Here is a 139,496-nt window from a genome sequence, read left to right as displayed (position 1 = left end):
CTTGGGTCTATCAGGGCAGCACAAGTTTGAGGTGGGGACAACTTCGGTGTGGGGTCCATCCTTCAATATAAGGATTCTTTGCAGTGAGGTCCCTGCCCAGGGCCAGGGGCCCCTGGGCACATCCTTTTTCCTTTTTCCCTGGGAAAGAAAACTCAGCAGTCCAGGTTCCTGATTTCAGTTTGTAGGGCTCCCTTGGGTCTATCAGGGCAGCACAAGTTTGAGGTGGGGACAACTTCGGTGTGGGGTCCATCCTTCGATATAAGGATTCTTTTCAGTGAGGTCCCTGCCCAGGGCCAGGGGCCGCTGGGCACATCCTTTAGCCATTTTCCCTGGGAAAGAAAACTCAGCAGTCCAGCTTCCTGATGTCAGTTTGTAGGGCTCCCTTGGGTCTATCAGGGCAGCACAAGTTTGAGGTGGGCACAACTTTCGTGTGGGCTCCATCCTTCGATATATTGATTTTTTGCAGTCTGGACCAGGGGCCCCTGGGCACATCCTTTTTCCATTTTACCTGGGAAAGAAAACTCAGCAGTCCAGGTTCCTGATGTCAGTTTGTAGGGCTCCCTTGGGTCTATCAGGGCAGCACAAGTTTGAGGTGGGGACAACATCGGTGTGGGGTCCATCCTTCGATATAAGGATTTTTTGCAGTCAGGACCAGGGGCCCCCGGGCACATCCTTTGGCCATTTTCCCTGGGAAAGAAAACTCAGCAGTCCAGGTTCCTGATGTCAGTTTGTAGGGCTCCCTTGGGTCTATCAGGGCAGCACAAGTTTGAGGTGGGGACAACTTCGGTGTGGGGTCCATCCTTCGATATAAGGATTTTTTGCAGTCCAGGACAGGGGCCCCTGGGCACATCCTTTTTCCATTTTCCCTGGGAAAGAAAGCTCAGCAGTCCAGGTTCCTGATGTCAGTTTGTAGGGCTCCCTTGGGTCTATCAGGGCAGCACAAGTTTGAGGTGGGGACAACTTCGGTGTGGGGTCCATCCTTCGATATAAGGATTCTTTGCAGTGAGGGCCCTGCCCAGGGCCAGGGGCCCCTGGGCACATCCTTTTTCCATTTTCCCTGGGAAAGAAAACTCAGCAGTCCAGGTTCCTGATGTCAGTTTGTAGGGCTCCCTTGGGTCTATCAGGGCAGCACAAGTTTGAGGTGGGGACAACTTCGGTGTGGGGTCCATCCTTCAATATATGGATTCTTTGCAGTCAGGGCCAGGGGCCCCTGGGCACATCCTTTGGCCATTTTCCCTGGGAAAGAAAACTCAGCAGTCCAGGTTCCTGATGTCAGTTTGTAGGGCTCCCTTGGGTCTATCAGGACAGCACACGTTTGAGGTGGGAACAACTTCGGTGTGGAGTGCATCATTCGATATAAAGATTTTTTGCAGTCAGGGCCAGGGGCCCCTGGGCACATCCTTTTTCCATTTTCCCTGGGAAAGAAAACTCAGCAGTCCAGGTTCCTGATGTCAGTTTGTAGGGCTCCCTTGGGTCTATCAGGGCAGCACAAGTTTGAGGTGGGGACAACTTCGGTGTGGGGTCCATCCTTCGATATAAGGATTCTTTGCAGTCTGGGCCAGGGGCCCCTGGGCACATCCTTTTTCCATTTTCCCTGGGAAAGAAAACTCAGCAGTCCAGGTTCCTGATGTCAGTTTGTAGGGCTCCCTTGGGTCTATCAGGACAGCACAAGTTTGAGGTGGGGACAACTTCGGTGTGGGCTCCATCCTTCGATATAAGGATTTTTTGCAGTCAGGGCCAGGGGCCCCTGGGCACATCCTTTTTCCATTTTCCCTGGGAAAGAAAACTCAGCAGTCCAGGTTCCTGATGTCAGTTTGTAGGGTTCCCTTGGGTCTATCAGGGCAGCACAAGTTTGAGGTGGGGACAACTTCGGTGTGGGGTCCATCGTTCGATATAAGGATTCTTTGCAGTGAGGCCCCTCCCCAGACCCAGGGGCCCCTGGGCACATCCTTTGGCCATTTTCCCTGGGAAAGAAAACTCAGCAGTCCAGGTTCCTGATGTCAGTTTGTAGGGCTCCCTTGGGTCTATCAGGGCAGCACAAGTTTGAGGTGGGTACAACTTCGGTGTGGGGTGCATCCTTCGATATAAGGATTTTTGCAGTCAAGGCCAGGGGCCCCTGGGCCCATCCTTTTTCCATTTTACCTGGGAAAGAAAACTCAGCAGTCCAGGTTCCTGATGTCAGTTTGTAGGGCTCCCTTGGGTCTATCAGGGCAGCACAAGTTTGAGGTGGGGACAACTTTGGTGTGGGGTCCATCCTTCGATATAAGGATTTTTTGCAGTCAGGGCCAGGGGCCCCCGGGCACAACCTTTTTCCATTTTCCCTGGGAAAGAAAACTCAGCAGTCCAGGTTCCTGATGTCAGTTTGTAGGGCTCCCTTGGGTCTATCAGGGCAGCAGAAGTTTGAGGTGGGGACAATTTCGGTGTGGGGTCCATCCTTCGATATAAGGATTTTTTGCAGTCAGGGCCAGGGGCCCCTGGGCACATCCTTTTTCCATTTTCCCTGGGAAAGAAAACTCAGCAGTCCAGCTTCCTGATGTCAGTTTGTAGGGCTCCCTTGGGTCTATCAGGGCAGCACAAGTTTGAGGTGGGGACATCTTCGGTGTGGGGTCCATCCTTCGATATAAGGATTCTTTTCAGTGAGGTCCCTGCCCAGGGCCAGGGGCCCCTGGGCACATCCTTTGGCCATTTTCCCTGGGAAAGAAAACTCAGCAGTCCAGGTTCCTGATGTCAGTTTGTACGGCTCCCTTGGGTCTATCAGGGCAGCACAAGTTTGAGGTGGGGACAACTTCGGTGTGGGGTCCATCCTTCGATATAAGGATTTTTTGCAGTGAGGTCCCTGCCAAGTGCCAGGGACCCCTGGGCACATCCTTTTTCCATTTTCCCTGGGAAACAAAACTCAGCAGTCCAGGTTCCTGATGTCAGTTTGTAGGGCTCCCTTGGGTCTATCAGGGCAGCACAAGTTTGAGGTGGGCACAACTTTCGTGTGGGGTCCATCCTTCGATATAAGGATTTTTTGCAGTCCAGGACAGGGGCCCCTGGGCCCATCCTTTTTCCATTTTCCCTGGGAAAGAAAACTCAGCAGTCCAGGTTCCTGATGTCAGTTTGTAGGGCTCCCTTGGGTCTATCAGGGCAGCACAAGTTTGAGGTGGGGACATCTTCGGTGTGGGGTCCATCCTTCGATATAAGGATTTTTTGCAGTCAGGACCAGGGGACCCATGTGCACATCCTTTTTCCATTTTCCTTGGGAAAGAAAACTCAGCAGTCCAGGTTCCTGATGTCAGTTTGTAGGGCTCCCTTGGGTCTATCAGGGCAGCACACGTTTGAGGTGGGGACAACTTCGGTGTGGGGTCCATCCTTCGATATAAGGATTTTTTGCAGTCAGGGCCAGGGGCCCCTGGGCACATCCTTTTTCCATTTTCCCTGGGAAAGAAAACTCAGCAGTCCAGGTTCCTGATGTCAGTTTGTAGGGCTCCCTTGGGTCTATCAGGGCAGCACAAGTTTGAGGTGGGGACAACTTCGGTGTGGGGTCCATCCTTCGATATAAGGATTCTTTGCAGTGAGGTCCCTGCCCAGGGCCAGGGGCCCCTGGGCAAATCCTTTTTCCATTTTCCCTGGGAAAGAAAACTCAGCAGTCCAGGTTCCTGATGTCAGTTTGTAGGGCTCCCTTGGGTCTATCAGGGCAGCACAAGTTTGAGGTGGGGACAACTTCGGTGTGGGGTCCATCCTTCGATATAAGGATTCTTTTCAGTGAGGTCCCTGCCCAGGGCCAGGGGCCCCTGGGCACATCCTTTAGCCATTTTCCCTGGGAAAGAAAACTCAGCAGTCCAGCTTCCTGATGTCAGTTTGTAGGGCTCCCTTGGGTCTATCAGGGCAGCACAAGTTTGAGGTGGGCACAACTTTCGTGTGGGCTCCATCCTTCGATATATTGATTTTTTGCAGTCTGGACCAGGGGCCCCTGGGCACATCTTTTTCCATTTTACCTGGGAAAGAAAACTCAGCAGTCCAGGTTCCTGATGTCAGTTTGTAGGGCTCCCTTGGGTCTATCAGGGCAGCACACGTTTGAGGTGGGGACAACTTCGGTGTGGGGTCCATCGTTCGATATAAGGATTCTTTGCAGTCTGGACCAGGGGCCCCCGGGCACATCCTTTGGCCATTTTCCCTGGGAAAGAAAACTCAGCAGTCCAGGTTCCTGATGTCAGTTTGTAGGGCTCCCTTGGGTCTATCAGGGCAGCACAAGTTTGAGGTGGGGACAACTTCGGTGTGGGGTCCATCCTTCGATATAAGGATTCTTTGCAGTCTGGGCCAGGGGCCCCTGGGCACATCCTTTTTCCATTTTCCCTGGGAAAGAAAACTCAGCAGTCCAGGTTCCTGATGTCAGTTTGTAGGGCTCCCTTGGGTCTATCAGGGCAGCACAAGTTTGAGGTGGGGACAACTTCGGTGTGGGGTCCATCCTTCGATATAAGGATTTTTTGCAGTCAGGGCCAGGGGCCCCTGGGCACATCCTTTTTCCATTTTCCCTGGGAAAGAAAACTCAGCAGTCCAGGTTCCTGATGTCAGTTTGTAGGGTTCCATTGGGTCTATCAGGGCAGCACAAGTTTGAGGTGGGGACAACTTCGGTGTGGGGTCCATCCTTCGATATAAGGATTCTTTGCAGTGAGGCCCCTCCCCAGACCCAGGGGCCCCTGGGCACATCCTTTGGCCATTTTCCCTGGGAAAGAAAACTCAGCAGTCCAGGTTCCTGATGTCAGTTTGTAGGGCTCCCTTGGGTCTATCAGGACAGCACAAGTTTGAGGTGGGTACAACTTCGGTGTGGGGTGCATCCTTCGATATAAGGATTTTTGCAGTCAGGGCCAGGGGCCCCTGGGCACATCCTTTTTACATTTTACCTGGGAAAGAAAACTCAGCAGTCCAGGTTCCTGATGTCAGTTTGTAGGGCTCCCTTGGGTCTATCAGGGCAGCACAAGTTTGAGGTGGGGACAACTTCGGTGTGGGGTCCATCCTTCGATATAAGGATTCTTTGCAGTGAGGTCCCTGCCCAGGGCCAGGGGCCCCTGGGCACATCCTTAGGCCATTTTCCCTGGGAAAGAAAAGTCAGCAGTCCAGGTTCCTGATGTCAGTTTGTAGGGCTCCCTTGGGTCTATCAGGGCAGCACAAGTTTGAGGTGGGGACATCTTCGGTGTGGGGTGCATCCTTCAATATAAGGATTTTTTGCAGTCAGGGCCAGGGGCCCCTGGGCACATCCTTTTTCCATTTTCCCTGGGAAAGAAAACTCAGCAGTCCAGGTTCCTGATGTCAGTTTGTAGGGCTCCCTTGGGTCTATCAGGGCAGCACAAGTTTGAGGTGGGGACAACTTCGGTGTGGGGTCCATCCTTCGATATAAGGATTTTTTGCAGTCCAGGACAGGGGCCCCTGGGCCCATCCTTTTTCCATTTTCCCTGGGAAAGAAAACTCAGCAGTCCAGGTTCCTGATGTCAGTTTGTAGGGCTCCCTTGGGTCTATCAGGGCAGCACAAGTTTGAGGTGGGGACATCTTCGGTGTGGGGTCCATCCTTCGATATAAGGAGTTTTTGCAGTCAGGGCCAGGGGCCCCTGTGCACATCCTTTTTCCATTTTCCTTGGGAAAGAAAACTCAGCAGTCCAGGTTCCTGATGTCAGTTTGTAGGGCTCCCTTGGGTCTATCAGGGCAGCACACGTTTGAGGTGGGGACAACTTCGGTGTGGGGTGCATCCTTCGATATAAGGATTTTTTGCAGTCAGGGCCAGGGGCCCCTGGGCACATCCTTTTTCCATTTTCCCTGGGAAAGAAAACTCAGCAGTCCAGGTTCCTGATGTCAGTTTGTAGGGCTCCCTTGGGTCTATCAGGGCAGCACAAGTTTGAGGTGGGGACATCTTCGGTGTGGGGTCCATCCTTCGATATAAGGATTTTTTGCAGTCAGGGCCAGGGGCCCCTGGGCACATCCTTTTTCCATTTTCCCTGGGAAAGAAAGCTCAGCAGTCCAGGTTCCTGATGTCCGTTTGTAGGGCTCCCTTGGGTCTATCAGGGCAGCACAAGTTTGAGGTGGGGACAACTTCGGTGTGGGGTCCATCCTTCGATATAAGGATTTTTTGCAGTGAGGTCCCTGCCCAGGGCCAGGGGCCTCTTGGCACATCCTTTTTCCATTTTCCCTGGGAAAGAAAACTCAGCAGTCCAGGTTCCTGATGTCAGTTTGTAGGGCTCCCTTGGGTCTATCAGGGCAGCACAAGTTTGAGGTGGGGACAACTTCGGTCTCGGGTCCATCCTTCGATATAAGGATTTTTTGCAGTCAGGGCCAGGGGCCCCTGGGCACATCCTTTTTCCATTTTCCCTGGGAAAGAAAACTCAGCAGTCCAGGTTCCTGATGTCAGTTTGTAGGGCTCCCTTGGGTCTATCAGGGCAGCACAAGTTTGAGGTGGGGACAACTTCGGTGTGGGGTCCATCCTTCAATATATGGATTCTTTGCAGTCAGGGCCAGGGGCCCCTGGGCACATCCTTTGGCCATTTTCCCTGGGAAAGAAAACTCAGCAGTCCAGGTTCCTGATGTCAGTTTGTAGGGCTCCCTTGGGTCGATCAGGACAGCACACGTTTGAGGTGGGGACAACTTCGGTGTGGAGTGCATCATTCGATATAAAGATTTTTTGCAGTCAGGGCCAGGGGCCCCTGGGCACATCCTTTTTCCATTTTCCCTGGGAAAGAAAACTCAGCAGTCCAGGTTCCTGATGTCAGTTTGTAGGGCTCCCTTGGGTCTATCAGGGCAGCACAAGTTTGAGGTGGGGACAACTTCGGTGTGGGGTCCATCCTTCGATATAAGGATTCTTTGCAGTCTGGGCCAGGGGCCCCTGGGCACATCCTTTTTCCATTTTCCCTGGGAAAGAAAACTCAGCAGTCCAGGTTCCTGATGTCAGTTTGTAGGGCTCCCTTGGGTCTATCAGGGCAGCACAAGTTTGAGGTGGGGACAACTTCGGTGTGGGGTCCATCCTTCGATATAAGGATTTTTTGCAGTCAGGGCCAGGGGCCCCTGGGCACATCCTTTTTCCATTTTCCCTGGGAAAGAAAACTCAGCAGTCCAGGTTCCTGATGTCAGTTTGTAGGGTTCCCTTGGGTCTATCAGGGCAGCACAAGTTTGAGGTGGGGACAACTTCGGTGTGGGGTCCATCCTTCGATATAAGGATTCTTTGCAGTGAGGCCCCTCCCCAGACCCAGGGGCCCCTGGGCACATCCTTTGGCCATTTTCCCTGGGAAAGAAAACTCAGCAGTCCAGGTTCCTGATGTCAGTTTGTAGGGCTCCCTTGGGTCTATCAGGACAGCACAAGTTTGAGGTGGGTACAACTTCGGTGTGGGGTGCATCCTTCGATATAAGGATTTTTGCAGTCAAGGCCAGGGGCCCCTGGGCACATCCTTTTTCCATTTTCCCTGGGAAAGAAAACTCAGCAGTCCAGGTTCCTGATGTCAGTTTGTAGGGCTCCCTTGGGTCTATCAGGGCAGCACAAGTTTGAGGTGGGGACAACTTCGGTGTGGGGTCCATCCTTCGATATAAGGATTTTTTGCAGTCAGGGCCAGGGGCCCCCGGGCACAACCTTTTTCCATTTTCCCTGGGAAAGAAAACTCAGCAGTCCAGGTTCCTGATGTCAGTTTGTAGGGCTCCCTTGGGTCTATCAGGGCAGCAGAAGTTTGAGGTGGGGACAATTTCGGTGTGGGGTCCATCCTTCGATATAAGGATTTTTTGCAGTCAGGGCCAGGGGCCCCTGGGCACATCCTTTTTCCATTTTCCCTGGGAAAGAAAACTCAGCAGTCCAGGTTCCTGATGTCAGTTTGTAGGGCTCCCTTGGGTCTATCAGGGCAGCACAAGTTTGAGGTGGGGACAACTTCGGTGTGGGGTCCATCCTTCGATATAAGGATTCTTTGTAGTGATGGCCCTGCCCAGGGCCAGGGGCCCCTGGGCACATCCTTTGGCCATTTTCCCTGGGAAAGAAAACTCAGCAGTCCAGGTTCCTGATGTCAGTTTGTAGGGCTCCCTTGGGTCTATCAGGGCAGCACAAGTTTGAGGTGGGGACAACTTCGGTGTGGGGTCCATCCTTCGATATAAGGATTTTTTGCAGTGAGGTCCCTGCCAAGTGCCAGGGACCCCTGGGCACATCCTTTTTCCATTTTCCCTGGGAAAGAAAACTCAGCAGTCCAGGTTCCTGATGTCAGTTTGTAGGGCTCCCTTGGGTCTATCAGGGCAGCACAAGTTTGAGGTGGGCACAACTTTCGTGTGGGGTCCATCCTTCGATATAAGGATTTTTTGCAGTCCAGGACAGGGGCCCCTGGGCCCAACCTTTTTCCATTTTCCCTGGGAAAGAAAACTCAGCAGTCCAGGTTCCTGATGTCAGTTTGTAGGGCTCCCTTGGGTCTATCAGGGCAGGACAAGTTTGAGGTGGGGACATCTTCGGTGTGGGGTCCATCCTTCGATATAAGGATTTTTTGCAGTCAGGGCCAGGGGACCCATGTGCACATCCTTTTTCCATTTTCCTTGGGAAAGAAAACTCAGCAGTCCAGGTTCCTGATGTCAGTTTGTAGGGCTCCCTTGGGTCTATCAGGGCAGCACAAGTTTGAGGTGGGGACAACTTCGGTGTGGGGTCCATCCTTCGATATAAGGATTTTTTGCAGTCAGGGCCAGGGGCCCCTGGGCACATCCTTTTTCCATTTTCCCTGGGAAAGAAAACTCAGCAGTCCAGGTTCCTGATGTCAGTTTGTAGGGCTCCCTTGGGTCTATCAGGGCAGCACAAGTTTGAGGTGGGGACAACTTCGGTGTGGGGTCCATCCTTCGATATAAGGATTCTTTGCAGTGAGGTCCCTGCCCAGGGCCAGGGGCCCCTGGGCACATCCTTTTTCCATTTTCCCTGGGAAAGAAAACTCAGCAGTCCAGGTTCCTGATGTCAGTTTGTAGGGCTCCCTTGGGTCTATCAGGGCAGCACAAGTTTGAGGTGGGGACAACTTCGGTGTGGGGTCCATCCTTCGATATAAGGATTCTTTTCAGTGAGGTCCCTGCCCAGGGCCAGGGGCCCCTGGGCACATCCTTTAGCCATTTTCCCTGGGAAAGAAAACTCAGCAGTCCAGCTTCCTGATGTCAGTTTGTAGGGCTCCCTTGGGTCTATCAGGGCAGCACAAGTTTGAGGTGGGCACAACTTCGGTGTGGGGTCCATCCTTCGATATAAGGATTCTTTGCAGTCAGGGCCAGGGTCCCAGGGCCAGGGGCCCCTGGGCACATCCTTTTTCCATTTTCCCTGGGAAAGAAAACTCAGCAGTCCAGGTTCCTGATGTCAGTTTGTAGGGCTCCCTTGGGTCTATCAGGGCAGCACAAGTTTGAGGTGGGGACAACTTCGGTGTGGGGTCCATCCTTCGATATAAGGATTCTTTGCAGTCAGGGCCAGGGGCCCCTGGGCACAACCTTTGGCCATTTTCCCTGGGAAAGAAAACTCAGCAGTCCAGGTTCCTGATGTCAGTTTGTAGGGCTCCCTTGGGTCTATCAGGGCAGCACAAGTTTGAGGTGGGGACAACTTCGGTGTGGGGTCCATCCTTCCATATAAGGATTCTTTGCAGTCAGGGCCAAGGGCCCTTGGGCACATCCTTTTTCCATTTTCCCTGGGAAAGAAAACTCAGCAGTCCAGGTTCCTGATGTCAGTTTGTAGGGCTCCCTTGGGTCTATCAGGGCAGCACAAGTTTGAGGTGGGGACAACTTCGGTGTGGGGTCCATCCTTCGATATAAGGATTCTTTGCAGTGAGGTCCCTGCCCAGGGCCAGGGGCCCCTGGGCACATCCTTTTTCCATTTTCCCTGGGAAAGAAAACTCAGCAGTCCAGGTTCCTGATGTCAGTTTGTAGGGCTCCCTTGGGTCTATCAGGGCAGCACAAGTTTGAGGTGGGGACAACTTCGGTGTGGGGTCCATCCTTCGATATAAGGATTTTTTGCAGTCAGGGCCAGGGGCCCCCGGGCACATCCTTTGGCCATTTTCCCTGGGAAAGAAAACTCAGCAGTCCAGGTTCCTGATGTCAGTTTGTAGGGCTCCCTTGGGTCTATCAGGGCAGCACAATTTGAGGTGGGGACAACTTCGGTGTGGGGTCCATCCTTCGATATAAGGATTATTTGCAGTCTGGACCAGGGGCCCCCGGGCACATCCTTTGGCCATTTTCCCTGGGAAAGAAAACTCAGCAGTCCAGGTTGCTGATGTCAGTTTGTAGGGCTCCCTTAGGTCTATCAGGGCAGCACAAGTTTGATGTGGGGACAACTTCGGTGTGGGGTGCATCCTTCGATATAATGATTTTTTGCTGTCAGGGCCAGGGGCCCCCGGGCACATCCTTTTTCCATTTTCCCTGGGAAAGAAAACTCAGCAGTCCAGGTTCCTGATGTCAGTTTCTAGGGCTCCCTTGGGTCTATCAGGGCAGCACAAGTTTGAGGTGGGGACAACTTCGGTGTGGGGTCCATCCTTCGATATAAGGATTCTTTGCAGTGAGGGCCCTGCCCAGGGTCAGGGGCCCCTGGGCACATCCTTTGGCCATTTTCCCTGGGAAAGAAAACTCAGCAGTCCAGGTTCCTGATGTCAGTTTGTAGGGCTCCCTTGGGTCTATCAGGACAGCACAAGTTTGAGGTGGGTACAACTTCGGTGTGGGGTGCATCCTTCGATATAAGGATTTTTTGCAGTCAGGGCCAGGGGCCCCTGGGCACATCCTTTTTCCATTTTCCCTGGGAAAGAAAACTCAGCAGTCCAGTGTTCCTGATGTCAGTTTGTAGGGCTCCCTTGGGTCTATCAGGGCAGCACAAGTTTGAGGTGGGGACAACTTCGGTGTGGGTTCCATCCTTCGATATAAGGATTTTTTTGCAGTGAGGCCCCTTCCCAGGGCCAGGGGCCCCTGGGCACATCCTTTTTCCATTTTCCCTTGGAAAGAAAACTCAGCAGTCAAGGTTCCGTATGTCAGTTTGTAGGGCTCCCTTGGGTCTATCAGGGCAGCACAAGTTTGAGGTGGGGACAACTTCGGTGTGGGGTCCATCCTTCGATATAAGGATTCTTTGCAGTCAGGGCCAAGGGCCCTTGGGCACATCCTTTTTCCATTTTCCCTGGGAAAGAAAACTCAGCAGTCCAGGTTCCTGATGTCAGTTTGTAGGGCTCCCTTGGGTCTATCAAGGCAGCACACGTTTGAGGTGGGGACAACTTCGGTGTGGGGTCCATCCTTCGATATAAGGATTTTTTGCAGTGAGGTCCCTGCCAAGTGCCAGGGGCCCCTGGGCACATCCTTTAGCCATTTTCCCTGGGAAAGAAAACTCAGCAGTCCAGGTTCCTGATGTCAGTTTGTAGGGCTCCCTTGGGTCTATCAGGGCAGCACAAGTTTGAGGTGGGCACAACTTTCGTGTGGGCTCCATCCTTCGATATAATGATTTTTTGCAGTCCAGGCCAGGGGCCCCTGGGCCCATCCTTTTTCCATTTTCCCTGGGAAAGAAAACTCAGCAGTCCAGGTTCCTGATGTCAGTTTGTAGGGCTCCCTTGGGTCTATCAGGGCAGCACAAGTTTGAGGTGGGGACAACTTCGGTGTGGGGTCCATCCTTCGATATAAGGATTTTTTGCAGTCAGGACCAGGGGCCCCCGGGCACATCCTTTGGCCATTTTCCCTGGGAAAGAAAACTCAGCAGTCCAGGTTCCTGATGTCAGTTTGTAGGGCTCCCTTGGGTCTATCAGGGCAGCACAAGTTTGAGGTGGGGACAACTTCGGTGTGGGGTCCATCCTTCGATATAAGGATTTTTTGCAGTCAGGGCCAGGGGCCCCTGGGCACATCCTTTTTCCATTTTCCCTGGGAAAGAAAACTCAGCAGTCCAGGTTCCTGATGTCAGTTTGTAGGGCTCCCTTGGGTCTATCAGGGCAGCACAAGTTTGAGGTGGGGACATCTTCGGTGTGGGGTGCATCCTTCGATATAAGGATTTTTTGCAGTCAGGGCCAGGGGCCCCTGGGCACATCCTTTTTCCATTTTCCCTGGGAAAGAAAACTCAGCAGTCCAGGTTCCTGATGTCAGTTTGTAGGGCTCCCTTGGGTCTATCAGGGCAGCACAAGTTTGAGGTGGGGACAACTTCGGTGTGGGGTCCATCCTTCGATATAAGGATTCTTTGCAGTGAGGTCCCTGCCCAGGGCCAGGGGCCCCTGTGCACATCCTTTTTCCATTTTCCCTGGGAAAGAAAACTCAGCAGTCCAGGTTCCTGATGTCAGTTTGTAGGGCTCCCTTGGGTGTATCAGGGCAGCACAAGTTTGAGGTGGGGAGAACTTCGGTGTGGGGTCCATCCTTCGATATAAGGATTCTTTGCAGTCAGGGCCAACTGGCCTTGGACACGTCCTTTGGCCATTTTCCCTGGGAAAGAAAACTCAGCAGTCCAGGTTCCTGATGTCAGTTTGTAGGGCTCCCTTGGGTCTATCAGGGCAGCACAAGTTTGAGGTGGGGACAACTTCGGTGTGGGGTCCATCCTTCGATATAAGGATTCTTTGCAGTGAGGTCCCTGCCCAGGGCCAGGGGCCCCTGGGCACATCCTTTGGCCATTTTCCCTGGGAAAGAAAACTCAGCAGTCCAGGTTCCTGATGTCAGTTTGTAGGGCTCCCTTGGGTCTATCAGGGCAGCACAAGTTTGAGGTCGGGACAACTTCGGTGTGGGGTCCATCCTTCGATATAAGGATTTTTTGCAGTCAGGGCCAGGGGCCCCCGGGCACATCCTTTTTCCATTTTCCCTGGGAAAGAAAACTCAGCAGTCCAGGTTCCTGATGTCAGTTTGTAGGGCTCCCTTGGGTCTATCAGGGCAGCACAAGTTTGAGGTGGGGACATCTTTGGTGTGGGGTCCATCCTTCGATATAAGGATTTTTTGCAGTCAGGGCCAGGGGCCCCTGGGCACATCCTTTTTCCATTTTCCCTGGGAAAGAAAACTCAGCAGTCCAGGTTCCTGATGTCAGTTTGTAGGGCTCCCTTGGGTCTATCAGGGCAGCACAAGTTTGAGGTGGGGACAACTTCGGTGTGGGGTCCATCCTTCGATATAAGGATTTTTTGCAGTGAGGTCCCTGCCAAGTGCCAGGGGCCCCTGGGCACATCCTTTAGCCATTTTCCCTGGGAAAGAAAACTCAGCAGTCCAGGTTCCTGATGTCAGTTTGTAGGGCTCCCTTGGGTCTATCAGGGCAGCACAGGTTTGAGGTGGGCACAACTTTCGTGTGGGCTCCATCCTTCGATATAATGATTTTTTGCAGTCCAGGCCAGGGGCCCCTGGGCCCATCCTTTTTCCATTTTCCCTGGGAAAGAAAACTCAGCAGTCCAGGTTCCTGATGTCAGTTTGTAGGGCTCCCTTGGGTCTATCAGGGCAGCACAAGTTTGAGGTGGGGACAACTTCGGTGTGGGGTCCATCCTTCGATATAAGGATTTTTTGCAGTCAGGACCACGGGCCCCCGGGCACATCCTTTGGCCATTTTCCCTGGGAAAGAAAACTCAGCAGTCCAGGTTCCTGATGTCAGTTTGTAGGGCTCCCTTGGGTCTATCAGGGCAGCACAAGTTTGAGGTGGGGACAACTTCGGTGTGGGGTCCATCCTTCGATATAAGGATTCTTTGCAGTGAGGTCCCTGCCCAGGGCCAGGGGCCCCTGGGCACATCCTTTGGCCATTTTCCCTGGGAAAGAAAACTCAGCAGTCCAGGTTCCTGATGTCAGTTTGTAGGGCTCCCTTGGGTCTATCAGGGCAGCACAAGTTTGAGGTGGGGACAACTTCGGTGTGGGGTCCATCCTTCGATATAAGGATTTTTTGCAGTCAGGGCCAGGGGCCCCCGGGCACATCCTTTTTCCATTTTCCCTGGGAAAGAAAACTCAGCAGTCCAGGTTCCTGATGTCAGTTTGTAGGGCTCCCTTGGGTCTATCAGGGCAGCACAAGTTTGAGGTGGGGACATCTTCGGTGTGGGGTCCATCCTTCGATATAAGGATTTTTTGCAGTCAGGGCCAGGGGCCCCTGGGCACATCCTTTTTCCATTTTCCCTGGGAAAGAAAACTCAGCAGTCCAGGTTCCTGATGTCAGTTTGTAGGGCTCCCTTGGGTCTATCAGGGCAGCACAAGTTTGAGGTGGGGACAACTTCGGTGTGGGGTCCATCCTTCGATATAAGGATTTTTTGCAGTGAGGTCCCTGCCCAGTGCCAGGGGCCCCTGGGCACATCCTTTGGCCATTTTCCCTGGGAAAGAAAACTCAGCAATCCAGGTTCCTGATGTCAATTTGTAGGGCTCCCTTGGGTCTATCAGGGCAGCACAAGTTTGAGGTGGGCACAACTTTCGTGTGGGCTCCATCCTTCGATATAATGATTTTTTGCTGTCCAGGCCAGGGGCCCCTGGGCACATCCTTTTTCCATTTTCCCTGGGAAAGAAAACTCAGCAGTCCAGGTTCCTGATGTCAGTTTGTAGGGCTCCCTTGGGTCTATCAGTGCAGCACAAGTTTGAGGTGGGGACAACTTCGGTGTGGGGTCCATCCTTCGATATAAGGATTCTTTGCAGTCAGGGCCAGGGGCCCCTGGGCACATCCTTTTTCCATTTTCCCTGGGAAAGAAAACTCAGCAGTCCAGGTTCCTGATGTCAGTTTGTAGGGCTCCCTTGGGTCTATCAGGGCAGCACAAGTTTGAGGTGGGGACAACTTCGGTGTGGGGTCCATCCTTCGATATAAGGATTCTTTGCAGTGAGGCCCCTGCCCAGAGCCAGGGGCCCCTGGGCACAACCTTTGGCCATTTTACCTGGGAAAGAAAACTCAGCAGTCCAGGTTCCTGATGTCAGTTTGTAGGGCTCCCTTGGGTCTATCAGGGCAGCACAAGTTTGAGGTGGGGACAACTTCGGTGTGGGGTCCATCCTTCGATATAAGGATTTTTTGCAGTCAGGGCCAGGGGCCCCCGGGCACATCCTTTTTCCATTTTCCCTGGGAAAGAAAACTCAGCAGTCCAGGTTCCTGATGTCAGTTTGTAGGGCTCCCTTGGGTCTATCAGGGCAGCACAAGTTTGAGGTGGGGACAACTTCGGTGTGGGGTCCATCCTTCGATATAAGGATTTTTTGCAGTCAGGGCCAGGGGCCCCCGGGCACATCCTTTTTCCATTTTCCCTGGGAAAGAAAACTCAGCAGTCCAGGTTCCTGATGTCAGTTTGTAGGGCTCCCTTGGGTCTTTCAGGGCAGCACAAGTTTGAGGTGGGGACAACTTCGGTGTGGGGTCCATCCTTCGATATAAGGATTTTTTGCAGTCAGGGCCAGGGGCCCCTGGGCACATCCTTTTTCCATTTTCCCTGGGAAAGAAAACTCAGCAGTCCAGGTTCCTGATGTCAGTTTGTAGGGCTCCCTTGGGTCTATCAGGGCAGCACAAGTTTGAGGTGGGGACAACTTCGGTGTGGGGTCCATCCTTCGATATAAGGATTTTTTGCAGTCAGGGCCAGGGGCCCCCGGGCACATCCTTTGGCCATTTTCCCTGGGAAAGAAAACTCAGCAGTCCAGGTTCCTGATGTCAGTTTGTAGGGCTCCCTTGGGTCTATAAGGGCAGCACAAGTTTGAGGTGGGGACAACTTCGGTGTGGGGTCCATCCTTCGATATAAGGATTTTTTGCAGTGAGGTCCCTGCCCAGTGCCAGGGGCCCCCGGGCACATCCTTTTTCCATTTTCCCTGGGAAAGAAAACTCAGCAGTCCAGGTTCCTGATGTCAGTTTGTAGGGCTCCCTTGGGTCTATCAGGGCAGCACAAGTTTGAGGTGGGGACATCTTTGGTGTGGGGTCCATCCTTCGATATAAGGATTTTTTGCAGTCAGGGCCAGGGGCCCCTGGGCACATCCTTTTTCCATTTTCCCTGGGAAAGAAAACTCAGCAGTCCAGGTTCCTGATGTCAGTTTGTAGGGCTCCCTTGGGTCTATCAGGGCAGCACAAGTTTGAGGTGGGGACAACTTCGGTGTGGGGTCCATCCTTCGATATAAGGATTTTTTGCAGTGAGGTCCCTGCCAAGTGCCAGGGGCCCCTGGGCACATCCTTTAGCCATTTTCCCTGGGAAAGAAAACTCAGCAGTCCAGGTTCCTGATGTCAGTTTGTAGGGCTCCCTTGGGTCTATCAGGGCAGCACAGGTTTGAGGTGGGCACAACTTTCGTGTGGGCTCCATCCTTCGATATAATGATTTTTTGCAGTCCAGGCCAGGGGCCCCTGGGCCCATCCTTTTTCCATTTTCCCTGGGAAAGAAAACTCAGCAGTCCAGGTTCCTGATGTCAGTTTGTAGGGCTCCCTTGGGTCTATCAGGGCAGCACAAGTTTGAGGTGGGGACAACTTCGGTGTGGGGTCCATCCTTCGATATAAGGATTTTTTGCAGTCAGGACCACGGGCCCCCGGGCACATCCTTTGGCCATTTTCCCTGGGAAAGAAAACTCAGCAGTCCAGGTTCCTGATGTCAGTTTGTAGGGCTCCCTTGGGTCTATCAGGGCAGCACAAGTTTGAGGTGGGGACAACTTCGGTGTGGGGTCCATCCTTCGATATAAGGATTTTTTGCAGTCAGGGCCAGGGGCCCCTGGGCACATCCTTTAGCCATTTTCCCTGGGAAAGAAAACTCAGCAGTCCAGGTTCCTGATGTCAGTTTGTAGGGCTCCCTTGGGTCTATCAGGGCAGCACAAGTTTGAGGTGGGGACATCTTCGGTGTGGGGTGCATCCTTCGATATAAGGATTTTTTGCAGTCAGGGCCAGGGGCCACTGGGCACATCCTTTTTCCATTTTCCCTGGGAAAGAAAACTCAGCAGTCCAGGTTCCTGATGTCAGTTTGTAGGGCTCCCTTGGGTCTATCAGGGCAGCACAAGTTTGAGGTGGGGACAACTTCGGTGTGGGGTCCATCCTTCGATATAAGGATTCTTTGCAGTGAGGTCCCTGCCCAGGGCCAGGGGCCCCTGGGCACATCCTTTGGCCATTTTCCCTGGGAAAGAAAACTCAGCAGTCCAGGTTCCTGATGTCAGTTTGTAGGGCTCCCTTGGGTCTATCAGGGCAGCACAAGTTTGAGGTGGGGACAACTTCGGTGTGGGGTCCATCCTTCGATATAAGGATTTTTTGCAGTCAGGGCCAGGGGCCCCCGGGCACATCCTTTTTCCATTTTCCCTGGGAAAGAAAACTCAGCAGTCCAGGTTCCTGATGTCAGTTTGTAGGGCTCCCTTGGGTCTATCAGGGCAGCACAAGTTTGAGGTGGGGACATCTTCGGTGTGGGGTCCATCCTTCGATATAAGGATTTTTTGCAGTCAGGGCCAGGGGCCCCTGGGCACATCCTTTTTCCATTTTCCCTGGGAAAGAAAACTCAGCAGTCCAGGTTCCTGATGTCAGTTTGTAGGGCTCCCTTGGGTCTATCAGGGCAGCACAAGTTTGAGGTGGGGACAACTTCGGTGTGGGGTCCATCCTTCGATATAAGGATTTTTTGCAGTGAGGTCCCTGCCCAGTGCCAGGGGCCCCTGGGCACATCCTTTGGCCATTTTCCCTGGGAAAGAAAACTCAGCAATCCAGGTTCCTGATGTCAATTTGTAGGGCTCCCTTGGGTCTATCAGGGCAGCACAAGTTTGAGGTGGGCACAACTTTCGTGTGGGCTCCATCCTTCGATATAATGATTTTTTGCTGTCCAGGCCAGGGGCCCCTGGGCACATCCTTTTTCCATTTTCCCTGGGAAAGAAAACTCAGCAGTCCAGGTTCCTGATGTCAGTTTGTAGGGCTCCCTTGGGTCTATCAGTGCAGCACAAGTTTGAGGTGGGGACAACTTCGGTGTGGGGTCCATCCTTCGATATAAGGATTCTTTGCAGTCAGGGCCAGGGGCCCCTGGGCACATCCTTTTTCCATTTTCCCTGGGAAAGAAAACTCAGCAGTCCAGGTTCCTGATGTCAGTTTGTAGGGCTCCCTTGGGTCTATCAGGGCAGCACAAGTTTGAGGTGGGGACAACTTCGGTGTGGGGTCCATCCTTCGATATAAGGATTCTTTGCAGTGAGGCCCCTGCCCAGAGCCAGGGGCCCCTGGGCACAACCTTTGGCCATTTTACCTGGGAAAGAAAACTCAGCAGTCCAGGTTCCTGATGTCAGTTTGTAGGGCTCCCTTGGGTCTATCAGGGCAGCACAAGTTTGAGGTGGGGACAACTTCGGTGTGGGGTCTATCCTTCGATATAAGGATTTTTTGCAGTCAGGGCCAGGGGCCCCCGGGCACATCCTTTTTCCATTTTCCCTGGGAAAGAAAACTCAGCAGTCCAGGTTCCTGATGTCAGTTTGTAGGGCTCCCTTGGGTCTATCAGGGCAGCACAAGTTTGAGGTGGGGACAACTTCGGTGTGGGGTCCATCCTTCGATATAAGGATTTTTTGCAGTCAGGGCCAGGGGCCCCCGGGCACATCCTTTTTCCATTTTCCCTGGGAAAGAAAACTCAGCAGTCCAGGTTCCTGATGTCAGTTTGTAGGGCTCCCTTGGGTCTTTCAGGGCAGCACAAGTTTGAGGTGGGGACAACTTCGGTGTGGGGTCCATCCTTCGATATAAGGATTTTTTGCAGTCAGGGCCAGGGGCCCCTGGGCACATCCTTTTTCCATTTTCCCTGGGAAAGAAAACTCAGCAGTCCAGGTTCCTGATGTCAGTTTGTAGGGCTCCCTTGGGTCTATCAGGGCAGCACAAGTTTGAGGTGGGGACAACTTCGGTGTGGGGTCCATCCTTCGATATAAGGATTTTTTGCAGTCAGGGCCAGGGGCCCCCGGGCACATCCTTTGGCCATTTTCCCTGGGAAAGAAAACTCAGCAGTCCAGGTTCCTGATGTCAGTTTGTAGGGCTCCCTTGGGTCTATAAGGGCAGCACAAGTTTGAGGTGGGGACAACTTCGGTGTGGGGTCCATCCTTCGATATAAGGATTTTTTGCAGTGAGGTCCCTGCCCAGTGCCAGGGGCCCCTGGGCACATCCTTTTTCCATTTTCCCTGGGAAAGAAAACTCAGCAGTCCAGGTTCCTGATGTCAGTTTGTAGGGCTCCCTTGGGTCTATCAGGGCAGCACAAGTTTGAGGTGGGGACAACTTCGGTGTGGGCTCCATCCTTCGATATAATGATTTTTTGCAGTCCAGGCCAGGGGCCCCTGGGCACATCCTTTTTCCATTTTCCCTGGGAAAGAAAACTCAGCAGTCCAGGTTCCTGATGTCAGTTTGTAGGGCTCCCTTGGGTCTATCAGGGCAGCACAAGCTTGAGGTGGGGACAACTTCGGTGTGGGGTCCATCCTTCGATATAAGGATTTTTTGCAGTCAGGGCCAGGGGCCCCCGGGCACATCCTTTTTCCATTTTCCCTGGGAAAGAAAACTCGGCAGTCCAGGTTCCTGATGTCAGTTTGTAGGGCTCCCTTGGGTCTATCAGGGCAGCACAAGTTTGAGGTGGGGACAACTTCGGTGTGGGGTCCATCCTTCGATATAATGATTTTTTGCAGTCAGGGCCAGGGGCCCCTGGGCACATCCTTTTTCCATTTTCCCTGGGAAAGAAAACTCAGCAGTCCAGGTTCCTGATGTCAGTTTGTAGGGCTCCCTTGGGTCTATCAGGGCAGCACAAGTTTGAGGTGGGGACAACTTCGGTGTGGGGTCCATCCTTCGATATAAGGAGTTTTTGCAGTCAGGGCCAGGGGCCCCCGGGCACATCCTTTTTCCATTTTCCCTGGGAAAGAAAACTCAGCAGTCCAGGTTCCTGATGTCAGTTTGTAGGGCTCCCTTGGGTCTATCAGAGCAGCACAAGTTTGAGGTGGGGACAACTTCAGTGTGGGGTCCATCCTTCGATATAAGGATTCTTTGCAGTCAGGGCCAAGGGCCCTTGGGCACATCCTTTGGCCATTTTCCCTGGGAAAGAAAACTCAGCAGTCCAGGTTCCTGATGTCAGTTTGTAGGGCTCCCTTGGGTCTATCAGGGCAGCACAAGTTTGAGGTGGGGACAACTTCGGTGTGGGGTCCATCCTTCGATATAAGGATTCTTTGCAGTGAGGGCCAGGGGCCTCCGGGCACATCCTTTGGCCATTTTCCCTGGGAAAGAAAACTCAGCAGTCCAGGTTCCTGATGTCAGTTTGTAGGGCTCCCTTGGGTCTATCAGGGCAGCACAAGTTTGAGGTGGGGACATCTTCGGTGTGGGGTGCATCCTTCGATATAAGGATTTTTTGCAGTCAGGGCCAGGGGCCCCTGAGCACATCCTTTTTCCATTTTCCCTGGGAAAGAAAACTCAGCAGTCCAGGTTCCTGATGTCAGTTTGTAGGGCTCCCTTGGGTCTATCAGGGCAGCACAAGTTTGAGGTGGGGACAACTTCGGTGTGGGGTCCATCCTTCGATATAAGGATTCTTTGCAGTGAGGTCCCTGCCCAGGGCCAGGGGCCCCTGTGCACACCCTTTTTCCATTTTCCCTGGGAAAGAAAACTCAGCAGTCCAGGTTCCTGATGTCAGTTTGTAGGGCTCCCTTGGGTGTATCAGGGCAGCACAAGTTTGAGGTGGGGAGAACTTCGGTGTGGGGTCCATCCTTCGATATAAGGATTCTTTGCAGTCAGGGCCAACGGCCCTTGGACACGTCCTTTGGCCATTTTCCCTGGGAAAGAAAACTCAGCAGTCCAGGTTCCTGATGTCAGTTTGTAGGGCTCCCTTGGGTCTATCAGGGCAGCACAAGTTTGAGGTGGGGACAATTTCGGTGTGGGGTCCATCCTTCGATATAAGGATTCTTTGCAGTGAGGTCCCTGCCCAGGGCCAGGGGCCCCTGGGCACATCCTTTGGCCATTTTCCCTGGGAAAGAAAACTCAGCAGTCCAGGTTCCTGATGTCAGTTTGTAGGGCTCCCTTGGGTCTATCAGGGCAGCACAAGTTTGAGGTGGGGACAACTTCGGTGTGGGGTCCATCCTTCGATATAAGGATTCTTTGCAGTCAGGGCCAGGGGCCCCTGGGCACATCCTTTTTCCATTTTCCCTGGGAAAGAAAACTCAGCAATCCAGGTTCCTGATGTCAATTTGTAGGGCTCCCTTGGGTCTATCAGGGCAGCACAAGTTTGAGGTGGGCACAACTTTCGTGTGGGCTCCATCCTTCGATATAATGATTTTTTGCTGTCCAGGCCAGGGGCCCCTGGGCACATCCTTTTTCCATTTTCCCTGGGAAAGAAAACTCAGCAGTCCAGGTTCCTGATGTCAGTTTGTAGGGCTCCCTTGGGTCTATCAGGGCAGCACAAGTTTGAGGTGGGGACAACTTCGGTGTGGGGTCCATCCTTCGATATAAGGATTCTTTGCAGTCAGGGGCAAGGGCCCTTGGGCACATCCTTTGGCCATTTTCCCTGGGAAAGAAAACTCAGCAGTCCAGGTTCCTGATGTCAGTTTGTAGGGCTCCCTTGGGTCTATCAGGGCAGCACAAGTTTGAGGTGGGGACAACTTCGGTGTGGGGTCCATCCTTCGATATAAGGATTCTTTGCAGTGAGGCCCCTGCCCAGAGCCAGGGGCCCCTGGGCACAACCTTTGGCCATTTTACCTGGGAAAGAAAACTCAGCAGTCCAGGTTCCTGATGTCAGTTTGTAGGGCTCCCTTGGGTCTATCAGGGCAGCACAAGTTTGAGGTGGGGACAACTTCGGTGTGGGGTCCATCCTTCGATATAAGGATTTTTTGCAGTCAGGGCCAGGGGCCCCCGGGCACATCCTTTTTCCATTTTCCCTGGGAAAGAAAACTCAGCAGTCCAGGTTCCTGATGTCAGTTTGTAGGGCTCCCTTGGGTCTATCAGGGCAGCACAAGTTTGAGGTGGGGACAACTTCGGTGTGGGGTCCATCCTTCGATATAAGGATTTTTTGCAGTCAGGGCCAGGGGCCCCTGGGCACATCCTTTTTCCATTTTCCCTGGGAAAGAAAACTCAGCAGTCCAGGTTCCTGATGTCAGTTTGTAGGGCTCCCTTGGGTCTTTCAGGGCAGCACAAGTTTGAGGTGGGGACAACTTCGGTGTGGGGTCCATCCTTCGATATAAGGATTTTTTGCAGTCAGGGCCAGGGGCCCCTGGGCACATCCTTTTTCCATTTTCCCTGGGAAAGAAAACTCAGCAGTCCAGGTTCCTGATGTCAGTTTGTAGGGCTCCCTTGGGTCTATCAGGGCAGCACAAGTTTGAGGTGGGGACAACTTCGGTGTGGGGTCCATCCTTCGATATAAAGATTTTTTGCAGTCAGGGCCAGGGGCCCCCGGGCACATCCTTTGGCCATTTTCCCTGGGAAAGAAAACTCAGCAGTCCAGGTTCCTGATGTCAGTTTGTAGGGCTCCCTTGGGTCTATAAGGGCAGCACAAGTTTGAGGTGGGGACAACTTCGGTGTGGGGTCCATCCTTCGATATAAGGATTTTTTGCAGTGAGGTCCCTGCCCAGTGCCAGGGGCCCCTGGGCACATCCTTTTTCCATTTTCCCTGGGAAAGAAAACTCAGCAGTCCAGGTTCCTGATGTCAGTTTGTAGGGCTCCCTTGGGTCTATCAGGGCAGCACAAGTTTGAGGTGGGGACAACTTCGGTGTGGGGTCCATCCTTCGATATAATGATTTTTTGCAGTCAGGGCCAGGGGCCCCTGGGCACATCCTTTTTCCATTTTCCCTGGGAAAGAAAACTCAGCAGTCCAGGTTCCTGATGTCAGTTTGTAGGGCTCCCTTGGGTCTATCAGGGCAGCACAAGTTTGAGGTGGGGACAACTTCGGTGTGGGGTCCATCCTTCGATATAAGGAGTTTTTGCAGTCAGGGCCAGGGGCCCCCGGGCACATCCTTTTTCCATTTTCCCTGGGAAAGAAAACTCAGCAGTCCAGGTTCCTGATGTCAGTTTGTAGGGCTCCCTTGGGTCTATCAGGGCAGCACAAGTTTGAGGTGGGGACAACTTTGGTGTGGGGTGCATCCTTCGATATAAGGATTTTTTGCAGTGAGGTCCCTGCCAAGTGCCAGGGGCCCCTGGGCACATCCTTTAGCCATTTTCCCTGGGAAAGAAAACTCAGCAGTCCAGGTTCCTGATGTCAGTTTGTAGGGCTCCCTTGGGTCTATCAGGGCAGCACAAGTTTGAGGTGGGCACAACTTTCGTGTGGGCTCCATCCTTCGATATAATGATTTTTTGCAGTCCAGGCCAGGGGCCCCTGGGCCCATCCTTTTTCCATTTTCCCTGGGAAAGAAAACTCAGCAGTCCAGGTTCCTGATGTCAGTTTGTAGGGCTCCCTTGGGTCTATCAGGGCAGCACAAGTTTGAGGTGGGGACAACTTCGGTGTGGGGTCCATCCTTCGATATAAGGATTTTTTGCAGTCAGGACCAGGGGCCCCCGGGCACATCCTTTGGCCATTTTCCCTGGGAAAGAAAACTCAGCAGTCCAGGTTCCTGATGTCAGTTTGTAGGGCTCCCTTGGGTCTATCAGGGCAGCACAAGTTTGAGGTGGGGACAACTTCGGTGTGGGGTCCATCCTTCGATATAAGGATTTTTTGCAGTCAGGGCCAGGGGCCCCTGGGCACATCCTTTTTCCATTTTCCCTGGGAAAGAAAACTCAGCAGTCCAGGTTCCTGATGTCAGTTTGTAGGGCTCCCTTGGGTCTATCAGGGCAGCACAAGTTTGAGGTGGGGACATCTTCGGTGTGGGGTGCATCCTTCGATATAAGGATTTTTTGCAGTCAGGGCCAGGGGCCCCTGGGCACATCCTTTTTCCATTTTCCCTGGGAAAGAAAACTCAGCAGTCCAGGTTCCTGATGTCAGTTTGTAGGGCTCCCTTGGGTCTATCAGGGCAGCACAGGTTTGAGGTGGGGACAACTTCGGTGTGGGGTCCATCCTTCGATATAAGGATTCTTTGCAGTGAGGTCCCTGCCCAGGGCCAGGGGCCCCTGTGCACATCCTTTTTCCATTTTCCCTGGGAAAGAAAACTCAGCAGTCCAGGTTCCTGATGTCAGTTTGTAGGGCTCCCTTGGGTGTATCAGGGCAGCACAAGTTTGAGGTGGGGAGAACTTCGGTGTGGGGTCCATCCTTCGATATAAGGATTCTTTGCAGTCAGGGCCAACGGCCCTTGGACACGTCCTTTGGCCATTTTCCCTGGGAAAGAAAACTCAGCAGTCCAGGTTCCTGATGTCAGTTTGTAGGGCTCCCTTGGGTCTATCAGGGCAGCACAAGTTTGAGGTGGGGACAACTTCGGTGTGGGGTCCATCCTTCGATATAAGGATTCTTTGCAGTGAGGTCCCTGCCCAGGGCCAGGGGCCCCTGGGCACATCCTTTGGCCATTTTCCCTGGGAAAGAAAACTCAGCAGTCCAGGTTCCTGATGTCAGTTTGTAGGGCTCCCTTGGGTCTATCAGGGCAGCACAAGTTTGAGGTGGGGACAACTTCGGTGTGGGGTCCATCCTTCGATATAAGGATTTTTTGCAGTCAGGGCCAGGGGCCCCCGGGCACATCCTTTGGCCATTTTCCCTGGGAAAGAAAACTCAGCAGTCCAGGTTCCTGATGTCAGTTTGTAGGGCTCCCTTGGGTCTATAAGGGCAGCACAAGTTTGAGGTGGGGACAACTTCGGTGTGGGGTCCATCCTTCGATATAAGGATTTTTTGCAGTGAGGTCCCTGCCCAGTGCCAGGGGCCCCTGGGCACATCCTTTTTCCATTTTCCCTGGGAAAGAAAACTCAGCAGTCCAGGTTCCTGATGTCAGTTTGTAGGGCTCCCTTGGGTCTATCAGGGCAGCACAAGTTTGAGGTGGGGACAACTTCGGTGTGGGGTCCATCCTTCGATATAAGGATTTTTTGCAGTGAGGTCCCTGCCAAGTGCCAGGGGCCCCTGGGCACATCCTTTGGCCATTTTCCCTGGGAAAGAAAACTCAGCAGTCCAGGTTCCTGATGTCAGTTTGTAGGGCTCCCTTGGGTCTATCAGGGCAGCACAAGTTTGAGGTGGGGACAACTTCGGTGTGGGGTCCATCCTTCGATATAAGGATTTTTTGCAGTGAGGTCCCTGCCAAGTGCCAGGGGCCCCTGGGCACATCCTTTGGCCATTTTCCCTGGGAAAGAAAACTCAGCAGTCCAGGTTCCTGATGTCAGTTTGTAGGGCTCCCTTGGGTCTATCAGGGCAGCACAAGTTTGAGGTGGGGACAACTTCGGTGTGGGGTCCATCCTTCGATATAAGGATTTTTTGCAGTGAGGTCCCTGCCAAGTGCCAGGGGCCCCTGGGCATATCCTTTGGCCATTTTCCCTGGGAAAGAAAACTCAGCAGTCCAGGTTCCTGATGTCAGTTTGTAGGGCTCCCTTGGGTCTATCAGGGCAGCACAAGTTTGAGGTGGGGACAACTTCGGTGTGGGGTCCATCCTTCGATATAAGGATTTTTTGCAGTCAGGACCAGGGGCCCCCGGGCACATCCTTTGGCCATTTTCCCTGGGAAAGAAAACTCAGCAGTCCAGGTTCCTGATGTCAGTTTGTAGGGCTCCCTTGGGTCTATCAGGACAGCACAAGTTTGAGGTGGGGACAACTTCGGTGTGGGGTCCATCCTTCGATATAAGGATTTTTTGCAGTCAGGGCCAGGGGCCCCTGGGCACATCCTTTTTCCATTTTCCCTGGGAAAGAAAACTCAGCAGTCCAGGTTCCTGATGTCAGTTTGTAGGGCTCCCTTGGGTCTATCAGGGCAGCACAAGTTTGAGGTGGGGACAACTTCGGTGTGGGGTCCATCCTTCGATATAAGGATTCTTTGCAGTGAGGTCCCTGCCCAGGGCCAGGGGCCCCTGTGCACATCCTTTTTCCATTTTCCCTGGGAAAGAAAACTCAGCAGTCCAGGTTCCTGATGTCAGTTTGTAGGGCTCCCTTGGGTGTATCAGGGCAGCACAAGTTTGAGGTGGGGAGAACTTCGGTGTGGGGTCCATCCTTCGATATAAGGATTCTTTGCAGTCAGGGCCAACGGCCCTTGGACACGTCCTTTGGCCATTTTCCCTGGGAAAGAAAACTCAGCAGTCCAGGTTCCTGATGTCAGTTTGTAGGGCTCCCTTGGGTCTATCAGGGCAGCACAAGTTTGAGGTGGGGACAACTTCGGTGTGGGGTCCATCCTTCGATATAAGGATTTTTTGCAGTCAGGGCCAGGGGCCCCCGGGCACAACCTTCTTCCATTTTCCCTGGGAAAGAAAACTCAGCAGTCCAGGTTCCTGATGTCAGTTTGTAGGGCTCCCTTGGGTCTATCAGGGCAGCACAAGTTTGAGGTGGGGACATCTTCGGTGTGGGGTCCATCCTTCGATATAAGGATTTTTTGCAGTCAGGGCCAGGGGCCCCTGGGCACATCCTTTTTCCATTTTCCCTGGGAAAGAAAACTCAGCAGTCCAGGTTCCTGATGTCAGTTTGTAGGGCTCCCTTGGGTCTATCAGGGCAGCACAAGTTTGAGGTGGGGACAACTTCGGTGTGGGGTCCATCCTTCGATATAAGGATTTTTTGCAGTGAGGTCCCTGCCCAGTGCCAGGGGCCCCTGGGCACATCCTTTTTCCATTTTCCCTGGGAAAGAAAACTCAGCAATCCAGGTTCCTGATGTCAATTTGTAGGGCTCCCTTGGGTCTATCAGGGCAGCACAAGTTTGAGGTGGGCACAACTTTCGTGTGGGCTCCATCCTTCGATATAATGATTTTTTGCTGTCCAGGCCAGGGGCCCCTGGGCACATCCTTTTTCCATTTTCCCTGGGAAAGAAAACTCAGCAGTCCAGGTTCCTGATGTCAGTTTGTAGGGCTCCCTTGGGTCTAGCAGGGCAGCACAAGTTTGAGGTGGGGACAACTTCGGTGTGGGGTCCATCCTTCGATATAAGGATTCTTTGCAGTCAGGGCCAGGGGCCCCTGGGCACATCCTTTTTCCATTTTCCCTGGGAAAGAAAACTCAGCAGTCCAGGTTCCTGATGTCAGTTTGTAGGGCTCCCTTGGGTCTATCAGGGCAGCACAAGTTTGTGGTGGGGACAACTTCGGTGTGGGGTCCATCCTTCGATATAAGGATTTTTTGCAGTCAGGGCCAGGGGCCCCTGGGCACATCCTTTTTCCATTTTCCCTGGGAAAGAAAACTCAGCAGTCCAGGTTCCTGATGTCAGTTTGTAGGGCTCCCTTGGGTCTATCAGGGCAGCACAAGTTTGAGGTGGGGACAACTTCGGTGTGGGCTCCATCCTTCGATATAAGGATTTTTTGCAGTCAGGGCCAGGGGCCCCTGGGCACATCCTTTTTCCATTTTCCCTGGGAAAGAAAACTCAGCAGTCCAGGTTCCTGATGTCAGTTTGTAGGGCTCCCTTGGGTCTATCAGGGCAGCACAAGTTTGAGGTGGGGACAACTTCGGTGTGGGGTCCATCCTTCGATATAAGGATTCTTTGCAGTCATGGGCAAGGGCCCTTGGGCACAGCCTTTGGCCATTTTCCCTGGGAAAGAATACTCAGCAGTCCAGGTTCCTGATGTCAGTTTGTAGGGCTCCCTTGGGTCTATCAGGGCAGCACAAGTTTGAGGTGGGGACAACTTCGGTGTGGGGTCCATCCTTCGATATAAGGATTCTTTGCAGTGAGGCCCCTGCCCAGAGCCAGGGGCCCCTGGGCACAACCTTTGGCCATTTTACCTGGGAAAGAAAACTCAGCAGTCCAGGTTCCTGATGTCAGTTTGTAGGGCTCCCTTGGGTCTATCAGGGCAGCACAAGTTTGAGGTGGGGACAACTTCGGTGTGGGCTCCATCCTTCGATATAATGATTTTTTGCAGTCCAGGCCAGGGGCCCCTGGGCACATCCTTTTTCCATTTTCCCTGGGAAAGAAAACTCAGCAGTCCAGGTTCCTGATGTCAGTTTGTAGGGCTCCCTTGGGTCTATCAGGGCAGCACAAGTTTGAGGTGGGGACAACTTCGGTGTGGGGTCCATCCTTCGATATAAGGATTTTTTGCAGTCAGGGCCAGGGGCCCCCGGGCACATCCTTTTTCCATTTTCCCTGGGAAAGAAAACTCAGCAGTCCAGGTTCCTGATGTCAGTTTGTAGGGCTCCCTTGGGTGTATCAGAGCAGCACAAGTTTGAGGTGGGGACAACTTCGGTGTGGGGTCCATCCTTCGATATAAGGATTTTTTGCAGTGAGGTCCCTGCCCAGTGCCAGGGGCCCCTGGGCACATCCTTTGGCCATTTTCCCTGGGAAAGAAAACTCAGCAGTCCAGGTTCCTGATGTCAGTTTGTAGGGCTCCCTTGGGTCTATCAGGGCAGCACAAGTTTGAGGTGGGGACAACTTCGGTGTGGGCTCCATCCTTCGATATAATGATTTTTTGCAGTCCAGGCCAGGGGCCCCTGGGCACATCCTTTTTCCATTTTCCCTGGGAAAGAAAACTCAGCAGTCCAGGTTCCTGATGTCAGTTAGTAGGGCTCCCTTGGGTCTATCAGGGCAGCACAAGTTTGAGGTGGGGACAACTTCGGTGTGGGGTCCATCCTTCGATATAAGGATTTTTTGCAGTCAGGGCCAGGGGCCCCTGGGCACATCCTTTTTCCATTTTCCCTGGGAAAGAAAACTCAGCAGTCCAGGTTCCTGATGTCAGTTTGTAGGGCTCCCTTGGGTCTATCAGGGCAGCACAAGTTTGAGGTGGGGACAACTTCGGTGTGGGGTCCATCCTTCGATATAAGGATTTTTTGCAGTCAGGGCCAGGGGCCCCTGGGCACATCCTTTTTCCATTTTCCCTGGGAAAGAAAACTCAGCAGTCCAGGTTCCTGATGTCAGTTTGTAGGGCTCCCTTGGGTCTATCAGGGCAGCACAAGTTTGAGGTGGGGACAACTTCGGTGTGGGGTCCATCCTTCGATATAAGGATTTTTTGCAGTCAGGGCCAGGGGCCCCCGGGCACATCCTTTGGCCATTTTCCCTGGGAAAGAAAACTCAGCAGTCCAGGTTCCTGATGTCAGTTTGTAGGGCTCCCTTGGGTCTATCAGGGCAGCACAAGTTTGAGGTGGGCACAACTTTCGTGTGGGCTCCATCCTTCGATATAATGATTTTTTGCAGTCCAGGCCAGGGGCCCCTGGGCACATCCTTTTTCCATTTTCCCTGGGAAAGAAAACTCGGCAGTCCAGGTTCCTGATGTCAGTTTGTAGGGCTCCCTTGGGTCTATCAGGGCAGCACAAGTTTGAGGTGGGGACAACATCGGTCTGGGGTCCATCCTTCGATATAAGGATTCTTTGCAGTCAGGGCCAGGGGCCCCCGGGCACATCCTTTTTCCATTTTCCCTGGGAAAGAAAACTCAGCAGTCCAGGTTCCTGATGTCAGTTTGTAGGGCTCCCTTGGGTCTATCAGGGCAGCACAAGTTTGAGGTGGGGACAACTTCGGTGTGGGGTCCATCCTTCGATATAAGGATTTTTTGCAGTCAGGGCCAGGGGCCCCCGGGCACATCCTTTGGCCATTTTCCCTGGGAAAGAAAACTCAGCAGTCCAGGTTCCTGATGTCAGTTTGTAGGGCTCCCTTGGGTCTATCAGGGCAGCACAAGTTTGAGGTGGGCACAACTTTCGTGTGGGCTCCATCCTTCGATATAATGATTTTTTGCAGTCCAGGCCAGGGGCCCCTGGGCACATCCTTTTTCCATTTTCCCTGGGAAAGAAAACTCAGCAGTCCAGGTTCCTGATGTCAGTTTGTAGGGTTCCCTTGGGTCTATCAGGGCAGCACAAGTTTGAGGTGGGGACAACTTCGGTGTGGGGTCCATCCCTCGATATAAGGATTTTTTGCAGTGAGGTCCCTGCCCAGTGCCAGGGGCCCCTGGGCACATCCTTTGGCCATTTTCCCTGGGAAAGAAAACTCAGCAGTCCAGGTTCCTGATGTCAGTTTGTAGGGCTCCCTTGGGTCTATCAGGGCAGCACAAGTTTGAGGTGGGGACAACTTCGGTGTGGGGTCCATCCTTCGATATAAGGATTCTTTGCAGTCAGGGGCAAGGGCCCTTGGGCACATCCTTTGGCCATTTTCCCTGGGAAAGAAAACTCAGCAGTCCAGGTTCCTGATGTCAGTTTGTAGGGCTCCCTTGGGTCTATCAGGGCAGCACAAGTTTGAGGTGGGGACAACTTCGGTGTGGGGTCCATCCTTCGATATAAGGATTCTTTGCAGTGAGGCCCCTGCCCAGAGCCAGGGGCCCCTGGGCACAACCTTTGGCCATTTTACCTGGGAAAGAAAACTCAGCAGTCCAGGTTCCTGATGTCAGTTTGTAGGGCTCCCTTGGGTCTATCAGGGCAGCACAAGTTTGAGGTGGGGACAACTTCGGTGTGGGGTCCATCCTTCGATATAAGGATTTTTTGCAGTCAGGGCCAGGGGCCCCTGGGCACATCCTTTTTCCATTTTCCCTGGGAAAGAAAACTCAGCAGTCCAGGTTCCTGATGTCAGTTTGTAGGGCTCCCTTGGGTCTATCAGGGCAGCACAAGTTTGAGGTGGGGACAACTTCGGTGTGGGGTCCATCCTTCGATATAAGGATTTTTTGCAGTCAGGGCCAGGGGCCCCCGGGCACATCCTTTGGCCATTTTCCCTGGGAAAGAAAACTCAGCAGTCCAGGTTCCTGATGTCAGTTTGTAGGGCTCCCTTGGGTCTATCAGGGCAGCACAAGTTTGAGGTGGGGACAACTTCGGTGTGGGGTCCATCCTTCGATATAAGGATTTTTTGCAGTGAGGTCCCTGCCCAGTGCCAGGGGCCCCTGGGCACATCCTTTGGCCATTTTCCCTGGGAAAGAAAACTCAGCAGTCCAGGTTCCTGATGTCAGTTTGTAGGGCTCCCTTGGGTCTATCAGGGCAGCACAAGTTTGAGGTGGGGACAACTTCGGTGTGGGCTCCATCCTTCGATATAAGGATTCTTTGCAGTCAGGGGCAAGGGCCCTTGGGCACATCCTTTGGCCATTTTCCCTGGGAAAGAAAATTCAGCAGTCCAGGTTCCTGATGTCAGTTTGTAGGGCTCCCTTGGGTCTATCAGGGCAGCACAAGTTTGAGGTGGGCACAACTTTCGTGTGGGCTCCATCCTTCGATATAATGATTTTTTGCAGTCCAGGCCAGGGGCCCCTGGGCACATCCTTTTTCCATTTTCCCTGGGAAAGAAAACTCAGCAGTCCAGGTTCCTGATGTCAGTTTGTAGGGCTCCCTTGGGTCTATCAGGGCAGCACAAGTTTGAGGTGGGGACAACTTCGGTGTGGGGTCCATCCTTCGATATAAGGATTTTTTGCAGTGAGGTCCCTGCCCAGTGCCAGGGGCCCCTGGGCACATCCTTTTTCCATTTTCCCTGGGAAAGAAAACTCAGCAGTCCAGGTTCCTGATGTCAGTTTGTAGGGCTCCCTTGGGTCTATCAGGGCAGCACAAGTTTGAGGTGGGGACAACTTCGGTGTGGGCTCCATCCTTCGATATAATGATTTTTTGCAGTCCAGGCCAGGGGCCCCTGGGCACATCCTTTTTCCATTTTCCCTGGGAAAGAAAACTCAGCAGTCCAGGTTCCTGATGTCAGTTAGTAGGGCTCCCTTGGGTCTATCAGGGCAGCACAAGTTTGAGGTGGGGACAACTTCGGTCTGGGGTCCATCCTTCGATATAAGGATTCTTTGCAGTCAGGGCCAGGGGCCCCCGGGCACATCCTTTTTCCATTTTCCCTGGGAAAGAAAACTCAGCAGTCCAGGTTCCTGATGTCAGTTTGTAGGGCTCCCTTGGGTCTATCAGGGCAGCACAAGTTTGAGGTGGGGACAACTTCGGTGTGGGGTCCATCCTTCGATATAAGGATTTTTTGCAGTCAGGGCCAGGGGCCCCCGGGCACATCCTTTGGCCATTTTCCCTGGGAAAGAAAACTCAGCAGTCCAGGTTCCTGATGTCAGTTTGTAGGGCTCCCTTGGGTCTATCAGGGCAGCACAAGTTTGAGGTGGGGACAACTTCGGTGTGGGGTCCATCCTTCGATATAAGGATTTTTTGCAGTGAGGTCCCTGCCCAGTGCCAGGGGCCCCTGGGCACATCCTTTGGCCATTTTCCCTGGGAAAGAAAACTCAGCAGTCCAGGTTCCTGATGTCAGTTTGTAGGGCTCCCTTGGGTCTATCAGGGCAGCACAAGTTTGAGGTGGGGACAACTTCGGTGTGGGCTCCATCCTTCGATATAATGATTTTTTGCAGTCCAGGCCAGGGGCCCCTGGGCACATCCTTTTTCCATTTTCCCTGGGAAAGAAAACTCAGCAGTCCAGGTTCCTGATGTCAGTTTGTAGGGCTCCCTTGGGTCTATCAGGGCAGCACAAGTTTGAGGTGGGGACAACTTCGGTGTGGGGTCCATCCTTCGATATAAGGATTTTTTGCAGTGAGGTCCCTGCCCAGTGCCAGGGGCCCCTGGGCACATCCTTTGGCCATTTTCCCTGGGAAAGAAAACTCAGCAGTCCAGGTTCCTGATGTCAGTTTGTAGGGCTCCCTTGGGTCTATCAGGGCAGCACAAGTTTGAGGTGGGGACAACTTCGGTGTGGGCTCCATCCTTCGATATAAGGATTCTTTGCAGTCAGGGGCAAGGGCCCTTGGGCACATCCTTTGGCCATTTTCCCTGGGAAAGAAAACTCAGCAGTCCAGGTTCCTGATGTCAGTTTGTAGGGCTCCCTTGGGTCTATCAGGGCAGCACAAGTTTGAGGTGGGCACAACTTTCGTGTGGGCTCCATCCTTCGATATAATGATTTTTTGCAGTCCAGGCCAGGGGCCCCTGGGCACATCCTTTTTCCATTTTCCCTGGGAAAGAAAACTCGGCAGTCCAGGTTCCTGATGTCAGTTTGTAGGGCTCCCTTGGGTCTATCAGGGCAGCACAAGTTTGAGGTGGGGACAACATCGGTCTGGGGTCCATCCTTCGATATAAGGATTCTTTGCAGTCAGGGCCAGGGGCCCCCGGGCACATCCTTTTTCCATTTTCCCTGGGAAAGAAAACTCAGCAGTCCAGGTTCCTGATGTCAGTTTGTAGGGCTCCCTTGGGTCTATCAGGGCAGCACAAGTTTGAGGTGGGGACAACTTCGGTGTGGGGTCCATCCTTCGATATAAGGATTCTTTGCAGTGAGGCCCCTGCCCAGAGCCAGGGGCCCCTGGGCACAACCTTTGGCCATTTTACCTGGGAAAGAAAACTCAGCAGTCCAGGTTCCTGATGTCAGTTTGTAGGGCTCCCTTGGGTCTATCAGGGCAGCACAAGTTTGAGGTGGGGACAACTTCGGTGTGGGGTCCATCCTTCGATATAAGGATTTTTTGCAGTCAGGGCCAGGGGCCCCTGGGCACATCCTTTTTCCATTTTCCCTGGGAAAGAAAACTCAGCAGTCCAGGTTCCTGATGTCAGTTTGTAGGGCTCCCTTGGGTCTATCAGGGCAGCACAAGTTTGAGGTGGGGACAACTTCGGTGTGGGGTCCATCCTTCGATATAAGGATTTTTTGCAGTCAGGGCCAGGGGCCCCCGGGCACATCCTTTGGCCATTTTCCCTGGGAAAGAAAACTCAGCAGTCCAGGTTCCTGATGTCAGTTTGTAGGGCTCCCTTGGGTCTATCAGGGCAGCACAAGTTTGAGGTGGGGACAACTTCGGTGTGGGGTCCATCCTTCGATATAAGGATTTTTTGCAGTGAGGTCCCTGCCCAGTGCCAGGGGACCCTGGGCACATCCTTTGGCCATTTTCCCTGGGAAAGAAAACTCAGCAGTCCAGGTTCCTGATGTCAGTTTGTAGGGCTCCCTTGGGTCTATCAGGGCAGCACAAGTTTGAGGTGGGGACAACTTCGGTGTGGGCTCCATCCTTCGATATAATGATTTTTTGCAGTCCAGGCCAGGGGCCCCTGGGCACATCCTTTTTCCATTTTCCCTGGGAAAGAAAACTCAGCAGTCCAGGTTCCTGATGTCAGTTTGTAGGGCTCCCTTGGGTCTATCAGGGCAGCACAAGTTTGAGGTGGGGACAACTTCGGTGTGGGGTCCATCCTTCGATATAAGGATTTTTTGCAGTGAGGTCCCTGCCCAGTGCCAGGGGCCCCTGGGCACATCCTTTGGCCATTTTCCCTGGGAAAGAAAACTCAGCAGTCCAGGTTCCTGATGTCAGTTTGTAGGGCTCCCTTGGGTCTATCAGGGCAGCACAAGTTTGAGGTGGGGACAACTTCGGTGTGGGCTCCATCCTTCGATATAATGATTTTTTGCAGTCCAGGCCAGGGGCCCCTGGGCACATCCTTTTTCCATTTTCCCTGGGAAAGAAAACTCAGCAGTCCAGGTTCCTGATGTCAGTTAGTAGGGCTCCCTTGGGTCTATCAGGGCAGCACAAGTTTGAGGTGGGGACAACTTCGGTCTGGGGTCCATCCTTCGATATAAGGATTCTTTGCAGTCAGGGCCAGGGGCCCCCGGGCACATCCTTTTTCCATTTTCCCTGGGAAAGAAAACTCAGCAGTCCAGGTTCCTGATGTCAGTTTGTAGGGCTCCCTTGGGTCTATCAGGGCAGCACAAGTTTGAGGTGGGGACAACTTCGGTGTGGGCTCCATCCTTCCATATAAGGATTTTTTGCAGTCAGGGCCAGGGGCCCCCGGGCACATCCTTTGGCCATTTTCCCTGGGAAAGAAAACTCAGCAGTCCAGGTTCCTGATGTCAGTTTGTAGGGCTCCCTTGGGTCTATCAGGGCAGCACAAGTTTGAGGTGGGGACAACTTCGGTGTGGGGTCCATCCTTCGATATAAGGATTTTTTGCAGTGAGGTCCCTGCCCAGTGCCAGGGGCCCCTGGGCACATCCTTTGGCCATTTTCCCTGGGAAAGAAAACTCAGCAGTCCAGGTTCCTGATGTCAGTTTGTAGGGCTCCCTTGGGTCTATCAGGGCAGCACAAGTTTGAGGTGGGGACAACTTCGGTGTGGGCTCCATCCTTCGATATAATGATTTTTTGCAGTCCAGGCCAGGGGCCCCTGGGCACATCCTTTTTCCATTTTCCCTGGGAAAGAAAACTCAGCAGTCCAGGTTCCTGATGTCAGTTTGTAGGGCTCCCTTGGGTCTATCAGGGCAGCACAAGTTTGAGGTGGGGACAACTTCGGTGTGGGGTCCATCCTTCGATATAAGGATTTTTTGCAGTGAGGTCCCTGCCCAGTGCCAGGGGCCCCTGGGCACATCCTTTGGCCATTTTCCCTGGGAAAGAAAACTCAGCAGTCCAGGTTCCTGATGTCAGTTTGTAGGGCTCCCTTGGGTCTATCAGGGCAGCACAAGTTTGAGGTGGGGACAACTTCGGTGTGGGCTCCATCCTTCGATATAAGGATTCTTTGCAGTCAGGGGCAAGGGCCCTTGGGCACATCCTTTGGCCATTTTCCCTGGGAAAGAAAACTCAGCAGTCCAGGTTCCTGATGTCAGTTTGTAGGGCTCCCTTGGGTCTATCAGGGCAGCACAAGTTTGAGGTGGGGACAACTTCGGTGTGGGGTCCATCCTTCGATATAAGGATTCTTTGCAGTGAGGCCCCTGCCCAGAGCCAGGGGCCCCTGGGCACAACCTTTGGCCATTTTACCTGGGAAAGAAAACTCAGCAGTCCAGGTTCCTGATGTCAGTTTGTAGGGCTCCCTTGGGTCTATCAGGGCAGCACAAGTTTGAGGTGGGGACAACTTCGGTGTGGGGTCCATCCTTCGATATAAGGATTTTTTGCAGTCAGGGCCAGGGGCCCCCGGGCACATCCTTTGGCCATTTTCCCTGGGAAAGAAAACTCAGCAGTCCAGGTTCCTGATGTCAGTTTGTAGGGCTCCCTTGGGTCTATAAGGGCAGCACAAGTTTGAGGTGGGGACAACTTCGGTGTGGGGTCCATCCTTCGATATAAGGATTTTTTGCAGTGAGGTCCCTGCCCAGTGCCAGGGGACCCTGGGCACATCCTTTGGCCATTTTCCCTGGGAAAGAAAACTCAGCAGTCCAGGTTCCTGATGTCAGTTTGTAGGGCTCCCTTGGGTCTATCAGGGCAGCACAAGTTTGAGGTGGGGACAACTTCGGTGTGGGCTCCATCCTTCGATATAATGATTTTTTGCAGTCCAGGCCAGGGGCCCCTGGGCACATCCTTTTTCCATTTTCCCTGGGAAAGAAAACTCAGCAGTCCAGGTTCCTGATGTCAGTTTGTAGGGCTCCCTTGGGTCTATCAGGGCAGCACAAGTTTGAGGTGGGGACAACTTCGGTGTGGGGTCCATCCTTCGATATAAGGATTTTTTGCAGTGAGGTCCCTGCCCAGTGCCAGGGGCCCCTGGGCACATCCTTTGGCCATTTTCCCTGGGAAAGAAAACTCAGCAGTCCAGGTTCCTGATGTCAGTTAGTAGGGCTCCCTTGGGTCTATCAGGGCAGCACAAGCTTGAGGTGGGGACAACTTCGGTGTGGGGTCCATCCTTCGATATAAGGATTTTTTGCAGTCAGGGCCAGGGGCCCCCGGGCACATCCTTTTTCCATTTTCCCTGGGAAAGAAAACTCGGCAGTCCAGGTTCCTGATGTCAGTTTGTAGGGCTCCCTTGGGTCTATCAGGGCAGCACAAGTTTGAGGTGGGGACAACTTCGGTGTGGGGTCCATCCTTCGATATAAGGATTCTTTGCAGTGAGGGCCAGGGGCCCCCGGGCACATCCTTTGGCCATTTTCCCTGGGAAAGAAAACTCAGCAGTCCAGGTTCCTGATGTCAGTTTGTAGGGCTCCCTTGGGTCTATCAGGACAGCACAAGTTTGAGGTGGGTACAACTTCGGTGTGGGGTGCATCCTTCGATATAAGGATTTTTTTGCAGTGAGGTCCCTGCCCAGGGCCAGGGGCCCCTGGGCACATCCTTTTTCCATTTTCCCTTGGAAAGAAAACTCAGCAGTCAAGGTTCCGTATGTCAGTTTGTAGGGCTCCCTTGGGTCTATCAGGGCAGCACAAGTTTGAGGTGGGGACAACTTCGGTGTGGGGTCCATCCTTCGATATAAGGATTCTTTGCAGTCAGGGCCAAGGGCCCTTGGGCACATCCTTTGGCCATTTTCCCTGGGAAAGAAAACTCAGCAGTCCAGGTTCCTGATGTCAGTTTGTAGGGCTCCCTTGGGTCTATCAGGGCAGCACAAGTTTGAGGTGGGGACAACTTCGGTGTGGGGTCAATCCTTCGATATAAGGATTTTTTGCAGTGAGGTCCCTGCCAAGTGCCAGGGGCCCCTGGGCACATCCTTTAGCCATTTTCCCTGGGAAAGAAAACTCAGCAGTCCAGGTTCCTGATGTCAGTTTGTAGGGCTCCCTTGGGTCTATCAGGGCAGCACAAGTTTGAGGTGGGCACAACTTTCGTGTGGGCTCCATCCTTCGATATAATGATTTTTTGCAGTCCAGGCCAGGGGCCCCTGGGCCCATCCTTTTTCCATTTTCCCTGGGAAAGAAAACTCAGCAGTCCAGGTTCCTGATGTCAGTTTGTAGGGCTCCCTTGGGTCTATCAGGGCAGCACAAGTTTGAGGTGGGGACAACTTCGGTGTGGGGTCCATCCTTCGATATAAGGATTTTTTGCAGTCAGGACCAGGGGCCCCCGGGCACATCCTTTGGCCATTTTCCCTGGGAAAGAAAACTCAGCAGTCCAGGTTCCTGATGTCAGTTTGTAGGGCTCCCTTGGGTCTATCAGGGCAGCACAAGTTTGAGGTGGGGACAACTTCGGTGTGGGGTCCATCCTTCGATATAAGGATTTTTTGCAGTCAGGGCCAGGGGCCCCCGGGCACATCCTTTGGCCATTTTCCCTGGGAAAGAAAACTCAGCAGTCCAGGTTCCTGATGTCAGTTTGTAGGGCTCCCTTGGGTCTATCAGGGCAGCACAAGTTTGAGGTGGGGACAACTTCGGTGTGGGGTCCATCCTTCGATATAAGGATTTTTTGCAGTGAGGTCCCTGCCCAGTGCCAGGGGCCCCTGGGCACATCCTTTGGCCATTTTCCCTGGGAAAGAAAACTCAGCAGTCCAGGTTCCTGATGTCAGTTTGTAGGGCTCCCTTGGGTCTATCAGGGCAGCACAAGTTTGAGGTGGGGACAACTTCGGTGTGGGCTCCATCCTTCGATATAATGATTTTTTGCAGTCCAGGCCAGGGGCCCCTGGGCACATCCTTTTTCCATTTTCCCTGGGAAAGAAAACTCAGCAGTCCAGGTTCCTGATGTCAGTTTGTAGGGCTCCCTTGGGTCTATCAGGGCAGCACAAGTTTGAGGTGGGGACAACTTCGGTGTGGGGTCCATCCTTCGATATAAGGATTTTTTGCAGTGAGGTCCCTGCCCAGTGCCAGGGGCCCCTGGGCACATCCTTTGGCCATTTTCCCTGGGAAAGAAAACTCAGCAGTCCAGGTTCCTGATGTCAGTTTGTAGGGCTCCCTTGGGTCTATCAGGGCAGCACAAGTTTGAGGTGGGGACAACTTCGGTGTGGGCTCCATCCTTCGATATAAGGATTCTTTGCAGTCAGGGGCAAGGGCCCTTGGGCACATCCTTTGGCCATTTTCCCTGGGAAAGAAAACTCAGCAGTCCAGGTTCCTGATGTCAGTTTGTAGGGCTCCCTTGGGTCTATCAGGGCAGCACAAGTTTGAGGTGGGCACAACTTTCGTGTGGGCTCCATCCTTCGATATAATGATTTTTTGCAGTCCAGGCCAGGGGCCCCTGGGCACATCCTTTTTCCATTTTCCCTGGGAAAGAAAACTCGGCAGTCCAGGTTCCTGATGTCAGTTTGTAGGGCTCCCTTGGGTCTATCAGGGCAGCACAAGTTTGAGGTGGGGACAACATCGGTCTGGGGTCCATCCTTCGATATAAGGATTCTTTGCAGTCAGGGCCAGGGGCCCCCGGGCACATCCTTTTTCCATTTTCCCTGGGAAAGAAAACTCAGCAGTCCAGGTTCCTGATGTCAGTTTGTAGGGCTCCCTTGGGTCTATCAGGGCAGCACAAGTTTGAGGTGGGGACAACTTCGGTGTGGGGTCCATCCTTCGATATAAGGATTCTTTGCAGTGAGGCCCCTGCCCAGAGCCAGGGGCCCCTGGGCACAACCTTTGGCCATTTTACCTGGGAAAGAAAACTCAGCAGTCCAGGTTCCTGATGTCAGTTTGTAGGGCTCCCTTGGGTCTATCAGGGCAGCACAAGTTTGAGGTGGGGACAACTTCGGTGTGGGGTCCATCCTTCGATATAAGGATTTTTTGCAGTCAGGGCCAGGGGCCCCTGGGCACATCCTTTTTCCATTTTCCCTGGGAAAGAAAACTCAGCAGTCCAGGTTCCTGATGTCAGTTTGTAGGGCTCCCTTGGGTCTATCAGGGCAGCACAAGTTTGAGGTGGGGACAACTTCGGTGTGGGGTCCATCCTTCGATATAAGGATTTTTTGCAGTCAGGGCCAGGGGCCCCCGGGCACATCCTTTGGCCATTTTCCCTGGGAAAGAAAACTCAGCAGTCCAGGTTCCTGATGTCAGTTTGTAGGGCTCCCTTGGGTCTATCAGGGCAGCACAAGTTTGAGGTGGGGACAACTTCGGTGTGGGGTCCATCCTTCGATATAAGGATTTTTTGCAGTGAGGTCCCTGCCCAGTGCCAGGGGACCCTGGGCACATCCTTTGGCCATTTTCCCTGGGAAAGAAAACTCAGCAGTCCAGGTTCCTGATGTCAGTTTGTAGGGCTCCCTTGGGTCTATCAGGGCAGCACAAGTTTGAGGTGGGGACAACTTCGGTGTGGGCTCCATCCTTCGATATAATGATTTTTTGCAGTCCAGGCCAGGGGCCCCTGGGCACATCCTTTTTCCATTTTCCCTGGGAAAGAAAACTCAGCAGTCCAGGTTCCTGATGTCAGTTTGTAGGGCTCCCTTGGGTCTATCAGGGCAGCACAAGTTTGAGGTGGGGACAACTTCGGTGTGGGGTCCATCCTTCGATATAAGGATTTTTTGCAGTGAGGTCCCTGCCCAGTGCCAGGGGCCCCTGGGCACATCCTTTGGCCATTTTCCCTGGGAAAGAAAACTCAGCAGTCCAGGTTCCTGATGTCAGTTTGTAGGGCTCCCTTGGGTCTATCAGGGCAGCACAAGTTTGAGGTGGGGACAACTTCGGTGTGGGCTCCATCCTTCGATATAATGATTTTTTGCAGTCCAGGCCAGGGGCCCCTGGGCACATCCTTTTTCCATTTTCCCTGGGAAAGAAAACTCAGCAGTCCAGGTTCCTGATGTCAGTTAGTAGGGCTCCCTTGGGTCTATCAGGGCAGCACAAGTTTGAGGTGGGGACAACTTCGGTCTGGGGTCCATCCTTCGATATAAGGATTCTTTGCAGTCAGGGCCAGGGGCCCCCGGGCACATCCTTTTTCCATTTTCCCTGGGAAAGAAAACTCAGCAGTCCAGGTTCCTGATGTCAGTTTGTAGGGCTCCCTTGGGTCTATCAGGGCAGCACAAGTTTGAGGTGGGGACAACTTCGGTGTGGGCTCCATCCTTCCATATAAGGATTTTTTGCAGTCAGGGCCAGGGGCCCCCGGGCACATCCTTTGGCCATTTTCCCTGGGAAAGAAAACTCAGCAGTCCAGGTTCCTGATGTCAGTTTGTAGGGCTCCCTTGGGTCTATCAGGGCAGCACAAGTTTGAGGTGGGGACAACTTCGGTGTGGGGTCCATCCTTCGATATAAGGATTTTTTGCAGTGAGGTCCCTGCCCAGTGCCAGGGGCCCCTGGGCACATCCTTTGGCCATTTTCCCTGGGAAAGAAAACTCAGCAGTCCAGGTTCCTGATGTCAGTTTGTAGGGCTCCCTTGGGTCTATCAGGGCAGCACAAGTTTGAGGTGGGGACAACTTCGGTGTGGGCTCCATCCTTCGATATAATGATTTTTTGCAGTCCAGGCCAGGGGCCCCTGGGCACATCCTTTTTCCATTTTCCCTGGGAAAGAAAACTCAGCAGTCCAGGTTCCTGATGTCAGTTTGTAGGGCTCCCTTGGGTCTATCAGGGCAGCACAAGTTTGAGGTGGGGACAACTTCGGTGTGGGGTCCATCCTTCGATATAAGGATTTTTTGCAGTGAGGTCCCTGCCCAGTGCCAGGGGCCCCTGGGCACATCCTTTGGCCATTTTCCCTGGGAAAGAAAACTCAGCAGTCCAGGTTCCTGATGTCAGTTTGTAGGGCTCCCTTGGGTCTATCAGGGCAGCACAAGTTTGAGGTGGGGACAACTTCGGTGTGGGCTCCATCCTTCGATATAAGGATTCTTTGCAGTCAGGGGCAAGGGCCCTTGGGCACATCCTTTGGCCATTTTCCCTGGGAAAGAAAACTCAGCAGTCCAGGTTCCTGATGTCAGTTTGTAGGGCTCCCTTGGGTCTATCAGGGCAGCACAAGTTTGAGGTGGGGACAACTTCGGTGTGGGGTCCATCCTTCGATATAAGGATTCTTTGCAGTGAGGCCCCTGCCCAGAGCCAGGGGCCCCTGGGCACAACCTTTGGCCATTTTACCTGGGAAAGAAAACTCAGCAGTCCAGGTTCCTGATGTCAGTTTGTAGGGCTCCCTTGGGTCTATCAGGGCAGCACAAGTTTGAGGTGGGGACAACTTCGGTGTGGGGTCCATCCTTCGATATAAGGATTTTTTGCAGTCAGGGCCAGGGGCCCCCGGGCACATCCTTTGGCCATTTTCCCTGGGAAAGAAAACTCAGCAGTCCAGGTTCCTGATGTCAGTTTGTAGGGCTCCCTTGGGTCTATAAGGGCAGCACAAGTTTGAGGTGGGGACAACTTCGGTGTGGGGTCCATCCTTCGATATAAGGATTTTTTGCAGTGAGGTCCCTGCCCAGTGCCAGGGGACCCTGGGCACATCCTTTGGCCATTTTCCCTGGGAAAGAAAACTCAGCAGTCCAGGTTCCTGATGTCAGTTTGTAGGGCTCCCTTGGGTCTATCAGGGCAGCACAAGTTTGAGGTGGGGACAACTTCGGTGTGGGCTCCATCCTTCGATATAATGATTTTTTGCAGTCCAGGCCAGGGGCCCCTGGGCACATCCTTTTTCCATTTTCCCTGGGAAAGAAAACTCAGCAGTCCAGGTTCCTGATGTCAGTTTGTAGGGCTCCCTTGGGTCTATCAGGGCAGCACAAGTTTGAGGTGGGGACAACTTCGGTGTGGGGTCCATCCTTCGATATAAGGATTTTTTGCAGTGAGGTCCCTGCCCAGTGCCAGGGGCCCCTGGGCACATCCTTTGGCCATTTTCCCTGGGAAAGAAAACTCAGCAGTCCAGGTTCCTGATGTCAGTTAGTAGGGCTCCCTTGGGTCTATCAGGGCAGCACAAGCTTGAGGTGGGGACAACTTCGGTGTGGGGTCCATCCTTCGATATAAGGATTTTTTGCAGTCAGGGCCAGGGGCCCCCGGGCACATCCTTTTTCCATTTTCCCTGGGAAAAAAAACTCGGCAGTCCAGGTTCCTGATGTCAGTTTGTAGGGCTCCCTTGGGTCTATCAGGGCAGCACAAGTTTGAGGTGGGGACAACTTCGGTGTGGGGTCCATCCTTCGATATAAGGATTCTTTGCAGTGAGGGTCAGGGGCCCCCGGGCACATCCTTTGGCCATTTTCCCTGGGAAAGAAAACTCAGCAGTCCAGGTTCCTGATGTCAGTTTGTAGGGCTCCCTTGGGTCTATCAGGACAGCACAAGTTTGAGGTGGGTACAACTTCGGTGTGGGGTGCATCCTTCGATATAAGGATTTTTTTGCAGTGAGGTCCCTGCCCAGGGCCAGGGGCCCCTGGGCACATCCTTTTTCCATTTTCCCTTGGAAAGAAAACTCAGCAGTCAAGGTTCCGTATGTCAGTTTGTAGGGCTCCCTTGGGTCTATCAGGGCAGCACAAGTTTGAGGTGGGGACAACTTCGGTGTGGGGTCCATCCTTCGATATAAGGATTCTTTGCAGTCAGGGCCAAGGGCCCTTGGGCACATCCTTTGGCCATTTTCCCTGGGAAAGAAAACTCAGCAGTCCAGGTTCCTGATGTCAGTTTGTAGGGCTCCCTTGGGTCTATCAGGGCAGCACAAGTTTGAGGTGGGGACAACTTCGGTGTGGGGTCAATCCTTCGATATAAGGATTTTTTGCAGTGAGGTCCCTGCCAAGTGCCAGGGGCCCCTGGGCACATCCTTTAGCCATTTTCCCTGGGAAAGAAAACTCAGCAGTCCAGGTTCCTGATGTCAGTTTGTAGGGCTCCCTTGGGTCTATCAGGGCAGCACAAGTTTGAGGTGGGCACAACTTTCGTGTGGGCTCCATCCTTCGATATAATGATTTTTTGCAGTCCAGGCCAGGGGCCCCTGGGCCCATCCTTTTTCCATTTTCCCTGGGAAAGAAAACTCAGCAGTCCAGGTTCCTGATGTCAGTTTGTAGGGCTCCCTTGGGTCTATCAGGGCAGCACAAGTTTGAGGTGGGGACAACTTCGGTGTGGGGTCCATCCTTCGATATAAGGATTTTTTGCAGTCAGGACCAGGGGCCCCCGGGCACATCCTTTGGCCATTTTCCCTGGGAAAGAAAACTCAGCAGTCCAGGTTCCTGATGTCAGTTTGTAGGGCTCCCTTGGGTCTATCAGGGCAGCACAAGTTTGAGGTGGGGACAACTTCGGTGTGGGGTCCATCCTTCGATATAAGGATTTTTTGCAGTCAGGGCCAGGGGCCCCTGGGCACATCCTTTTTCCATTTTCCCTGGGAAAGAAAACTCAGCAGTCCAGGTTCCTGATGTCAGTTTGTAGGGCTCCCTTGGGTCTATCAGGGCAGCACAAGTTTGAGGTGGGGACATCTTCGGTGTGGGGTGCATCCTTCGATATAAGGATTTTTTGCAGTCAGGGCCAGGGGCCCCTGGGCACATCCTTTTTCCATTTTCCCTGGGAAAGAAAACTCAGCAGTCCAGGTTCCTGATGTCAGTTTGTAGGGCTCCCTTGGGTCTATCAGGGCAGCACAGGTTTGAGGTGGGGACAACTTCGGTGTGGGGTCCATCCTTCGATATAAGGATTCTTTGCAGTGAGGTCCCTGCCCAGGGCCAGGGGCCCCTGTGCACATCCTTTTTCCATTTTCCCTGGGAAAGAAAACTCAGCAGTCCAGGTTCCTGATGTCAGTTTGTAGGGCTCCCTTGGGTGTATCAGGGCAGCACAAGTTTGAGGTGGGGAGAACTTCGGTGTGGGGTCCATCCTTCGATATAAGGATTCTTTGCAGTCAGGGCCAACGGCCCTTGGACACGTCCTTTGGCCATTTTCCCTGGGAAAGAAAACTCAGCAGTCCAGGTTCCTGATGTCAGTTTGTAGGGCTCCCTTGGGTCTATCAGGGCAGCACAAGTTTGAGGTGGGGACAACTTCGGTGTGGGGTCCATCCTTCGATATAAGGATTCTTTGCAGTGAGGTCCCTGCCCAGGGCCAGGGGCCCCTGGGCACATCCTTTGGCCATTTTCCCTGGGAAAGAAAACTCAGCAGTCCAGGTTCCTGATGTCAGTTTGTAGGGCTCCCTTGGGTCTATCAGGGCAGCACAAGTTTGAGGTGGGGACAACTTCGGTGTGGGCTCCATCCTTCGATATAAGGATTTTTTGCAGTCAGGGCCAGGGGCCCCCGGGCACATCCTTTGGCCATTTTCCCTGGGAAAGAAAACTCAGCAGTCCAGGTTCCTGATGTCAGTTTGTAGGGCTCCCTTGGGTCTATAAGGGCAGCACAAGTTTGAGGTGGGGACAACTTCGGTGTGGGGTCCATCCTTCGATATAAGGATTTTTTGCAGTGAGGTCCCTGCCCAGTGCCAGGGGCCCCTGGGCACATCCTTTTTCCATTTTCCCTGGGAAAGAAAACTCAGCAGTCCAGGTTCCTGATGTCAGTTTGTAGGGCTCCCTTGGGTCTATCAGGGCAGCACAAGTTTGAGGTGGGGACAACTTCGGTGTGGGGTCCATCCTTCGATATAAGGATTTTTTGCAGTGAGGTCCCTGCCAAGTGCCAGGGGCCCCTGGGCACATCCTTTGGCCATTTTCCCTGGGAAAGAAAACTCAGCAGTCCAGGTTCCTGATGTCAGTTTGTAGGGCTCCCTTGGGTCTATCAGGGCAGCACAAGTTTGAGGTGGGGACAACTTCGGTGTGGGGTCCATCCTTCGATATAAGGATTTTTTGCAGTGAGGTCCCTGCCAAGTGCCAGGGGCCCCTGGGCACATCCTTTGGCCATTTTCCCTGGGAAAGAAAACTCAGCAGTCCAGGTTCCTGATGTCAGTTTGTAGGGCTCCCTTGGGTCTATCAGGGCAGCACAAGTTTGAGGTGGGGACAACTTCGGTGTGGGGTCCATCCTTCGATATAAGGATTTTTTGCAGTGAGGTCCCTGCCAAGTGCCAGGGGCCCCTGGGCACATCCTTTGGCCATTTTCCCTGGGAAAGAAAACTCAGCAGTCCAGGTTCCTGATGTCAGTTTGTAGGGCTCCCTTGGGTCTATCAGGGCAGCACAAGTTTGAGGTTGGCACAACTTTCGTGTGGGCTCCATCCTTCGATATAATGATTTTTTGCAGTCCAGGCCAGGGGCCCCTGGGCCCATCCTTTTTCCATTTTCCCTGGGAAAGAAAACTCAGCAGTCCAGGTTCCTGATGTCAGTTTGTAGGGCTCCCTTGGGTCTATCAGGGCAGCACAAGTTTGAGGTGGGGACAACTTCGGTGTGGGGTCCATCCTTCGATATAAGGATTTTTTGCAGTCAGGACCAGGGGCCCCCGGGCACATCCTTTGGCCATTTTCCCTGGGAAAGAAAACTCAGCAGTCCAGGTTCCTGATGTCAGTTTGTAGGGCTCCCTTGGGTCTATCAGGACAGCACAAGTTTGAGGTGGGGACAACTTCGGTGTGGGGTCCATCCTTCGATATAAGGATTTTTTGCAGTCAGGGCCAGGGGCCCCTGGGCACATCCTTTTTCCATTTTCCCTGGGAAAGAAAACTCAGCAGTCCAGGTTCCTGATGTCAGTTTGTAGGGCTCCCTTGGGTCTATCAGGGCAGCACAAGTTTGAGGTGGGGACAACTTCGGTGTGGGGTCCATCCTTCGATATAAGGATTCTTTGCAGTGAGGTCCCTGCCCAGGGCCAGGGGCCCCTGTGCACATCCTTTTTCCATTTTCCCTGGGAAAGAAAACTCAGCAGTCCAGGTTCCTGATGTCAGTTTGTAGGGCTCCCTTGGGTGTATCAGGGCAGCACAAGTTTGAGGTGGGGAGAACTTCGGTGTGGGGTCCATCCTTCGATATAAGGATTCTTTGCAGTCAGGGCCAACGGCCCTTGGACACGTCCTTTGGCCATTTTCCCTGGGAAAGAAAACTCAGCAGTCCAGGTTCCTGATGTCAGTTTGTAGGGCTCCCTTGGGTCTATCAGGGCAGCACAAGTTTGAGGTGGGGACAACTTCGGTGTGGGGTCCATCCTTCGATATAAGGATTTTTTGCAGTCAGGGCCAGGGGCCCCCGGGCACAACCTTTTTCCATTTTCCCTGGGAAAGAAAACTCAGCAGTCCAGGTTCCTGATGTCAGTTTGTAGGGCTCCCTTGGGTCTATCAGGGCAGCACAAGTTTGAGGTGGGGACATCTTCGGTGTGGGGTCCATCCTTCGATATAAGGATTTTTTGCAGTCAGGGCCAGGGGCCCCTGGGCACATCCTTTTTCCATTTTCCCTGGGAAAGAAAACTCAGCAGTCCAGGTTCCTGATGTCAGTTTGTAGGGCTCCCTTGGGTCTATCAGGGCAGCACAAGTTTGAGGTGGGGACAACTTCGGTGTGGGGTCCATCCTTCGATATAAGGATTTTTTGCAGTGAGGTCCCTGCCCAGTGCCAGGGGCCCCTGGGCACATCCTTTTTCCATTTTCCCTGGGAAAGAAAACTCAGCAATCCAGGTTCCTGATGTCAATTTGTAGGGCTCCCTTGGGTCTATCAGGGCAGCACAAGTTTGAGGTGGGCACAACTTTCGTGTGGGCTCCATCCTTCGATATAATGATTTTTTGCTGTCCAGGCCAGGGGCCCCTGGGCACATCCTTTTTCCATTTTCCCTGGGAAAGAAAACTCAGCAGTCCAGGTTCCTGATGTCAGTTTGTAGGGCTCCCTTGGGTCTAGCAGGGCAGCACAAGTTTGAGGTGGGGACAACTTCGGTGTGGGGTCCATCCTTCGATATAAGGATTCTTTGCAGTCAGGGCCAGGGGCCCCTGGGCACATCCTTTTTCCATTTTCCCTGGGAAAGAAAACTCAGCAGTCCAGGTTCCTGATGTCAGTTTGTAGGGCTCCCTTGGGTCTATCAGGGCAGCACAAGTTTGTGGTGGGGACAACTTCGGTGTGGGGTCCATCCTTCGATATAAGGATTTTTTGCAGTCAGGGCCAGGGGCCCCTGGGCACATCCTTTTTCCATTTTCCCTGGGAAAGAAAACTCAGCAGTCCAGGTTCCTGATGTCAGTTTGTAGGGCTCCCTTGGGTCTATCAGGGCAGCACAAGTTTGAGGTGGGGACAACTTCGGTGTGGGCTCCATCCTTCGATATAAGGATTTTTTGCAGTCAGGGCCAGGGGCCCCTGGGCACATCCTTTTTCCATTTTCCCTGGGAAAGAAAACTCAGCAGTCCAGGTTCCTGATGTCAGTTTGTAGGGCTCCCTTGGGTCTATCAGGGCAGCACAAGTTTGAGGTGGGGACAACTTCGGTGTGGGGTCCATCCTTCGATATAAGGATTCTTTGCAGTCAGGGGCAAGGGCCCTTGGGCACATCCTTTGGCCATTTTCCCTGGGAAAGAATACTCAGCAGTCCAGGTTCCTGATGTCAGTTTGTAGGGCTCCCTTGGGTCTATCAGGGCAGCACAAGTTTGAGGTGGGGACAACTTCGGTGTGGGGTCCATCCTTCGATATAAGGATTCTTTGCAGTGAGGCCCCTGCCCAGAGCCAGGGGCCCCTGGGCACAACCTTTGGCCATTTTACCTGGGAAAGAAAACTCAGCAGTCCAGGTTCCTGATGTCAGTTTGTAGGGCTCCCTTGGGTCTATCAGGGCAGCACAAGTTTGAGGTGGGGACAACTTCGGTGTGGGCTCCATCCTTCGATATAATGATTTTTTGCAGTCCAGGCCAGGGGCCCCTGGGCACATCCTTTTTCCATTTTCCCTGGGAAAGAAAACTCAGCAGTCCAGGTTCCTGATGTCAGTTTGTAGGGCTCCCTTGGGTCTATCAGGGCAGCACAAGTTTGAGGTGGGGACAACTTCGGTGTGGGGTCCATCCTTCGATATAAGGATTTTTTGCAGTCAGGGCCAGGGGCCCCCGGGCACATCCTTTTTCCATTTTCCCTGGGAAAGAAAACTCAGCAGTCCAGGTTCCTGATGTCAGTTTGTAGGGCTCCCTTGGGTGTATCAGAGCAGCACAAGTTTGAGGTGGGGACAACTTCGGTGTGGGGTCCATCCTTCGATATAAGGATTTTTTGCAGTGAGGTCCCTGCCCAGTGCCAGGGGCCCCTGGGCACATCCTTTGGCCATTTTCCCTGGGAAAGAAAACTCAGCAGTCCAGGTTCCTGATGTCAGTTTGTAGGGCTCCCTTGGGTCTATCAGGGCAGCACAAGTTTGAGGTGGGGACAACTTCGGTGTGGGCTCCATCCTTCGATATAAGGATTTTTTGCAGTCAGGGCCAGGGGCCCCTGGGCACATCCTTTTTCCATTTTCCCTGGGAAAGAAAACTCAGCAGTCCAGGTTCCTGATGTCAGTTTGTAGGGCTCCCTTGGGTCTATCAGGGCAGCACAAGTTTGAGGTGGGGACAACTTCGGTGTGGGGTCCATCCTTCGATATAAGGATTTTTTGCAGTCAGGGCCAGGGGCCCCTGGGCACATCCTTTTTCCATTTTCCCTGGGAAAGAAAACTCAGCAGTCCAGGTTCCTGATGTCAGTTTGTAGGGCTCCCTTGGGTCTATCAGGGCAGCACAAGTTTGAGGTGGGGACAACTTCGGTGTGGGGTCCATCCTTCGATATAAGGATTTTTTGCAGTCAGGGCCAGGGGCCCCTGGGCACATCCTTTTTCCATTTTCCCTGGGAAAGAAAACTCAGCAGTCCAGGTTCCTGATGTCAGTTTGTAGGGCTCCCTTGGGTCTATCAGGGCAGCACAAGTTTGAGGTGGGGACAACTTCGGTGTGGGGTCCATCCTTCGATATAAGGATTTTTTGCAGTCAGGGCCAGGGGCCCCCGGGCACATCCTTTGGCCATTTTCCCTGGGAAAGAAAACTCAGCAGTCCAGGTTCCTGATGTCAGTTTGTAGGGCTCCCTTGGGTCTATCAGGGCAGCACAAGTTTGAGGTGGGCACAACTTTCGTGTGGGCTCCATCCTTCGATATAATGATTTTTTGCAGTCCAGGCCAGGGGCCCCTGGGCACATCCTTTTTCCATTTTCCCTGGGAAAGAAAACTCGGCAGTCCAGGTTCCTGATGTCAGTTTGTAGGGCTCCCTTGGGTCTATCAGGGCAGCACAAGTTTGAGGTGGGGACAACATCGGTCTGGGGTCCATCCTTCGATATAAGGATTCTTTGCAGTCAGGGCCAGGGGCCCCCGGGCACATCCTTTTTCCATTTTCCCTGGGAAAGAAAACTCAGCAGTCCAGGTTCCTGATGTCAGTTTGTAGGGCTCCCTTGGGTCTATCAGGGCAGCACAAGTTTGAGGTGGGGACAACTTCGGTGTGGGGTGCATCCTTCGATATAAGGATTTTTTGCAGTCAGGGCCAGGGGCCCCCGGGCACATCCTTTGGCCATTTTCCCTGGGAAAGAAAACTCAGCAGTCCAGGTTCCTGATGTCAGTTTGTAGGGCTCCCTTGGGTCTATCAGGGCAGCACAAGTTTGAGGTGGGCACAACTTTCGTGTGGGCTCCATCCTTCGATATAATGATTTTTTGCAGTCCAGGCCAGGGGCCCCTGGGCACATCCTTTTTCCATTTTCCCTGGGAAAGAAAACTCAGCAGTCCAGGTTCCTGATGTCAGTTTGTAGGGTTCCCTTGGGTCTATCAGGGCAGCACAAGTTTGAGGTGGGGACAACTTCGGTGTGGGGTCCATCCCTCGATATAAGGATTTTTTGCAGTGAGGTCCCTGCCCAGTGCCAGGGGCCCCTGGGCACATCCTTTGGCCATTTTCCCTGGGAAAGAAAACTCAGCAGTCCAGGTTCCTGATGTCAGTTTGTAGGGCTCCCTTGGGTCTATCAGGGCAGCACAAGTTTGAGGTGGGGACAACTTCGGTGTGGGGTCCATCCTTCGATATAAGGATTTTTTGCAGTCAGGGCCAGGGGCCCCTGGGCACATCCTTTTTCCATTTTCCCTGGGAAAGAAAACTCAGCAGTCCAGGTTCCTGATGTCAGTTTGTAGGGCTCCCTTGGGTCTATCAGGGCAGCACAAGTTTGAGGTGGGGACAACTTCGGTGTGGGGTCCATCCTTCGATATAAGGATTTTTTGCAGTCAGGGCCAGGGGCCCCCGGGCACATCCTTTTTCCATTTTCCCTGGGAAAGAAAACTCAGCAGTCCAGGTTCCTGATGTCAGTTTGTAGGGCTCCCTTGGGTCTATCAGGGCAGCACAAGTTTGAGGTGGGGACAACTTCGGTGTGGGGTCCATCCTTCGATATAAGGATTTTTTGCAGTGAGGTCCCTGCCCAGTGCCAGGGGCCCCTGGGCACATCCTTTGGCCATTTTCCCTGGGAAAGAAAACTCAGCAGTCCAGGTTCCTGATGTCAGTTTGTAGGGCTCCCTTGGGTCTATCAGGGCAGCACAAGTTTGAGGTGGGGACAACTTCGGTGTGGGCTCCATCCTTCGATATAATGATTTTTTGCAGTCCAGGCCAGGGGCCCCTGGGCACATCCTTTTTCCATTTTCCCTGGGAAAGAAAACTCAGCAGTCCAGGTTCCTGATGTCAGTTTGTAGGGCTCCCTTGGGTCTATCAGGGCAGCACAAGTTTGAGGTGGGGACAACTTCGGTGTGGGGTCCATCCTTCGATATAAGGATTTTTTGCAGTGAGGTCCCTGCCCAGTGCCAGGGGCCCCTGGGCACATCCTTTGGCCATTTTCCCTGGGAAAGAAAACTCAGCAGTCCAGGTTCCTGATGTCAGTTTGTAGGGCTCCCTTGGGTCTATCAGGGCAGCACAAGTTTGAGGTGGGGACAACTTCGGTGTGGGCTCCATCCTTCGATATAATGATTTTTTGCAGTCCAGGCCAGGGGCCCCTGGGCACATCCTTTTTCCATTTTCCCTGGGAAAGAAAACTCAGCAGTCCAGGTTCCTGATGTCAGTTTGTAGGGCTCCCTTGGGTCTATCAGGGCAGCACAAGTTTGAGGTGGGGACAACTTCGGTCTGGGGTCCATCCTTCGATATAAGGATTCTTTGCAGTCAGGGCCAGGGGCCCCCGGGCACATCCTTTTTCCATTTTCCCTGGGAAAGAAAACTCAGCAGTCCAGGTTCCTGATGTCAGTTTGTAGGGCTCCCTTGGGTCTATCAGGGCAGCACAAGTTTGAGGTGGGGACAACTTCGGTGTGGGGTCCATCCTTCGATATAAGGATTTTTTGCAGTCAGGGCCAGGGGCCCCCGGGCACATCCTTTGGCCATTTTCCCTGGGAAAGAAAACTCAGCAGTCCAGGTTCCTGATGTCAGTTTGTAGGGCTCCCTTGGGTCTATCAGGGCAGCACAAGTTTGAGGTGGGGACAACTTCGGTGTGGGCTCCATCCTTCGATATAAGGATTTTTTGCAGTGAGGTCCCTGCCCAGTGCCAGGGGCCCCTGGGCACATCCTTTGGCCATTTTCCCTGGGAAAGAAAACTCAGCAGTCCAGGTTCCTGATGTCAGTTTGTAGGGCTCCCTTGGGTCTATCAGGGCAGCACAAGTTTGAGGTGGGGACAACTTCGGTGTGGGCTCCATCCTTCGATATAATGATTTTTTGCAGTCCAGGCCAGGGGCCCCTGGGCACATCCTTTTTCCATTTTCCCTGGGAAAGAAAACTCAGCAGTCCAGGTTCCTGATGTCAGTTTGTAGGGCTCCCTTGGGTCTATCAGGGCAGCACAAGTTTGAGGTGGGGACAACTTCGGTGTGGGGTCCATCCTTCGATATAAGGATTTTTTGCAGTGAGGTCCCTGCCCAGTGCCAGGGGCCCCTGGGCACATCCTTTGGCCATTTTCCCTGGGAAAGAAAACTCAGCAGTCCAGGTTCCTGATGTCAGTTTGTAGGGCTCCCTTGGGTCTATCAGGGCAGCACAAGTTTGAGGTGGGGACAACTTCGGTGTGGGCTCCATCCTTCGATATAAGGATTCTTTGCAGTGAGGCCCCTGCCCAGAGCCAGGGGCCCCTGGGCACAACCTTTGGCCATTTTACCTGGGAAAGAAAACTCAGCAGTCCAGGTTCCTGATGTCAGTTTGTAGGGCTCCCTTGGGTCTATCAGGGCAGCACAAGTTTGAGGTGGGGACAACTTCGGTGTGGGGTCCATCCTTCGATATAAGGATTTTTTGCAGTCAGGGCCAGGGGCCCCTGGGCACATCCTTTTTCCATTTTCCCTGGGAAAGAAAACTCAGCAGTCCAGGTTCCTGATGTCAGTTTGTAGGGCTCCCTTGGGTCTATCAGGGCAGCACAAGTTTGAGGTGGGGACAACTTCGGTGTGGGGTCCATCCTTCGATATAAGGATTTTTTGCAGTCAGGGCCAGGGGCCCCCGGGCACATCCTTTGGCCATTTTCCCTGGGAAAGAAAACTCAGCAGTCCAGGTTCCTGATGTCAGTTTGTAGGGCTCCCTTGGGTCTATAAGGGCAGCACAAGTTTGAGGTGGGGACAACTTCGGTGTGGGGTCCATCCTTCGATATAAGGATTTTTTGCAGTGAGGTCCCTGCCCAGTGCCAGGGGACCCTGGGCACATCCTTTGGCCATTTTCCCTGGGAAAGAAAACTCAGCAGTCCAGGTTCCTGATGTCAGTTTGTAGGGCTCCCTTGGGTCTATCAGGGCAGCACAAGTTTGAGGTGGGGACAACTTCGGTGTGGGCTCCATCCTTCGATATAATGATTTTTTGCAGTCCAGGCCAGGGGCCCCTGGGCACATCCTTTTTCCATTTTCCCTGGGAAAGAAAACTCAGCAGTCCAGGTTCCTGATGTCAGTTTGTAGGGCTCCCTTGGGTCTATCAGGGCAGCACAAGTTTGAGGTGGGGACAACTTCGGTGTGGGGTCCATCCTTCGATATAAGGATTCTTTGCAGTGAGGCCCCAGCCCAGTGCCAGGGGCCCCTGGGCACATCCTTTGGCCATTTTCCCTGGGAAAGAAAACTCAGCAGTCCAGGTTCCTGATGTCAGTTTGTAGGGCTCCCTTGGGTCTATCAGGGCAGCACAAGTTTGAGGTGGGGACAACTTCGGTGTGGGCTCCATCCTTCGATATAATGATTTTTTGCAGTCCAGGCCAGGGGCCCCTGGGCACATCCTTTTTCCATTTTCCCTGGGAAAGAAAACTCAGCAGTCCAGGTTCCTGATGTCAGTTAGTAGGGCTCCCTTGGGTCTATCAGGGCAGCACAAGTTTGAGGTGGGGACAACTTCGGTCTGGGGTCCATCCTTCGATATAAGGATTCTTTGCAGTCAGGGCCAGGGGCCCCCGGGCACATCCTTTTTCCATTTTCCCTGGGAAAGAAAACTCAGCAGTCCAGGTTCCTGATGTCAGTTTGTAGGGCTCCCTTGGGTCTATCAGGGCAGCACAAGTTTGAGGTGGGGACAACTTCGGTGTGGGGTCCATCCTTCGATATAAGGATTTTTTGCAGTCAGGGCCAGGGGCCCCCGGGCACATCCTTTGGCCATTTTCCCTGGGAAAGAAAACTCAGCAGTCCAGGTTCCTGATGTCAGTTTGTAGGGCTCCCTTGGGTCTATAAGGGCAGCACAAGTTTGAGGTGGGGACAACTTCGGTGTGGGGTCCATCCTTCGATATAAGGATTTTTTGCAGTGAGGTCCCTGCCCAGTGCCAGGGGCCCCTGGGCACATCCTTTGGCCATTTTCCCTGGGAAAGAAAACTCAGCCGTCCAGGTTCCTGATGTCAGTTTTTAGGGCTCCCTTGGGTCTATCAGGGCAGCACAAGTTTGAGGTGGGGACAACTTCGGTGTGGGCTCCATCCTTCGATATAATGATTTTTTGCAGTCCAGGCCAGGGGCCCCTGGGCACATCCTTTTTCCATTTTCCCTGGGAAAGAAAACTCAGCAGTCCAGGTTCCTGATGTCAGTTTGTAGGGCTCCCTTGGGTCTATCAGGGCAGCACAAGTTTGAGGTGGGGACAACTTCGGTGTGGGGTCCATCCTTCGATATAAGGATTTTTTGCAGTGAGGTCCCTGCCCAGTGCCAGGGGCCCCTGGGCACATCCTTTGGCCATTTTCCCTGGGAAAGAAAACTCAGCAGTCCAGGTTCCTGATGTCAGTTTGTAGGGCTCCCTTGGGTCTATCAGGGCAGCACAAGTTTGAGGTGGGGACAACTTCGGTGTGGGGTCCATCCTTCGATATAAGGATTTTTTGCAGTCAGGGCCAGGGACCCCCGGGCACATCCTTTTTCCATTTTCCCTGGGAAAGAAAACTCAGCAGTCCAGGTTCCTGATGTCAGTTTGTAGGGCTCCCTTGGGTCTATCAGGGCAACACAAGTTTGAGGTGGGGACAACTTCGGTGTGGGGTCCATCCTTCGATATAAGGATTTTTTGCAGTCAGGGCCAGGGGCCCCCAGGCACACCCTTTTTGCATTTTCCCTGGGAAAGAAAACTCAGCAGTCCAGGTTCCTGATGTCAGTTTGTAGGGCTCCCTTGGGTCTATCAGGGCAGCACAAGTTTGAGGTGGGGACAACTTCGGTGTGGGCTCCATCCTTCAATATAAGGATTTTTTACAGTCAGGGCCAGGGGCCTCTGGGCACATCCTTTTTCCATTTTCCCTGGGAAAGAAAACTCAGCAGTCCAGGTTCCTGATGTCAGTTTGTAGGGCTCCCTTGGGTGTATCAGGGCAGCACAAGTTTGAGGTGGGGACAACTTCGATGTGGGGTCCATCCTTCGATATAAGGATTTTTTGCTGTCAGGGCAAGGGCCCCCCGGGCACATCCTTTTTCCATTTTCCCTGGGAAAGAAAACTCAGCAGTCCAGGGTCCTGATGTCAGTTTGTAGGGCTCCCTTCGGTCTATCAGGGCAGCACAAGTTTGAGGTGGGGACAATTTCGGTCTGGGGTCCATCCTTCGATATAAGGATTTTTTGCAGTCAGGGGCATGGGCCCCTGGGCACATCCTTTTTCCATTTTCCCTGGGAAAGAAAACTCAGCAGTCCAGGTTCCTGATGTCAGTTTGTAGGGCTCCCTTGGGTCTATCAGGGCAGCACAAGTTTGAGGTGGGGACAACTTCGGTGTGGGGTCCATCCTTCGATATAAGGATTTTTGCAGTCAGGGGCAGGGGCCCCTGGGCACATCCTTTTTCCATTTTCCCTAGGAAAGAAAACTCAGCAGTCCAGGTTCCTGATGTCAGTTTGTAGGGCTCCCTTCGGTCTATCAGGGCAGCACAAGTTTGAGGTGGGGACAACTTCGGTGTGGGGTCCATCCTTCGATATAAGGATTTTTTGCTGTCAGGGCCAGGGCCCCCCAGGCACAGCCTTTTTCCATTTTCCCTGGGAAAGAAAACTCAGCAGTCCAGGTTCCTGATGTCAGTTTGTAGGGCTCCCTTCGGTCTATCAGGGCAGCACAAGTTTGAGGTGGGGACAACTTCGGTGTGGGGTCCATCCTTCGATATATGGATTTTTTGCAGTAGGGGCCAGGGGCCCCTGGGCACATCCTTTGGCCATTTTCCCTGGGAAAGAAAACTCAGCAGTCCAGGTTCCTGATGTCAGTTTGTAGGGCTCCCTTGGGTCTATCAGGGCAGCACAAGTTTGAGGTGGGGACAACTTCGCTGTGGGGTCCATCCTTCGATATAAGGATTTTTTGCAGTCAGGGCCAGGGCCCCCCAGGCACAGCCTTTTGCCATTTTCCCTGGGAAAGAAAACTCAGCAGTCCAGGTTCCTGATGTCAGTTTGTAGGGCTCCCTTGGGTCTATCAGGGCAGCACAAGTTTGAGGTGGGGACAACTTCGGTGTGGGGTCCATCCTTCGATATAAGGATTTTTTGCAGTCAGGGCCAGGGGCCCCCAGGCACATCCTTTTTCCATTTTCCCTGGGAAAGAAAACTCAGCAGTCCAGGTTCCTGATGTCAGTTTGTAGGGCTCCCTTGGGTCTATCAGGGCAGCACAAGTTTGAGGTGGGGACAACTTCGGTGTGGGGTCCATCCTTCGATATAAGGATTTTTTGTTGTCAGGGCCAGGGCCCCCCGGGCACATCCTTTTTCCATTTTCCCTGGGAAAGAAAACTCAGCAGTCCAGGGTCCTGATGTCAGTTTGTAGGGCTCCCTTCGGTCTATCAGGGCAGCACAAGTTTGAGGTGGGGACAATTTCGGTCTGGGGTCCATCCTTCGATATAAGGATTTTTTGCAGTCAGGGGCATGGGCCCCTGGGCACATCCTTTTTCCATTTTCCCTGGGAAAGAAAACTCAGCAGTCCAGGTTCCTGATGTCAGTTTGTAGGGCTCCCTTGGGTCTATCAGGGCAGCACAAGTTTGAGGTGGGGACAACTTCGGTGTGGGGTCCATCCTTCGATATAAGGATTTTTGCAGTCAGGGGCAGGGGCCCCTGGGCACATCGTTTTTCCATTTTCCCTAGGAAAGAAAACTCAGCAGTCCAGGTTCCTGATGTCAGTTTGTAGGGCTCCCTTCGGTCTATCAGGGCAGCACAAGTTTGAGGTGGGGACAACTTCGGTGTGGGGTCCATCCTTCGATATAAGGATTTTTTGCTGTCAGGGCCAGGGCCCCCCAGGCACAGCCTTTTTCCATTTTCCCTGGGAAAGAAAACTCAGCAGTCCAGGTTCCTGATGTCAGTTTGTAGGGCTCCCTTGGGTCTATCAGGGCAGCACAAGTTTGAGGTGGGGACAACTTCGGTGTGGGGTCCATCCTTCGATATAAGGATTTTTTGCAGTAGGGGCCAGGGGCCCCTGGGCACATCCTTTGGCCATTTTCCCTGGGAAAGAAAACTCAGCAGTCCAGGTTCCTGATGTCAGTTTGTAGGGCTCCCTTGGGTCTATCAGGGCAGCACAAGTTTGAGGTGGGGACAACTTCGGTGTGGGGTCCATCCTTCGATATAAGGATTTTTTGCAGTCAGGGCCAGGGCCCCCCAGGCACAGCCTTTTGCCATTTTCCCTGGGAAAGAAAACTCAGCAGTCCAGGTTCCTGATGTCAGTTTGTAGGGCTCCCTTCGGTCTATCAGGGCAGCACAAGTTTGAGGTGGGGACAACTTCGGTGTGGGGTCCATCCTTCGATATAAGGATTTTTTGCAGTCAGGGCCAGGGGCCCCCAGGCACATCCTTTTTCCATTTTCCCTGGGAAAGAAAACTCAGCAGTCCAGGTTCCTGATGTCAGTTTGTAGGGCTCCCTTGGGTGTATCAGGGCAGCACAAGTTTGAGGTGGGGACAACTTCGGTGTGGGGTCCATCCTTCGATATAAGGATTTTTTGTTGTCAGGGCCAGGGCCCCCCGGGCACATCCTTTTTCCATTTTCCCTGGGAAAGAAAACTCAGCAGTCCAGGTTCCTGATGTCAGTTTGTAGGGCTCCCTTGGGTCTATCAGGGCAGCACAAGTTTGAGGTGGGGACAACTTCGGTGTGGGGTCCATCCTTCGATATAAGGATTTTTTGCAGTCAGGGCCAGGGGCCCCCGGGCACATCCTTTGGCCATTTTCCCTGGGAAAGAAAACTCAGCAGTCCAGGTTCCTGATGTCAGTTTGTAGGGCTCCCTTGGGTCTATCAGGGCAGCACAAGTTTGAGGTGGGGACAACTTCGGTGTGGGGTGCATCCTTCGATATAAGGATTTTTTGCAGTCAGGGCCAGGGGCCCCCGGGCACATCCTTTGGCCATTTTCCCTGGGAAAGAAAACTCAGCAGTCCAGGTTCCTGATGTCAGTTTGTAGGGCTCCCTTGGGTCTATCAGGGCAGCACAAGTTTGAGGTGGGCACAACTTTCGTGTGGGCTCCATCCTTCGATATAATGATTTTTTGCTGTCCAGGCCAGGGGCCCCTGGGCACATCCTTTTTCCATTTTCCCTGGGAAAGAAAACTCAGCAGTCCAGGTTCCTGATGTCAGTTTGTAGGGTTCCCTTGGGTCTATCAGGGCAGCACAAGTTTGAGGTGGGGACAACTTCGGTGTGGGGTCCATCCCTCGATATAAGGATTTTTTGCAGTGAGGTCCCTGCCAAGTGCCAGGGGCCCCTGGGCACATCCTTTGGCCATTTTCCCTGGGAAAGAAAACTCAGCAGTCCAGGTTCCTGATGTCAGTTTGTAGGGCTCCCTTGGGTCTATCAGGGCAGCACAAGTTTGAGGTGGGGACAACTTCGGTGTGGGGTCCATCCTTCGATATAAGGATTCTTTGCAGTCAGGGGCAAGGGCCCTTGGGCACATCCTTTGGCCATTTTCCCTGGGAAAGAAAACTCAGCAGTCCAGGTTCCTGATGTCAGTTTGTAGGGCTCCCTTGGGTCTATCAGGGCAGCACAAGTTTGAGGTGGGGACAACTTCGGTGTGGGGTCCATCCTTCGATATAAGGATTTTTTGCAGTCAGGGCCCTGCCCAGAGCCAGGGGCCCCTGGGCACAACCTTTGGCCATTTTACCTGGGAAAGAAAACTCAGCAGTCCAGGTTCCTGATGTCAGTTTGTAGGGCTCCCTTGGGTCTATCAGGGCAGCACAAGTTTGAGGTGGGGACAACTTCGGTGTGGGGTCCATCCTTCGATATAAGGATTTTTTGCAGTCAGGGCCAGGGGCCCCTGGGCACATCCTTTTTCCATTTTCCCTGGGAAAGAAAACTCAGCAGTCCAGGTTCCTGATGTCAGTTTGTAGGGCTCCCTTGGGTCTATCAGGGCAGCACAAGTTTGAGGTGGGGACAACTTCGGTGTGGGCTCCATCCTTCGATATAATGATTTTTTGCAGTCCAGGCCAGGGGCCCCTGGGCACATCCTTTTTCCATTTTCCCTGGGAAAGAAAACTCAGCAGTCCAGGTTCCTGATGTCAGTTAGTAGGGCTCCCTTGGGTCTATCAGGGCAGCACAAGTTTGAGGTGGGGACAACTTCGGTCTGGGGTCCATCCTTCGATATAAGGATTCTTTGCAGTCAGGGCCAGGGGCCCCCGGGCACATCCTTTTTCCATTTTCCCTGGGAAAGAAAACTCAGCAGTCCAGGTTCCTGATGTCAGTTTGTAGGGCTCCCTTGGGTCTATCAGGGCAGCACAAGTTTGAGGTGGGGACAACTTCGGTGTGGGGTCCATCCTTCGATATAAGGATTTTTTGCAGTCAGGGCCAGGGGCCCCCGGGCACATCCTTTGGCCATTTTCCCTGGGAAAGAAAACTCAGCAGTCCAGGTTCCTGATTTCAGTTTGTAGGGCTCCCTTGGGTCTATAAGGGCAGCACAAGTTTGAGGTGGGGACAACTTCGGTGTGGGGTCCATCCTTCGATATAAGGATTTTTTGCAGTGAGGTCCCTGCCCAGTGCCAGGGGCCCCTGGGCACATCCTTTGGCCATTTTCCCTGGGAAAGAAAACTCAGCAGTCCAGGTTCCTGATGTCAGTTTGTAGGGCTCCCTTGGGTCTATCAGGGCAGCACAAGTTTGAGGTGGGGACAACTTCGGTGTGGGCTCCATCCTTCGATATAATGATTTTTTGCAGTCCAGGCCAGGGGCCCCTGGGCACATCCTTTTTCCATTTTCCCTGGGAAAGAAAACTCAGCAGTCCAGGTTCCTGATGTCAGTTTGTAGGGCTCCCTTGGGTCTATCAGGGCAGCACAAGTTTGAGGTGGGGACAACTTCGGTGTGGGGTCCATCCTTCGATATAAGGATTTTTTGCAGTGAGGTCCCTGCCCAGTGCCAGGGGCCCCTGGGCACATCCTTTGGCCATTTTCCCTGGGAAAGAAAACTCAGCAGTCCAGGTTCCTGATGTCAGTTTGTAGGGCTCCCTTGGGTCTATCAGGGCAGCACAAGTTTGAGGTGGGGACAACTTCGGTGTGGGCTCCATCCTTCGATATAAGGATTTTTTGCAGTCAGGGCCAGGGGCCCCTGGGCACATCCTTTTTCCATTTTCCCTGGGAAAGAAAACTCAGCAGTCCAGGTTCCTGATGTCAGTTTGTAGGGCTCCCTTGGGTCTATCAGGGCAGCACAAGTTTGAGGTGGGGACAACATTGGTCTGGGGTCCATCCTTCGATATAAGGATTCTTTGCAGTCAGGGCCAGGGGCCCCCGGGCACATCCTTTTTCCATATTCCCTGGGAAAGAAAACTCAGCAGTCCAGGTTCCTGATGTCAGTTTGTAGGGCTCCCTTGGGTCTATCAAGGCAGCACGAGTTTGAGGTGGGCACAACTTTCGTGTGGGCTTCATCCTTCGATATAATGATTTTTTGCAGTCCAGGCCAGGGGCCCCTGGGCACATCCTTTTTCCATTTTCCCTGGGAAAGAAAACTCAGCAGTCCAGGTTCCTGATGTCAGTTTGTAGGGTTCCCTTGGGTCTATCAGGGCAGCACAAGTTTGAGGTGGGGACAACTTCGGTGTGGGGTCCATCCCTCGATATAAGGATTTTTTGCAGTGAGGCCCCAGCCCAGGGCCAGGGGCCCCTGGGCACATCCTTTGGCCATTTTCCCTGGGAAAGAAAACTCAGCAGTCCAGGTTCCTGATGTCAGTTTGTAGGGCTCCCTTGGGTCTATCAGGGCAGCACAAGTTTGAGGTGGGGACAACTTCGGTGTGGGGTCCATCCTTCTATATATGGATTTTTTGCAGTCAGGGCCAGGGGCCCCCAGGCACATCCTTTTTGCATTTTCCCTGGGAAAGAAAACTCAGCAGTCCAGGTTCCTGATGTCAGTTTGTAGGGCTCCCTTGGGTCTATCAGGGCAGCACAAGTTTGAGGTGGGGACAACTTCGGTGTGGGCTCCATCCTTCAATATAAGGATTTTTTACAGTCAGGGCCAGGGGCCTCTGGGCACATCCTTTTTCCATTTTCCCTGGGAAAGAAAACTCAGCAGTCCAGGTTCCTGATGTCAGTTTGTAGGGCTCCCTTGGGTCTATCAGGGCAGCACAAGTTTGAGGTGGGGACAACTTCGATGTGGGGTCCATCCTTCTATATAAGGATTTTTTGCTGTCAGGGCAAGGGCCCCCCGGGCACATCCTTTTTCCATTTTCCCTGGGAAAGAAAACTCAGCAGTCCAGGGTCCTGATGTCAGTTTGTAGGGCTCCCTTCGGTCTATCAGGGCAGCACAAGTTTGAGGTGGGGACAACTTCGGTCTGGGGTCCATCCTTCGATATAAGGATTTTTTGCAGTCAGGGGCATGGGCCCCTGGGCACATCCTTTTTCCATTTTCCCTGGGAAAGAAAACTCAGCAGTCCAGGTTCCTGATGTCAGTTTGTAGGGCTCCCTTGGGTCTATCAGGGCAGCACAAGTTTGAGGTGGGGACAACTTCGGTGTGGGGTCCATCCTTCGATATAATGATTTTTGCAGTCAGGGCCAGGGGCCCCTGGGCACATCGTTTTTCCATTTTCCCTGGGAAAGAAAACTCAGCAGTCCAGGTTCCTGATGTCAGTTTGTAGGGCTCCCTTCGGTCTATCAGGGCAGCACAAGTTTGAGGTGGGGACAACTTCGGTGTGGGGTCCATCCTTCGATATAAGGATTTTTTGCTGTCAGGGCCAGGGCCCCCCAGGCACAGCCTTTTTCCATTTTCCCTGGGAAAGAAAAGTCAGCAGTCCAGGTTCCTGATGTCAGTTTGTAGGGCTCCCTTGGGTCTATCAGGGCAGCACAAGTTTGAGGTGGGGACAACTTCGGTGTGGGGTCCATCCTTCGATATAAGGATTTTTTGCAGTCAGGGCCAGGGGCCCCTGGGCACATCCTTTTTCCATTTTCCCTGGGAAAGAAAACTCAGCAGTCCAGGTTCCTGATGTCAGTTTGTAGGGCTCCCTTCGGTCTATCAGGGCAGCACAAGTTTGAGGTGGGGACAACTTCGGTGTGGGGTCCATCCTTCGATATATGGATTTTTTGCAGTAGGGGCCAGGGGCCCCTGGGCACATCCTTTGGCCATTTTCCCTGGGAAAGAAAACTCAGCAGTCCAGGTTCCTGATGTCAGTTTGTAGGGCTCCCTTGGGTCTATCAGGGCAGCACAAGTTTGAGGTGGGGACAACTTCGGTGTGGGGTCCATCCTTCGATATAAGGATTTTTTGCTGTCAGGGCCAGGGCCCCCCAGGCACAGCCTTTTGCCATTTTCCCTGGGAAAGAAAACTCAGCAGTCCAGGTTCCTGATGTCAGTTTGTAGGGCTCCCTTCGGTCTATCAGGGCAGCACAAGTTTGAGGTGGGGACAACTTCGGTGTGGGGTCCATCCTTCGATATAAGGATTTTTTGCAGTCAGGGCCAGGGGCCCCCAGGCACATCCTTTTTCCATTTTCCCTGGGAAAGAAAACTCAGCAGTCCAGGTTCCTGATGTCAGTTTGTAGGGCTCCCTTGGGTCTATCAGGGCAGCACAAGTTTGAGGTGGGGACAACTTCGGTGTGGGGTCCATCCTTCGATATAAGGATTTTTTGTTGTCAGGGCCAGGGCCCCCCGGGCACATCCTTTTTCCATTTTCCCTGGGAAAGAAAACTCAGCAGTCCAGGTTCCTGATGTCAGTTTGTAGGGCTCCCTTGGGTCTATCAGGGCAGCACAAGTTTGAGGTGGGGACAACTTCGGTGTGGGGTCCATCCTTCGATATAAGGATTTTTTGCAGTCAGGGCCAGGGGCCTCTGGGCACATCCTTTTTCCATTTTCCCTGGGAAAGAAAACTCAGCAGTCCAGGTTCCTGATGTCAGTTTGTAGGGCTCCCTTGGGTCTATCAGGGCAGCACAAGTTTGAGGTGGGGACAACTTCGGTGTGGGGTCCATCCTTCGATATAAGGATTTTTTGCAGTCAGGGCCAGGGGCCCCCGGGCACATCCTTTTTCCATTTTCCCTGGGAAAGAAAACTCAGCAGTCCAGGTTCCTGATGTCAGTTTGTAGGGCTCCCTTGGGTCTATCAGGGCAGCACAAGTTTGAGGTGGGGACAACTTCGGTGTGGGGTCCATCCTTCGATATAAGGATTTTTTGCAGTCAGGGCCAGGGGCCCCCGGGCACAACCTTTTTCCATTTTCCCTGGGAAAGAAAACTCAGCAGTCCAGGTTCCTGATGTCAGTTTGTAGGGCTCCCTTGGGTCTATCAGGGCAGCACAAGTTTGAGGTGGGGACATCTTCGGTGTGGGGTCCATCCTTCGATATAAGGATTTTTTGCAGTCAGGGCCAGGGGCCCCTGGGCACATCCTTTTTCCATTTTCCCTGGGAAAGAAAACTCAGCAGTCCAGGTTCCTGATGTCAGTTTGTAGGGCTCCCTTGGGTCTATCAGGGCAGCACAAGTTTGAGGTGGGGACAACTTCGGTGTGGGGTCCATCCTTCGATATAAGGATTTTTTGCAGTGAGGTCCCTGCCCAGTGCCAGGGGTCCCTGGGCACATCCTTTTTCCATTTTCCCTGGGAAAGAAAACTCAGCAATCCAGGTTCCTGATGTCAATTTGTAGGGCTCCCTTGGGTCTATCAGGGCAGCACAAGTTTGAGGTGGGCACAACTTTCGTGTGGGCTCCATCCTTCGATATAATGATTTTTTGCTGTCCAGGCCAGGGGCCCCTGGGCACATCCTTTTTCCATTTTCCCTGGGAAAGAAAACTCAGCAGTCCAGGTTCCTGATGTCAGTTTGTAGGGCTCCCTTGGGTCTATCAGGGCAGCACAAGTTTGAGGTGGGGACAACTTCGGTGTGGGGTCCATCCTTCGATATAAGGATTTTTTGCAGTCAGGGCCAGGGGCCCCCGGGCACATCCTTTTTCCATTTTCCCTGGGAAAGAAAACTCAGCAGTCCAGGTTCCTGATGTCAGTTTGTAGGGCTCCCTTGGGTGTATCAGGGCAGCACAAGTTTGAGGTGGGGACAACTTCGGTGTGGGGTCCATCCTTCGATATAAGGATTTTTTGCAGTGAGGTCCCTGCCCAGTGCCAGGGGCCCCTGGGCACATCCTTTGGCCATTTTCCCTGGGAAAGAAAACTCAGCAGTCCAGGTTCCTGATGTCAGTTTGTAGGGCTCCCTTGGGTCTATCAGGGCAGCACAAGTTTGAGGTGGGGACAACTTCGGTGTGGGGTCCATCCTTCGATATAAGGATTTTTTGCAGTCAGGGCCAGGGGCCCCCGGGCACAACCTTTTTCCATTTTCCCTGGGAAAGAAAACTCAGCAGTCCAGGTTCCTGATGTCAGTTTGTAGGGCTCCCTTGGGTCTATCAGGGCAGCACAAGTTTGAGGTGGGGACATCTTCGGTGTGGGGTCCATCCTTCGATATAAGGATTTTTTGCAGTCAGGGCCAGGGGCCCCTGGGCACATCCTTTTTCCATTTTCCCTGGGAAAGAAAACTCAGCAGTCCAGGTTCCTGATGTCAGTTTGTAGGGCTCCCTTGGGTCTATCAGGGCAGCACAAGTTTGAGGTGGGGACAACTTCGGTGTGGGGTCCATCCTTCGATATAAGGATTTTTTGCAGTGAGGTCCCTGCCCAGTGCCAGGGGTCCCTGGGCACATCCTTTTTCCATTTTCCCTGGGAAAGAAAACTCAGCAATCCAGGTTCCTGATGTCAATTTGTAGGGCTCCCTTGGGTCTATCAGGGCAGCACAAGTTTGAGGTGGGCACAACTTTCGTGTGGGCTCCATCCTTCGATATAATGATTTTTTGCTGTCCAGGCCAGGGGCCCCTGGGCACATCCTTTTTCCATTTTCCCTGGGAAAGAAAACTCAGCAGTCCAGGTTCCTGATGTCAGTTTGTAGGGCTCCCTTGGGTCTATCAGGGCAGCACAAGTTTGAGGTGGGGACAACTTCGGTGTGGGGTCCATCCTTCGATATAAGGATTTTTTGCAGTCAGGGCCAGGGGCCCCTGGGCACATCCTTTTTCCATTTTCCCTGGGAAAGAAAACTCAGCAGTCCAGGTTCCTGATGTCAGTTTGTAGGGCTCCCTTGGGTGTATCAGGGCAGCACAAGTTTGAGGTGGGGACAACTTCGGTGTGGGGTCCATCCTTCGATATAAGGATTTTTTGCAGTGAGGTCCCTGCCCAGTGCCAGGGGCCCCTGGGCACATCCTTTGGCCATTTTCCCTGGGAAAGAAAACTCAGCAGTCCAGGTTCCTGATGTCAGTTTGTAGGGCTCCCTTGGGTCTATCAGGGCAGCACAAGTTTGAGGTGGGGACAACTTCGGTGTGGGGTCCATCCTTCGATATAAGGATTTTTTGCAGTCAGGGCCAGGGGCCCCTGGGCACATCCTTTTTCCATTTTCCCTGGGAAAGAAAACTCAGCAGTCCAGGTTCCTGATGTCAGTTAGTAGGGCTCCCTTGGGTCTATCAGGGCAGCACAAGTTTGAGGTGGGGACAACTTCGGTGTGGGGTGCATCCTCCGATATAAGGATTTTTTGCAGTCAGGGCCAGGGGCCCCCGGGCACATCCTTTGGCCATTTTCCCTGGGAAAGAAAACTCAGCAGTCCAGGTTCCTGATGTCAGTTTGTAGGGCTCCCTTGGGTCTATCAGGGCAGCACAAGTTTGAGGTGGGGACAATTTCGGTGTGGGGTCCATCCTTCGATATAAGGATTTTTTGCAGTGAGGTCCCTGCCCAGTGCCAGGGGCCCCTGGGCACATCCTTTGGCCATTTTCCCTGGGAAAGAAAACTCAGCAGTCCAGGTTCCTGATGTCAGTTTGTAGGGCTCCCTTGGGTCTATCAGGGCAGCACAAGTTTGAGGTGGGGACAACTTCGGTGTGGGCTCCATCCTTCGATATAATGATTTTTTGCAGTCCAGGCCAGGGGCCCCTGGGCACATCCTTTTTCCATTTTCCCTGGGAAAGAAAACTCAGCAGTCCAGGTTCCTGATGTCAGTTAGTAGGGCTCCCTTGGGTCTATCAGGGCAGCACAAGTTTGAGGTGGGGACAACTTCGGTGTGGGGTCCATCCTTCGATATAAGGATTTTTTGCAGTCAGGGCCAGGGGCCCCTGGGCACATCCTTTTTCCATTTTCCCTGGGAAAGAAAACTCAGCAGTCCAGGTTCCTGATGTCAGTTTGTAGGGCTCCCTTGGGTCTATCAGGGCAGCACAAGTTTGAGGTGGGGACAACTTCGGTGTGGGGTCCATCCTTCGATATAAGGATTTTTTGCAGTCAGGGCCAGGGGCCCCTGGGCACATCCTTTTTCCATTTTCCCTGGGAAAGAAAACTCAGCAGTCCAGGTTCCTGATGTCAGTTTGTAGGGCTCCCTTGGGTCTATCAGGGCAGCACAAGTTTGAGGTGGGGACAACTTCGGTGTGGGGTCCATCCTTCGATATAAGGATTCTTTGCAGTCAGGGCCAGGGGCCCCCGGGCACATCCTTTTTCCATTTTCCCTGGGAAAGAAAAGTCAGCAGTCCAGGTTCCTGATGTCAGTTTGTAGGGCTCCCTTGGGTCTATCAGGGCAGCACAAGTTTGAGGTGGGGACAACTTCGGTGTGGGGTGCATCCTTCGATATAAGGATTTTTTGCAGTCAGGGCCAGGGGCCCCCGGGCACATCCTTTGGCCATTTTCCCTGGGAAAGAAAACTCAGCAGTCCAGGTTCCTGATGTCAGTTTGTAGGGCTCCCTTGGGTCTATCAGGGCAGCACAAGTTTGAGGTGGGCACAACTTTCGTGTGGGCTCCATCCTTCGATATAATGATTTTTTGCAGTCCAGGCCAGGGGCCCCTGGGCACATCCTTTTTCCATTTTCCCTGGGAAAGAAAACTCAGCAGTCCAGGTTCCTGATGTCAGTTTGTAGGGTTCCCTTGGGTCTATCAGGGCAGCACAAGTTTGAGGTGGGGACAACTTCGGTGTGGGGTCCATCCCTCGATATAAGGATTTTTTGCAGTGAGGTCCCTGCCCAGTGCCAGGGGCCCCTGGGCACATCCTTTGGCCATTTTCCCTGGGAAAGAAAACTCAGCAGTCCAGGTTCCTGATGTCAGTTTGTAGGGCTCCCTTGGGTCTATCAGGGCAGCACAAGTTTGAGGTGGGGACAACTTCGGTGTGGGGTCCATCCTTCGATATAAGGATTTTTTGCAGTCAGGGGCAAGGGCCCTTGGGCACATCCATTGGCCATTTTCCCTGGGAAAGAAAACTCAGCAGTCCAGGTTCCTGATGTCAGTTTGTAGGGCTCCCTTGGGTCTATCAGGGCAGCACAAGTTTGAGGTGGGGACAACTTCGGTGTGGGGTCCATCCTTCGATATAAGGATTTTTTGCAGTCAGGGCCAGGGGCCCCCGGGCACATCCTTTGGCCATTTTCCCTGGGAAAGAAAACTCAGCAGTCCAGGTTCCTGATGTCAGTTTGTAGGGCTCCCTTGGGTCTATCAGGGCAGCACAAGTTTGAGGTGGGGACAACTTCGGTGTGGGCTCCATCCTTCGATATAATGATTTTTTGCAGTCCAGGCCAGGGGCCCCTGGGCACATCCTTTTTCCATTTTCCCTGGGAAAGAAAACTCAGCAGTCCAGGTTCCTGATGTCAGTTTGTAGGGCTCCCTTGGGTCTATCAGGGCAGCACAAGTTTGAGGTGGGGACAACTTCGGTGTGGGGTCCATCCTTCGATATAAGGATTTTTTGCAGTCAGGGCCACGGGCCCCCGGGCACATCCTTTGGCCATTTTCCCTGGGAAAGAAAACTCAGCAGTCCAGGTTGCTGATGTCAGTTTGTAGGGCTCCCTTGGGTCTATCAGGGCAGCACAAGTTTGAGGTGGGGACAACTTCGGTGTGGGGTCCATCCTTCGATATAAGGATTTTTTGCAGTCAGGGCAAGGGCCCCCCGGGCACATCCTTTTTCCATTTTCCCTGGGAAAGAAAACTCAGCAGTCCAGGTTCCTGATGTCAGTTTGTAGGGCTCCCTTGGGTCTATCAGGGCAGCACAAGTTTGAGGTGGGGACAACTTCGGTGTGGGCTCCATCCTTCGATATAAGGATTCTTTGCAGTCAGGGCCAGGGGCCCCTGGGCACATCCTTTGGCCATTTTCCCTGGGAAAGAAAACTCAGCAGTCCAGGTTCCTGATGTCAGTTTGTAGGGCTCCCTTGGGTCTATCAGGGCAGCACAAGTTTGAGGTGGGGACAACTTCGGTGTGGGGTCCATCCTTCGATATAAGGATTTTTTGCAGTCAGGGCCAGGGGCCCCCGGGCACATCCTTTGGCCATTTTCCCTGGATAAGAAAACTCAGCAGTCCAGGTTCCTGATGTCAGTTTGTAGGGCTCCCTTGGGTCTATCAGGGCAGCACAAGTTTTAGGTGGGGACAACTTCGGTGTGGGGTCCATCCTTCGATATAAGGATTTTTTGCAGTCAGGGCCAGGGGCCCCTGGGCACATCGTTTTTCCATTTTCCCTGGGAAAGAAAACTCAGCAGTCCAGGTTCCTGATGTCAGTTTGTAGGGCTCCCTTGGGTCTATCAGGGCAGCACAAGTTTTAGGTGGGGACAACTTCGGTGTGGGGTCCATCCTTCGATATAAGGATTCTTTGCAGTCAGGGCCAGGGGCCCCCGGGCACATCCTTTTTCCATTTTCCCTGGGAAAGAAAACTCAGCAGTCCAGGTTCCTGATGTCAGTTTGTAGGGCTCCCTTGGGTCTATCAGGGCAGCACAAGTTTGAGGTGGGGACAACTTCGGTGTGGGGTCCATCCTTCGATATAAGGATTTTTTGCAGTCAGGGCCAGGGGCCCCTGGGCACATCCTTTTTCCATTTTCCCTGGGAAAGAAAACTCAGCAGTCCAGGTTCCTGATGTCAGTTAGTAGGGCTCCCTTGGGTCTATCAGGGCAGCACAAGTTTGAGGTGGGGACAACTTCGGTGTGGGGTCCATCCTCCGATATAAGGATTTTTTGCAGTCAGGGCCAGGGTCCCCCGGGCACATCCTTTGGCCATTTTCCCTGGGAAAGAAAACTCAGCAGTCCAGGTTCCTGATGTCAGTTTGTAGGGCTCCCTTGGGTCTATCAGGGCAGCACAAGTTTGAGGTGGGGACAATTTCGGTGTGGGGTCCATCCTTCGATATAAGGATTTTTTGCAGTCAGGGCCAGGGGCCCCCGGACACATCCTTTTTCCATTTTCCCTGGGAAAGAAAACTCAGCAGTCCAGGTTCCTGATGTCAGTTTGTAGGGCTCCCTTGGGTCTATCAGGGCAGCACAAGTTTGAGGTGGGGACAACTTCGGTGTGGGGTCCATCCTTCGATATAAGGATTTTTTGCAGTCAGGGCCAGGGGCCCCCGGGCACATCCTTTTTCCATTTTCCCTGGGAAAGAAAACTCAGCAGTCCAGGTTCCTGATGTCAGTTTGTAGGGCTCCCTTGGGTCTATCAGGGCAGCACAAGTTTGAGGTGGGGACAACTTCGGTGTGGGGTCCATCCTTCGATATAAGGATTTTTTGCAGTCAGGGCCAGGGGCCCCCGGGCACATCCTTTTTCCATTTTCCCTGGGAAAGAAAACTCAGCAGTCCAGGTTCCTGATGTCAGTTAGTAGGGCTCCCTTGGGTCTATCAGGGCAGCACAAGTTTGAGGTGGGGACAACTTCGGTGTGGGGTGCATCCTCCGATATAAGGATTTTTTGCAGTCAGGGGAATGGGCCCCTGGGCACATCCTTTTTCCATTTTCCCTGGGAAAGAAAACTCAGCAGTCCAGGTTCCTGATGTCAGTTTGTAGGGCTCCCTTGGGTCTATCAGGGCAGCACAAGTTTGAGGTGGGGACAACTTCAGTGTGGGCTCCATCCTTCGATATAAGGATTCTTTGCAGTCCAGGCCAGGGGCCCCTGGGCACATCCTTTTTCCATTTTCCTTGGGAAAGAAAACTCAGCAGTCCAGGTTCCTGATGTCAGTTTGTAGGGCTCCCTTGGGTCTATCAGGGCAGCACAAGTTTGAGGTGGGGACAACTTCGGTGTGGGGTCCATCCTCCGATATAAGGATTTTTTGCAGTCAGGGCCAGGGGCCCCTGGGCACATCCTTTTTCCACTTCCCCTGGGAAAGAAAACTCAGCAGTCCAGGTTCCTGATGTCAGTTTGTAGGGCTCCCTTGGGTCTATCAGGGCAGCACAAGTTTGAGGTGGGGACAACTTCGGTGTGGGCTCCATCCTTCGATATAAGGATTCTTTGCAGTCAGGGCCAGGGGCCCCCGGGCACATCCTTTGGCCATTTTCCCTGGGAAAGAAAACTCAGCAGTCCAGGTTCCTGATGTCAGTTTGTAGGGCTCCCTTGGGTCTATCAGGGCAGCACAAGTTTGAGGTGGGGACAACTTCGGTGTGGGGTCCATCCTTCGATATAAGGATTTTTTGCAGTCAGGGCCAGGGGCCCCCGGGCACAACCTTTGGCCATTTTCCCTGGATAAGAAAACTCAGCAGTCCAGGTTCCTGATGTCAGTTTGTAGGGCTCCCTTGGGTCTATCAGGGCAGCACAAGTTTGAGGTGGGGACAACTTCGGTGTGGGGTCCATCCTTCGATATAAGGATTTTTTGCAGTCAGGGCCAGGGGCCCCTGGGCACATCCTTTTTCCATTTTCCCTGGGAAAGAAAACTCAGCAGTCCAGGTTCCTGATGTCAGTTTGTAGGGCTCCCTTGGGTCTATCAGGGCAGCACAAGTTTTAGGTGGGGACAACTTCGGTGTGGGGTCCATCCTTCGATATAAGGATTCTTTGCAGTCAGGGCCAGGGGCCCCCGGGCACATCCTTTTTCCATTTTCCCTGGGAAAGAAAACTCAGCAGTCCAGGTTCCTGATGTCAGTTTGTAGGGCTCCCTTGGGTCTATCAGGGCAGCACAAGTTTGAGGTGGGGACAACTTCGGTGTGGGGTCCATCCTTCGATATAAGGATTTTTTGCAGTCAGGGCCAGGGGCCCCCGGGCACATCCTTTGGCCATTTTCCCTGGATAAGAAAACTCAGCAGTCCAGGTTCCTGATGTCAGTTTGTAGGGCTCCCTTGGGTCTATCAGGGCAGCACAAGTTTTAGGTGGGGACAACTTCGGTGTGGGGTCCATCCTTCGATATAAGGATTTTTTGCAGTCAGGGCCAGGGGCCCCTGGGCACATCGTTTTTCCATTTTCCCTGGGAAAGAAAACTCAGCAGTCCAGGTTCCTGATGTCAGTTTGTAGGGCTCCCTTGGGTCTATCAGGGCAGCACAAGTTTTAGGTGGGGACAACTTCGGTGTGGGGTCCATCCTTCGATATAAGGATTCTTTGCAGTCAGGGCCAGGGGCCCCCGGGCACATCCTTTTTCCATTTTCCCTGGGAAAGAAAACTCAGCAGTCCAGGTTCCTGATGTCAGTTTGTAGGGCTCCCTTGGGTCTATCAGGGCAGCACAAGTTTGAGGTGGGGACAACTTCGGTGTGGGGTCCATCCTTCGATATAAGGATTTTTTGCAGTCAGGGCCAGGGGCCCCTGGGCACATCCTTTTTCCATTTTCCCTGGGAAAGAAAACTCAGCAGTCCAGGTTCCTGATGTCAGTTAGTAGGGCTCCCTTGGGTCTATCAGGGCAGCACAAGTTTGAGGTGGGGACAACTTCGGTGTGGGGTGCATCCTCCGATATAAGGATTTTTTGCAGTCAGGGCCAGGGGCCCCCGGGCACATCCTTTGGCCATTTTCCCTGGGAAAGAAAACTCAGCAGTCCAGGTTCCTGATGTCAGTTTGTAGGGCTCCCTTGGGTCTATCAGGGCAGCACAAGTTTGAGGTGGGGACAATTTCGGTGTGGGGTCCATCCTTCGATATAAGGATTTTTTGCAGTCAGGGCCAGGGGCCCCCGGACACATCCTTTTTCCATTTTCCCTGGGAAAGAAAACTCAGCAGTCCAGGTTCCTGATGTCAGTTTGTAGGGCTCCCTTGGGTCTATCAGGGCAGCACAAGTTTGAGGTGGGGACAACTTCGGTGTGGGGTCCATCCTTCGATATAAGGATTTTTTGCAGTCAGGGCCAGGGGCCCCCGGGCACATCCTTTTTCCATTTTCCCTGGGAAAGAAAACTCAGCAGTCCAGGTTCCTGATGTCAGTTTGTAGGGCTCCCTTGGGTCTATCAGGGCAGCACAAGTTTGAGGTGGGGACAACTTCGGTGTGGGGTCCATCCTTCGATATAAGGATTTTTTGCAGTCAGGGCCAGGGGCACCCGGGCACATCCTTTTTCCATTTTCCCTGGGAAAGAAAACTCAGCAGTCCAGGTTCCTGATGTCAGTTAGTAGGGCTCCCTTGGGTCTATCAGGGCAGCACAAGTTTGAGGTGGGGACAACTTCGGTGTGGGGTGCATCCTCCGATATAAGGATTTTTTGCAGTCAGGGGAATGGGCCCCTGGGCACATCCTTTTTCCATTTTCCCTGGGAAAGAAAACTCAGCAGTCCAGGTTCCTGATGTCAGTTTGTAGGGCTCCCTTGGGTCTATCAGGGCAGCACAAGTTTGAGGTGGGGACAACTTCGGTGTGGGCTCCATCCTTCGATATAAGGATTCTTTGCAGTCCAGGCCAGGGGCCCCTGGGCACATCCTTTTTCCATTTTCCTTGGGAAAGAAAACTCAGCAGTCCAGGTTCCTGATGTCAGTTTGTAGGGCTCCCTTGGGTCTATCAGGGCAGCACAAGTTTGAGGTGGGGACAACTTCGGTGTGGGGTCCATCCTCCGATATAAGGATTTTTTGCAGTCAGGGCCAGGGGCCCCTGGGCACATCCTTTTTCCATTTCCCCTGGGAAAGAAAACTCAGCAGTCCAGGTTCCTGATGTCAGTTTGTAGGGCTCCCTTGGGTCTATCAGGGCAGCACAAGTTTGAGGTGGGGACAACTTCGGTGTGGGCTCCATCCTTCGATATAAGGATTCTTTGCAGTCAGGGCCAGGGGCCCCCGGGCACATCCTTTGGCCATTTTCCCTGGGAAAGAAAACTCAGCAGTCCAGGTTCCTGATGTCAGTTTGTAGGGCTCCCTTGGGTCTATCAGGGCAGCACAAGTTTGAGGTGGGGACAACTTCGGTGTGGGGTCCATCCTTCGATATAAGGATTCTTTGCAGTCAGGGCCAGGGGCCCCCGGGCACATCCTTTTTCCATTTTCCCTGGGAAAGAAAACTCAGCAGTCCAGGTTCCTGATGTCAGTTTGTAGGGCTCCCTTGGGTCTATCAGGGCAGCACAAGTTTGAGGTGGGGACAACTTCGGTGTGGGGTGCATCCTCCGATATAAGGATTTTTTGCAGTCAGGGCCAGGGGCCCCTGGGCACATCCTTTTTCCATTTTCCCTGGGAAAGAAAACTCAGCAGTCCAGGTTCCTGATGTCAGTTTGTAGGGCTCCCTTGGGTCTATCAGGGCAGCACAAGTTTGAGGTGGGGACAACTTCGGTGTGGGGTGCATCCTCCGATATAAGGATTTTTTGCAGTCAGGGCCAGGGGCCCCCGGGCACATCCTTTGGCCATTTTCCCTGGGAAAGAAAACTCAGCAGTCCAGGTTCCTGATGTCAGTTTGTAGGGCTCCCTTGGGTGTATCAGGGCAGCACAAGTTTGAGGTGGGGACAACTTCGGTGTGGGGTCCATCCTTCGATATAAGGATTCTTTGCAGTCTGGACCAGGGCCCCCCGGGCACATCCTTTTTCCATTTTCCTTGGGAAAGAAAACTCAGCAGTCCAGGTTCCTGATGTCAGTTTGTAGGGTTCCCTTGGGTCTATCAGGGCAGCACAAGTTTGAGGTGGGGACAACTTCGGTGTGGGGTCCATCCTTCGATATAAGGATTTTTTGCAGTCAGGGCCAGGGGCCCCCGGGCACATCCTTTGGCCATTTTCCCTGGGAAAGAAAACTCAGCAGTCCAGGTTCCTGATGTCAGTTTGTAGGGCTCCCTTGGGTCTATCAGGGCAGCACAAGTTTGAGGTGGGGACAACTTCGGTGTGGGGTCCATCCTTCGATATAAGGATTTTTTGCAGTGAGGTCCCTGCCCAGTGCCAGGGGCCCCTGGGCACATCCTTTGGCCATTTTCCCTGGGAAAGAAAACTCAGCAGTCCAGGTTCCTGATGTCAGTTTGTAGGGCTCCCTTGGGTCTATCAGGGCAGCACAAGTTTGAGGTGGGGACAACTTCGGTGTGGGGTCCATCCTTCGATATAAGGATTTTTGCAGTCAGGGCCAGGGGCCCCCGGGCACATCCTTTTTCCATTTTCCCTGGGAAAGAAAACTCAGCAGTCCAGGTTCCTGATGTCAGTTTGTAGGGCTCCCTTGGGTCTATCAGGGCAGCACAAGTTTGAGGTGGGGACAACTTCGGTGTGGGGTCCATCCTTCGATATAAGGATTCTTTGCAGTCTGGACCAGGGGCCCCCGGGCACATCCTTTTTCCATTTTCCCTGGGAAAGAAAACTCAGCAGTCCAGGTTCCTGATGTCAGTTTGTAGGGCTCCCTTGGGTCTATCAGGGCAGCACAAGTTTGAGGTGGGCACAACTTTCGTGTGGGCTCCATCCTTCGATATAATGATTTTTTGCAGTCAGGGCCAGGGGCCCCCGGGCACATCCTTTTTCCATTTTCCCTGGGAAAGAAAACTCAGCAGTCCAGGTTCCTGATGTCAGTTTGTAGGGCTCCCTTGGGTCTATCAGGGCAGCACAAGTTTGAGGTGGGGACAACTTCGGTGTGGGGTCCATCCTTCGATATAAGGATTTTTTGCAGTCAGGGCCAGGGGCCCCCGGGCACATCCTTTTTCCATTTTCCCTGGGAAAGAAAACTCAGCAGTCCAGGTTCCTGATGTCAGTTTGTAGGGCTCCCTTGGGTCTATCAGGGCAGCACAAGTTTGAGGTGGGGACAACTTCGGTGTGGGGTCCATCCTTCGATATAAGGATTTTTTGCAGTCAGGGCCAGGGGCCCCCGGGCACATCCTTTTTCCATTTTCCCTGGGAAAGAAAACTCAGCAGTCCAGGTTCCTGATGTCAGTTAGTAGGGCTCCCTTGGGTCTATCAGGGCAGCACAAGTTTGAGGTGGGGACAACTTCGGTGTGGGGTGCATCCTCCGATATAAGGATTTTTTGCAGTCAGGGGCATGGGCCCCTGGGCACATCCTTTTTCCATTTTCCCTGGGAAAGAAAACTCAGCAGTCCAGGTTCCTGATGTCAGTTTGTAGGGCTCCCTTGGGTCTATCAGGGCAGCACAAGTTTGAGGTGGGGACAACTTCGGTGTGGGGTCCATCCTTCGATATAAGGATTCTTTGCAGTCTGGACCAGGGGCCCCCGGGCACATCCTTTTTCCATTTTCCCTGGGAAAGAAAACTCAGCAGTCCAGGTTCCTGATGTCAGTTTGTAGGGTTCCCTTGGGTCTATCAGGGCAGCACAAGTTTGAGGTGGGGACAACTTCGGTGTGGGGTCCATCCTTCGATATAAGGATTTTTTGCAGTGAGGTCCCTGCCCAGTGCCAGGGGCCCCTGGGCACATCCTTTTTCCATTTTCCCTGGGAAAGAAAACTCAGCAGTCCAGGTTCCTGATGTCAGTTAGTAGGGCTCCCTTGGGTCTATCAGGGCAGCACAAGTTTGAGGTGGGGACAACTTCGGTGTGGGGTCCATCCTTCGATATAAGGATTTTTTGTTGTCAGGGCCAGGGCCCCCCGGGCACATCCTTTTTCCATTTTCCCTGGGAAAGAAAACTCAGCAGTCCAGGTTCCTGATGTCAGTTTGTAGGGCTCCCTTGGGTCTATCAGGGCAGCACAAGTTTGAGGTGGGGACAACTTCGGTGTGGGGTCCATCCTTCAATTTAAGGATTTTTTGCAGTCAGGGCCAGGGGCCTCTGGGCACATCCTTTTTCCATTTTCCCTGGGAAAGAAAACTCAGCAGTCCAGGTTCCTGATGTCAGTTTGTAGGGCTCCCTTGGGTCTATCAGGGCAGCACAAGTTTGAGGTGGGGACAACTTCGGTGTGGGGTCCATCCTTCGATATAAGGATTTTTTGCAGTCAGGGCCAGGGGCCCCCGGGCACATCCTTTTTCCATTTTCCCTGGGAAAGAAAACTCAGCAGTCCAGGTTCCTGATGTCAGTTTGTAGGGCTCCCTTGGGTCTATCAGGGCAGCACAAGTTTGAGGTGGGGACAACTTCGGTGTGGGGTCCATCCTTCGATATAATGATTTTTTGCAGTCAGGGCCAGGGGCCCCCGGGCACAACCTTTTTCCATTTTCCCTGGGAAAGAAAACTCAGCAGTCCAGGTTCCTGATGTCAGTTTGTAGGGCTCCCTTGGGTCTATCAGGGCAGCACAAGTTTGAGGTGGGGACATCTTCGGTGTGGGGTCCATCCTTCGATATAAGGATTTTTTGCAGTCAGGGCCAGGGGCCCCTGGGCACATCCTTTTTCCATTTTCCCTGGGAAAGAAAACTCAGCAGTCCAGGTTCCTGATGTCAGTTTGTAGGGCTCCCTTGGGTCTATCAGGGCAGCACAAGTTTGAGGTGGGGACAACTTCGGTGTGGGGTCCATCCTTCGATATAAGGATTTTTTGCAGTGAGGTCCCTGCCCAGTGCCAGGGGCCCCTGGGCACATCCTTTTTCCATTTTCCCTGGGAAAGAAAACTCAGCAATCCAGGTTCCTAATGTCAATTTGTAGGGCTCCCTTGGGTCTATCAGGGCAGCACAAGTTTGAGGTGGGCACAACTTTCGTGTGGGCTCCATCCTTCGATATAATGATTTTTTGCTGTCCAGGCCAGGGGCCCCTGGGCACATGCTTTTTCCATTTTCCCTGGGAAAGAAAACTCAGCAGTCCAGGTTCCTGATGTCAGTTTGTAGGGCTCCCTTGGGTCTAGCAGGGCAGCACAAGTTTGAGGTGGGGACAACTTCGGTGTGGGGTCCATCCTTCGATATAAGGATTCTTTGCAGTCAGGGCCAGGGGCCCCTGGGCACATCCTTTTTCCATTTTCCCTGGGAAAGAAAACTCAGCAGTCCAGGTTCCTGATGTCAGTTTGTAGGGCTCCCTTGGGTCTATCAGGGCAGCACAAGTTTGAGGTTGGGACAACTTCGGTGTGGGGTCCATCCTTCGATATAAGGATTTTTTGCAGTCAGGGCCAGGGGCCCCTGGGCACATCCTTTTTCCATTTTCCCTGGGAAAGAAAACTCAGCAGTCCAGGTTCCTGATGTCAGTTTGTAGGGCTCCCTTGGGTCTATCAGGGCAGCACAAGTTTGAGGTGGGGACAACTTCGGTGTGGGGTCCATCCTTCGATATAAGGATTCTTTGCAGTGAGGCCCCTGCCCAGAGCCAGGGGCCCCTGGGCACAACCTTTGGCCATTTTACCTGGGAAAGAAAACTCAGCAGTCCAGGTTCCTGATGTCAGTTTGTAGGGCTCCCTTGGGTCTATCAGGGCAGCACAAGTTTGAGGTGGGCACAACTTCGGTGTGGGGTCCATCCTTCGATATAAGGATTTTTTGCAGTCAGGGCCAGGGGCCCCCGGGCACATCCTTTTTCCATTTTCCCTGGGAAAGAAAACTCAGCAGTCCAGGTTCCTGATGTCAGTTTGTAGGGCTCCCTTGGGTGTATCAGGGCAGCACAAGTTTGAGGTGGGGACAACTTCGGTGTGGGGTCCATCCTTCGATATAAGGATTTTTTGCAGTGAGGTCCCTGCCCAGTGCCAGGGGCCCCTGGGCACATCCTTTGGCCATTTTCCCTGGGAAAGAAAACTCAGCAGTCCAGGTTCCTGATGTCAGTTTGTAGGGCTCCCTTGGGTCTATCAGGGCAGCACAAGTTTGAGGTGGGGACAACTTCGGTGTGGGCTCCATCCATCGATATAATGATTTTTTGCAGTCCAGGCCAGGGGCCCCTGGGCACATCCTTTTTCCATTTTCCCTGGGAAAGAAAACTCAGCAGTCCAGGTTCCTGATGTCAGTTAGTAGGGCTCCCTTGGGTCTATCAGGGCAGCACAAGTTTGAGGTGGGGACAACTTCGGTGTGGGGTCCATCCTTCGATATAAGGATTTTTTGCAGTCAGGGCCAGGGGCCCACGGGCACATCCTTTTTCCATTTTCCCTGGGAAAGAAAACTCAGCAGTCCAGGTTCCTGATGTCAGTTTGTAGGGCTCCCTTGGGTGTATCAGAGCAGCACAAGTTTGAGGTGGGGACAACTTCGGTGTGGGGTCCATCCTTCGATATAAGGATTTTTTGCAGTGAGGTCCCTGCCCAGTGCCAGGGGCCCCTGGGCACATCCTTTGGCCATTTTCCCTGGGAAAGAAAACTCAGCAGTCCAGGTTCCTGATGTCAGTTTGTAGGGCTCCCTTGGGTCTATCAGGGCAGCACAAGTTTGAGGTGGGGACAACTTCGGTGTGGGCTCCATCCTTCGATATAATGATTTTTTGCAGTCCAGGCCAGGGGCCCCTGGGCACATCCTTTTTCCATTTTCCCTGGGAAAGAAAACTCAGCAGTCCAGGTTCCTGATGTCAGTTAGTAGGGCTCCCTTGGGTCTATCAGGGCAGCACAAGTTTGAGGTGGGGACAACTTCGGTGTGGGGTCCATCCTTCGATATAAGGATTTTTTGCAGTCAGGGCCAGGGGCCCCTGGGCACATCCTTTTTCCATTTTCCCTGGGAAAGAAAACTCAGCAGTCCAGGTTCCTGATGTCAGTTTGTAGGGCTCCCTTGGGTCTATCAGGGCAGCACAAGTTTGAGGTGGGGACAACTTCGGTGTGGGGTCCATCCTTCGATATAAGGATTTTTTGCAGTCAGGGCCAGGGGCCCCCGGACACATCCTTTTTCCATTTTCCCTGGGAAAGAAAACTCAGCAGTCCAGGTTCCTGATGTCAGTTTGTAGGGCTCCCTTGGGTCTATCAGGGCAGCACAAGTTTGAGGTGGGGACAACTTCGGTGTGGGGTCCATCCTTCGATATAAGGATTCTATGCAGTCAGGGCCAGGGGCCCCCGGGCACATCCTTTTTCCATTTTCCCTGGGAAAGAAAACTCAGCAGTCCAGGTTCCTGATGTCAGTTTGTAGGGCTCCCTTGGGTCTATCAGGGCAGCACAAGTTTGAGGTGGGGACAACTTCGGTGTGGGGTGCATCCTTCGATATAAGGATTTTTTGCAGTCAGGGCCAGGGGCCCCCGGGCACATCCTTTGGCCATTTTCCCTGGGAAAGAAAACTCAGCAGTCCAGGTTCCTGATGTCAGTTTGTAGGGCTCCCTTGGGTCTATCAGGGCAGCACAAGTTTGAGGTGGGCACAACTTTCGTGTGGGCTCCATCCTTCGATATAATGATTTTTTGCAGTCCAGGCCAGTGGCCCCTGGGCACATCCTTTTTCCATTTTCCCTGGGAAAGAAAACTCAGCAGTCCAGGTTCCTGATGTCAGTTTGTAGGGTTCCCTTGGGTCTATCAGGGCAGCACAAGTTTGAGGTGGGGACAACTTCGGTGTGGGGTCCATCCCTCGATATAAGGATTTTTTGCAGTGAGGTCCCTGCCCAGTGCCAGGGGCCCCTGGGCACATCCTTTGGCCATTTTCCCTGGGAAAGAAAACTCAGCAGTCCAGGTTCCTGATGTCAGTTTGTAGGGCTCCCTTGGGTCTATCAGGGCAGCACAAGTTTGAGGTGGGGACAACTTCGGTGTGGGGTCCATCCTTCGATATAAGGATTCTTTGCAGTCAGGGGCAAGGGCCCTTGGGCACATCCTTTGGCCATTTTCCCTGGGAAAGAAAACTCAGCAGTCCAGGTTCCTGATGTCAGTTTGTAGGGCTCCCTTGGGTGTATCAGAGCAGCACAAGTTTGAGGTGGGGACAACTTCGGTGTGGGGTCCATCCCTCGATATAAGGATTTTTTGCAGTGAGGTCCCTGCCCAGTGCCAGGGGCCCCTGGGCACATCCTTTGGCCATTTTCCCTGGGAAAGAAAACTCAGCAGTCCAGGTTCCTGATGTCAGTTTGTAGGGCTCCCTTGGGTGTATCAGAGCAGCACAAGTTTGAGGTGGGGACAACTTCGGTGTGGGGTCCATCCTTCGATATAAGGATTTTTTGCAGTGAGGTCCCTGCCCAGTGCCAGGGGCCCCTGGGCACATCCTTTGGCCATTTTCCCTGGGAAAGAAAACTCAGCAGTCCAGGTTCCTGATGTCAGTTTGTAGGGCTCCCTTGGGTCTACCAGGGCAGCACAAGTTTGAGGTGGGGACAACTTCGGTGTGGGCTCCATCCTTCGATATAATGATATTTTGCAGTCCAGGCCAGGGGCCCCTGGGCACATCCTTTTTCCATTTTCCCTGGGAAAGAAAACTCAGCAGTCCAGGTTCCTGATGTCAGTTTGTAGGGCTCCCTTGGGTCTATCAGGGCAGCACAAGTTTGAGGTGGGGACAACTTCGGTGTGGGGTCCATCCTTCGATATAAGGATTTTTTGCAGTGAGGTCCCTGCCCAGTGCCAGGGGCCCCTGGGCACATCCTTTGGCCATTTTCCCTGGGAAAGAAAACTCAGCAGTCCAGGTTCCTGATGTCAGTTTGTAGGGCTCCCTTGGGTCTATCAGGGCAGCACAAGTTTGAGGTGGGGACAACTTCGGTGTGGGCTCCATCCTTCGATATAATGATTTTTTGCAGTCCAGGCCAGGGGCCCCTGGGCACATCCTTTTTCCATTTTCCCTGGGAAAGAAAACTCAGCAGTCCAGGTTCCTGATGTCAGTTAGTAGGGCTCCCTTGGGTCTATCAGGGCAGCACAAGTTTGAGGTGGGGACAACTTCGGTGTGGGGTGCATCCTTCGATATAAGGATTTTTTGCAGTCAGGGCCAGGGGCCCCTGGGCACATCCTTTTTCCATTTTCCCTGGGAAAGAAAACTCAGCAGTCCAGGTTCCTGATGTCAGTTTGTAGGGCTCCCTTGGGTCTATCAGGGCAGCACAAGTTTGAGGTGGGGACAACTTCGGTGTGGGGTCCATCCTTCGATATAAGGATTTTTTGCAGTCAGGGCCAGGGGCCCCCGGACACATCCTTTTTCCATTTTCCCTGGGAAAGAAAACTCAGCAGTCCAGGTTCCTGATGTCAGTTTGTAGGGCTCCCTTGGGTCTATCAGGGCAGCACAAGTTTGAGGTGGGGACAACTTCGGTGTGGGGTCCATCCTTCGATATAAGGATTCTATGCAGTCAGGGCCAGGGGCCCCCGGGCACATCCTTTTTCCATTTTCCCTGGGAAAGAAAACTCAGCAGTCCAGGTTCCTGATGTCAGTTTGTAGGGCTCCCTTGGGTCTATCAGGGCAGCACAAGTTTGAGGTGGGGACAACTTCGGTGTGGGGTGCATCCTTCGATATAAGGATTTTTTGCAGTCAGGGCCAGGGGCCCCCGGGCACATCCTTTGGCCATTTTCCCTGGGAAAGAAAACTCAGCAGTCCAGGTTCCTGATGTCAGTTTGTAGGGCTCCCTTGGGTCTATCAGGGCAGCACAAGTTTGAGGTGGGCACAACTTTCGTGTGGGCTCCATCCTTCGATATAATGATTTTTTGCAGTCCAGGCCAGTGGCCCCTGGGCACATCCTTTTTCCATTTTCCCTGGGAAAGAAAACTCAGCAGTCCAGGTTCCTGATGTCAGTTTGTAGGGTTCCCTTGGGTCTATCAGGGCAGCACAAGTTTGAGGTGGGGACAACTTCGGTGTGGGGTCCATCCCTCGATATAAGGATTTTTTGCAGTGAGGTCCCTGCCCAGTGCCAGGGGCCCTGGGCACATCCTTTGGCCATTTTCCCTGGGAAAGAAAACTCAGCAGTCCAGGTTCCTGATGTCAGTTTGTAGGGCTCCCTTGGGTCTATCAGGGCAGCACAAGTTTGAGGTGGGGACAACTTCGGTGTGGGGTCCATCCTTCGATATAAGGATTCTTTGCAGTCAGGGGCAAGGGCCCTTGGGCACATCCTTTGGCCATTTTCCCTGGGAAAGAAAACTCAGCAATCCAGGTTCCTGATGTCAGTTTGTAGGGCTCCCTTGGGTGTATCAGAGCAGCACAAGTTTGAGGTGGGGACAACTTCGGTGTGGGGTCCATCCCTCGATATAAGGATTTTTTGCAGTGAGGTCCCTGCCCAGTGCCAGGGGCCCCTGGGCACATCCTTTGGCCATTTTCCCTGGGAAAGAAAACTCAGCAGTCCAGGTTCCTGATGTCAGTTTGTAGGGCTCCCTTGGGTGTATCAGAGCAGCACAAGTTTGAGGTGGGGACAACTTCGGTGTGGGGTCCATCCTTCGATATAAGGATTTTTTGCAGTGAGGTCCCTGCCCAGTGCCAGGGGCCCCTGGGCACATCCTTTGGCCATTTTCCCTGGGAAAGAAAACTCAGCAGTCCAGGTTCCTGATGTCAGTTTGTAGGGCTCCCTTGGGTCTACCAGGGCAGCACAAGTTTGAGGTGGGGACAACTTCGGTGTGGGCTCCATCCTTCGATATAATGATATTTTGCAGTCCAGGCCAGGGGCCCCTGGGCACATCCTTTTTCCATTTTCCCTGGGAAAGAAAACTCAGCAGTCCAGGTTCCTGATGTCAGTTTGTAGGGCTCCCTTGGGTCTATCAGGGCAGCACAAGTTTGAGGTGGGGACAACTTCGGTGTGGGGTCCATCCTTCGATATAAGGATTTTTTGCAGTCAGGGCCAGGGGCCCCTGGGCACATCCTTTTTCCATTTTCCCTGGGAAAGAAAACTCAGCAGTCCAGGTTCCTGATGTCAGTTTGTAGGGCTCCCTTGGGTCTATCAGGGCAGCACAAGTTTGAGGTGGGGACAACTTCGGTGTGGGGTCCATCCTTCGATATAAGGATTTTTTGCAGTCAGGGCCAGGGGCCCCCGGACACATCCTTTTTCCATTTTCCCTGGGAAAGAAAACTCAGCAGTCCAGGTTCCTGATGTCAGTTTGTAGGGCTCCCTTGGGTCTATCAGGGCAGCACAAGTTTGAGGTGGGGACAACTTCGGTGTGGGGTCCATCCTTCGATATAAGGATTCTTTGCAGTCAGGGCCAGGGGCCCCCGGGCACATCCTTTTTCCATTTTCCCTGGGAAAGAAAACTCAGCAGTCCAGGTTCCTGATGTCAGTTTGTAGGGCTCCCTTGGGTCTATCAGGGCAGCACAAGTTTGAGGTGGGGACAACTTCGGTGTGGGGTGCATCCTTCGATATAAGGATTTTTTGCAGTCAGGGCCAGGGGCCCCCGGGCACATCCTTTGGCCATTTTCCCTGGGAAAGAAAACTCAGCAGTCCAGGTTCCTGATGTCAGTTTGTAGGGCTCCCTTGGGTCTATCAGGGCAGCACAAGTTTGAGGTGGGCACAACTTTCGTGTGGGCTCCATCCTTCGATATAATGATTTTTTGCAGTCCAGGCCAGTGGCCCCTGGGCACATCCTTTTTCCATTTTCGCTGGGAAAGAAAACTCAGCAGTCCAGGTTCCTGATGTCAGTTTGTAGGGTTCCCTTGGGTCTATCAGGGCAGCACAAGTTTGAGGTGGGGACAACTTCGGTGTGGGGTCCATCCCTCGATATAAGGATTTTTTGCAGTGAGGTCCCTGCCCAGTGCCAGGGGCCCCTGGGCACATCCTTTGGCCATTTTCCCTGGGAAAGAAAACTCAGCAGTCCAGGTTCCTGATGTCAGTTTGTAGGGCTCCCTTGGGTCTATCAGGGCAGCACAAGTTTGAGGTGGGGACAACTTCGGTGTGGGGTCCATCCTTCGATATAAGGATTCTTTGCAGTCAGGGGCAAGGGCCCTTGGGCACATCCTTTGGCCATTTTCCCTGGGAAAGAAAACTCAGCAGTCCAGGTTCCTGATGTCAGTTTGTAGGGCTCCCTTGGGTCTATCAGGGCAGCACAAGTTTGAGGTGGGGACAACTTCGGTGTGGGGTCCATCCTTCGATATAAGGATTCTTTGCAGTGAGGCCCCTGCCCAGAGCCAGGGGCCCCTGGGCACAACCTTTGGCCATTTTACCTGGGAAAGAAAACTCAGCAGTCCAGGTTCCTGATGTCAGTTTGTAGGGCTCCCTTGGGTCTATCAGGGCAGCACAAGTTTGAGGTGGGGACAACTTCGGTGTGGGGTCCATCCTTCGATATAAGGATTTTTTGCAGTCAGGGCCAGGGGCCGCTGGGCACATCCTTTTTCCATTTTCCCTGGGAAAGAAAACTCAGCAGTCCAGGTTCCTGATGTCAGTTTGTAGGGCTCCCTTGGGTCTATCAGGGCAGCACAAGTTTGAGGTGGGGACAACTTCGGTGTGGGGTCCATCCTTCGATATAAGGATTTTTTGCAGTCAGGGCCAGGGGCCCCCGGGCACATCCTTTGGCCATTTTCCCTGGGAAAGAAAACTCAGCAGTCCAGGTTCCTGATGTCAGTTTGTAGGGCTCCCTTGGGTCTATAAGGGCAGCACAAGTTTGAGGTGGGGACAACTTCGGTGTGGGGTCCATCCTTCGATATAAGGATTTTTTGCAGTCAGGGCCAGGGGCCCCCGGGCACATACTTTGGCCATTTTCCCTGGGAAAGAATACTCAGCAGTCCAGGTTCCTGATGTCAGTTTGTAGGGCTCCCTTGGGTCTATCAGGGCAGCACAAGTTTGAGGTGGGGACAACTTCGGTGTGGGGTCCATCCTTCGATATAAGGATTCTTTGCAGTGAGGCCCCTGCCCAGAGCCAGGGGCCCCTGGGCACAACCTTTGGCCATTTTACCTGGGAAAGAAAACTCAGCAGTCCAGGTTCCTGATGTCAGTTTGTAGGGCTCCCTTGGGTCTATCAGGGCAGCACAAGTTTGAGGTGGGGACAACTTCGGTGTGGGGTCCATCCTTCGATATAAGGATTTTTTGCAGTCAGGGCCAGGGGCCCCCGGGCACATCCTTTTTCCATTTTCCCTGGGAAAGAAAACTCAGCAGTCCAGGTTCCTGATGTCAGTTTGTAGGGCTCCCTTGGGTGTATCAGGGCAGCACAAGTTTGAGGTGGGGACAACTTCGGTGTGGGGTCCATCCTTCGATATAAGGATTTTTTGCAGTGAGGTCCCTGCCCAGTGCCAGGGGCCCCTGGGCACATCCTTTTTCCATTTCCCCTGGGAAAGAAAACTCAGCAGTCCAGGTTCCTGATGTCAGTTTGTAGGGCTCCCTTGGGTCTATCAGGGCAGCACAAGTTTGAGGTGGGGACAACTTCGGTGTGGGGTCCATCCTTCGATATAAGGATTCTTTGCAGTCAGGGCCAGTGGCCCCCGGGCACATCCTTTTTCCATTTTCCCTGGGAAAGAAAACTCAGCAGTCCAGGTTCCTGATGTCAGTTTGTAGGGCTCCCTTGGGTCTATCAGGGCAGCACAAGTTTGAGGTGGGGACAACTTCGGTGTGGGGTGCATCCTTCGATATAAGGATTTTTTGCAGTCAGGGCCAGGGGCCCCCGGGCACATCCTTTGGCCATTTTCCCTGGGAAAGAAAACTCAGCAGTCCAGGTTCCTGATGTCAGTTTGTAGGGCTCCCTTGGGTCTATCAGGGCAGCACAAGTTTGAGGTGGGCACAACTTTCGTGTGGGCTCCATCCTTCGATATAATGATTTTTTGCAGTCCAGGCCAGTGGCCCCTGGGCACATCCTTTTTCCATTTTCCCTGGGAAAGAAAACTCAGCAGTCCAGGTTCCTGATGTCAGTTTGTAGGGTTCCCTTGGGTCTATCAGGGCAGCACAAGTTTGAGGTGGGGACAACTTCGGTGTGGGGTCCATCCCTCGATATAAGGATTTTTTGCAGTGAGGTCCCTGCCCAGTGCCAGGGGCCCCTGGGCACATCCTTTGGCCATTTTCCCTGGGAAAGAAAACTCAGCAGTCCAGGTTCCTGATGTCAGTTTGTAGGGCTCCCTTGGGTCTATCAGGGCAGCACAAGTTTGAGGTGGGGACAACTTCGGTGTGGGGTCCATCCTTCGATATAAGGATTCTTTGCAGTCAGGGGCAAGGGCCCTTGGGCACATCCTTTGGCCATTTTCCCTGGGAAAGAAAACTCAGCAGTCCAGGTTCCTGATGTCAGTTTGTAGGGCTCCCTTGGGTCTATCAGGGCAGCACAAGTTTGAGGTGGGGACAACTTCGGTGTGGGGTCCATCCTTCGATATAAGGATTCTTTGCAGTGAGGCCCCTGCCCAGAGCCAGGGGCCCCTGGGCACAACCTTTGGCCATTTTACCTGGGAAAGAAAACTCAGCAGTCCAGGTTCCTGATGTCAGTTTGTAGGGCTCCCTTGGGTCTATCAGGGCAGCACAAGTTTGAGGTGGGGACAACTTCGGTGTGGGGTCCATCCTTCGATATAAGGATTTTTTGCAGTCAGGGCCAGGGGCCGCTGGGCACATCCTTTTTCCATTTTCCCTGGGAAAGAAAACTCAGCAGTCCAGGTTCCTGATGTCAGTTTGTAGGGCTCCCTTGGGTGTATCAGGGCAGCACAAGTTTGAGGTGGGGACAACTTCGGTGTGGGGTCCATCCTTCGATATAAGGATTTTTTGCAGTCAGGGCCAGGGGCCCCCGGGCACATCCTTTGGCCATTTTCCCTGGGAAAGAAAACTCAGCAGTCCAGGTTCCTGATGTCAGTTTGTAGGGCTCCCTTGGGTCTATCAGGGCAGCACAAGTTTGAGGTGGGGACAACTTCGGTGTGGGGTCCATCCTTCGATATAAGGATTTTTTGCAGTGAGGTCCCTGCCCAGTGCCAGGGGCCCCTGGGCACATCCTTTGGCCATTTTCCCTGGGAAAGAAAACTCAGCAGTCCAGGTTCCTGATGTCAGTTTGTAGGGCTCCCTTGGGTCTATCAGGGCAGCACAAGTTTGAGGTGGGGACAACTTCGGTGTGGGGTCCATCCTTCGATATAATGATTTTTTGCAGTCCAGGCCAGGGGCCCCTGGGCACATCCTTTTTCCATTTTCCCTGGGAAAGAAAACTCAGCAGTCCAGGTTCCTGATGTCAGTTTGTAGGGCTCCCTTGGGTCTATCAGGGCAGCACAAGTTTGAGGTGGGGACAACTTCGGTGTGGGGTCCATCCTTCGATATAAGGATTTTTTGCAGTCATGGCCACGGGCCCCCGGGCACATCCTTTGGCCATTTTCCCTGGGAAAGAAAACTCAGCAGTCCAGGTTGCTGATGTCAGTTTGTAGGGCTCCCTTGGGTCTATCAGGGCAGCACAAGTTTGAGGTGGGGACAACTTCGGTGTGGGGTCCATCCTTCGATATAAGGATTTTTTGCAGTCAGGGCCAGGGGCCCCCGGGCACATCCTTTGGCCATTTTCCCTGGATAAGAAAACTCAGCAGTCCAGGTTCCTGATGTCAGTTTGTAGGGCTCCCTTGGGTCTATCAGGGCAGCACAAGTTTGAGGTGGGCACAACTTTCGTGTGGGCTCCATCCTTCGATATAATGATTTTTTGCAGTCCAGGCCAGGGGCCCCTGGGCACATCCTTTTTCCATTTTCCCTGGGAAAGAAAACTCAGCAGTCCAGGTTCCTGATGTCAGTTTGTAGGGCTCCCTTGGGTCTATCAGGGCAGCACAAGTTTGAGGTGGGGACAACTTCGGTGTGGGGTGCATCCTCCGATATAAGGATTTTTTGCAGTCAGGGGCATGGGCCCCTGGGCACATCCTTTTTCCATTTCCCCTGGGAAAGAAAACTCAGCAGTCCAGGTTCCTGATGTCAGTTTGTAGGGCTCCCTTGGGTCTATCAGGGCAGCACAAGTTTGAGGTGGGGACAACTTCGGTGTGGGGTCCATCCTTCGATATAAGGATTCTTTGCAGTCAGGGCCAGGGGCCCCCGGGCACATCCTTTGGCCATTTTCCCTGGGAAAGAAAACTCAGCAGTCCAGGTTGCTGATGTCAGTTTGTAGGGCTCCCTTGGGTCTATCAGGGCAGCACAAGTTTGAGGTGGGGACATCTTCGGTGTGGGGTCCATCCTTCGATATAAGGATTCTTTGCAGTCAGGGCCAGGGGCCCCTGGGCACATCCTTTTTCCATTTTCCCTGGGAAAGAAAACTCAGCAGTCCAGGTTCCTGATGTCAGTTTGTAGGGCTCCCTTGGGTCTATCAGGGCAGCACAAGTTTGAGGTGGGGACAACTTCGGTGTGGGCTCCATCCTTCGATATATGGATTCTTTGCAGTCAGGGCCAGGGGCCCCTGGGCACATCCTTTGGCCATTTTCCCTGGGAAAGAAAACTCAGCAGTCCAGGTTCCTGATGTCAGTTTGTAGGGCTCCCTTGGGTCTATCAGGGCAGCACAAGTTTGAGGTGGGGACAACTTCGGTGTGGGGTCCATCCTTCGATATAAGGATTTTTTGCAGTCAGGGCCAGGGGCCCCCGGGCACATCCTTTGGCCATTTTCCCTGGATAAGAAAACTCAGCAGTCCAGGTTCCTGATGTCAGTTTGTAGGGCTCCCTTGGGTCTATCAGGGCAGCACAAGTTTGAGGTGGGGACAACTTCGGTGTGGGGTCCATCCTTCGATATAAGGATTTTTTGCAGTCAGGGCCAGGGGCCCCTGGGCACATCCTTTTTCCATTTTCCCTGGGAAAGAAAACTCAGCAGTCCAGGTTCCTGATGTCAGTTTGTAGGGCTCCCTTGGGTCTATCAGGGCAGCACAAGTTTTAGGTGGGGACAACTTCGGTGTGGGGTCCATCCTTCGATATAAGGATTCTTTGCAGTCAGGGCCAGGGGCCCCCGGGCACATCCTTTTTCCATTTTCCCTGGGAAAGAAAACTCAGCAGTCCAGGTTCCTGATGTCAGTTTGTAGGGCTCCCTTGGGTCTATCAGGGCAGCACAAGTTTGAGGTGGGGACAACTTCGGTGTGGGGTCCATCCTTCGATATAAGGATTTTTTGCAGTCAGGGCCAGGGGCCCCTGGGCACATCCTTTTTCCATTTTCCCTGGGAAAGAAAACTCAGCAGTCCAGGTTCCTGATGTCAGTTAGTAGGGCTCCCTTGGGTCTATCAGGGCAGCACAAGTTTGAGGTGGGGACAACTTCGGTGTGGGGTGCATCCTCCGATATAAGGATTTTTTGCAGTCAGGGCCAGGGGCCCCCGGGCACATCCTTTGGCCATTTTCCCTGGGAAAGAAAACTCAGCAGTCCAGGTTCCTGATGTCAGTTTGTAGGGCTCCCTTGGGTCTATCAGGGCAGCACAAGTTTGAGGTGGGGACAATTTCGGTGTGGGGTCCATCCTTCGATATAAGGATTTTTTGCAGTCAGGGCCAGGGGCCCCCGGACACATCCTTTTTCCATTTTCCCTGGGAAAGAAAACTCAGCAGTCCAGGTTCCTGATGTCAGTTTGTAGGGCTCCCTTGGGTCTATCAGGGCAGCACAAGTTTGAGGTGGGGACAACTTCGGTGTGGGGTCCATCCTTCGATATAAGGATTTTTTGCAGTCAGGGCCAGGGGCCCCCGGGCACATCCTTTTTCCATTTTCCCTGGGAAAGAAAACTCAGCAGTCCAGGTTCCTGATGTCAGTTTGTAGGGCTCCCTTGGGTCTATCAGGGCAGCACAAGTTTGAGGTGGGGACAACTTCGGTGTGGGGTCCATCCTTCGATATAAGGATTTTTTGCAGTCAGGGCCAGGGGCCCCCGGGCACATCCTTTTTCCATTTTCCCTGGGAAAGAAAACTCAGCAGTCCAGGTTCCTGATGTCAGTTAGTAGGGCTCCCTTGGGTCTATCAGGGCAGCACAAGTTTGAGGTGGGGACAACTTCGGTGTGGGGTGCATCCTCCGATATAAGGATTTTTTGCAGTCAGGGGCATGGGCCCCTGGGCACATCCTTTTTCCATTTTCCCTGGGAAAGAAAACTCAGCAGTCCAGGTTCCTGATGTCAGTTTGTAGGGCTCCCTTGGGTCTATCAGGGCAGCACAAGTTTGAGGTGGGGACAACTTCGGTGTGGGGTCCATCCTTCGATATAAGGATTCTTTGCAGTCCAGGCCAGGGGCCCCTGGGCACATCCTTTTTCCATTTTCCTTGGGAAAGAAAACTCAGCAGTCCAGGTTCCTGATGTCAGTTTGTAGGGCTCCCTTGGGTCTATCAGGGCAGCACAAGTTTGAGGTGGGGACAACTTCGGTGTGGGGTCCATCCTCCGATATAAGGATTTTTTGCAGTCAGGGGCATGGGCCCCTGGGCACATCCTTTTTCCATTTCCCCTGGGAAAGAAAACTCAGCAGTCCAGGTTCCTGATGTCAGTTTGTAGGGCTCCCTTGGGTCTATCAGGGCAGCACAAGTTTGAGGTGGGGACAACTTCGGTGTGGGCTCCATCCTTCGATATAAGGATTCTTTGCAGTCAGGGCCAGGGGCCCCCGGGCACATCCTTTGGCCATTTTCCCTGGGAAAGAAAACTCAGCAGTCCAGGTTGCTGATGTCAGTTTGTAGGGCTCCCTTGGGTCTATCAGGGCAGCACAAGTTTGAGGTGGGGACAACTTCGGTGTGGGGTCCATCCTTCGATATAAGGATTTTTTGCAGTCAGGGCAAGGGCCCCCCGGGCACATCCTTTTTCCATTTTCCCTGGGAAAGAAAACTCAGCAGTCCAGGTTCCTGATGTCAGTTTGTAGGGCTCCCTTGGGTCTATCAGGGCAGCACAAGTTTGAGGTGGGGACAACTTCGGTGTGGGCTCCATCCTTCGATATAAGGATTCTTTGCAGTCAGGGCCAGGGGCCCCTGGGCACATCCTTTGGCCATTTTCCCTGGGAAAGAAAACTCAGCAGTCCAGGTTCCTGATGTCAGTTTGTAGGGCTCCCTTGGGTCTATCAGGGCAGCACAAGTTTGAGGTGGGGACAACTTCGGTGTGGGGTCCATCCTTCGATATAAGGATTTTTTGCAGTCAGGGCCAGGGGCCCCTGGGCACATCCTTTTTCCATTTTCCCTGGGAAAGAAAACTCAGCAGTCCAGGTTCCTGATGTCAGTTTGTAGGGCTCCCTTGGGTCTATCAGGGCAGCACAAGTTTGAGGTGGGGACAACTTTGGTGTGGGGTCCATCCTTCGATATAAGGATTTTTTGCAGTCAGGGCCAGGGGCCCCTGGGCACATCCTTTTTCCATTTTCCCTGGGAAAGAAAACTCAGCAGTCCAGGTTCCTGATGTCAGTTAGTAGGGCTCCCTTGGGTCTATCAGGGCAGCACAAGTTTGAGGTGGGGACAACTTCGGTGTGGGGTGCATCCTCCGATATAAGGATTTTTTGCAGTCAGGGCCAGGGGCCCCCGGGCACATCCTTTGGCCATTTTCCCTGGGAAAGAAAACTCAGCAGTCCAGGTTCCTGATGTCAGTTTGTAGGGCTCCCTTGGGTCTATCAGGGCAGCACAAGTTTGAGGTGGGGACAACTTCGGTGTGGGGTCCATCCTTCGATATAAGGATTTTTTGCAGTCAGGGCCAGGGGCCCCCGGGCACATCCTTTTTCCATTTTCCCTGGGAAAGAAAACTCAGCAGTCCAGGTTCCTGATGTCAGTTTGTAGGGCTCCCTTGGGTCTATCAGGGCAGCACAAGTTTGAGGTGGGCACAACTTTCGTGTGGGCTCCATCCTTCGATATAATGATTTTTTGCAGTTAAGGCCAGGGGCCCCTGGGCACATCCTTTTTCCATTTTCCCTGGGAAAGAAAACTCAGCAGTCCAGGTTCCTGATGTCAGTTTGTAGGGCTCCCTTGGGTCTATCAGGGCAGCACAAGTTTGAGGTGGGGACAACTTCGGTGTGGGGTCCATCCTTCGATATAAGGATTTTTTGCAGTCAGGGCCAGGGGCCCCCGGGCACATCCTTTTGCCATTTTCCCTGGGAAAGAAAACTCAGCAGTCCAGGTTCCTGATGTCAGTTTGTAGGGCTCCCTTGGGTCTATCAGGGCAGCACAAGTTTGAGGTGGGGACAACTTCGGTGTGGGGTCCATCCTTCGATATAAGGATTTTTTGCAGTCAGGGCCAGGGGCCCCTGGGCACATCCTTTATCCATTTTCCCTGGGAAAGAAAAGTCAGCAGTCCAGGTTCCTGATGTCAGTTTGTAGGGCTCCCTTGGGTCTATCAGGGCAGCACAAGTTTGAGGTGGGGACAACTTCGGTGTGGGGTCCATCCTTCGATATAAGGATTCTTTGCAGTCAGGGCCAGGGGCCCCCGGGCACATCCTTTTTCCATTTTCCCTGGGAAAGAAAACTCAGCAGTCCAGGTTCCTGATGTCAGTTTGTAGGGCTCCCTTGGGTCTATCAGGGCAGCACAAGTTTGAGGTGGGGACAACTTCGGTGTGGGGTCCATCCTTCGATATAAGGATTTTTTGCAGTCAGGGCCAGGGGCCCCCGGGCACATCCTTTTTCCATTTTCCCTGGGAAAGAAAACTCAGCAGTCCAGGTTCCTGATGTCAGTTTGTAGGGCTCCCTTGGGTCTATCAGGGCAGCACAAGTTTGAGGTGGGGACAACTTCGGTGTGGGGTCCATCCTTCGATATAAGGATTTTTTGCAGTCAGGGCCAGGGGCCCCCGGGCACATCCTTTTTCCATTTTCCCTGGGAAAGAAAACTCAGCAGTCCAGGTTCCTGATGTCAGTTTGTAGGGCTCCCTTGGGTCTATCAGGGCAGCACAAGTTTGAGGTGGGGACAACTTCGGTGTGGGGTGCATCCTCCGATATAAGGATTTTTTGCAGTCAGGGGCATGGGCCCCTGGGCACATCCTTTTTCCATTTTCCCTGGGAAAGAAAACTCAGCAGTCCAGGTTCCTGATGTCAGTTTGTAGGGCTCCCTTGGGTCTATCAGGGCAGCACAAGTTTGAGGTGGGGACAACTTCGGTGTGGGGTCCATCCTTCGATATAAGGATTCTTTGCAGTCTGGACCAGGGGCCCCCGGGCACATCCTTTTTCCATTTTCCCTGGGAAAGAAAACTCAGCAGTCCAGGTTCCTGATGTCAGTTTGTAGGGCTCCCTTGGGTCTATCAGGGCAGCACAAGTTTGAGGTGGGCACAACTTTCGTGTGGGCTCCATCCTTCGATATAATGATTTTTTGCAGTTCAGGCCAGGGGCCCCTGGGCACATCCTTTTTCCATTTTCCCTGGGAAAGAAAACTCAGCAGTCCAGGTTCCTGATGTCAGTTTGTAGGGCTCCCTTGGGTCTATCAGGGCAGCACAAGTTTGAGGTGGGGACAACTTCGGTGTGGGGTCCATCCTTCGATATAAGGATTTTTTGCAGTCAGGGCCAGGGGCCCCTGGGCACATCCTTTGGCCATTTTCCCTAGGAAAGAAAACTCAGCAGTCCAGGTTCCTGATGTCAGTTTGTAGGGCTCCCTTGGGTCTATCAGGGCAGCACAAGTTTGAGGTGGGCACAACTTTCGTGTGGGCTCCATCCTTCGATATAATGATTTTTTGCAGTCCAGGCCAGGGGCCCCTGGGCACATCCTTTTTCCATTTTCCCTGGGAAAGAAAACTCAGCAGTCCAGGTTCCTGATGTCAGTTAGTAGGGCTCCCTTGGGTCTATCAGGGCAGCACAAGTTTGAGGTGGGGACAACTTCGGTGTGGGGTTCCATCCTTCGATATAAGGATTTTTTGCTGTCAGGGCCAGGGGCCCCTGGGCACATCCTTTTTCCATTTTCCCTGGGAAAGAAAACTCAGCAGTCCAGGTTCCTGATGTCAGTTTGTAGGGCTCCCTTCGGTCTATCAGGGCAGCACAAGTTTGAGGTGGGGACAACTTCGGTCTTGGGTCCATCCTTCGATATAAGGATTTTTTGCAGTCAGGGCCAGGGGCCCCTGGGCACATCCTTTTTCCATTTTCCCTGGGAAAGAAAACTCAGCAGTCCAGGTTCCTGAAGTCAGTTTGTAGGGCTCCCTTGGGTCTATCAGGGCAGCACAAGTTTGAGGTGGGGACAACTTCGGTGTGGGCTCCATCCTTCGATATAAGGATTTTTTGCAGTCAGGGCCAGGGGCCCCCGGGCACATCCTTTTTCCATTTTCCCTGGGAAAGAAAACTCAGCAGTCCAGGTTCCTGATGTCAGTTTGTAGGGCTCCCTTGGGTCTATCAGGGCAGCACAAGTTTTACGTGGGCACAACTTTCGTGTGGGCTCCATCCTTCGATATAAGGATTTTTTGCAGTCAGGGCCAGGGGCCCCTGGGCACATCCTTTTTCCATTTTCCCTGGGAAAGAAAACTCAGCAGTCCAGGTTCCTGATGTCAGTTTGTAGGGCTCCCTTGGGTCTATCAGGGCAGCACAAGTTTGACGTGGGCAGAACTTTCGTGTGGGCTCCATCCTTCGATATAATGATTTTTTGCAGTCCAGGCCAGGGGCCCCCGGGCACATCCTTTTTCCATTTTCCCTGGGAAAGAAAACTCAGCAGTCCAGGTTCCTGATGTCAGTTTGTAGGGCTCCCTTGGGTCTATCAGGGCAGCACAAGTTTGAGGTGGGGACAAGATCGGTGTGGGGTCCATCCTTCGATATAAGGATTTTTTGCAGTCAGGGCCAGGGGCCCCCGGGCACATCCTTTTTCCATTTTCCCTGGGAAAGAAAACTCAGCAGTCCAGGTTCCTGATGTCAGTTTGTAGGGCTCCCTTGGGTCTATCAGGGCAGCACAAGTTTGAGGTGGGGACAACTTCGGTGTGGGGTCCATCCTTCGATATAAGGATTTTTGGCAGTCAGGGCCAGGGGCCCCTGGGCACATCCTTTGGCCATTTTCCCTGGGAAAGAAAACTCAGCAGTCCAGGTTCCTGATGTCAGTTTGTAGGGCTCCCTTGGGTCTATCAGGGCAGCACAAGTTTGAGGTGGGGACAACTTCGGTGTGGGCTCCATCCTTCGATATAAGGATTTTTTGCAGTCAGGGCCAGGGGCCCCCGGGCACATCCTTTGGCCATTTTCCCTGGGAAAGAAAACTCAGCAGTCCAGGTTCCTGATGTCAGTTTGTAGGGCTCCCTTGGGTCTATCAGGGCAGCACAAGTTTGAGGTGGGGACAACTTCGGTGTGGGGTCCATCCTTCGATATAAGGATTTTTTGCAGTCAGGGCCAGGGGCCCCTGGGCACATCCTTTTTCCATTTTCCCTGGGAAAGAAAACTCAGCAGTCCAGGTTCCTGATGTCAGTTTGTAGGGCTCCCTTGGGTCTATCAGGGCAGCACAAGTTTGAGGTGGGGACAACTTCGGTGTGGGGTCCATCCTTCGATATAAGGATTTTTTGCTGTCAGGGCAAGGGCCCCCCGGGCACATCCTTTTTCCATTTTCCCTGGGAAAGAAAACTCAGCAGTCCAGGTTCCTGATGTCAGTTAGTAGGGCTCCCTTGGGTCTATCAGGGCAGCACAAGTTTGAGGTGGGGACAACTTCGGTGTGGGGTCCATCCTTCGATATAAGGATTTTTTGCAGTCAGGGCCAGGGGCCCCTGGGCACACCCTTTGGCCATTTTCCCTGGAAAAGAAAACTCAGCAGTCCAGGTTCCTGATGTCAGTTTGTAGGGCTCCCTTGGGTCTATCAGGGCAGCACAAGTTTGAGGTGGGGACAACTTCGGTGTGGGGTCCATCCTTCGATATAAGGATTCTTTGCAGTGAGGCCCCTGCCCAGGGCCAGGGGCCCCTGGGCACATCCTTTTTCCATTTTCCCTGGGAAAGAAAACTCAGCAGTCCAGGTTCCTGATGTCAGTTTGTAGGGCTCCCTTGGGTCTATCAGGGCAGCACAAGTTTAAGGAGGGGACAACTTCGGTGTGGGGTCCATCCTTCGATATAAGGATTTTTTGCAATCAGGGCCAGGGGCCCCCGGGCACATCCTTTGGCCATTTTCCCTGGGAAAGAAAACTCAGCAGTCCAGGTTCCTGATGTCAGTTTGTAGGGCTCCCTTGGGTCTATCAGGGCAGCACAAGTTTGAGGTGGGGACAACTTCGGTGTGGGGTGCATCCTTCGATATAAGGATTTTTTGCAGTCAGGGCCAGGGGCCCCCGGGCACATCCTTTGGCCATTTTCCCTGGGAAAGAAAACTCAGCAGTCCAGGTTCCTGATGTCAGTTTGTAGGGCTCCCTTGGGTCTATCAGGGCAGCACAAGTTTGAGGTGGGCACAACTTTCGTGTGGGCTCCATCCTTCGATATAATGATTTTTTGCAGTCCAGGCCAGTGGCCCCTGGGCACATCCTTTTTCCATTTTCCCTGGGAAAGAAAACTCAGCAGTCCAGGTTCCTGATGTCAGTTTGTAGGGTTCCCTTGGGTCTATCAGGGCAGCACAAGTTTGAGGTGGGGACAACTTCGGTGTGGGGTCCATCCCTCGATATAAGGATTTTTTGCAGTGAGGTCCCTGCCCAGTGCCAGGGGCCCCTGGGCACATCCTTTGGCCATTTTCCCTGGGAAAGAAAACTCAGCAGTCCAGGTTCCTGATGTCAGTTTGTAGGGCTCCCTTGGGTCTATCAGGGCAGCACAAGTTTGAGGTGGGGACAACTTCGGTGTGGGGTCCATCCTTCGATATAAGGATTCTTTGCAGTCAGGGGCAAGGGCCCTTGGGCACATCCTTTGGCCATTTTCCCTGGGAAAGAAAACTCAGCAGTCCAGGTTCCTGATGTCAGTTTGTAGGGCTCCCTTGGGTCTATCAGGGCAGCACAAGTTTGAGGTGGGGACAACTTCGGTGTGGGGTCCATCCTTCGATATAAGGATTTTTTGCAGTCAGGGCCAGGGGCCGCTGGGCACATCCTTTTTCCATTTTCCCTGGGAAAGAAAACTCAGCAGTCCAGGTTCCTGATGTCAGTTTGTAGGGCTCCCTTGGGTGTATCAGGGCAGCACAAGTTTGAGGTGGGGACAACTTCGGTGTGGGGTCCATCCTTCGATATAAGGATTTTTTGCAGTCAGGGCCAGGGGCCCCCGGGCACATCCTTTGGCCATTTTCCCTGGGAAAGAAAACTCAGCAGTCCAGGTTCCTGATGTCAGTTTGTAGGGCTCCCTTGGGTCTATAAGGGCAGCACAAGTTTGAGGTGGGGACAACTTCGGTGTGGGGTCCATCCTTCGATATAAGGATTTTTTGCAGTGAGGTCCCTGCCCAGTGCCAGGGGCCCCTGGGCACATCCTTTGGCCATTTTCCCTGGGAAAGAAAACTCAGCAGTCCAGGTTCCTGATGTCAGTTTGTAGGGCTCCCTTGGGTCTATCAGGGCAGCACAAGTTTGAAGTGGGGACAACTTCGGTGTGGGCTCCATCCTTCGATATAATGATTTTTTGCAGTCCAGGCCAGGGGCCCCTGGGCACATCCTTTTTCCATTTTCCCTGGGAAAGAAAACTCAGCAGTCCAGGTTCCTGATGTCAGTTTGTAGGGCTCCCTTGGGTCTATCAGGGCAGCACAAGTTTGAGGTGGGGACAACTTCGGTGTGGGGTGCATCCTCCGATATAAGGATTTTTTGCAGTCAGGGGCATGGGCCCCTGGGTACATCCTTTTTCCATTTCCCCTGGGAAAGAAAACTCAGCAGTCCAGGTTCCTGATGTCAGTTTGTAGGGCTCCCTTGGGTCTATCAGGGCAGCACAAGTTTGAGGTGGGGACAACTTCGGTGTGGGGTCCATCCTTCGATATAAGGATTCTTTGCAGTCAGGGCCAGGGGCCCCCGGGCACATCCTTTGGCCATTTTCCCTGGGAAAGAAAACTCAGCAGTCCAGGTTGCTGATGTCAGTTTGTAGGGCTCCCTTGGGTCTATCAGGGCAGCACAAGTTTGAGGTGGGGACATCTTCGGTGTGGGGTCCATCCTTCGATATAAGGATTCTTTGCAGTCAGGGCCAGGGGCCCCTGGGCACATCCTTTTTCCCTTTTCCCTGGGAAAGAAAACTCAGCAGTCCAGGTTCCTGATGTCAGTTTGTAGGGCTCCCTTGGGTCTATCAGGGCAGCACAAGTTTGAGGTGGGGACAACTTCGGTGTGGGCTCCATCCTTCGATATATGGATTCTTTGCAGTCAGGGCCAGGGGCCCCTGGGCACATCCTTTGGCCATTTTCCCTGGGAAAGAAAACTCAGCAGTCCAGGTTCCTGATGTCAGTTTGTAGGGCTCCCTTGGGTCTATCAGGGCAGCACAAGTTTGAGGTGGGGACAACTTCGGTGTGGGCTCCATCCTTCGATATAAGGATTTTTTGCAGTCAGGGCCAGGGGCCCCCGGGCACATCCTTTGGCCATTTTCCCTGGATAAGAAAACTCAGCAGTCCAGGTTCCTGATGTCAGTTTGTAGGGCTCCCTTGGGTCTATCAGGGCAGCACAAGTTTGAGGTGGGGACAACTTCGGTGTGGGGTCCATCCTTCGATATAAGGATTTTTTGCAGTCAGGGCCAGGGGCCCCTGGGCACATCCTTTTTCCATTTTCCCTGGGAAAGAAAACTCAGCAGTCCAGGTTCCTGATGTCAGTTTGTAGGGCTCCCTTGGGTCTATCAGGGCAGCACAAGTTTTAGGTGGGGACAACTTCGGTGTGGGGTCCATCCTTCGATATAAGGATTCTTTGCAGTCAGGGCCAGGGGCCCCCGGGCACATCCTTTTTCCATTTTCCCTGGGAAAGAAAACTCAGCAGTCCAGGTTCCTGATGTCAGTTTGTAGGGCTCCCTTGGGTCTATCAGGGCAGCACAAGTTTGAGGTGGGGACAACTTCGGTGTGGGGTCCATCCTTCGATATAAGGATTTTTTGCAGTCAGGGCCAGGGGCCCCTGGGCACATCCTTTTTCCATTTTCCCTGGGAAAGAAAACTCAGCAGTCCAGGTTCCTGATGTCAGTTAGTAGGGCTCCCTTGGGTCTATCAGGGCAGCACAAGTTTGAGGTGGGGACAACTTCGGTGTGGGGTGCATCCTCCGATATAAGGATTTTTTGCAGTCAGGGCCAGGGGCCCCCGGGCACATCCTTTGGCCATTTTCCCTGGGAAAGAAAACTCAGCAGTCCAGGTTCCTGATGTCAGTTTGTAGGGCTCCCTTGGGTCTATCAGGGCAGCACAAGTTTGAGGTGGGGACAATTTCGGTGTGGGGTCCATCCTTCGATATAAGGATTTTTTGCAGTCAGGGCCAGGGGCCCCCGGACACATCCTTTTTCCATTTTCCCTGGGAAAGAAAACTCAGCAGTCCAGGTTCCTGATGTCAGTTTGTAGGGCTCCCTTGGGTCTATCAGGGCAGCACAAGTTTGAGGTGGGGACAACTTCGGTGTGGGGTGCATCCTCCGATATAAGGATTTTTTGCAGTCAGGGGCATGGGCCCCTGGGCACATCCTTTTTCCATTTTCCCTGGGAAAGAAAACTCAGCAGTCCAGGTTCCTGATGTCAGTTTGTAGGGCTCCCTTGGGTCTATCAGGGCAGCACAAGTTTGAGGTGGGGACAACTTCGGTGTGGGGTCCATCCTTCGATATAAGGATTCTTTGCAGTCAGGGGCAAGGGCCCTTGGGCACATCCTTTGGCCATTTTCCCTGGGAAAGAAAACTCAGCAGTCCAGGTTCCTGATGTCAGTTTGTAGGGCTCCCTTGGGTCTATCAGGGCAGCACAAGTTTGAGGTGGGGACAACTTCGGTGTGGGGTCCATCCTTCGATATAAGGATTTTTTGCAGTCAGGGCCAGGGGCCGCTGGGCACATCCTTTTTCCATTTTCCCTGGGAAAGAAAACTCAGCAGTCCAGGTTCCTGATGTCAGTTTGTAGGGCTCCCTTGGGTGTATCAGGGCAGCACAAGTTTGAGGTGGGGACAACTTCGGTGTGGGGTCCATCCTTCGATATAAGGATTTTTTGCAGTCAGGGCCAGGGGCCCCCGGGCACATCCTTTGGCCATTTTCCCTGGGAAAGAAAACTCAGCAGTCCAGGTTCCTGATGTCAGTTTGTAGGGCTCCCTTGGGTCTATAAGGGCAGCACAAGTTTGAGGTGGGGACAACTTCGGTGTGGGGTCCATCCTTCGATATAAGGATTTTTTGCAGTGAGGTCCCTGCCCAGTGCCAGGGGCCCCTGGGCACATCCTTTGGCCATTTTCCCTGGGAAAGAAAACTCAGCAGTCCAGGTTCCTGATGTCAGTTTGTAGGGCTCCCTTGGGTCTATCAGGGCAGCACAAGTTTGAAGTGGGGACAACTTCGGTGTGGGCTCCATCCTTCGATATAATGATTTTTTGCAGTCCAGGCCAGGGGCCCCTGGGCACATCCTTTTTCCATTTTCCCTGGGAAAGAAAACTCAGCAGTCCAGGTTCCTGATGTCAGTTTGTAGGGCTCCCTTGGGTCTATCAGGGCAGCACAAGTTTGAGGTGGGGACAACTTCGGTGTGGGGTGCATCCTCCGATATAAGGATTTTTTGCAGTCAGGGGCATGGGCCCCTGGGCACATCCTTTTTCCATTTCCCCTGGGAAAGAAAACTCAGCAGTCCAGGTTCCTGATGTCAGTTTGTAGGGCTCCCTTGGGTCTATCAGGGCAGCACAAGTTTGAGGTGGGGACAACTTCGGTGTGGGGTCCATCCTTCGATATAAGGATTCTTTGCAGTCAGGGCCAGGGGCCCCCGGGCACATCCTTTGGCCATTTTCCCTGGGAAAGAAAACTCAGCAGTCCAGGTTGCTGATGTCAGTTTGTAGGGCTCCCTTGGGTCTATCAGGGCAGCACAAGTTTGAGGTGGGGACATCTTCGGTGTGGGGTCCATCCTTCGATATAAGGATTCTTTGCAGTCAGGGCCAGGGGCCCCTGGGCACATCCTTTTTCCATTTTCCCTGGGAAAGAAAACTCAGCAGTCCAGGTTCCTGATGTCAGTTTGTAGGGCTCCCTTGGGTCTATCAGGGCAGCACAAGTTTGAGGTGGGGACAACTTCGGTGTGGGCTCCATCCTTCGATATATGGATTCTTTGCAGTCAGGGCCAGGGGCCCCTGGGCACATCCTTTGGCCATTTTCCCTGGGAAAGAAAACTCAGCAGTCCAGGTTCCTGATGTCAGTTTGTAGGGCTCCCTTGGGTCTATCAGGGCAGCACAAGTTTGAGGTGGGGACAACTTCGGTGTGGGGTCCATCCTTCGATATAAGGATTTTTTGCAGTCAGGGCCAGGGGCCCCCGGGCACATCCTTTGGCCATTTTCCCTGGATAAGAAAACTCAGCAGTCCAGGTTCCTGATGTCAGTTTGTAGGGCTCCCTTGGGTCTATCAGGGCAGCACAAGTTTGAGGTGGGGACAACTTCGGTGTGGGGTCCATCCTTCGATATAAGGATTTTTTGCAGTCAGGGCCAGGGGCCCCTGGGCACATCCTTTTTCCATTTTCCCTGGGAAAGAAAACTCAGCAGTCCAGGTTCCTGATGTCAGTTTGTAGGGCTCCCTTGGGTCTATCAGGGCAGCACAAGTTTTAGGTGGGGACAACTTCGGTGTGGGGTCCATCCTTCGATATAAGGATTCTTTGCAGTCAGGGCCAGGGGCCCCCGGGCACATCCTTTTTCCATTTTCCCTGGGAAAGAAAACTCAGCAGTCCAGGTTCCTGATGTCAGTTTGTAGGGCTCCCTTGGGTCTATCAGGGCAGCACAAGTTTGAGGTGGGGACAACTTCGGTGTGGGGTCCATCCTTCGATATAAGGATTTTTTGCAGTCAGGGCCAGGGGCCCCTGGGCACATCCTTTTTCCATTTTCCCTGGGAAAGAAAACTCAGCAGTCCAGGTTCCTGATGTCAGTTAGTAGGGCTCCCTTGGGTCTATCAGGGCAGCACAAGTTTGAGGTGGGGACAACTTCGGTGTGGGGTGCATCCTCCGATATAAGGATTTTTTGCAGTCAGGGCCAGGGGCCCCCGGGCACATCCTTTGGCCATTTTCCCTGGGAAAGAAAACTCAGCAGTCCAGGTTCCTGATGTCAGTTTGTAGGGCTCCCTTGGGTCTATCAGGGCAGCACAAGTTTGAGGTGGGGACAATTTCGGTGTGGGGTCCATCCTTCGATATAAGGATTTTTTGCAGTCAGGGCCAGGGGCCCCCGGACACATCCTTTTTCCATTTTCCCTGGGAAAGAAAACTCAGCAGTCCAGGTTCCTGATGTCAGTTTGTAGGGCTCCCTTGGGTCTATCAGGGCAGCACAAGTTTGAGGTGGGGACAACTTCGGTGTGGGGTGCATCCTCCGATATAAGGATTTTTTGCAGTCAGGGGCATGGGCCCCTGGGCACATCCTTTTTCCATTTTCCCTGGGAAAGAAAACTCAGCAGTCCAGGTTCCTGATGTCAGTTTGTAGGGCTCCCTTGGGTCTATCAGGGCAGCACAAGTTTGAGGTGGGGACAACTTCGGTGTGGGGTCCATCCTTCGATATAAGGATTCTTTGCAGTCCAGGCCAGGGGCCCCTGGGCACATCCTTTTTCCATTTTCCTTGGGAAAGAAAACTCAGCAGTCCAGGTTCCTGATGTCAGTTTGTAGGGCTCCCTTGGGTCTATCAGGGCAGCACAAGTTTGAGGTGGGGACAACTTCGGTGTGGGGTCCATCCTCCGATATAAGGATTTTTTGCAGTCAGGGGCATGGGCCCCTGGGCACATCCTTTTTCCATTTTCCCTGGGAAAGAAAACTCAGCAGTCCAGGTTCCTGAAGTCAGTTTGTAGGGCTCCCTTGGGTCTATCAGGGCAGCACAAGTTTGAGGTGGGGACAACTTCGGTGTGGGGTCCATCCTTCGATATAAGGATTTTTTGCAGTCAGGGCCAGGGGCCCCCGGGCACATCCTTTTTCCATTTTCCCTGGGAAAGAAAACTCAGCAGTCCAGGTTCCTGATGTCAGTTTGTAGGGCTCCCTTGGGTCTATCAGGGCAGCACAAGTTTGACGTGGGCACAACTTTCGTGTGGGCTCCATCCTTCGATATAAGGATTTTTTGCAGTCAGGGCCAGGGGCCCCTGGGCACATCCTTTTTCCATTTTCCCTGGGAAAGAAAACTCAGCAGTCCAGGTTCCTGATGTCAGTTTGTAGGGCTCCCTTGGGTCTATCAGGGCAGCACAAGTTTGACGTGGGCAGAACTTTCGTGTGGGCTCCATCCTTCGATATAATGATTTTTTGCAGTCCAGGCCAGGGGCCCCCGGGCACATCCTTTTTCCATTTTCCCTGGGAAAGAAAACTCAGCAGTCCAGGTTCCTGATGTCAGTTTGTAGGGCTCCCTTGGGTCTATCAGGGCAGCACAAGTTTGAGGTGGGGACAAGATCGGTGTGGGGTCCATCCTTCGATATAAGGATTTTTTGCAGTCAGGGCCAGGGGCCCCCGGGCACATCCTTTTTCCATTTTCCCTGGGAAAGAAAACTCAGCAGTCCAGGTTCCTGATGTCAGTTTGTAGGGCTCCCTTGGGTCTATCAGGGCAGCACAAGTTTGAGGTGGGGACAACTTCGGTGTGGGGTCCATCCTTCGATATAAGGATTTTTGGCAGTCAGGGCCAGGGGCCCCTGGGCACATCCTTTGGCCATTTTCCCTGGGAAAGAAAACTCAGCAGTCCAGGTTCCTGATGTCAGTTTGTAGGGCTCCCTTGGGTCTATCAGGGCAGCACAAGTTTGAGGTGGGGACAACTTCGGTGTGGGCTCCATCCTTCGATATAAGGATTTTTTGCAGTCAGGGCCAGGGGCCCCCGGGCACATCCTTTTTCCATTTTCCCTGGGAAAGAAAACTCAGCAGTCCAGGTTCCTGATGTCAGTTTGTAGGGCTCCCTTGGGTCTATCAGGGCAGCACAAGTTTGAGGTGGGGACAACTTCGGTGTGGGGTCCATCCTTCGATATAAGGATTTTTTGCAGTCAGGGCCAGGGGCCCCTGGGCACATCCTTTTTCCATTTTCCCTGGGAAAGAAAACTCAGCAGTCCAGGTTCCTGATGTCAGTTTGTAGGGCTCCCTTGGGTCTATCAGGGCAGCACAAGTTTGAGGTGGGGACAACTTCGGTGTGGGGTCCATCCTTCGATATAAGGATTTTTTGCTGTCAGGGCAAGGGCCCCCCGGGCACATCCTTTTTCCATTTTCCCTGGGAAAGAAAACTCAGCAGTCCAGGTTCCTGATGTCAGTTAGTAGGGCTCCCTTGGGTCTATCAGGGCAGCACAAGTTTGAGGTGGGGACAACTTCGGTGTGGGGTCCATCCTTCGATATAAGGATTTTTTGCAGTCAGGGCCAGGGGCCCCTGGGCACACCCTTTGGCCATTTTCCCTGGAAAAGAAAACTCAGCAGTCCAGGTTCCTGATGTCAGTTTGTAGGGCTCCCTTGGGTCTATCAGGGCAGCACAAGTTTGAGGTGGGGACAACTTCGGTGTGGGGTCCATCCTTCGATATAAGGATTCTTTGCAGTGAGGCCCCTGCCCAGGGCCAGGGGCCCCTGGGCACATCCTTTTTCCATTTTACCTGGGAAAGAAAACTCAGCAGTCCAGGTTCCTGATGTCAGTTTGTAGGGCTCCCTTGGGTCTATCAGGGCAGCACAAGTTTAAGGAGGGGACAACTTCGGTGTGGGGTCCATCCTTCGATATAAGGATTTTTTGCAATCAGGGCCAGGGGCCCCCGGGCACATCCTTTGGCCATTTTCCCTGGGAAAGAAAACTCAGCAGTCCAGGTTCCTGATGTCAGTTTGTAGGGCTCCCTTGGGTCTATCAGGGCAGCACAAGTTTGAGGTGGGGACAACTTCGGTGTGGGGTCCATCCTTCGATATAAGGATTTTTTGCAGTCAGGGCCAGGGGCCCCTGGGCACATCCTTTTTCCATTTTCCCTGGGAAAGAAAACTCAGCAGTCCAGGTTCCTGATGTCAGTTTGTAGGGCTCCCTTGGGTCTATCAGGGCAGCACAAGTTTGACGTGGGCACAACTTTCGTGTGGGCTCCATCCTTCAATATAATAATTTTTTGCAGTCCAGGCCAGGGGCCCCCGGGCACATCCTTTTTCCATTTTCCCTGGGAAAGAAAACTCAGCAGTCCAGGTTCCTGATGTCAGTTTGTAGGGCTCCCTTGGGTCTATCAGGGCAGCACAAGTTTGAGGTGGGGACAACTTCGGTGTGGGGTCCATCCTTCGATATAAGGATTTTTTGCAGTGAGGTCCCTGCCCAGTGCCAGGGGCCCCTGGGCACATCCTTTTTCCATTTCCCCTGGGAAAGAAAACTCAGCAGTCCAGGTTCCTGATGTCAGTTTGTAGGGCTCCCTTGGGTCTATCAGGGCAGCACAAGTTTGAGGTGGGGACAACTTCGGTGTGGGGTCCATCCTTCGATATAAGGATTCTTTGCAGTCAGGGCCAGTGGCCCCCGGGCACATCCTTTTTCCATTTTCCCTGGGAAAGAAAACTCAGCAGTCCAGGTTCCTGATGTCAGTTTGTAGGGCTCCCTTGGGTCTATCAGGGCAGCACAAGTTTGAGGTGGGCACAACTTTCGTGTGGGCTCCATCCTTCGATATAATGATTTTTTGCAGTCCAGGCCAGTGGCCCCTGGGCACATCCTTTTTCCATTTTCCCTGGGAAAGAAAACTCAGCAGTCCAGGTTCCTGATGTCAGTTTGTAGGGTTCCCTTGGGTCTATCAGGGCAGCACAAGTTTGAGGTGGGGACAACTTCGGTGTGGGGTCCATCCCTCGATATAAGGATTTTTTGCAGTGAGGTCCCTGCCCAGTGCCAGGGGCCCCTGGGCACATCCTTTGGCCATTTTCCCTGGGAAAGAAAACTCAGCAGTCCAGGTTCCTGATGTCAGTTTGTAGGGCTCCCTTGGGTCTATCAGGGCAGCACAAGTTTGAGGTGGGGACAACTTCGGTGTGGGGTCCATCCTTCGATATAAGGATTCTTTGCAGTCAGGGGCAAGGGCCCTTGGGCACATCCTTTGGCCATTTTCCCTGGGAAAGAAAACTCAGCAGTCCAGGTTCCTGATGTCAGTTTGTAGGGCTCCCTTGGGTCTATCAGGGCAGCACAAGTTTGAGGTGGGGACAACTTCGGTGTGGGGTCCATCCTTCGATATAAGGATTCTTTGCAGTGAGGCCCCTGCCCAGAGCCAGGGGCCCCTGGGCACAACCTTTGGCCATTTTACCTGGGAAAGAAAACTCAGCAGTCCAGGTTCCTGATGTCAGTTTGTAGGGCTCCCTTGGGTCTATCAGGGCAGCACAAGTTTGAGGTGGGGACAACTTCGGTGTGGGGTCCATCCTTCGATATAAGGATTTTTTGCAGTCAGGGCCAGGGGCCGCTGGGCACATCCTTTTTCCATTTTCCCTGGGAAAGAAAACTCAGCAGTCCAGGTTCCTGATGTCAGTTTGTAGGGCTCCCTTGGGTCTATCAGGGCAGCACAAGTTTGAGGTGGGGACAACTTCGGTGTGGGGTCCATCCTTCGATATAAGGATTTTTTGCAGTCAGGGCCAGGGGCCCCCGGGCACATCCTTTGGCCATTTTCCCTGGGAAAGAAAACTCAGCAGTCCAGGTTCCTGATGTCAGTTTGTAGGGCTCCCTTGGGTCTATAAGGGCAGCACAAGTTTGAGGTGGGGACAACTTCGGTGTGGGGTCCATCCTTCGATATAAGGATTTTTTGCAGTGAGGTCCCTGCCCAGTGCCAGGGGCCCCTGGGCACATCCTTTGGCCATTTTCCCTGGGAAAGAAAACTCAGCAGTCCAGGTTCCTGATGTCAGTTTGTAGGGCTCCCTTGGGTCTATCAGGGCAGCACAAGTTTGAGGTGGGGACAACTTCGGTGTGGGCTCCATCCTTCGATATAATGATTTTTTGCAGTCCAGGCCAGGGGCCCCTGGGCACATCCTTTTTCCATTTTCCCTGGGAAAGAAAACTCAGCAGTCCAGGTTCCTGATGTCAGTTTGTAGGGCTCCCTTGGGTCTATCAGGGCAGCACAAGTTTGAGGTGGGGACAACTTCGGTGTGGGGTCCATCCTTCGATATAAGGATTTTTTGCAGTCATGGCCACGGGCCCCCGGGCACATCCTTTGGCCATTTTCCCTGGGAAAGAAAACTCAGCAGTCCAGGTTGCTGATGTCAGTTTGTAGGGCTCCCTTGGGTCTATCAGGGCAGCACAAGTTTGAGGTGGGGACAACTTCGGTGTGGGGTCCATCCTTCGATATAAGGATTTTTTGCAGTCAGGGCCAGGGGCCCCCGGGCACATCCTTTGGCCATTTTCCCTGGATAAGAAAACTCAGCAGTCCAGGTTCCTGATGTCAGTTTGTAGGGCTCCCTTGGGTCTATCAGGGCAGCACAAGTTTGAGGTGGGCACAACTTTCGTGTGGGCTCCATCCTTCGATATAATGATTTTTTGCAGTCCAGGCCAGGGGCCCCTGGGCACATCCTTTTTCCATTTTCCCTGGGAAAGAAAACTCAGCAGTCCAGGTTCCTGATGTCAGTTTGTAGGGCTCCCTTGGGTCTATCAGGGCAGCACAAGTTTGAGGTGGGGACAACTTCGGTGTGGGGTGCATCCTCCGATATAAGGATTTTTTGCAGTCAGGGGCATGGGCCCCTGGGCACATCCTTTTTCCATTTCCCCTGGGAAAGAAAACTCAGCAGTCCAGGTTCCTGATGTCAGTTTGTAGGGCTCCCTTGGGTCTATCAGGGCAGCACAAGTTTGAGGTGGGGACAACTTCGGTGTGGGCTCCATCCTTCGATATAAGGATTCTTTGCAGTCAGGGCCAGGGGCCCCCGGGCACATCCTTTGGCCATTTTCCCTGGGAAAGAAAACTCAGCAGTCCAGGTTGCTGATGTCAGTTTGTAGGGCTCCCTTGGGTCTATCAGGGCAGCACAAGTTTGAGGTGGGGACATCTTCGGTGTGGGGTCCATCCTTCGATATAAGGATTCTTTGCAGTCAGGGCCAGGGGCCCCTGGGCACATCCTTTTTCCATTTTCCCTGGGAAAGAAAACTCAGCAGTCCAGGTTCCTGATGTCAGTTTGTAGGGCTCCCTTGGGTCTATCAGGGCAGCACAAGTTTGAGGTGGGGACAACTTCGGTGTGGGCTCCATCCTTCGATATATGGATTCTTTGCAGTCAGGGCCAGGGGCCCCTGGGCACATCCTTTGGCCATTTTCCCTGGGAAAGAAAACTCAGCAGTCCAGGTTGCTGATGTCAGTTTGTAGGGCTCCCTTGGGTCTATCAGGGCAGCACAAGTTTGAGGTGGGGACAACTTCGGTGTGGGGTCCATCCTTCGATATAAGGATTTTTTGCAGTCAGGGCCAGGGGCCCCCGGGCACATCCTTTGGCCATTTTCCCTGGATAAGAAAACTCAGCAGTCCAGGTTCCTGATGTCAGTTTGTAGGGCTCCCTTGGGTCTATCAGGGCAGCACAAGTTTGAGGTGGGGACAACTTCGGTGTGGGGTCCATCCTTCGATATAAGGATTTTTTGCAGTCAGGGCCAGGGGCCCCTGGGCACATCCTTTTTCCATTTTCCCTGGGAAAGAAAACTCAGCAGTCCAGGTTCCTGATGTCAGTTTGTAGGGCTCCCTTGGGTCTATCAGGGCAGCACAAGTTTTAGGTGGGGACAACTTCGGTGTGGGGTCCATCCTTCGATATAAGGATTCTTTGCAGTCAGGGCCAGGGGCCCCCGGGCACAACCTTTTTCCATTTTCCCTGGGAAAGAAAACTCAGCAGTCCAGGTTCCTGATGTCAGTTTGTAGGGCTCCCTTGGGTCTATCAGGGCAGCACAAGTTTGAGGTGGGGACAACTTCGGTGTGGGGTCCATCCTTCGATATAAGGATTTTTTGCAGTCAGGGCCAGGGGCCCCTGGGCACATCCTTTTTCCATTTTCCCTGGGAAAGAAAACTCAGCAGTCCAGGTTCCTGATGTCAGTTAGTAGGGCTCCCTTGGGTCTATCAGGGCAGCACAAGTTTGAGGTGGGGACAACTTCGGTGTGGGGTGCATCCTCCGATATAAGGATTTTTTGCAGTCAGGGCCAGGGGCCCCCGGGCACATCCTTTGGCCATTTTCCCTGGGAAAGAAAACTCAGCAGTCCAGGTTCCTGATGTCAGTTTGTAGGGCTCCCTTGGGTCTATCAGGGCAGCACAAGTTTGAGGTGGGGACAATTTCGGTGTGGGGTCCATCCTTCGATATAAGGATTTTTTGCAGTCAGGGCCAGGGGCCCCCGGACACATCCTTTTTCCATTTTCCCTGGGAAAGAAAACTCAGCAGTCCAGGTTCCTGATGTCAGTTTGTAGGGCTCCCTTGGGTCTATCAGGGCAGCACAAGTTTGAGGTGGGGACAACTTCGGTGTGGGGTCCATCCTTCGATATAAGGATTTTTTGCAGTCAGGGCCAGGGGCCCCCGGGCACATCCTTTTTCCATTTTCCCTGGGAAAGAAAACTCAGCAGTCCAGGTTCCTGATGTCAGTTTGTAGGGCTCCCTTGGGTCTATCAGGGCAGCACAAGTTTGAGGTGGGGACAACTTCGGTGTGGGGTCCATCCTTCGATATAAGGATTTTTTGCAGTCAGGGCCAGGGGCCCCCGGGCACATCCTTTTTCCATTTTCCCTGGGAAAGAAAACTCAGCAGTCCAGGTTCCTGATGTCAGTTAGTAGGGCTCCCTTGGGTCTATCAGGGCAGCACAAGTTTGAGGTGGGGACAACTTCGGTGTGGGGTGCATCCTCCGATATAAGGATTTTTTGCAGTCAGGGGCATGGGCCCCTGGGCACATCCTTTTTCCATTTTCCCTGGGAAAGAAAACTCAGCAGTCCAGGTTCCTGATGTCAGTTTGTAGGGCTCCCTTGGGTCTATCAGGGCAGCACAAGTTTGAGGTGGGGACAACTTCGGTGTGGGGTCCATCCTTCGATATAAGGATTCTTTGCAGTCCAGGCCAGGGGCCCCTGGGCACATCCTTTTTCCATTTTCCTTGGGAAAGAAAACTCAGCAGTCCAGGTTCCTGATGTCAGTTTGTAGGGCTCCCTTGGGTCTATCAGGGCAGCACAAGTTTGAGGTGGGGACAACTTCGGTGTGGGGTCCATCCTCCGATATATGGATTTTTTGCAGTCAGGGGCATGGGCCCCTGGGCACATCCTTTTTCCATTTCCCCTGGGAAAGAAAACTCAGCAGTCCAGGTTCCTGATGTCAGTTTGTAGGGCTCCCTTGGGTCTATCAGGGCAGCACAAGTTTGAGGTGGGGACAACTTCGGTGTGGGGTCCATCCTTCGATATAAGGATTCTTTGCAGTCAGGGCCAGGGGCCCCCGGGCACATCCTTTGGCCATTTTCCCTGGGAAAGAAAACTCAGCAGTCCAGGTTGCTGATGTCAGTTTGTAGGGCTCCCTTGGGTCTATCAGGGCAGCACAAGTTTGAGGTGGGGACAACTTCGGTGTGGGGTCCATCCTTCGATATAAGGATTTTTTGCAGTCAGGGCAAGGGCCCCCCGGGCACATCCTTTTTCCATTTTCCCTGGGAAAGAAAACTCAGCAGTCCAGGTTCCTGATGTCAGTTTGTAGGGCTCCCTTGGGTCTATCAGGGCAGCACAAGTTTGAGGTGGGGACAACTTCGGTGTGGGCTCCATCCTTCGATATAAGGATTCTTTGCAGTCAGGGCCAGGGGCCCCTGGGCACATCCTTTGGCCATTTTCCCTGGGAAAGAAAACTCAGCAGTCCAGGTTCCTGATGTCAGTTTGTAGGGCTCCCTTGGGTCTATCAGGGCAGCACAAGTTTGAGGTGGGGACAACTTCGGTGTGGGGTCCATCCTTCGATATAAGGATTTTTTGCAGTCAGGGCCAGGGGCCCCTGGGCACATCCTTTTTCCATTTTCCCTGGGAAAGAAAACTCAGCAGTCCAGGTTCCTGATGTCAGTTTGTAGGGCTCCCTTGGGTCTATCAGGGCAGCACAAGTTTGAGGTGGGGACAACTTTGGTGTGGGGTCCATCCTTCGATATAAGGATTTTTTGCAGTCAGGGCCAGGGGCCCCTGGGCACATCCTTTTTCCATTTTCCCTGGGAAAGAAAACTCAGCAGTCCAGGTTCCTGATGTCAGTTAGTAGGGCTCCCTTGGGTCTATCAGGGCAGCACAAGTTTGAGGTGGGGACAACTTCGGTGTGGGGTGCATCCTCCGATATAAGGATTTTTTGCAGTCAGGGCCAGGGGCCCCCGGGCACATCCTTTGGCCATTTTCCCTGGGAAAGAAAACTCAGCAGTCCAGGTTCCTGATGTCAGTTTGTAGGGCTCCCTTGGGTCTATCAGGGCAGCACAAGTTTGAGGTGGGGACAACTTCGGTGTGGGGTCCATCCTTCGATATAAGGATTTTTTGCAGTCAGGGCCAGGGGCCCCCGGGCACATCCTTTTTCCATTTTCTCTGGGAAAGAAAACTCAGCAGTCCAGGTTCCTGATGTCAGTTTGTAGGGCTCCCTTGGGTCTATCAGGGCAGCACAAGTTTGAGGTGGGCACAACTTTCGTGTGGGCTCCATCCTTCGATATAATGATTTTTTGCAGTTCAGGCCAGGGGCCCCTGGGCACATCCTTTTTCCATTTTCCCTGGGAAAGAAAACTCAGCAGTCCAGGTTCCTGATGTCAGTTTGTAGGGCTCCCTTGGGTCTATCAGGGCAGCACAAGTTTGAGGTGGGGACAACTTCGGTGTGGGGTCCATCCTTCGATATAAGGATTTTTTGCAGTCAGGGCCAGGGGCCCCCGGGCACATCCTTTTGCCATTTTCCCTGGGAAAGAAAACTCAGCAGTCCAGGTTCCTGATGTCAGTTTGTAGGGCTCCCTTGGGTCTATCAGGGCAGCACAAGTTTGAGGTGGGGACAACTTCGGTGTGGGGTCCATCCTTCGATATAAGGATTTTTTGCAGTCAGGGCCAGGGGCCCCTGGGCACATCCTTTTTCCATTTTCCCTGGGAAAGAAAAGTCAGCAGTCCAGGTTCCTGATGTCAGTTTGTAGGGCTCCCTTGGGTCTATCAGGGCAGCACAAGTTTGAGGTGGGGACAACTTCGGTGTGGGGTCCATCCTTCGATATAAGGATTCTTTGCAGTCAGGGCCAGGGGCCCCCGGGCACATCCTTTTTCCATTTTCCCTGGGAAAGAAAACTCAGCAGTCCAGGTTCCTGATGTCAGTTTGTAGGGCTCCCTTGGGTCTATCAGGGCAGCACAAGTTTGAGGTGGGGACAACTTCGGTGTGGGGTCCATCCTTCGATATAAGGATTTTTTGCAGTCAGGGCCAGGGGCCCCCGGGCACATCCTTTTTCCATTTTCCCTGGGAAAGAAAACTCAGCAGTCCAGGTTCCTGATGTCAGTTTGTAGGGCTCCCTTGGGTCTATCAGGGCAGCACAAGTTTGAGGTGGGGACAACTTCGGTGTGGGGTCCATCCTTCGATATAAGGATTTTTTGCAGTCAGGGCCAGGGGCCCCCGGGCACATCCTTTTTCCATTTTCCCTGGGAAAGAAAACTCAGCAGTCCAGGTTCCTGATGTCAGTTAGTAGGGCTCCCTTGGGTCTATCAGGGCAGCACAAGTTTGAGGTGGGGACAACTTCGGTGTGGGGTGCATCCTCCGATATAAGGATTTTTTGCAGTCAGGGGCATGGGCCCCTGGGCACATCCTTTTTCCATTTTCCCTGGGAAAGAAAACTCAGCAGTCCAGGTTCCTGATGTCAGTTTGTAGGGCTCCCTTGGGTCTATCAGGGCAGCACAAGTTTGAGGTGGGGACAACTTCGGTGTGGGGTCCATCCTTCGATATAAGGATTCTTTGCAGTCTGGACCAGGGGCCCCCGGGCACATCCTTTTTCCATTTTCCCTGGGAAAGAAAACTCAGCAGTCCAGGTTCCTGATGTCAGTTTGTAGGGTTCCCTTGGGTCTATCAGGGCAGCACAAGTTTGAGGTGGGGACAACTTCGGTGTGGGGTCCATCCTTCGATATAAGGATTTTTTGCAGTCAGGGCCACGGGCCCCCGGGCACATCCTTTGGCCATTTTCCCTGCGAAAGAAAACTCAGCAGTCCAGGTTCCTGATGTCAGTTTGTAGGGCTCCCTTGGGTCTATCAGGGCAGCACAAGTTTGAGGTGGGGACAACTTCGGTGTGGGGTCCATCCTTCGATATAAGGATTCTTTGCAGTCTGGACCAGGGGCCCCCGGGCACATCCTTTTTCCATTTTCCCTGGGAAAGAAAACTCAGCAGTCCAGGTTCCTGATGTCAGTTTGTAGGGCTCCCTTGGGTCTATCAGGGCAGCACAAGTTTGAGGTGGGCACAACTTTCGTGTGGGCTCCATCCTTCGATATAATGATTTTTTGCAGTTCAGGCCAGGGGCCCCTGGGCACATCCTTTTTCCATTTTCCCTGGGAAAGAAAACTCAGCAGTCCAGGTTCCTGATGTCAGTTTGTAGGGCTCCCTTGGGTCTATCAGGGCAGCACAAGTTTGAGGTGGGGACAACTTCGGTGTGGGGTCCATCCTTCGATATAAGGATTTTTTGCAGTCAGGGCCAGGGGCCCCCGGGCACATCCTTTTGCCATTTTCCCTGGGAAAGAAAACTCAGCAGTCCAGGTTCCTGATGTCAGTTTGTAGGGCTCCCTTGGGTCTATCAGGGCAGCACAAGTTTGAGGTGGGGACAACTTCGGTGTGGGGTCCATCCTTCGATATAAGGATTTTTTGCAGTCAGGGCCAGGGGCCCCTGGGCACATCCTTTTTCCATTTTCCCTGGGAAAGAAAAGTCAGCAGTCCAGGTTCCTGATGTCAGTTTGTAGGGCTCCCTTGGGTCTATCAGGGCAGCACAAGTTTGAGGTGGGGACAACTTCGGTGTGGGGTCCATCCTTCGATATAAGGATTCTTTGCAGTCAGGGCCAGGGGCCCCCGGGCACATCCTTTTTCCATTTTCCCTGGGAAAGAAAACTCAGCAGTCCAGGTTCCTGATGTCAGTTTGTAGGGCTCCCTTGGGTCTATCAGGGCAGCACAAGTTTGAGGTGGGGACAACTTCGGTGTGGGGTCCATCCTTCGATATAAGGATTTTTTGCAGTCAGGGCCAGGGGCCCCCGGGCACATCCTTTGGCCATTTTCCCTGGATAAGAAAACTCAGCAGTCCAGGTTCCTGATGTCAGTTTGTAGGGCTCCCTTGGGTCTATCAGGGCAGCACAAGTTTGAGGTGGGCACAACTTTCGTGTGGGCTCCATCCTTCGATATAATGATTTTTTGCAGTCCAGGCCAGGGGCCCCTGGGCACATCCTTTTTCCATTTTCCCTGGGAAAGAAAACTCAGCAGTCCAGGTTCCTGATGTCAGTTTGTAGGGCTCCCTTGGGTCTATCAGGGCAGCACAAGTTTGAGGTGGGGACAACTTCGGTGTGGGGTGCATCCTCCGATATAAGGATTTTTTGCAGTCAGGGGCATGGGCCCCTGGGCACATCCTTTTTCCATTTCCCCTGGGAAAGAAAACTCAGCAGTCCAGGTTCCTGATGTCAGTTTGTAGGGCTCCCTTGGGTCTATCAGGGCAGCACAAGTTTGAGGTGGGGACAACTTCGGTGTGGGGTCCATCCTTCGATATAAGGATTCTTTGCAGTCAGGGCCAGGGGCCCCCGGGCACATCCTTTGGCCATTTTCCCTGGGAAAGAAAACTCAGCAGTCCAGGTTGCTGATGTCAGTTTGTAGGGCTCCCTTGGGTCTATCAGGGCAGCACAAGTTTGAGGTGGGGACATCTTCGGTGTGGGGTCCATCCTTCGATATAAGGATTCTTTGCAGTCAGGGCCAGGGGCCCCTGGGCACATCCTTTTTCCATTTTCCCTGGGAAAGAAAACTCAGCAGTCCAGGTTCCTGATGTCAGTTTGTAGGGCTCCCTTGGGTCTATCAGGGCAGCACAAGTTTGAGGTGGGGACAACTTCGGTGTGGGCTCCATCCTTCGATATATGGATTCTTTGCAGTCAGGGCCAGGGGCCCCTGGGCACATCCTTTGGCCATTTTCCCTGGGAAAGAAAACTCAGCAGTCCAGGTTCCTGATGTCAGTTTGTAGGGCTCCCTTGGGTCTATCAGGGCAGCACAAGTTTGAGGTGGGGACAACTTCGGTGTGGGGTCCATCCTTCGATATAAGGATTTTTTGCAGTCAGGGCCAGGGGCCCCCGGGCACATCCTTTGGCCATTTTCCCTGGGAAAGAAAACTCAGCAGTCCAGGTTCCTGATGTCAGTTTGTAGGGCTCCCTTGGGTCTATCAGGGCAGCACAAGTTTGAGGTGGGGACAACTTCGGTGTGGGGTCCATCCTTCGATATAAGGATTCTTTGCAGTCAGGGCCAGGGGCCCCCGGGCACATCCTTTTTCCATTTTCCCTGGGAAAGAAAACTCAGCAGTCCAGGTTCCTGATGTCAGTTTGTAGGGCTCCCTTGGGTCTATCAGGGCAGCACAAGTTTGAGGTGGGGACAACTTCGGTGTGGGGTCCATCCTTCGATATAAGGATTTTTTGCAGTCAGGGGCATGGGCCCCTGGGCACATCCTTTTTCCATTTCCCCTGGGAAAGAAAACTCAGCAGTCCAGGTTCCTGATGTCAGTTTGTAGGGCTCCCTTGGGTCTATCAGGGCAGCACAAGTTTGAGGTGGGGACAACTTCGGTGTGGGGTCCATCCTTCGATATAAGGATTCTTTGCAGTCAGGGCCAGGGGCCCCCGGGCACATCCTTTGGCCATTTTCCCTGGGAAAGAAAACTCAGCAGTCCAGGTTGCTGATGTCAGTTTGTAGGGCTCCCTTGGGTCTATCAGGGCAGCACAAGTTTGAGGTGGGGACAACTTCGGTGTGGGGTCCATCCTTCGATATAAGGATTTTTTGCAGTCAGGGCAAGGGCCCCCCGGGCACATCCTTTTTCCATTTTCCCTGGGAAAGAAAACTCAGCAGTCCAGGTTCCTGATGTCAGTTTGTAGGGCTCCCTTGGGTCTATCAGGGCAGCACAAGTTTGAGGTGGGGACAACTTCGGTGTGGGCTCCATCCTTCGATATAAGGATTCTTTGCAGTCAGGGCCAGGGGCCCCTGGGCACATCCTTTGGCCATTTTCCCTGGGAAAGAAAACTCAGCAGTCCAGGTTCCTGATGTCAGTTTGTAGGGCTCCCTTGGGTCTATCAGGGCAGCACAAGTTTGAGGTGGGGACAACTTCGGTGTGGGGTCCATCCTTCGATATAAGGATTTTTTGCAGTCAGGGCCAGGGGCCCCTGGGCACATCCTTTTTCCATTTTCCCTGGGAAAGAAAACTCAGCAGTCCAGGTTCCTGATGTCAGTTTGTAGGGCTCCCTTGGGTCTATCAGGGCAGCACAAGTTTGAGGTGGGGACAACTTTGGTGTGGGGTCCATCCTTCGATATAAGGATTTTTTGCAGTCAGGGCCAGGGGCCCCTGGGCACATCCTTTTTCCATTTTCCCTGGGAAAGAAAACTCAGCAGTCCAGGTTCCTGATGTCAGTTAGTAGGGCTCCCTTGGGTCTATCAGGGCAGCACAAGTTTGAGGTGGGGACAACTTCGGTGTGGGGTGCATCCTCCGATATAAGGATTTTTTGCAGTCAGGGCCAGGGGCCCCCGGGCACATCCTTTGGCCATTTTCCCTGGGAAAGAAAACTCAGCAGTCCAGGTTCCTGATGTCAGTTTGTAGGGCTCCCTTGGGTCTATCAGGGCAGCACAAGTTTGAGGTGGGGACAACTTCGGTGTGGGGTCCATCCTTCGATATAAGGATTTTTTGCAGTCAGGGCCAGGGGCCCCCGGGCACATCCTTTTTCCATTTTCCCTGGGAAAGAAAACTCAGCAGTCCAGGTTCCTGATGTCAGTTTGTAGGGCTCCCTTGGGTCTATCAGGGCAGCACAAGTTTGAGGTGGGCACAACTTTCGTGTGGGCTCCATCCTTCGATATAATGATTTTTTGCAGTTCAGGCCAGGGGCCCCTGGGCACATCCTTTTTCCATTTTCCCTGGGAAAGAAAACTCAGCAGTCCAGGTTCCTGATGTCAGTTTGTAGGGCTCCCTTGGGTCTATCAGGGCAGCACAAGTTTGAGGTGGGGACAACTTCGGTGTGGGGTCCATCCTTCGATATAAGGATTTTTTGCAGTCAGGGCCAGGGGCCCCCGGGCACATCCTTTTTCCATTTTCCCTGGGAAAGAAAACTCAGCAGTCCAGGTTCCTGATGTCAGTTTGTAGGGCTCCCTTGGGTCTATCAGGGCAGCACAAGTTTGAGGTGGGGACAACTTCGGTGTGGGGTCCATCCTTCGATATAAGGATTTTTTGCAGTCAGGGCCAGGGGCCCCTGGGCACATCCTTTATCCATTTTCCCTGGGAAAGAAAAGTCAGCAGTCCAGGTTCCTGATGTCAGTTTGTAGGGCTCCCTTGGGTCTATCAGGGCAGCACAAGTTTGAGGTGGGGACAACTTCGGTGTGGGGTCCATCCTTCGATATAAGGATTCTTTGCAGTCAGGGCCAGGGGCCCCCGGGCACATCCTTTTTCCATTTTCCCTGGGAAAGAAAACTCAGCAGTCCAGGTTCCTGATGTCAGTTTGTAGGGCTCCCTTGGGTCTATCAGGGCAGCACAAGTTTGAGGTGGGGACAACTTCGGTGTGGGGTCCATCCTTCGATATAAGGATTTTTTGCAGTCAGGGCCAGGGGCCCCCGGGCACATCCTTTTTCCATTTTCCCTGGGAAAGAAAACTCAGCAGTCCAGGTTCCTGATGTCAGTTTGTAGGGCTCCCTTGGGTCTATCAGGGCAGCACAAGTTTGAGGTGGGGACAACTTCGGTGTGGGGTCCATCCTTCGATATAAGGATTTTTTGCAGTCAGGGCCAGGGGCCCCCGGGCACATCCTTTTTCCATTTTCCCTGGGAAAGAAAACTCAGCAGTCCAGGTTCCTGATGTCAGTTTGTAGGGCTCCCTTGGGTCTATCAGGGCAGCACAAGTTTGAGGTGGGGACAACTTCGGTGTGGGGTGCATCCTCCGATATAAGGATTTTTTGCAGTCAGGGGCATGGGCCCCTGGGCACATCCTTTTTCCATTTTCCCTGGGAAAGAAAACTCAGCAGTCCAGGTTCCTGATGTCAGTTTGTAGGGCTCCCTTGGGTCTATCAGGGCAGCACAAGTTTGAGGTGGGCACAACTTTCGTGTGGGCTCCATCCTTCGATATAATGATTTTTTGCAGTTCAGGCCAGGGGCCCCTGGGCACATCCTTTTTCCATTTTCCCTGGGAAAGAAAACTCAGCAGTCCAGGTTCCTGATGTCAGTTTGTAGGGCTCCCTTGGGTCTATCAGGGCAGCACAAGTTTGAGGTGGGGACAACTTCGGTGTGGGGTCCATCCTTCGATATAAGGATTTTTTGCAGTCAGGGCCAGGGGCCCCCGGGCACATCCTTTTGCCATTTTCCCTGGGAAAGAAAACTCAGCAGTCCAGGTTCCTGATGTCAGTTTGTAGGGCTCCCTTGGGTCTATCAGGGCAGCACAAGTTTGAGGTGGGGACAACTTCGGTGTGGGGTCCATCCTTCGATATAAGGATTTTTTGCAGTCAGGGCCAGGGGCCCCTGGGCACATCCTTTTTCCATTTTCCCTGGGAAAGAAAAGTCAGCAGTCCAGGTTCCTGATGTCAGTTTGTAGGGCTCCCTTGGGTCTATCAGGGCAGCACAAGTTTGAGGTGGGGACAACTTCGGTGTGGGGTCCATCCTTCGATATAAGGATTCTTTGCAGTCAGGGCCAGGGGCCCCCGGGCACATCCTTTTTCCATTTTCCCTGGGAAAGAAAACTCAGCAGTCCAGGTTCCTGATGTCAGTTTGTAGGGCTCCCTTGGGTCTATCAGGGCAGCACAAGTTTGAGGTGGGGACAACTTCGGTGTGGGGTCCATCCTTCGATATAAGGATTCTTTGCAGTCTGGACCAGGGGCCCCCGGGCACATCCTTTTTCCATTTTCCCTGGGAAAGAAAACTCAGCAGTCCAGGTTCCTGATGTCAGTTTGTAGGGCTCCCTTGGGTCTATCAGGGCAGCACAAGTTTGAGGTGGGGACAACTTCGGTGTGGGGTCCATCCTTCGATATAAGGATTTTTTGCAGTCAGGGCCAGGGGCCCCCGGGCACATCCTTTGGCCATTTTCCCTGGGAAAGAAAACTCAGCAGTCCAGGTTCCTGATGTCAGTTTGTAGGGCTCCCTTGGGTCTATCAGGGCAGCACAAGTTTGAGGTGGGGACAACTTCGGTGTGGGGTCCATCCTTCGATATAAGGATTTTTTGCAGTCAGGGCCAGGGGCCCCCGGGCACATCCTTTTTCCATTTTCCCTGGGAAAGAAAACTCAGCAGTCCAGGTTCCTGATGTCAGTTTGTAGGGCTCCCTTGGGTCTATCAGGGCAGCACAAGTTTGAGGTGGGGACAACTTCGGTGTGGGGTCCATCCTTCGATATAAGGATTTTTTGCAGTCAGGGCCAGGGGCCCCTGGGCACATCCTTTGGCCATTTTCCCTAGGAAAGAAAACTCAGCAGTCCAGGTTCCTGATGTCAGTTTGTAGGGCTCCCTTGGGTCTATCAGGGCAGCACAAGTTTGAGGTGGGCACAACTTTCGTGTGGGCTCCATCCTTCGATATAATGATTTTTTGCAGTCCAGGCCAGGGGCCCCTGGGCACATCCTTTTTCCATTTTCCCTGGGAAAGAAAACTCAGCAGTCCAGGTTCCTGATGTCAGTTTGTAGGGCTCCCTTGGGTCTATCAGGGCAGCACAAGTTTGAGGTGGGGACAACTTCGGTGTGGGGTTCCATCCTTCGATATAAGGATTTTTTGCTGTCAGGGCCAGGGGCCCCTGGGCACATCCTTTTTCCATTTTCCCTGGGAAAGAAAACTCAGCAGTCCAGGTTCCTGATGTCAGTTTGTAGGGCTCCCTTCGGTCTATCAGGGCAGCACAAGTTTGAGGTGGGGACAACTTCGGTGTGGGGTCCATCCTTCGATATAGGGATTTTTTGCAGTCAGGGCCAGGGGCCCCCGGGCACATCCTTTTTCCATTTTCCCTGGGAAAGAAAACTCAGCAGTCCAGGTTCCTGATGTCAGTTTGTAGGGCTCCCTTGGGTCTATCAGGGCAGCACAAGTTTGAGGTGGGGACAACTTCGGTGTGGGGTCCATCCTTCGATATAAGGATTTTTTGCAGTCAGGGCCAGGGGCCCCTGGGCACATCCTTTATCCATTTTCCCTGGGAAAGAAAAGTCAGCAGTCCAGGTTCCTGATGTCAGTTTGTAGGGCTCCCTTGGGTCTATCAGGGCAGCACAAGTTTGAGGTGGGGACAACTTCGGTGTGGGGTCCATCCTTCGATATAAGGATTCTTTGCAGTCAGGGCCAGGGGCCCCCGGGCACATCCTTTTTCCATTTTCCCTGGGAAAGAAAACTCAGCAGTCCAGGTTCCTGATGTCAGTTTGTAGGGCTCCCTTGGGTCTATCAGGGCAGCACAAGTTTGAGGTGGGGACAACTTCGGTGTGGGGTCCATCCTTCGATATAAGGATTTTTTGCAGTCAGGGCCAGGGGCCCCCGGGCACATCCTTTTTCCATTTTCCCTGGGAAAGAAAACTCAGCAGTCCAGGTTCCTGATGTCAGTTTGTAGGGCTCCCTTGGGTCTATCAGGGCAGCACAAGTTTGAGGTGGGGACAACTTCGGTGTGGGGTCCATCCTTCGATATAAGGATTTTTTGCAGTCAGGGCCAGGGGCCCCCGGGCACATCCTTTTTCCATTTTCCCTGGGAAAGAAAACTCAGCAGTCCAGGTTCCTGATGTCAGTTTGTAGGGCTCCCTTGGGTCTATCAGGGCAGCACAAGTTTGAGGTGGGGACAACTTCGGTGTGGGGTGCATCCTCCGATATAAGGATTTTTTGCAGTCAGGGGCATGGGCCCCTGGGCACATCCTTTTTCCATTTTCCCTGGGAAAGAAAACTCAGCAGTCCAGGTTCCTGATGTCAGTTTGTAGGGCTCCCTTGGGTCTATCAGGGCAGCACAAGTTTGAGGTGGGGACAACTTCGGTGTGGGGTCCATCCTTCGATATAAGGATTCTTTGCAGTCTGGACCAGGGGCCCCCGGGCACATCCTTTTTCCATTTTCCCTGGGAAAGAAAACTCAGCAGTCCAGGTTCCTGATGTCAGTTTGTAGGGTTCCCTTGGGTCTATCAGGGCAGCACAAGTTTGAGGTGGGGACAACTTCGGTGTGGGGTCCATCCTTCGATATAAGGATTTTTTGCAGTCAGGGCCACGGGCCCCCGGGCACACCCTTTGGCCATTTTCCCTGCGAAAGAAAACTCAGCAGTCCAGGTTCCTGATGTCAGTTTGTAGGGCTCCCTTGGGTCTATCAGGGCAGCACAAGTTTGAGGTGGGGACAACTTCGGTGTGGGGTCCATCCTTCGATATAAGGATTCTTTGCAGTCTGGACCAGGGGCCCCCGGGCACATCCTTTTTCCATTTTCCCTGGGAAAGAAAACTCAGCAGTCCAGGTTCCTGATGTCAGTTTGTAGGGCTCCCTTGGGTCTATCAGGGCAGCACAAGTTTGAGGTGGGCACAACTTTCGTGTGGGCTCCATCCTTCGATATAATGATTTTTTGCAGTTCAGGCCAGGGGCCCCTGGGCACATCCTTTTTCCATTTTCCCTGGGAAAGAAAACTCAGCAGTCCAGGTTCCTGATGTCAGTTTGTAGGGCTCCCTTGGGTCTATCAGGGCAGCACAAGTTTGAGGTGGGGACAACTTCGGTGTGGGGTCCATCCTTCGATATAAGGATTTTTTGCAGTCAGGGCCAGGGGCCCCCGGGCACATCCTTTTGCCATTTTCCCTGGGAAAGAAAACTCAGCAGTCCAGGTTCCTGATGTCAGTTTGTAGGGCTCCCTTGGGTCTATCAGGGCAGCACAAGTTTGAGGTGGGGACAACTTCGGTGTGGGGTCCATCCTTCGATATAAGGATTTTTTGCAGTCAGGGCCAGGGGCCCCTGGGCACATCCTTTTTCCATTTTCCCTGGGAAAGAAAAGTCAGCAGTCCAGGTTCCTGATGTCAGTTTGTAGGGCTCCCTTGGGTCTATCAGGGCAGCACAAGTTTGAGGTGGGGACAACTTCGGTGTGGGGTCCATCCTTCGATATAAGGATTCTTTGCAGTCAGGGCCAGGGGCCCCCGGGCACATCCTTTTTCCATTTTCCCTGGGAAAGAAAACTCAGCAGTCCAGGTTCCTGATGTCAGTTTGTAGGGCTCCCTTGGGTCTATCAGGGCAGCACAAGTTTGAGGTGGGGACAACTTCGGTGTGGGGTCCATCCTTCGATATAAGGATTCTTTGCAGTCTGGACCAGGGGCCCCCGGGCACATCCTTTTTCCATTTTCCCTGGGAAAGAAAACTCAGCAGTCCAGGTTCCTGATGTCAGTTTGTAGGGCTCCCTTGGGTCTATCAGGGCAGCACAAGTTTGAGGTGGGGACAACTTCGGTGTGGGGTCCATCCTTCGATATAAGGATTTTTTGCAGTCAGGGCCAGGGGCCCCCGGGCACATCCTTTGGCCATTTTCCCTGGGAAAGAAAACTCAGCAGTCCAGGTTCCTGATGTCAGTTTGTAGGGCTCCCTTGGGTCTATCAGGGCAGCACAAGTTTGAGGTGGGGACAACTTCGGTGTGGGGTCCATCCTTCGATATAAGGATTTTTTGCAGTCAGGGCCAGGGGCCCCCGGGCACATCCTTTTTCCATTTTCCCTGGGAAAGAAAACTCAGCAGTCCAGGTTCCTGATGTCAGTTTGTAGGGCTCCCTTGGGTCTATCAGGGCAGCACAAGTTTGAGGTGGGGACAACTTCGGTGTGGGGTCCATCCTTCGATATAAGGATTTTTTGCAGTCAGGGCCAGGGGCCCCTGGGCACATCCTTTGGCCATTTTCCCTAGGAAAGAAAACTCAGCAGTCCAGGTTCCTGATGTCAGTTTGTAGGGCTCCCTTGGGTCTATCAGGGCAGCACAAGTTTGAGGTGGGCACAACTTTCGTGTGGGCTCCATCCTTCGATATAATGATTTTTTGCAGTCCAGGCCAGGGGCCCCTGGGCACATCCTTTTTCCATTTTCCCTGGGAAAGAAAACTCAGCAGTCCAGGTTCCTGATGTCAGTTTGTAGGGCTCCCTTGGGTCTATCAGGGCAGCACAAGTTTGAGGTGGGGACAACTTCGGTGTGGGGTTCCATCCTTCGATATAAGGATTTTTTGCTGTCAGGGCCAGGGGCCCCTGGGCACATCCTTTTTCCATTTTCCCTGGGAAAGAAAACTCAGCAGTCCAGGTTCCTGATGTCAGTTTGTAGGGCTCCCTTGGGTCTATCAGGGCAGCACAAGTTTGAGGTGGGGACAACTTCGGTCTTGGGTCCATCCTTCGATATAAGGATTTTTTGCAGTCAGGGCCAGGGGCCCCTGGGCACATCCTTTTTCCATTTTCCCTGGGAAAGAAAACTCAGCAGTCCAGGTTCCTGAAGTCAGTTTGTAGGGCTCCCTTGGGTCTATCAGGGCAGCACAAGTTTGAGGTGGGGACAACTTCGGTGTGGGCTCCATCCTTCGATATAAGGATTTTTTGCAGTCAGGGCCAGGGGCCCCCGGGCACATCCTTTTTCCATTTTCCCTGGGAAAGAAAACTCAGCAGTCCAGGTTCCTGATGTCAGTTTGTAGGGCTCCCTTGGGTCTATCAGGGCAGCACAAGTTTTACGTGGGCACAACTTTCGTGTGGGCTCCATCCTTCGATATAAGGATTTTTTGCAGTCAGGGCCAGGGGCCCCTGGGCACATCCTTTTTCCATTTTCCCTGGGAAAGAAAACTCAGCAGTCCAGGTTCCTGATGTCAGTTTGTAGGGCTCCCTTGGGTCTATCAGGGCAGCACAAGTTTGACGTGGGCAGAACTTTCGTGTGGGCTCCATCCTTCGATATAATGATTTTTTGCAGTCCAGGCCAGGGGCCCCCGGGCACATCCTTTTTCCATTTTCCCTGGGAAAGAAAACTCAGCAGTCCAGGTTCCTGATGTCAGTTTGTAGGGCTCCCTTGGGTCTATCAGGGCAGCACAAGTTTGAGGTGGGGACAAGATCGGTGTGGGGTCCATCCTTCGATATAAGGATTTTTTGCAGTCAGGGCCAGGGGCCCCCGGGCACATCCTTTTTCCATTTTCCCTGGGAAAGAAAACTCAGCAGTCCAGGTTCCTGATGTCAGTTTGTAGGGCTCCCTTGGGTCTATCAGGGCAGCACAAGTTTGAGGTGGGGACAACTTCGGTGTGGGGTCCATCCTTCGATATAAGGATTTTTGGCAGTCAGGGCCAGGGGCCCCTGGGCACATCCTTTGGCCATTTTCCCTGGGAAAGAAAACTCAGCAGTCCAGGTTCCTGATGTCAGTTTGTAGGGCTCCCTTGGGTCTATCAGGGCAGCACAAGTTTGAGGTGGGGACAACTTCGGTGTGGGCTCCATCCTTCGATATAAGGATTTTTTGCAGTCAGGGCCAGGGGCCCCCGGGCACATCCTTTTTCCATTTTCCCTGGGAAAGAAAACTCAGCAGTCCAGGTTCCTGATGTCAGTTTGTAGGGCTCCCTTGGGTCTATCAGGGCAGCACAAGTTTGAGGTGGGGACAACTTCGGTGTGGGGTCCATCCTTCGATATAAGGATTTTTTGCAGTCAGGGCCAGGGGCCCCTGGGCACATCCTTTTTCCATTTTCCCTGGGAAAGAAAACTCAGCAGTCCAGGTTCCTGATGTCAGTTTGTAGGGCTCCCTTGGGTCTATCAGGGCAGCACAAGTTTGAGGTGGGGACAACTTCGGTGTGGGGTCCATCCTTCGACATAAGGATTTTTTGCTGTCAGGGCAAGGGCCCCCCGGGCACATCCTTTTTCCATTTTCCCTGGGAAAGAAAACTCAGCAGTCCAGGTTCCTGATGTCAGTTAGTAGGGCTCCCTTGGGTCTATCAGGGCAGCACAAGTTTGAGGTGGGGACAACTTCGGTGTGGGGTCCATCCTTCGATATAAGGATTTTTTGCAGTCAGGGCCAGGGGCCCCTGGGCACACCCTTTGGCCATTTTCCCTGGAAAAGAAAACTCAGCAGTCCAGGTTCCTGATGTCAGTTTGTAGGGCTCCCTTGGGTCTATCAGGGCAGCACAAGTTTGAGGTGGGGACAACTTCGGTGTGGGGTCCATCCTTCGATATAAGGATTCTTTGCAGTGAGGCCCCTGCCCAGGGCCAGGGGCCCCTGGGCACATCCTTTTTCCATTTTCCCTGGGAAAGAAAACTCAGCAGTCCAGGTTCCTGATGTCAGTTTGTAGGGCTCCCTTGGGTCTATCAGGGCAGCACAAGTTTAAGGAGGGGACAACTTCGGTGTGGGGTCCATCCTTCGATATAAGGATTTTTTGCAATCAGGGCCAGGGGCCCCCGGGCACATCCTTTGGCCATTTTCCCTGGGAAAGAAAACTCAGCAGTCCAGGTTCCTGATGTCAGTTTGTAGGGCTCCCTTGGGTCTATCAGGGCAGCACAAGTTTGAGGTGGGGACAACTTCGGTGTGGGGTCCATCCTTCGATATAAGGATTTTTTGCAGTCAGGGCCAGGGGCCCCTGGGCACATCCTTTTTCCATTTTCCCTGGGAAAGAAAACTCAGCAGTCCAGGTTCCTGATGTCAGTTTGTAGGGCTCCCTTGGGTCTATCAGGGCAGCACAAGTTTGACGTGGGCACAACTTTCGTGTGGGCTCCATCCTTCAATATAATGATTTTTTGCAGTCCAGGACAGGGGCCCCCGGGCACATCCTTTTTCCATTTTCCCTGGGAAAGAAAACTCAGCAGTCCAGGTTCCTGATGTCAGTTTGTAGGGCTCCCTTGGGTCTATCAGGGCAGCACAAGTTTGAGGTGGGGACAACTTCGGTGTGGGGTCCATCCTTCGATATAAGGATTTTTTGCAGTGAGGTCCCTGCCCAGTGCCAGGGGCCCCTGGGCACATCCTTTTTCCATTTCCCCTGGGAAAGAAAACTCAGCAGTCCAGGTTCCTGATGTCAGTTTGTAGGGCTCCCTTGGGTCTATCAGGGCAGCACAAGTTTGAGGTGGGGACAACTTCGGTGTGGGGTCCATCCTTCGATATAAGGATTCTTTGCAGTCAGGGCCAGTGGCCCCCGGGCACATCCTTTTTCCATTTTCCCTGGGAAAGAAAACTCAGCAGTCCAGGTTCCTGATGTCAGTTTGTAGGGCTCCCTTGGGTCTATCAGGGCAGCACAAGTTTGAGGTGGGGACAACTTCGGTGTGGGGTGCATCCTTCGATATAAGGATTTTTTGCAGTCAGGGCCAGGGGCCCCCGGGCACATCCTTTGGCCATTTTCCCTGGGAAAGAAAACTCAGCAGTCCAGGTTCCTGATGTCAGTTTGTAGGGCTCCCTTGGGTCTATCAGGGCAGCACAAGTTTGAGGTGGGCACAACTTTCGTGTGGGCTCCATCCTTCGATATAATGATTTTTTGCAGTCCAGGCCAGTGGCCCCTGGGCACATCCTTTTTCCATTTTCCCTGGGAAAGAAAACTCAGCAGTCCAGGTTCCTGATGTCAGTTTGTAGGGTTCCCTTGGGTCTATCAGGGCAGCACAAGTTTGAGGTGGGGACAACTTCGGTGTGGGGTCCATCCCTCGATATAAGGATTTTTTGCAGTGAGGTCCCTGCCCAGTGCCAGGGGCCCCTGGGCACATCCTTTGGCCATTTTCCCTGGGAAAGAAAACTCAGCAGTCCAGGTTCCTGATGTCAGTTTGTAGGGCTCCCTTGGGTCTATCAGGGCAGCACAAGTTTGAGGTGGGGACAACTTCGGTGTGGGGTCCATCCTTCGATATAAGGATTCTTTGCAGTCAGGGGCAAGGGCCCTTGGGCACATCCTTTGGCCATTTTCCCTGGGAAAGAAAACTCAGCAGTCCAGGTTCCTGATGTCAGTTTGTAGGGCTCCCTTGGGTCTATCAGGGCAGCACAAGTTTGAGGTGGGGACAACTTCGGTGTGGGGTCCATCCTTCGATATAAGGATTCTTTGCAGTGAGGCCCCTGCCCAGAGCCAGGGGCCCCTGGGCACAACCTTTGGCCATTTTACCTGGGAAAGAAAACTCAGCAGTCCAGGTTCCTGATGTCAGTTTGTAGGGCTCCCTTGGGTCTATCAGGGCAGCACAAGTTTGAGGTGGGGACAACTTCGGTGTGGGGTCCATCCTTCGATATAAGGATTTTTTGCAGTCAGGGCCAGGGGCCGCTGGGCACATCCTTTTTCCATTTTCCCTGGGAAAGAAAACTCAGCAGTCCAGGTTCCTGATGTCAGTTTGTAGGGCTCCCTTGGGTGTATCAGGGCAGCACAAGTTTGAGGTGGGGACAACTTCGGTGTGGGGTCCATCCTTCGATATAAGGATTTTTTGCAGTCAGGGCCAGGGGCCCCCGGGCACATCCTTTGGCCATTTTCCCTGGGAAAGAAAACTCAGCAGTCCAGGTTCCTGATGTCAGTTTGTAGGGCTCCCTTGGGTCTATAAGGGCAGCACAAGTTTGAGGTGGGGACAACTTCGGTGTGGGGTCCATCCTTCGATATAAGGATTTTTTGCAGTGAGGTCCCTGCCCAGTGCCAGGGGCCCCTGGGCACATCCTTTGGCCATTTTCCCTGGGAAAGAAAACTCAGCAGTCCAGGTTCCTGATGTCAGTTTGTAGGGCTCCCTTGGGTCTATCAGGGCAGCACAAGTTTGAAGTGGGGACAACTTCGGTGTGGGCTCCATCCTTCGATATAATGATTTTTTGCAGTCCAGGCCAGGGGCCCCTGGGCACATCCTTTTTCCATTTTCCCTGGGAAAGAAAACTCAGCAGTCCAGGTTCCTGATGTCAGTTTGTAGGGCTCCCTTGGGTCTATCAGGGCAGCACAAGTTTGAGGTGGGGACAACTTCGGTGTGGGGTGCATCCTCCGATATAAGGATTTTTTGCAGTCAGGGGCATGGGCCCCTGGGCACATCCTTTTTCCATTTCCCCTGGGAAAGAAAACTCAGCAGTCCAGGTTCCTGATGTCAGTTTGTAGGGCTCCCTTGGGTCTATCAGGGCAGCACAAGTTTGAGGTGGGGACAACTTCGGTGTGGGGTCCATCCTTCGATATAAGGATTCTTTGCAGTCAGGGCCAGGGGCCCCCGGGCACATCCTTTGGCCATTTTCCCTGGGAAAGAAAACTCAGCAGTCCAGGTTGCTGATGTCAGTTTGTAGGGCTCCCTTGGGTCTATCAGGGCAGCACAAGTTTGAGGTGGGGACATCTTCGGTGTGGGGTCCATCCTTCGATATAAGGATTCTTTGCAGTCAGGGCCAGGGGCCCCTGGGCACATCCTTTTTCCATTTTCCCTGGGAAAGAAAACTCAGCAGTCCAGGTTCCTGATGTCAGTTTGTAGGGCTCCCTTGGGTCTATCAGGGCAGCACAAGTTTGAGGTGGGGACAACTTCGGTGTGGGCTCCATCCTTCGATATATGGATTCTTTGCAGTCAGGGCCAGGGGCCCCTGGGCACATCCTTTGGCCATTTTCCCTGGGAAAGAAAACTCAGCAGTCCAGGTTCCTGATGTCAGTTTGTAGGGCTCCCTTGGGTCTATCAGGGCAGCACAAGTTTGAGGTGGGGACAACTTCGGTGTGGGCTCCATCCTTCGATATAAGGATTTTTTGCAGTCAGGGCCAGGGGCCCCCGGGCACATCCTTTGGCCATTTTCCCTGGATAAGAAAACTCAGCAGTCCAGGTTCCTGATGTCAGTTTGTAGGGCTCCCTTGGGTCTATCAGGGCAGCACAAGTTTGAGGTGGGGACAACTTCGGTGTGGGGTCCATCCTTCGATATAAGGATTTTTTGCAGTCAGGGCCAGGGGCCCCTGGGCACATCCTTTTTCCATTTTCCCTGGGAAAGAAAACTCAGCAGTCCAGGTTCCTGATGTCAGTTTGTAGGGCTCCCTTGGGTCTATCAGGGCAGCACAAGTTTTAGGTGGGGACAACTTCGGTGTGGGGTCCATCCTTCGATATAAGGATTCTTTGCAGTCAGGGCCAGGGGCCCCCGGGCACATCCTTTGGCCATTTTCCCTGGGAAAGAAAACTCAGCAGTCCAGGTTCCTGATGTCAGTTTGTAGGGCTCCCTTGGGTCTATCAGGGCAGCACAAGTTTGAGGTGGGGACAACTTCGGTGTGGGGTCCATCCTTCGATATAAGGATTTTTTGCAGTCAGGGCCAGGGGCCCCTGGGCACATCCTTTTTCCATTTTCCCTGGGAAAGAAAACTCAGCAGTCCAGGTTCCTGATGTCAGTTAGTAGGGCTCCCTTGGGTCTATCAGGGCAGCACAAGTTTGAGGTGGGGACAACTTCGGTGTGGGGTGCATCCTCCGATATAAGGATTTTTTGCAGTCAGGGCCAGGGGCCCCCGGGCACATCCTTTGGCCATTTTCCCTGGGAAAGAAAACTCAGCAGTCCAGGTTCCTGATGTCAGTTTGTAGGGCTCCCTTGGGTCTATCAGGGCAGCACAAGTTTGAGGTGGGGACAATTTCGGTGTGGGGTCCATCCTTCGATATAAGGATTTTTTGCAGTCAGGGCCAGGGGCCCCCGGACACATCCTTTTTCCATTTTCCCTGGGAAAGAAAACTCAGCAGTCCAGGTTCCTGATGTCAGTTTGTAGGGCTCCCTTGGGTCTATCAGGGCAGCACAAGTTTGAGGTGGGGACAACTTCGGTGTGGGGTGCATCCTCCGATATAAGGATTTTTTGCAGTCAGGGGCATGGGCCCCTGGGCACACCCTTTTTCCATTTTCCCTGGGAAAGAAAACTCAGCAGTCCAGGTTCCTGATGTCAGTTTGTAGGGCTCCCTTGGGTCTATCAGGGCAGCACAAGTTTGAGGTGGGGACAACTTCGGTGTGGGGTCCATCCTTCGATATAAGGATTCTTTGCAGTCCAGGCCAGGGGCCCCTGGGCACATCCTTTTTCCATTTTCCTTGGGAAAGAAAACTCAGCAGTCCAGGTTCCTGATGTCAGTTTGTAGGGCTCCCTTGGGTCTATCAGGGCAGCACAAGTTTGAGGTGGGGACAACTTCGGTGTGGGGTCCATCCTCCGATATAAGGATTTTTTGCAGTCAGGGGCATGGGCCCCTGGGCACATCCTTTTTCCATTTTCCCTGGGAAAGAAAACTCAGCAGTCCAGGTTCCTGAAGTCAGTTTGTAGGGCTCCCTTGGGTCTATCAGGGCAGCACAAGTTTGAGGTGGGGACAACTTCGGTGTGGGCTCCATCCTTCGATATAAGGATTTTTTGCAGTCAGGGCCAGGGGCCCCCGGGCACATCCTTTTTCCATTTTCCCTGGGAAAGAAAACTCAGCAGTCCAGGTTCCTGATGTCAGTTTGTAGGGCTCCCTTGGGTCTATCAGGGCAGCACAAGTTTGACGTGGGCACAACTTTCGTGTGGGCTCCATCCTTCGATATAAGGATTTTTTGCAGTCAGGGCCAGGGGCCCCTGGGCACATCCTTTTTCCATTTTCCCTGGGAAAGAAAACTCAGCAGTCCAGGTTCCTGATGTCAGTTTGTAGGGCTCCCTTGGGTCTATCAGGGCAGCACAAGTTTGACGTGGGCAGAACTTTCGTGTGGGCTCCATCCTTCGATATAATGATTTTTTGCAGTCCAGGCCAGGGGCCCCCGGGCACATCCTTTTTCCATTTTCCCTGGGAAAGAAAACTCAGCAGTCCAGGTTCCTGATGTCAGTTTGTAGGGCTCCCTTGGGTCTATCAGGGCAGCACAAGTTTGAGGTGGGGACAAGATCGGTGTGGGGTCCATCCTTCGATATAAGGATTTTTTGCAGTCAGGGCCAGGGGCCCCCGGGCACATCCTTTTTCCATTTTCCCTGGGAAAGAAAACTCAGCAGTCCAGGTTCCTGATGTCAGTTTGTAGGGCTCCCTTGGGTCTATCAGGGCAGCACAAGTTTGAGGTGGGGACAACTTCGGTGTGGGGTCCATCCTTCGATATAAGGATTTTTGGCAGTCAGGGCCAGGGGCCCCTGGGCACATCCTTTGGCCATTTTCCCTGGGAAAGAAAACTCAGCAGTCCAGGTTCCTGATGTCAGTTTGTAGGGCTCCCTTGGGTCTATCAGGGCAGCACAAGTTTGAGGTGGGGACAACTTCGGTGTGGGCTCCATCCTTCGATATAAGGATTTTTTGCAGTCAGGGCCAGGGGCCCCCGGGCACATCCTTTTTCCATTTTCCCTGGGAAAGAAAACTCAGCAGTCCAGGTTCCTGATGTCAGTTTGTAGGGCTCCCTTGGGTCTATCAGGGCAGCACAAGTTTGAGGTGGGGACAACTTCGGTGTGGGGTCCATCCTTCGATATAAGGATTTTTTGCAGTCAGGGCCAGGGGCCCCTGGGCACATCCTTTTTCCATTTTCCCTGGGAAAGAAAACTCAGCAGTCCAGGTTCCTGATGTCAGTTTGTAGGGCTCCCTTGGGTCTATCAGGGCAGCACAAGTTTGAGGTGGGGACAACTTCGGTGTGGGGTCCATCCTTCGATATAAGGATTTTTTGCTGTCAGGGCAAGGGCCCCCCGGGCACATCCTTTTTCCATTTTCCCTGGGAAAGAAAACTCAGCAGTCCAGGTTCCTGATGTCAGTTAGTAGGGCTCCCTTGGGTCTATCAGGGCAGCACAAGTTTGAGGTGGGGACAACTTCGGTGTGGGGTCCATCCTTCGATATAAGGATTTTTTGCAGTCAGGGCCAGGGGCCCCTGGGCACACCCTTTGGCCATTTTCCCTGGAAAAGAAAACTCAGCAGTCCAGGTTCCTGATGTCAGTTTGTAGGGCTCCCTTGGGTCTATCAGGGCAGCACAAGTTTGAGGTGGGGACAACTTCGGTGTGGGGTCCATCCTTCGATATAAGGATTCTTTGCAGTGAGGCCCCTGCCCAGGGCCAGGGGCCCCTGGGCACATCCTTTTTCCATTTTACCTGGGAAAGAAAACTCAGCAGTCCAGGTTCCTGATGTCAGTTTGTAGGGCTCCCTTGGGTCTATCAGGGCAGCACAAGTTTAAGGAGGGGACAACTTCGGTGTGGGGTCCATCCTTCGATATAAGGATTTTTTGCAATCAGGGCCAGGGGCCCCCGGGCACATCCTTTGGCCATTTTCCCTGGGAAAGAAAACTCAGCAGTCCAGGTTCCTGATGTCAGTTTGTAGGGCTCCCTTGGGTCTATCAGGGCAGCACAAGTTTGAGGTGGGGACAACTTCGGTGTGGGGTCCATCCTTCGATATAAGGATTTTTTGCAGTCAGGGCCAGGGGCCCCTGGGCACATCCTTTTTCCATTTTCCCTGGGAAAGAAAACTCAGCAGTCCAGGTTCCTGATGTCAGTTTGTAGGGCTCCCTTGGGTCTATCAGGGCAGCACAAGTTTGACGTGGGCACAACTTTCGTGTGGGCTCCATCCTTCAATATAATAATTTTTTGCAGTCCAGGCCAGGGGCCCCCGGGCACATCCTTTTTCCATTTTCCCTGGGAAAGAAAACTCAGCAGTCCAGGTTCCTGATGTCAGTTTGTAGGGCTCCCTTGGGTCTATCAGGGCAGCACAAGTTTGAGGTGGGGACAACTTCGGTGTGGGGTCCATCCTTCGATATAAGGATTTTTTGCAGTGAGGTCCCTGCCCAGTGCCAGGGGCCCCTGGGCACATCCTTTTTCCATTTCCCCTGGGAAAGAAAACTCAGCAGTCCAGGTTCCTGATGTCAGTTTGTAGGGCTCCCTTGGGTCTATCAGGGCAGCACAAGTTTGAGGTGGGGACAACTTCGGTGTGGGGTCCATCCTTCGATATAAGGATTCTTTGCAGTCAGGGCCAGTGGCCCCCGGGCACATCCTTTTTCCATTTTCCCTGGGAAAGAAAACTCAGCAGTCCAGGTTCCTGATGTCAGTTTGTAGGGCTCCCTTGGGTCTATCAGGGCAGCACAAGTTTGAGGTGGGCACAACTTTCGTGTGGGCTCCATCCTTCGATATAATGATTTTTTGCAGTCCAGGCCAGTGGCCCCTGGGCACATCCTTTTTCCATTTTCCCTGGGAAAGAAAACTCAGCAGTCCAGGTTCCTGATGTCAGTTTGTAGGGTTCCCTTGGGTCTATCAGGGCAGCACAAGTTTGAGGTGGGGACAACTTCGGTGTGGGGTCCATCCCTCGATATAAGGATTTTTTGCAGTGAGGTCCCTGCCCAGTGCCAGGGGCCCCTGGGCACATCCTTTGGCCATTTTCCCTGGGAAAGAAAACTCAGCAGTCCAGGTTCCTGATGTCAGTTTGTAGGGCTCCCTTGGGTCTATCAGGGCAGCACAAGTTTGAGGTGGGGACAACTTCGGTGTGGGGTCCATCCTTCGATATAAGGATTCTTTGCAGTCAGGGGCAAGGGCCCTTGGGCACATCCTTTGGCCATTTTCCCTGGGAAAGAAAACTCAGCAGTCCAGGTTCCTGATGTCAGTTTGTAGGGCTCCCTTGGGTCTATCAGGGCAGCACAAGTTTGAGGTGGGGACAACTTCGGTGTGGGGTCCATCCTTCGATATAAGGATTCTTTGCAGTGAGGCCCCTGCCCAGAGCCAGGGGCCCCTGGGCACAACCTTTGGCCATTTTACCTGGGAAAGAAAACTCAGCAGTCCAGGTTCCTGATGTCAGTTTGTAGGGCTCCCTTGGGTCTATCAGGGCAGCACAAGTTTGAGGTGGGGACAACTTCGGTGTGGGGTCCATCCTTCGATATAAGGATTTTTTGCAGTCAGGGCCAGGGGCCGCTGGGCACATCCTTTTTCCATTTTCCCTGGGAAAGAAAACTCAGCAGTCCAGGTTCCTGATGTCAGTTTGTAGGGCTCCCTTGGGTCTATCAGGGCAGCACAAGTTTGAGGTGGGGACAACTTCGGTGTGGGGTCCATCCTTCGATATAAGGATTTTTTGCAGTCAGGGCCAGGGGCCCCCGGGCACATCCTTTGGCCATTTTCCCTGGGAAAGAAAACTCAGCAGTCCAGGTTCCTGATGTCAGTTTGTAGGGCTCCCTTGGGTCTATAAGGGCAGCACAAGTTTGAGGTGGGGACAACTTCGGTGTGGGGTCCATCCTTCGATATAAGGATTTTTTGCAGTGAGGTCCCTGCCCAGTGCCAGGGGCCCCTGGGCACATCCTTTGGCCATTTTCCCTGGGAAAGAAAACTCAGCAGTCCAGGTTCCTGATGTCAGTTTGTAGGGCTCCCTTGGGTCTATCAGGGCAGCACAAGTTTGAGGTGGGGACAACTTCGGTGTGGGCTCCATCCTTCGATATAATGATTTTTTGCAGTCCAGGCCAGGGGCCCCTGGGCACATCCTTTTTCCATTTTCCCTGGGAAAGAAAACTCAGCAGTCCAGGTTCCTGATGTCAGTTTGTAGGGCTCCCTTGGGTCTATCAGGGCAGCACAAGTTTGAGGTGGGGACAACTTCGGTGTGGGGTCCATCCTTCGATATAAGGATTTTTTGCAGTCATGGCCACGGGCCCCCGGGCACATCCTTTGGCCATTTTCCCTGGGAAAGAAAACTCAGCAGTCCAGGTTGCTGATGTCAGTTTGTAGGGCTCCCTTGGGTCTATCAGGGCAGCACAAGTTTGAGGTGGGGACAACTTCGGTGTGGGGTCCATCCTTCGATATAAGGATTTTTTGCAGTCAGGGCCAGGGGCCCCCGGGCACATCCTTTGGCCATTTTCCCTGGATAAGAAAACTCAGCAGTCCAGGTTCCTGATGTCAGTTTGTAGGGCTCCCTTGGGTCTATCAGGGCAGCACAAGTTTGAGGTGGGCACAACTTTCGTGTGGGCTCCATCCTTCGATATAATGATTTTTTGCAGTCCAGGCCAGGGGCCCCTGGGCACATCCTTTTTCCATTTTCCCTGGGAAAGAAAACTCAGCAGTCCAGGTTCCTGATGTCAGTTTGTAGGGCTCCCTTGGGTCTATCAGGGCAGCACAAGTTTGAGGTGGGGACAACTTCGGTGTGGGGTGCATCCTCCGATATAAGGATTTTTTGCAGTCAGGGGCATGGGCCCCTGGGCACATCCTTTTTCCATTTCCCCTGGGAAAGAAAACTCAGCAGTCCAGGTTCCTGATGTCAGTTTGTAGGGCTCCCTTGGGTCTATCAGGGCAGCACAAGTTTGAGGTGGGGACAACTTCGGTGTGGGCTCCATCCTTCGATATAAGGATTCTTTGCAGTCAGGGCCAGGGGCCCCCGGGCACATCCTTTGGCCATTTTCCCTGGGAAAGAAAACTCAGCAGTCCAGGTTGCTGATGTCAGTTTGTAGGGCTCCCTTGGGTCTATCAGGGCAGCACAAGTTTGAGGTGGGGACATCTTCGGTGTGGGGTCCATCCTTCGATATAAGGATTCTTTGCAGTCAGGGCCAGGGGCCCCTGGGCACATCCTTTTTCCATTTTCCCTGGGAAAGAAAACTCAGCAGTCCAGGTTCCTGATGTCAGTTTGTAGGGCTCCCTTGGGTCTATCAGGGCAGCACAAGTTTGAGGTGGGGACAACTTCGGTGTGGGCTCCATCCTTCGATATATGGATTCTTTGCAGTCAGGGCCAGGGGCCCCTGGGCACATCCTTTGGCCATTTTCCCTGGGAAAGAAAACTCAGCAGTCCAGGTTCCTGATGTCAGTTTGTAGGGCTCCCTTGGGTCTATCAGGGCAGCACAAGTTTGAGGTGGGGACAACTTCGGTGTGGGGTCCATCCTTCGATATAAGGATTTTTTGCAGTCAGGGCCAGGGGCCCCCGGGCACATCCTTTGGCCATTTTCCCTGGATAAGAAAACTCAGCAGTCCAGGTTCCTGATGTCAGTTTGTAGGGCTCCCTTGGGTCTATCAGGGCAGCACAAGTTTGAGGTGGGGACAACTTCGGTGTGGGGTCCATCCTTCGATATAAGGATTTTTTGCAGTCAGGGCCAGGGGCCCCTGGGCACATCCTTTTTCCATTTTCCCTGGGAAAGAAAACTCAGCAGTCCAGGTTCCTGATGTCAGTTTGTAGGGCTCCCTTGGGTCTATCAGGGCAGCACAAGTTTGAGGTGGGGACAACTTCGGTGTGGGGTCCATCCTTCGATATAAGGATTCTTTGCAGTCAGGGCCAGGGGCCCCCGGGCACATCCTTTTTCCATTTTCCCTGGGAAAGAAAACTCAGCAGTCCAGGTTCCTGATGTCAGTTTGTAGGGCTCCCTTGGGTCTATCAGGGCAGCACAAGTTTGAGGTGGGGACAACTTCGGTGTGGGGTCCATCCTTCGATATAAGGATTTTTTGCAGTCAGGGCCAGGGGCCCCTGGGCACATCCTTTTTCCATTTTCCCTGGGAAAGAAAACTCAGCAGTCCAGGTTCCTGATGTCAGTTAGTAGGGCTCCCTTGGGTCTATCAGGGCAGCACAAGTTTGAGGTGGGGACAACTTCGGTGTGGGGTGCATCCTCCGATATAAGGATTTTTTGCAGTCAGGGCCAGGGGCCCCCGGGCACATCCTTTGGCCATTTTCCCTGGGAAAGAAAACTCAGCAGTCCAGGTTCCTGATGTCAGTTTGTAGGGCTCCCTTGGGTCTATCAGGGCAGCACAAGTTTGAGGTGGGGACAATTTCGGTGTGGGGTCCATCCTTCGATATAAGGATTTTTTGCAGTCAGGGCCAGGGGCCCCCGGACACATCCTTTTTCCATTTTCCCTGGGAAAGAAAACTCAGCAGTCCAGGTTCCTGATGTCAGTTTGTAGGGCTCCCTTGGGTCTATCAGGGCAGCACAAGTTTGAGGTGGGGACAACTTCGGTGTGGGGTCCATCCTTCGATATAAGGATTTTTTGCAGTCAGGGCCAGGGGCCCCCGGGCACATCCTTTTTCCATTTTCCCTGGGAAAGAAAACTCAGCAGTCCAGGTTCCTGATGTCAGTTTGTAGGGCTCCCTTGGGTCTATCAGGGCAGCACAAGTTTGAGGTGGGGACAACTTCGGTGTGGGGTCCATCCTTCGATATAAGGATTTTTTGCAGTCAGGGCCAGGGGCCCCCGGGCACATCCTTTTTCCATTTTCCCTGGGAAAGAAAACTCAGCAGTCCAGGTTGCTGATGTCAGTTTGTAGGGCTCCCTTGGGTCTATCAGGGCAGCACAAGTTTGAGGTGGGGACAACTTCGGTGTGGGGTGCATCCTCCGATATAAGGATTTTTTGCAGTCAGGGGCATGGGCCCCTGGGCACATCCTTTTTCCATTTTCCCTGGGAAAGAAAACTCAGCAGTCCAGGTTCCTGATGTCAGTTTGTAGGGCTCCCTTGGGTCTATCAGGGCAGCACAAGTTTGAGGTGGGGACAACTTCGGTGTGGGGTCCATCCTTCGATATAAGGATTCTTTGCAGTCCAGGCCAGGGGCCCCTGGGCACATCCTTTTTCCATTTTCCTTGGGAAAGAAAACTCAGCAGTCCAGGTTCCTGATGTCAGTTTGTAGGGCTCCCTTGGGTCTATCAGGGCAGCACAAGTTTGAGGTGGGGACAACTTCGGTGTGGGGTCCATCCTCCGATATAAGGATTTTTTGCAGTCAGGGGCATGGGCCCCTGGGCACATCCTTTTTCCATTTCCCCTGGGAAAGAAAACTCAGCAGTCCAGGTTCCTGATGTCAGTTTGTAGGGCTCCCTTGGGTCTATCAGGGCAGCACAAGTTTGAGGTGGGGACAACTTCGGTGTGGGGTCCATCCTTCGATATAAGGATTCTTTGCAGTCAGGGCCAGGGGCCCCCGGGCACATCCTTTGGCCATTTTCCCTGGGAAAGAAAACTCAGCAGTCCAGGTTGCTGATGTCAGTTTGTAGGGCTCCCTTGGGTCTATCAGGGCAGCACAAGTTTGAGGTGGGGACAACTTCGGTGTGGGGTCCATCCTTCGATATAAGGATTTTTTGCAGTCAGGGCAAGGGCCCCCCGGGCACATCCTTTTTCCATTTTCCCTGGGAAAGAAAACTCAGCAGTCCAGGTTCCTGATGTCAGTTTGTAGGGCTCCCTTGGGTCTATCAGGGCAGCACAAGTTTGAGGTGGGGACAACTTCGGTGTGGGCTCCATCCTTCGATATAAGGATTCTTTGCAGTCAGGGCCAGGGGCCCCTGGGCACATCCTTTGGCCATTTTCCCTGGGAAAGAAAACTCAGCAGTCCAGGTTCCTGATGTCAGTTTGTAGGGCTCCCTTGGGTCTATCAGGGCAGCACAAGTTTGAGGTGGGGACAACTTCGGTGTGGGGTCCATCCTTCGATATAAGGATTTTTTGCAGTCAGGGCCAGGGGCCCCTGGGCACATCCTTTTTCCATTTTCCCTGGGAAAGAAAACTCAGCAGTCCAGGTTCCTGATGTCAGTTTGTAGGGCTCCCTTGGGTCTATCAGGGCAGCACAAGTTTGAGGTGGGGACAACTTTGGTGTGGGGTCCATCCTTCGATATAAGGATTTTTTGCAGTTAGGGCCAGGGTCCCCTGGGCACATCCTTTTTCCATTTTCCCTGGGAAAGAAAACTCAGCAGTCCAGGTTCCTGATGTCAGTTAGTAGGGCTCCCTTGGGTCTATCAGGGCAGCACAAGTTTGAGGTGGGGACAACTTCGGTGTGGGGTGCATCCTCCGATATAAGGATTTTTTGCAGTCAGGGCCAGGGGCCCCCGGGCACATCCTTTGGCCATTTTCCCTGGGAAAGAAAACTCAGCAGTCCAGGTTCCTGATGTCAGTTTGTAGGGCTCCCTTGGGTCTATCAGGGCAGCACAAGTTTGAGGTGGGGACAACTTCGGTGTGGGGTCCATCCTTCGATATAAGGATTTTTTGCAGTCAGGGCCAGGGGCCCCCGGGCACATCCTTTTTCCATTTTCCCTGGGAAAGAAAACTCAGCAGTCCAGGTTCCTGATGTCAGTTTGTAGGGCTCCCTTGGGTCTATCAGGGCAGCACAAGTTTGAGGTGGGCACAACTTTCGTGTGGGCTCCATCCTTCGATATAATGATTTTTTGCAGTTCAGGCCAGGGGCCCCTGGGCACATCCTTTTTCCATTTTCCCTGGGAAAGAAAACTCAGCAGTCCAGGTTCCTGATGTCAGTTTGTAGGGCTCCCTTGGGTCTATCAGGGCAGCACAAGTTTGAGGTGGGGACAACTTCGGTGTGGGGTCCATCCTTCGATATAAGGATTTTTTGCAGTCAGGGCCAGGGGCCCCCGGGCACATCCTTTTGCCATTTTCCCTGGGAAAGAAAACTCAGCAGTCCAGGTTCCTGATGTCAGTTTGTAGGGCTCCCTTGGGTCTATCAGGGCAGCACAAGTTTGAGGTGGGGACAACTTCGGTGTGGGGTCCATCCTTCGATATAAGGATTTTTTGCAGTCAGGGCCAGGGGCCCCTGGGCACATCCTTTTTCCATTTTCCCTGGGAAAGAAAAGTCAGCAGTCCAGGTTCCTGATGTCAGTTTGTAGGGCTCCCTTGGGTCTATCAGGGCAGCACAAGTTTGAGGTGGGGACAACTTCGGTGTGGGGTCCATCCTTCGATATAAGGATTCTTTGCAGTCAGGGCCAGGGGCCCCCGGGCACATCCTTTTTCCATTTTCCCTGGGAAAGAAAACTCAGCAGTCCAGGTTCCTGATGTCAGTTTGTAGGGCTCCCTTGGGTCTATCAGGGCAGCACAAGTTTGAGGTGGGGACAACTTCGGTGTGGGGTCCATCCTTCGATATAAGGATTTTTTGCAGTCAGGGCCAGGGGCCCCCGGGCACATCCTTTTTCCATTTTCCCTGGGAAAGAAAACTCAGCAGTCCAGGTTCCTGATGTCAGTTTGTAGGGCTCCCTTGGGTCTATCAGGGCAGCACAAGTTTGAGGTGGGGACAACTTCGGTGTGGGGTCCATCCTTCGATATAAGGATTTTTTGCAGTCAGGGCCAGGGGCCCCCGGGCACATCCTTTTTCCATTTTCCCTGGGAAAGAAAACTCAGCAGTCCAGGTTCCTGATGTCAGTTAGTAGGGCTCCCTTGGGTCTATCAGGGCAGCACAAGTTTGAGGTGGGGACAACTTCGGTGTGGGGTGCATCCTCCGATATAAGGATTTTTTGCAGTCAGGGGCATGGGCCCCTGGGCACATCCTTTTTCCATTTTCCCTGGGAAAGAAAACTCAGCAGTCCAGGTTCCTGATGTCAGTTTGTAGGGCTCCCTTGGGTCTATCAGGGCAGCACAAGTTTGAGGTGGGGACAACTTCGGTGTGGGGTCCATCCTTCGATATAAGGATTCTTTGCAGTCTGGACCAGGGGCCCCCGGGCACATCCTTTTTCCATTTTCCCTGGGAAAGAAAACTCAGCAGTCCAGGTTCCTGATGTCAGTTTGTAGGGTTCCCTTGGGTCTATCAGGGCAGCACAAGTTTGAGGTGGGGACAACTTCGGTGTGGGGTCCATCCTTCGATATAAGGATTTTTTGCAGTCAGGGCC

Source organism: Lonchura striata, chromosome 34, assembly GCF_050655825.1.
Source record: "Lonchura striata isolate lonStrDom1 chromosome 34, ASM5065582v1, whole genome shotgun sequence".
Lineage (NCBI taxonomy): Eukaryota > Metazoa > Chordata > Aves > Passeriformes > Estrildidae > Lonchura > Lonchura striata.
Note: the sequence above shows the minus strand (reverse complement) of the source record.